At 44.3% G+C, this 141,916-nt stretch overlaps 2 protein-coding genes across 3 annotated transcripts; both read left to right on the forward strand.

The window, feature by feature from the left end:
• Window positions 1–18,395: 18,395 nt before the first annotated feature.
• Window positions 18,396–100,396, forward strand: TMCC1 (transmembrane and coiled-coil domain family 1; the record flags this gene model as incomplete). Of its 2 annotated transcripts, none has more annotated exons than XM_080718031.1 (4): window positions 18,396–18,962; window positions 86,542–87,476; window positions 97,368–97,503; window positions 100,082–100,396. In XM_080718031.1, the coding sequence occupies 4 exons, from the start codon at window positions 18,396–18,398 to the stop codon at window positions 100,394–100,396; spliced, it is 1,953 nt and encodes a 650-aa protein (XP_080574157.1). The 2 variants fall into 2 exon arrangements, with proteins under 2 accessions (XP_080574157.1, XP_080574158.1); XM_080718032.1 differs by lacking the exon at window positions 18,396–18,962 and adding an exon at window positions 43,461–43,499.
• An 18,944-nt stretch (window positions 100,397–119,340) lies between these two features.
• TRH (thyrotropin releasing hormone) lies at window positions 119,341–120,882 on the forward strand (the record flags this gene model as incomplete). The annotated part of the gene is made up of 2 exons (XM_080718170.1): window positions 119,341–119,542; window positions 120,380–120,882. The coding sequence occupies 2 exons, from the start codon at window positions 119,341–119,343 to the stop codon at window positions 120,880–120,882; spliced, it is 705 nt and encodes a 234-aa protein (XP_080574296.1).
• Between the last annotated feature and the right edge of the window lie 21,034 nt (window positions 120,883–141,916).

Below are 141,916 nucleotides of genomic sequence, written 5' to 3' on the forward strand. Positions count from 1 at the left end.
TGTCTCTTGTCTCAGCCTCTTAAGTACTGGGATTACAAGCGTGCACCGTCACACCCAGCTTGTATTGATTTTTAATATTCACTAATGTTAACTTGAAAAGTTTTGCATCCTGAAAACTGGTAATAGCTTGTGAGTCAGTCATTTGCATTCAGTAATATCTTTTTCCTCTTGCTCCTCTGGCCCAGCAGATGTTGCCCTCTGGAGAAGACACGCGCACAGCTAGGAGTTCCTTCAGATGCTGACACGTGGTGAATCGCTGCTCTTGGTCACAAGATTTGGAAGACTGTTCGTCCTCCCAGATTGCATCTCTTTTTGTATGGATCTCCTATTTCTATGTCTTTTTTGAAAAGAACTTTTTGGGAAACATTTTTGGTTACAACTGTTCGTCCTCATCTATGCAAAGGAAGGAAAGCTGTTGCTGGGATATGAGGAGGTCTGTCTTTTTCCTTCTCTATACTTATATCACTTAGCTGTGTGGTGGTCCACACTTGTCCTCCCAGTATGTGGGAGCTCAAGCAGGAGGATCCCAAGTGAAGGCCAGCCTTGACAACTTAGACCGTGTTTCAAAATAAAAAGTAAAAAGGGCTTGGGGATGTAGCTTAGTGGTAGAGTGCTCTTGGGTTCAATCCCCAGTACTGCCAAGGAAAAAAAAGTTGATAGCAGGGATTTGTATGTTAAAACTAGGATTAGTTCCCAACTCTGCCATTTACTGTTGCAGGGGAAAATGATGAGATTTAATTTTCTTTTGGGGACAGTATCTACCTCAGGGTTTTGTGTACTGCACATCATTTATACTAAGCTTAATACCAGTTCTTTTTGGTAGCACCTTATTCTGACAGCATTGTTTGAATTTGTATTTATACAGGTGCAGCAAGGTAAGGGGAGGTTATATCAGCAAATTTATTTGTGTTTTCAAGCTTTACAAATAATGGATTAGGAATTACTACTTGGATATTTCTTTGGACACTATAATCGGTTCTTGAGTTATCCGACAGCAACTGAATGTCCAGCAGTTAGTTCTGATGCCTTCTTCTTGAAGTTAGTGTCAAGTCCCACGAGTTAAAGTGCTCAGTTCCTGGCACGTGCTTGTAATGCCAGTACTTGGGAGGCTGAGGCAGGATGACGGCAGGCCAGCCTCGGCAATTTAGTGAGACCCTCCACAACTTGGTGAGACCCTGTTTCCAAATACAGATAATAAAATAGGGCTAGCAGTGTAGGTCAGAGGTACAGCGCCCCTGGGTTCCATCCCCAGCACCACAACACTGCTCAGATGCCAGTAACAGTTCTGGCCACTCATACTTCTGTCCATCTTGGCTCCAGATTCAGGGATTCCCGTGTCCTTTTCCTCAGGTTCACTAATTGGCTAGAAGGACTTACCAGAACTCTGGAAAACAAACAAACAAACAAACAAACTTCATTTCTATTTACTGATTTATTATAAAAGGTACAGCTGAGGAACAGCCAGCCTGAAGAGATAGAGAAGGCAAGGTGTGGGGTGGGTGCAGAGCTTCCACACACACGGCCCAGCGGCATCCCTGTATTCAACACCCCAGAACCTCCATGCCCCATCACGGGGTCTGGAGCCCCTCGCCCCTCCCCAGTGTTGGGGGTTGCAAAATAACCCTCTCATCTCATGACTGGTCCTGACAGTCTCTGGAGCTCCACTGAGAGTTACCTTATTAGCATGAACCCAGGTATGAACGAAAGAAACTTGTGTTTTTGTTTTTTTGTTTGTGGGTCTGGGGATGGAATCCAGGAGCATTTGACCTCCGAGCTGCACCCCTGTCCTATTTTTTATTCTTTATTTTGAAACCGGGTCTCACTGAGTTGCAGAGGCCTCACTAAGTAGCTGAGGCTGTCCGCATACTGCAAACCTCCAGGTCTCAGCCTCCTGAATGCTGGGATGACAAGCGTGCGCCACCCCGCCTGGCTGAAAGAAGGTTGTTATGAATGACAAAAGATGGTCTAGTCACTAATGAAATACCAAATTGTTGTTTTTTAGTACGGGGGATTGAACCAAGGAATATTCTACCACTGAGCTATACCTCCAGCCTTATTTATTTATTTATTTATTTATTTATTTATTTATTTATTGTGCTGGGGATGGAATCCCAGGGGCATTCTACCTCCAAGCTATACCTCTGGCCCTATTTTTCATTCTTTATTTTGAAACAGGGTCTCACTGAGTTGCAAAGGGCCTCACTAAGTAGTAGCTGAGGCTGTCCTCGTACTGCGATCCTCCTGTCTCAGCCTCCCAAATGCTGGGATTGTAAGTGTGCGCCACCATGCCGGGCTCTTCCCCTCGATTTTGTTTTTTGGTGCTGAGAAATGAACCCAAGGCCTCATATACATTAGGCAAGTGTTTTAGCCACATTTCTTGCCCCCCCAAATATATATATTTCTTAGACCACACTATTATTACATAAAACTAGACCTTGTTTTTGACCAGAGGGCTGTATTTTAGAACACCCATCCGTATTGGATTCCTTTGGGTAATTGATCCCTTTCTTTATTTGGCCCTGGTGTCACCCTTGGGTTCTCGGTATGTAAACAACATTTGCTTTGAGATCCTTAGATGAAAGATGCCATTGAGACAGTAAATGCATTTTCTGAGGAGTCTTTATCAAATCCCAGGGTCCAGTGTTGTTTCTTTTCTGGTTAGCCTTTTGTCCTCAGAGGGCTGTACTTTAATCCTGTTACACTGTTACAGAGCTAATTCTGCAGTGTGATGTGACAAAACAGATCACTTTTCTGAAAATGCAAGGCTCAGTGTTTTAACTGTTGGGTCAGGAAATTTGAGTTGAAATGCCTTTTGATGGTCTTTTTTTTTTTTTCTATACTGGGATATTTTTTGGTGGTACTGGGGGTGGAACCCAGAGGCTTTCTACCTTTTCTATCTCCAGGCTATACTTCCAGACCTATTTTATATTTTTATTTGGAAACAGGGTGTCACTAAGTTGCTGAGAGCCTCACTCAGTGGCTGAGGCTGGCTTCGAACCTGCGCGATCCTCCTGTCTCAGCCTCCCAAGCGCGGGGATTACAAGCGTGCGCCACCACGCCCGGCTCTTTTCACCAGTTTTTACACATACTTATTTATGTGCCTGTGCGTGTAGTCCTGTGTGACTTGATTTCTTTTAAAGATCTGTGTAACCACCATTACCACCTGTGCATGTGTGTATGTCTCTGCAGTCTGAGTTCATCCAAAGTTGTATAACCAGCATCACCACCAGGCTATAGAACAGTCCATCAGTCAGATGTTTGTTCCTTATAATCACCCCATCTCCTCTTTGTCTCCGCTCCTGGAAAACCAAAAGTTTTCTATCTCTGGGTTTTGTTATTTTAAAGATATTACATAAATGGAATTGTACTGGAGACATTTTGGGGGATTATTATTTTTTCTTCCTTGCAGTGTTGGGAATCCAACAAAGGACATTCATTGTACATGCCAGACAAGTACTCTGTCACTAAACTCTATCTCCAGTCCTGAGGTCAGCTTTTTTATTTTTTATTTTTGGTACTGGGTGTTGAACCCAGAGGTATTCTGCCTCCAAGTTATACCCCCTGGCCTGATTTTATTCCTTATTTGGAAACAGGGTCACACTAATTTGTGAAGGGTTTTGCTAAATTGCCAAGGCTGGCTTCAAACCTGAGATCTCTTGTCTCAGCTTCCCGAGCACTGGGATTACAGGCATGCCTGAGGTCAGCATTGTCTATAAATGGGTTAAGCACTGGGCATGGTGGCACATACTTGTAATTCCAGTACTTGGGAAGCTGAGACAGGAGGATTGCAGGTTCAAGAACAGCCTCAATAATGTGGTGAGATTCTCAGCAACCTAGTGAGGCCCTGTTTCAAACTAAAAAAAAAAAATAATAATAATAATAGAAATAGGGATATGACTCAGAGGTAGAACTCCCTTGAGTTCAATCCTCAGTACCAAAAAACAAAAAAAGCATTAAGCTGGATATGGTAGCACACATCTATAATCTCAGTACCTTGGGAGGCCAAGACAGGAGGATCACAGGCTTGAGGCCGGCCTCAGCAACTTACACTCTGTTTATCAACAGTTCCTCCCATTTTATGGCTCAGTGGTGTCCCATGATATGGATATCAGAGTTTGTTTAAACATTCAGCTATTAAGGGGCACTTGTGTTATTTTTAGTTTGGGGTACTACCAGAAAGGTTTCTGTGAGCATTCCTGCATACTTCTTATGTGAACATATATTTTCATTTCTCTGGAATGCAGTTGCTGGGATGGGTGGTAACTCTGTATTTAATTTTATAAGAAGCTGTCAGGCTTTCCAGAACCGCAGTATCATTTTACATTCCTACTAGCGATATGAGCACTAATACACTTTTATTGCTTATTCATTCTTTTTCTAAAATGTAAGTGGTAGTAGATGACAGAAACTTAAGAAGATTTATGTAATAAAGAGTCATAAAATGCAAGCTCTGTGCATTGACATTATTTTACTAGAACATACGGTTACTGCCAGAAGAATAAAATTAGTTGTTCTTGGTGTTTGCTTTGGCAGTCTTCCGTTGACCTTGTTTGAAGAGACTAACAACTTTGACAAATGAGGTAGGTGTGTTGCTAAACTTTCATCCTAAGGCATTTGGTAATTTTGGAATATGAAGAACCGGTTTCTTTCTTAATTTTTTCTTAATTTTTCCTTAATTTTCACTATTTCACTAGTAGTGTTTATTTTTTCTAAAGTATTAGTGATTTATGATACTAGAATTTTTATGTGTAATAGGATCTTAAATTTTTGTTCATTTTTTAATTTTTTCATGAACTTAGTAATGTTTTTATTACTTAGAATTGTTCAAACACCTTTGCAAACTGTTTGCTTACCATCAAAATAGGCAATTTTCTAAGCAACTATGTCCATACTCAGCTTTAGAACAGTCACTGAAATAGCGAGGACTTTTAGGCCAAGGAAGCTGTCCAAGAATTCTGTGAATGAGGCTGAGGATTGACCTTGCCAGAACTCATGGGGAGGATGTCTGTCTTGTTTTGTGCGGTGGAACAGGGTATTTCATCCAAACATTGCCCTGATTTCTTCTCTTTTTCCCATTGAATTGTTTTTTTTTTTTTTTTTTACATATGCAGAGATTTTAATTTCTTTAAATGTTTTTTTCTTTTGCGTGTGTGTGGTACTGGTGATGGAACGCAGGGGCATTCTGCCTCTGAGCTACACTCCCAGCCCTATTTTTTATTCTTTATTTTGAAACAGGGTCTCACTGAGTTGCAGAGGGCCTAAGTAGTAGCTGAGGCTGTCTGCGAACCTCGATCCTCCTGTCTCAGTCTCCCAAATGCTGAGATTACAACTGCACAACACCATGCCTGGCTAAATGTGTTTTTGGGTTTTTTTGGTGGTACTGGGGATGGAACCCAGGGGCCTTCTACCTCCAGGGTATACTCCCAGACCTATTTTCTATTTTATTTGGAAACATGGTGTCTCACTAAGTTGCTGAGAGCCTCACAAAGTAGCTTAGGCTTCGAACCTGTGCAGTCCTATCGTCTCAGCCTCCCAAGCATGGGGATTACAAGCGTGTACCATCATGCCCGGCTAAATGTTATTTTTTGATAAAAATACTTTATGTGCCGGGCGTGGTGGCGCACGCTTGTAATCCCTGCGCTTGGGAGGCTGAGACAGGAGGATCACACGGGTTCGAAGCCAGCCTCAGCTACTTAGTGAGGCTCTCAGCATCTTAGTGAGACCCTGTTTCCAAATAAAAAAAAAAAGGTCTGGGAGTATAGCCCGGAGGTAGAAAGCCTCTGGGTTCCATCCCCAGTACCACCAAAAAAAAAAAAAAAAAACCCAAAAAACTTTCTGTGATTTATCGTGGGATAAGTTGAGTAAGAGTTTCATATTTTAAGACAAACTAAGGATTTATCTTTGCTTTGGGACTTGACAATTAAGTATAAAAAATCCCATTTTGTTTTGAAGCCTGTAGTCACACAGATTGAGATGGCTGTATTTTATTCAGTGAAGTTAGAGTTTCTCATGTTTCTTCAGGTAGATAGGATACAATCAGAAGAAAGCCTTTTTAAGTACATTTCCGATGGCAGCTAAAGGGACCTTGCTAAAGGAAGTGTAGTTAAGGATGATGATGATGGGGCATACATAACCTGGTGGTGAATGGTTTGTGATTCCTGGCAACTGGATTTTGACAGGCAATCTGGACCATTTTTGATGATTCTTGAGCATAGTTCCATACACTTAGCTGTGCAGTACATTTTTATTGAGCCTCCTAGACAATGCGGATAGAATGTGGAGCAAAAAGTGACATGGTATTTCCCCTGTAGAGCTTAGGGTCTGGTAGACAGCATAGTATCTGCTTAGAAACTGCCTACATGTGTTCTTCTGTATACTTTAAGTAATTTTTAAATTACATACAATACTTAACATGATGTGAATGTTATATAAATAGTAGTATATTGTTAAGGGAACAGTCACGAGAAAAAAGTCTATATTCAGCTGGGATGCAGTTTTCTTATTCAGACTTTGATCATTGTGAAGCTGGTTGAATCTACAAACTCAGGGCCCATGGGTATGGAGAGCCAACTCTTTGGAGCTTTTTTTTTTTTTTTTTGTATTTTATAACTAAGTTGACTGCATGCCTGCTAAACATGTTTATTTAATGGGATTTATATAATGTTTTTTTAATTATTATTCTTGAGCCACTCTACTGACAGCTTTATTTTTCTTTTCTTAAAAGCTAGAATTAGCTGGGCATGGTGCACATGCCTGTAATCCCAGTACTGGGAGACTGAGACAGGAGGATTGCAGGTTTGAGGCCAACCTCAGCAACTTAGTGAGGCCCTCCCCAACTTACTGAGACCCTATTTCTTTTTTCGTTTTCTTTTTGTGGTAGCAGGGATTGAACCCAAGGGCATTCTACTTCCAGTTACATCCTCAGCCCTATATTTTTCTTTTTTCTTTTCAAACAGGGTCTCAGTAACTTGCAGAGGCCAGCTTCACTAAGTAGCTGGGGCCAGCTGTGAACCTGCAATCCTCCTGTCTCAGCCTCCCAAGTATTGAAATTACAAGAGTGTGCTACCACACCCGGCATGAGACACTATTTCCAAATAAAACATAAAATAGGGTTGAGGCTATAACTCAGGTAGAATGCTTCTGTATTCAGTCTCCAGTAATGTGTGCGCATGCACACGCCTAGAACCAGGCTTTCAGAAAAGCACGGAGCACATGCTGGAGCGAAAGGCCAGTGCTGCAGAAGCCTGTGGGGTATGCGTGTTCAGTAGCTTTGTGACTGCTTGTTCTCGATTTGTCAAAGTATTTTTGGCTGGCTCTGTTTTGTGAGTTGTGGTTTATTTGGATACTTTGAGTAGTGACCCTGGGAATGAGTGTGTAGTGAGTAGTGACCCTGGGAACGAGTGTGTTGTGAGTAGTGTTTGGAAAGCTGTTGCATAGGTTGCTCAGGAGGGAAAGACAGGAATACTTGTGCTGAACAGATCTGAAGTCTACTGGCTTAATCCTCTGATCAAGCCTTTGGAGCAAATGCCAATTTTATTTATTTATTTTTGCGGGACTGTAGATTGAACCCAGCAGGGGAATTCTACTTCCAAAATACACCCCAGCCCTATCTTTTATTATTTATTTTGAAACAGGATCTCACTGAGTTGCCAAGGGCCTCACTAAGTAGCTGAGGCTGTCCGCAAACTGTGATCCTCCTGTTTCAGCCTCCTGAATGCTGGGATGACAAGCGTGCGCCACCACGCCTGGCTCTGCAGATGCCAATATTTTGATGCAAGTTATTCCACATAAAGGACTTGGTGATTGAAAGGCAGAAAGTAAAATTTAATGTCTGTGTCTCAGGTCTGGCCAGAATACATAATACTTTTTGTTAGCCTAGGGCTTCCCCCATGCACGTACTACCACTGAGCTACACTGTACCCAGCCCTTAAATAAATAATATTGGTGAGGTGAGTGTAGAATACGCTCTCTTCAGTGTCAGTAAAGAGTAAGGAAAAAGTAAACTTCTTTTATAATCTCTTTTGACTCTGGTGGAATAGTCTAGTGTCATATCTTTAAGGCTGTTGAATAATAGGAAAGGACAGTCAAGAGAATAGAACATTCACACATGAACGGGATAAGTAGAACAGTGAGGTAGTATGATCCCTCCACATGTTTTTCTATTATCCAGTTCTTGGGAGACTGAGACAGGAAGATCCAGGTTCAAAGCCAGCCTCAGCTACTTAGTGAGGCCCTCTGTAATTTAGTGATACCTGTTTCAAAATAAAGAATAAAAAATAGAGCTGAGGATATAGCTTAGAGGTAGAATCCCCCTAGGTTCAATCCCCAGCACCACAAAATTAAAGAAAAAAGAAATTGTACTTTATTAAAATGTCTGCCTGCCTGCCTGCCTTTCTTTTTTTCTTTTTTTCTTTCTTTCTTCCTTCCTTTCTTTCTTTCTTTCCTTCTTTCTTTCTCCCTTTCTCTCTCTCTTCTTTCTTTCTTTGATGGTACTTCATTGATTTCAAGCATTCACCACCACACCCAACTTAATAAAATACAATTTTCAAATACCTAATATAAATGTTAATTGAAATAGAATTTATGATCTTGCATTACATGTAATCATTCCTAATGGATATGTACACACATGTATACATATATATTCAGATATAGGTATATACATAAATATATAAGAATGTTATATTTAGTATGCCCTATAAATAAATGTACTAGGTATATATTCCTTCTTAAGTCTTACTCCTCTTTTTCTTCTTCTTTTTTTTTTTGTGGTGCTGGGGATGGAACCCAGGCACATTCTACCTCCAAGTGACACCCCCAGCACTATTTTGTTTTTCATTTTTAAACAGGGTCTCACTAAGTTGCTGCCAACCTCACTAAATTGCTGAAGTTGGCTTCAAACCTACAGTTGTCTCAGCCTCCTAAGTACTGGGATTACTGGTGTGTACCACCATGCCCAGTTTAAATTTTACTTGTAAGGTTACTTTGTGGTCACGATTTGGTGTATATTTCGTAGTAGTAAACCAGTTTATAGCAAGCCTGGGATGGTGGTTCATGCTTCTAATCCTAGTACTTGGGAGGCAGAGACATGCGGATCACAGGTTTGAGACCAGTCTCAGCAACTTAGCAACACCCTGTTTCAAAATTAAAAAAGGGCTTGAGGGTATAGCTTAGGAGTAGAGTGCTCCTGGTTTCAGTCTCAAGTACCAAAAAACAAAATGCGGACAAGCAGCTAGAACTTAATAAGTATTTACTTTGTGCCTGGCTGTATATTAAGTTCTTTCCATGCATACATTGCCTAGTTTATTCTTTACAACAACACCGTAAGATGGGAAATATTTTTATATCCACTTTAAAAATGAAATTAAGTTATTTGCTCAAGGATCCGCAAATTGTAGGCAAGGGAGCTAGAGTACTAGAATGTTTCAGATAAAGGAAGCCGAGTCATTAGAGGAATGAGGATAGGAGATGGGGGGGGTGTTGGATTGGAAGAGAGCTTAGATGCATGAGTCAGCACAGTGGTGCGTGCCTGTAATCCCAGCTACTCAGGAGGCTTAGGCAGAAGGGTCACCGAGTTTGAGGTCAGCCTGAGCAATACAGCAAGACCCTGTCTCAAAAAAGGAAAAGGAAAGGAAAAGTGTAGAGATAATGCAGTGGGCTTAGAGAACAGAATCAAGCACCCTTTGAGGTTTGTGGACAGAGATTTAAAGTGTCATTGGTCAGCAAGGGTGTGTGGGGCTTTTTTCCTTGTCTCCTTCAGTTGCAAGGGTTCAGTTATGGAATAGTATTATCCACGAGAGCTGGCCGAGGTGTGCGGGTGTGTGCAAGGGAATGTTTGTGAAGACAGACCTGAGAATCTAGGCAGGGCTTATTTTAGGAGATAGGTTGAATTAGAATGGGAATGTAGCTATTTTTCTGTGAATAGCTAGTCTTTTCAACAAATGGTGCTGAAACAGATTCCACACACAGAATAATCTCAGCCCTTACCTCATAGTATACTGAGAATTAGTTAATTAATTATATGGCGCTGGGGATTGAACCCAGGGACGTTCTGCCTCCGAGCTACATGTTGTCCATTCTGTTTCATGACCTGCAAAGATGTGTATCACCAGTAGAGTCATTGACCTCTCGATTGGCCCAGACAGACTGTGGTTCTTGCTTTCTGGCTGGAAGTCTTGGCCCACATCTTTCTGCTTATTCATCTGTCTTCTCATCCTTCAGAGTTCAGTTAAAGCCTCTTCTTCATTAAGCTGTTCCAGATAAATCCAGTCCTAGCTGATCTTCCTAACTTGTGGTGGTAAATGCAGTCTTCCTCACACACTTCAGCACTTAACTGTGTTGTTTTGTACTGTTTTTCTTATTTTTGCCCCAGCATGTAAATCTTGTTTTTTTGTCTTACATTTCGAGTCTCTTGAGTGCAGAATATTTAGCCTGACTAGTGCTAGGTGCATAGCAGTTATCCCAAAATACTTGTCTAATTAAATTGTTTCTTTGGTAATGACTATTAAAAGCTAGTTTTCCAGAAATTTTTTAATTTTGGTGCATTTTGATTCTCAGCTGGACATAGTAGGGTTTTTAGAATTGTCTTTGAGTTCCCCGGGCGTGGTGGCGCACGCTCGTCATCCCCGCGCTTGGGAGGCAGAGACAGGAGGATCGCGCAGGTTCGAAGCCAGCCGCGCTGGTTTAACAGACCCTGTTTCCACATAAAAAAGTAAAAAATAGGTCTGGGAGTGTAGCCCATGGGAGTGTATCCCGGAGGTAGAAGAGCTTCCAGGAACCCCAGCACCACCAAAAAAAAAAAAAAAAAAAAAAAATTGAAGATACACTGGTGGGCACTGCTTGAAAAAAATGCTTATTTGTGAAGTTGTGGTGTTTTCATATATTTGCTTTATTTTCCATGTTACTTGAAGACTAGAGTTAGGGGAGTGTCCAGTACCCTTTTTTTTGCAGTACTGGGGATGGAACCCAGGGGCATTCTACCTCTGAGTTATACCCCTGGTCCTGTTTTTTATTCTTTACTTTGAAACGGTCTTACTGAGTTGCAAAGGGCTCACTAAGTAGCTAAGGTTGTCCGCGAACCTGGATCTTCCTGTCTCAGCCTCCCAAATGCTGGGATTACAAGCGTCCACTACCATGCCTGGCTGGAATGTCCATTACTTATACAGTATGATTGTGTTAAAATATGTGTTATACCAGATGACATTTGTTATTTTTTCTCTCTCTCTTTCTTTTTCTTTTTTCTTTTCCTGTGGTATTAGGGGTTGAACCCAGGGGTGTTCTACCTCCAAGTTATATCCCTATCCATGATATTATTATCTTTTTTGTGGTACTGAGGGTGGAAACCTTTTCTATCTCTGGGCTAAACTCCCACACCTATTTTATACTTTATTTGGAAACAGAGTCTCACTAAGTTGCTGAGAGCCTCACTCAGTAGCTGAGACTGGCTTCAAACCTGTGCGATCCTCCTATCTCAGCCTCCCAAGCGCTGGGATTACAAGGATGCACCACCACGCCAGACTATTATTTTTTATTTTGAAACAGAGTCTCCCTAAGTGGTGAGACTGGTCTTGAACTTGCAGTCCTCATGTCACAGCCTTCCAAGTACTGGAATTACAAATATGCACCACCATGCCTTGTTTACTTTCTTTTTTAAGTTCTCACAGGTTAGTATTTTTTCCAAAGTGTCTTTATCTTTTTTTTTTTTTTTTTTTTTTTTTGCAGTACTGTTGATTGAGCCCCAGGGGCATTCTACCTTCGAGTTGCACCCCCACCCTACTTTTTATTCTTTATTTTTTATTTATTTATTTATTTTTTCAGCACTGGGGATGGAATCTAGGGACATTCTACCTACGAGCTACACACCCAGCCCTATTTTTTATTCTTTATTTTGAAACAGGGTCTCACCGAGTTGCAAAGGGCCTCACTAAGTAGCTGAGGCTGTCCATGAACTGCTGTCTCAATCTCCCAAATGCTGGGATTACCAGCATGTGCCACCATACCTGGTTCTATTTTTTATTTATTTATTTTTATTTTTTTATTTTTGGTGGTACTGGGGGTGGAACCCAGACGCTTTCTACCTCCGGGCTATACTCCCAGACCCTTTTTTATATTTTATTTGGAAACAGGGTCTCACTAAGTTGCTGAAAGCCTCACTAAGTAGCTGAGGCTGGCTTTGAACACGGGCAATCCTCCTGTCTCAGCCTCCCAAGCGCGGGGATTACAAGCGTGTGCCACCACGCCCGGCTTCTATTTTTTATTTTGAAACAGGATCTCACTAAATCTCAGAGGGCCTCTCTAAGTAGCTGAGGTTGTCCGCAAACCTGCGGTTCTCCTATCTCAGCCTCCCAAAATATTGGGATTACAAGCGTGCGCCACTACACCTCAGCTTTTTAAAATTCTTTTTCTTTTTTCTTTTTCTTTTTCTTTTTTGTGCTACTGGGATGGAACCTCCAGGGCTGAGCTACACGTACCCCGACTCTTTTTCTTTTTTTTTTTTTGAGGTTCTGGGGATGGAACCCTGGGGCATTCGACCTCCGAACTACACTCCGTGTCCTATTTTTTATTCTTTATTTTGAAACAGGGTCTCACTAAGTTGCAGAAGACCGCACTAAGTAGCTGAGGCTGTCCGTGAACTGCCATCCTTCAGTCTCAGCCTCCTGTATGCTGGGATTACAAGCATGTACCACCATACCCGATCCCAGCCTTACTTTTTATTTTTATTTTTTTATTTTATTTTTTATTTTTTGGTGGTACTGGGGGTGGAACCCAGAGGCTTTCTACCTCCGGGCTATGCTCCCAGACCTATTTTATATTTTATTTGGAAACAGGGTCTCACTAAGTTGCTGAAAGCCTCACTCAGTAGCTGAGGCTGGCTTCGAACCTGTGCGATCCTCCTGTCTCAGCCTCCCAAGTGCAGGGATTACAAGCGTGTGCCACCACGCCCGGCTTTTATTTTTTATTTTGAAACAGGCTCTCACTGAGTTGCAAAGGGCCTCACTAAGTAGCTGAGGATGGCCATGAACTGGGATCCTCCTGTCTCAGACTCCCAAATGCTAGGATTACAAGCGTGCACCACCATGCCCAGTTCAGATTGTCTTTATTCCTGACTGACTGACTGTATGTATGTATGTATGTATGTATGTATGTATGTATTTTATGTGTGGTGAGGGGTACTGGGGATGGAACCCTTCTACCTCCGGGCTACAATCCCAGACCTATTTTATATTTTATTTGGAAACAGGGTCTCTTAAGCCAGCAAGGCTGACTTCAAACCTGTGCGATCCTCCTGTCTGCCTCCCAAGTGCAGGGATTATAAGCGTGCGCCACCACGCCTGGTTATTCCTGATTATCTTTTTATTATACTTTTTAAAAGTTAGAAAATACTAAAAAGTAGTAGAAAGATACTACCCTGGTCCCTCTCATCAGCGGGAGGTAAGGACTGTTAACATTGTATTGTATGTACTTGGGTTTCCCTTGTACCTTTAAAAAGTGTCCCCGTCTAAATGTCTCACTGTGTCATTTTAATGCTTGCTTTTCAGCTTTTCCTAGCAGGATTCCTGTACACCCCAGAACTACTTGAGGAGCAGTGATGAAGGCAAGTATTTAACTCTTTATAATAAAGTCAGTGAAATTAACAAATCAAAAACTTGGGTCAACACATCTATCAAAAAAACAAAACAAAAAAAATGTAAAGGAATAAAAAAACAAAGAAAGATTGTGTAATTTGGGTTGGTTTTATAGACTACCTTTCTAAACATTCCTCAGATTTTAAACTGTACTTTTTTTACTTACTCTTTTACTTTAGAGCGCTTGTTTCATGTTAACTAATGGCATGTCTTTAGCAAAACTGTGGTAGAAAATTGTTAAAACTTCTAAGAATTTAACAGAGTTACCTGAAGTGCCTGGTTTGTGGATGGCTGTCTTTTCTTCTCTCTCATTCCTTCCTTTTTTTCCTTTTCTCTCATGTCCTTCTTTTTCCTTTCCCCTTGATTTCTGGTTTACCTAAAATAACTTTGCTTTTTAAAAAAAAATTTTGCAGGTCTGGGGATGGAACCCAGAGGCATTTGACCTCCAAGCCACACCCCCTGCCCATTTTTTTTTTTTTTTTTTTTTTTTTTGGTGGTACTGGGGTTCCTGGAAACCCTTCTATCTCCGGGTTACATTCCCAGACCTATTTAATGTTTTATTTGGAAACAGGGTCTCTTAAACCAGCGAGGCTGGCTTTGAACCAGCGCGATCCTCCTTTCTCCGTTTCCCAAGTGCAGGGATTACAACAAGCGTGCACCACCACGCCCGGCCCAATTTTTTTTTTTTTATTCTTTATTTTGAAACAGGATCTCACTGAGTTGCAGAGGGCCTCACTAAGTAGCTGAGGCTGTCCGCGAACCACAGTCCTCGAGTCTCAGCCTCCTGAATGCCTGGATTACAAGTGTGCACCACCAAGCCCGGCTATAAATTTCTTTTTCTTTTTTTTTTTTGGTGGTACTGGGGATGGAACCCTTCTACCTCCAGGCTACACTCCCAGGCCTATTTTATATTTTATTTGGAAACAGGGTCTCTTAACCTGCGCAATCCTCCTGTCTCTGCCTCTCAATCGCAGGGATTACAAGTGTGTGCCACCACGCCTGGCTATAACTTTGCTTTTTAAAGAAATTGTGTGAATAAAAGAGAAGCCAATATTTTTTTCTCATGAAAGTATGAACTAGTTTGTATTGGCTTTAGAGTTGAACTTGTTTGTGTTAAGCCAGGGACATAAATTCAAATACTTGGATAATTTTATAGTGGTGGTTATTATAGCATTATCACATTTGGCAAACACTGAAAGGTGGCCTTGAAGATTTTCTGTATGGAACATTTTAGCAAGTTTAAAACTCTGGCCATATTTCTTGTTGGTGCTGCTATCACAGCAGTGATGTAGATAATAGCTATAAGTTTAAGTACCGGATTGCATTTTACAATCAGAACTAGTTTGTTTTTCTGAGGGTTTTTTTTTTTTTTTTTCTCTCTCTGGAACTGGGAATCAAACCCAGAGCACTGCACTTGCAAGACAGGCGCATTGTCACTGAGCTACATCTTAGCCCCACCAGATTATTTTTCTAATGTTTACCTTTTAACACTTGTTAAAGCTTAATTTAGATTTCTTTAGGGCACCATGCTATGTGAGCTTATGCCCGCTTGTAAAATGAAGATAAGTCTACCTTTAGAAATCTTGGGATTCATACTACTAATTCATTTCTACTACCTAATCTCTGTAGTCGTGAAAAGAGCTTGGGTTTAGAAACCTCAGCTTTCCAAATGTTGAAATGGAAACTGACACCATTTCAGGTATTTACAGGAAAATGCTAGCATTTCTTTGTCATTAGTTATGTTTCAATTAATTGAAAATAAAAGATTTATACATGCTAGTAAAACCTCAGAGAACGTTATTGACATTGAAAATGTGTCATACCTTTTTTTTTTTTTTTTTTTTTTTTTTTTGCGGGTCTGGTGATGGAACCCAGGGGCATTTGACCTCCAAGCTACACCCCCTGCCCTATTTTTTATTCTTTATTTTGAAACCAGGTCTCACTGACTTGCAAAGGGCCGCACTAAGTAGCTGAGGCTGTCTGCGAATTGCGATCCTCCTGTCTCAGCCTCCCGAATGTTGGGATTACAAGTGTGCACCACCACGCCCAGGGATTTAGTGTCTTAATCAGCTTTGGCACCACTCTTTTATTAATGGTATCTTTTAATCTTATGGGATAATTTACTTTGTACATTTTACTTAGAATAATAACAGTAAAAACCAATTCTCTTACTTACCTAATACAGTGCAAATAAGCAAAAATGTAAACTACCGCTTCATTATTAATCAGCCGGCTACTTTGATGTCCTCTCATCTCAGAGTCTCAATGGGTCAATGTGATGGGAGAAGAGATTAGTTGGTGTACACTGTTCCTGGTTTATCTTGGTGTGACATGGCCCTTTTTCTCTGCAGAGATTAGAAATAATTCAGTAACTATTAAGTCTGCTGGACAAACTTCTGAGGAATAGTGAGGATAATTAATACGTATACTACTGGCAACATTTCTGCTTGGAAGGAGCCTCAGAAAACTGTACTGGAGGCCAGGGCAGTCATTAGTAAGAGTTAAGGGTTTCTTTCTTGACCATCGCAAAGGCACAGAGACAAACAAAAGCAAGGACACAGTCAGGGCAAGGGTAGGAGCTCCAGAGGAACGGCAGGATTTCAGTGGGTCTTAGAGAGAGTGAAAGGCAGTGAGATGTTTCATTAGGGCTGCTCTGCATTTGCTTCGTTTAGGAAAAAAGCGATTTCTGGTATTTAGAGAGTCAGACAATACCCTTGAGAGAGGAACATCTTTAATGTTGTCACCTGGTTTCTGCCCCCGAGTTACAAAGACGTCACCAGATGAGGAAACGGGTAGCAGAGCCACAGTAACAGTGTCCAGGCGATGCGATAAGAGGGTCTTAGTGCAGTCACCCTCTGAACTTGGTTTTTTTTTTTTTTTTTTTGGTGGTACTGGGGTTCCTGGAAGCCCTTCTACCTCCACTGCTAGACCTATTTTTACATTTTTATTTGGAAACGGTCTCCTAAGCCAGCGCGTGGCTGGCTTCGAACCTGCGCGATCCTCCTGTCTCCGCCTCCCAAGCACGGGGATTACAAGCGTGCGCCACCACGCCCGGCCCACCCTCTGAACTTGTGTACCCTGATGTCAGCCAGGCAGCCACCTGTTGGCCAGGTGTCTGTGTTTCCCCAGCACACGGTCACGTAGGGCCCCATTGGTAGTGGCTTAGATTGTTCAAAGTACATTGTAGTGTAGGGAGTCTTTTTCTTATTTTTGGTCCTGGGGATTGAACTTAGGGCCTTGGGCATGCTAGCAAGCACTCTCCCACTGAGCTCCACCCCCCAGCCCAGTTTTAAAGTCTCCTAAACAAAAAGTTGAGGGAAATATGGAAATACAGAATCTCCTACATGTTTTGCCCTCACTAGCAGCTTCTGTGTATTTATAAGATTTTGTTTTATATGTTTGTACAAACTCAATAAAAAAAACCACTTTGTATTAAGGAGAAATCTCATCCCCTCCCATTCAGCCCTTCCCCCACCTTTTTGGCATGTGATCTCAGTAACCATGGCAATTGTGCTGACTTTACCTCTCTTAGTTTCAGCTTCCTTTTAAAACGTCCTGCATTTAATACTGGTGTATTGGTTGCTATTTGGCTTTTTATTTTCTCTCCTCTTCTGTCATACCCACTTACTATATTACTGCTTTGCTTTTGAGTTTGTATGGATATATGGGAAGCTTTGGTCAGGAATGATACTATTGAGAAGGATTTCTTTGAAACTCCGTTCTTTTGTGTGTGTGTGTGTGTGTGTGTGTGTGTGTGTGTGTGTGTGTGGTACTGGGGTGGAACCCAGGGGCTTTCTACCCCCGGGGTACACTCCCAGACCTATTTTCTATTTTATTTGGAAACAGCCTCACTGAGTAGCTGAGGCTGGCTTTGAACCTGTGCGATCCTCCTGTCTCAGTCTCCCAAGTACTGGGATTACAAGTGTGCACCACCATGCCTGGCTGAAACTTTGTCCTTGATGGCTGGTGCAAAGTCTCAGTCTCTCTGAAGACTGATTCTGTCTGGATTGTTCCTCATATGGTGTCAGAAAGGTCATTTGTGCTTCAGCAGAGAATTCAGTGTACTGGATTTTTATACCCCTTTGTCTTCTCAAAAGAGCGATCCTGACACCTCTAATTACCAGTGAGCTTGATGAATACGCATGGTAACAAGAAATTCCTGCATCCACTAAAATCCATATGAAATTAGTTGGGGATATCCACTTATTATTTGAAAGTACTGAGTTTCAGCATGTAGGTAATTGACTATGGTTACAAAAGACAGGAATTAAATTGCCTCAAATAAACTAAACATATCCGACAGTCTTTTGACTTATTTCCTAAGCAATGGCTGTTCTGTCAAATACTAATGTGTCAATTCCAAGATGACTTCCCTAATATCCAGTTTTTCATGTACTGAAACTCATAGGGATTTTTGAACAGTGTTGCTATTTTCATTTCCTGTATACTTGTTTTGGTCCTTTTTCTTCTAGAAAATAATTGTTACCCACTATCTAGAAAACTATCTTTAAATCTTCTGATTAAAGATTGCTTAATGATAGTGCCTATATGTGTTGTTACTAATGGCATGGTTTTCTTGTTTTAACACTGGAGTTTCTGCATGAATTTATGATACAAGGTTCTTTTCTTTCTTTTTTAACATTAGATAGGCATGAAGCCTCCGTCCACAGCTGCATGCATAGTCGCTGTTGAAGCAAATGCCTACCTAATTTGACAGTCTTGGTGTGTTTAAAATTTTTTGAGTTTGCAAATAAGCATATAAGTCTACTGATGGAGCCTTCAGGCAGCGAACAGTTATTTGAGGACCCTGATCCTGGAGGCAAATCCCAAGATGCAGAGGCCAGAAAGCAGACAGAATCAGAACAAAAGTTATCTAAAATGACCCACAATGCTCTGGAGAACATTAATGTGATTGGCCAAGGCTTGAAGCATCTCTTCCAGCACCAGCGCAGGAGGTCGTCAGTGTCTCCACACGACGTGCAGCAGGTTCAGACAGATGCAGAACCTGAGGTGGACCTAGAAAGCCAGAGTGCGTGTGCTGAGATTGATGGTGTCTCCACCCACCCTACAGCTCTGAACCGAGTTCTGCAGCAGATCCGAGTGCCACCCAAAATGAAGCGCGGGACGAGCTTGCATAGTAGGCGGGGCAAGCCCGAGGCCCCAAAGGGAAGTCCCCAGATCAACAGAAAATCTGGCCAGGACATGGCAGCTGTTATACAGTCAGGCCGGCCCAGGTCTTCATCCACGACTGATGCTCCCACCAGCTCCACCGTGATGGAAATAGCTTGCGCCGCGGCTGCTGCCTGTCTTCCAGGAGAGGAAGCCACTGCAGAACGGGTGAGTTTACAGATTTCCTGTTAACTCACTGTTCCTATAGACGTGTGTATCTCACGCCGCAAGAAAAGTGTTCAGTTGATTTTTTTGATGTATCCATTATGTTTGAAAACTACCTGCTTCTGCCTTAGCCATCTGCTACGAAGCCACTCCAGTTTTTAAAGTAGATTCTTTTTGGTTTCTTAGCTAGATTTTTTTTTTAAATTCAGATTTGGCAAGAATATTTGTGCCTGTTTGCAAAACAGCTTTAACTTGATGATGGAGTTTGGACTTGGCAATTATGACATGTTGAACACAGAAGTTCTGTTTTGCTTTACTTTCTTAGGTTTACTGATGTCAGTGTTTTCCCCCTACAGAAAAAACTAATTAATAAATACATCCAGTCTGCTACAGTGCTATATAAGTATTTTCATCTCCACATATATACTTAATACATTTATGCTGTAAAACTTGGTCCTCGATTAAAACATCATCTTTGAATTCACAAAGGCATATTGACATAGTTATGAGCAATATTTTCTCAGAAGTGCTCTATGATTTGAAATTTTAGAAGTTAAATGTTTTGCATTTGAAAGAAACATACACTAAGTATAGAAAACTTTGAAAATGCAGAAATGTAAAGGAAGAAAAAAACTATTGCCAGTATTTTGGTGTGTTTTTTTTACATATGTTAAGGAAATATTATACACCAATACTTTGAGGTATATTATTACTTATGAAACATACATTGAAGAAAATTTAAATGTATTAAAATTAATATTTTATATATAACCAGAATGTTATTAAATGTACAATTTTGTTTTTTAAATTAAAACTCATGAGCATTTTTTCATACTTATAAACATTTTACTGTAGATTTTTATTAATTGCATAGTCCAACATTTTGTTGTCTCAGCTTCCCAAATGCTGGGATTACAAGTGTGTACCACCATGACCAGCTAGGCGGCGTGTTTGAACACATGCCATTTTCTCTTTAATTTTAAAACATGCCTATGTTCTGCTTTGATAGACTGTATTTTCTCATTTTTGCTGATTGACAGCAGAGGTATAGGAAGTATGGCCATGGTTTCATAACTAGCCTGTTTCACAACTGGGATGTTTCAGAGCTTGAGTAATAAGTCTATGATCTTTGGTGTTTCAATTAGATACGTTTTAATTGCTGCTATATTCCAGGTACCTGTCTGACTTGAGAGAAAGATTTTCTTTGCAGTACCGTATTGTGTCTCCATTATTATGTATTGCACATTGGTCTAAGTACTTGGGAGACACAAAGGCACGAGGACTTCATGTTTCTCTTTTTGCACTTTAAAATGTTAACTTCATTCCTGTATATATAATGTGACAGAAACCAACAGCTAATGGCCTTTAATTTATGACAGTTAAGGGATAGTTTTTTGTTTTTGTTTTGTTTTGTTTTTGGTGGTACTGGGGATGGAACCCAGGGGCCTTCTACCTCCGGGCTACACTCCCAGACCTATTTTATATTTTATTTGGAAACAGGGTCTCTTAAGCCAGCTGAGGCTGGCTTCGAACCTGTGCGATCCTCCTGTCTCCGCCTCCCAAGCACAGGGATTACAAGCGTGCGTCACCACGCCCAGTTGGAATAGTATTTTATATAGAAGATTGTCTTGTGTGTGTGTGTGTGTGTGTGTGTGTGTGTGTGTGTGTGTGTGTGACTGGGTATTGAACCCAGGGGCATTCTACCTATGATCTACACCCCCAGCCCTATTTTTTTTTTGTTTCTGTGTGTGTCTGGGGATGGAACTCCAGGGGCATTCACCCTCGAGCTACACCCCCTGCCCTATTTTTTATTCTTTATTTGGAAACAGGGTCTCACTGAATTGCAAAGGGCCTAAGTATCTGAGGCTGTCTTCGAACTGCGTTCCTCCGGTCTCAGCCTCCCAAGTGCTGGAATTACAAGTGTGCACCACCATGCCTGGCTTATTCTTTATTTTGAAACAGGGTCTTACTGAGTTGCATAGGGCCTCATTAAGAAGTTGAGGCTGGTTGGGCATGGTGGCGCACACTTGTAATCCCCACACTTGGGAGGCAGAGACAGGAGGATCGCACAGGTTTGAAGCCAGCCTTGCTGGCTTAAGAGACCCTGTTTCCAAATAAAAATATAAAAATAGATCTGGGAGTGTAGCCCAGAGGTAGATGGATTTCCAGGAACCCCAGTATCACCAAAAAAACAAACAAACAAAAAAGAAGTTGAGGCTGTCCACAAACTGGGATCCTCCTGTCTCAGCATCCCAAATGCTGGGATTACAAGTGTGTGCTACCACACCCGGATAAATCTTTCTTTATTTGTTAATATTTTATTTATTTATTTATTTATTTAACTTATTTTGCGATACTGGGGATGGAACCTAGGAGCATTCTACCTCCAAGCTACAAAACCCAGCCCTATTTTTTATTCTTTACGTTGAAACAGGATCTCGCTGAGTTGCAAGGGCCTCACTAAGTAGCTGAGGCTGTCCGCAAACTGCGATCCTCTTGTCTCAGCCTCCCAAATGCTGGAATTTACAAGTGTGTACCACCACACCTGGCTTTACACCTTTTCTTTACATAGCAGTAGTAAACCTGGCATCTTGGTGCATGCCTGTAATACCAATATGTTGGAGGCTGAGACAGGAGGATCTCAGGTTGGAGCCCAGCTTTGGCAATTTAGTGAAACCCTTTAGCAACTTAGTGAGACCTTGTTTAAAAAATAAAAAGGACTGGGTTTATCCAGGTGTGGTGGCAGCCTCAGCTACTTAGTGAGGCCCTTTGCAATTTAGTGAGACCCTGTTTCAAAATAACAAAGAATAAAAAATAGGGCTGGGGTATAGCTTGGAGGTAGAGTGCCCCTGGGTTCAATCCCTAGTACCATAAAAAAAGAAAGAAGAAAAGAAAAGAAAAAAAGGACTGGGGGTATAGCTTGGAGGTAGAACATCTCTGGGGTTCAATCCCAGTACCAAAGAGAGGAATAGTAGTAAATATTTTCAGCTTTGCAGTCCTATGATATCTCTGACAACTACTCACCTTTGCATTTAGCAAGAAAGCTGCCCTCCACGATATGTAAATGAATGGACATGGCTGCATTTGGTTGTGGTGTTAGTGGTCAGTATCCGGGCGTGCTGGACCTTGCCTGCTCCTGTTTTGTGTACTAAGCATATGTGAATGAATAAAACATGAAAATCTTTGCCTTTGTGGAGTATACTATATAGAAAAGGGAGATGAAAAAAATGTAAGTAAGAGCTGGGTGTGGTGGCGTACGCTTGTCATCCCAGCATTCGGGAGGCTGAGACAGGAGGACCGCAGTTCGCGGGCAGCCTCAGCTACTTAGTGAGGCCCTCTGCAACTGAGTGAGACCCTGCTTCAAAATAAAGAATAAAAAATAGCGCTGGGGGTGCGGCTTGGAGTCAGAATGCTCCTGGGTCTTGTGATTATTTTTTTAACTCTTACTGATAAGAGTTCGACCTATAAGTATTACTTAAACTTCTCTTCGTGTTCTGGGTGTTAATACTTTTCACTTGGTATGCTCACCCACAGCCATAGTCACCGCTGAGGCATCTATTCTGAAGTGTACTTTTAGGTCATACTTTGCAGTGTGTTTGGTTCTCTTTCTCACATTCTGTGTTTGTACATGCATGATGACATGCAAATATTCATACTATCCAATTTTCTAAACATAGCATGTAAAGCTGAACTGTTTCATTAGATTTCTTTATAGCAAAGACTATTCCACAAGTGAACTAAGTCTTAAGTGTCCTAAATTGGAGGTTAGCACTCTGAAGTGTGAAAGATTAATAAGTCATATTACAGACTTCGTACCCAAAGACCTTATAGTTTTGTTGAAGAGGCAAAAATTACAAAAGTGGCATTTAAAAAGCACCGTGATATAATGTAACCAAGTTCAGAACGTCGGGAGCTTGTGGTTTTAAACTCCAGTTATTTCTGTTTCTAAATAACAGTGTGACCTTAAGGAAATTAAACTCTAGGTTTCATTTCCTTCAGTTTCAAGATGAGGTCATCTTAGTAGATAATATTTAATGTTACTTCTTATTTGAAAATACTATAAATTAAACTTGCTGTCCTTTCCATTTTTTATGGCGCGCATAGAAAATTAAAATATCTGTCCAGTACAGCAGGACAGGCTGCTGAGTCTTGAGAGATGAGGCAGTGGGTTGGTTACCGCGGCCTCCGCCTGGAGTGCTGAGTGACGGAGTACTGCAGCTGCTTGTATCCTTCCTCGGCAGTAGAAAAGCTTCGGTAGAGGACGATACGGAATCTGGTGTTGCTGAAATTAAGGGCAGTAGAAATCGAGAAGGGAGAACTCAGTGTAGGGCCAAGTGGCCGGGGCTTTGCAAGATGCCTTAGGAGCACGAGGTCCAGCCGGTGTCCATCTTTCCATTGTATGACAGCACAAAATAAGCACATAACCAGGTGACAAAGGAGTTCAGATGCGGGCAACAGAGCACCCCAATTGTGAGCCTCTGGAAAGCTAGGACCATGCATATTAGTGAGCTGTCTTCATATACAACATAGAACCCTAGGGTCTAACCAGCTAAGGATTAGTCGGACTTTTAGGGGGAAATTAGATAAATTGGGAAAGTGTATGAATGAAGAGGTGGTTTTAAAAATTATAATTTAGGAGAAAGGCCTTTGAATTAGTGATGTGAACGTGAAGCTAAATAATTTTGATGAAATGATTGGAAATAAGAAGCACTCAGATTTTTGAAAGGGTCATTGTATATTAAAAGTATATGAGGTTCTTTGAATAGCTGTGGTCAAGATGGAACCTTTAGCTGGGATTCCTAGTGAAGATACCAGAGCCCAGCCAAGAAGTAACTGTCGTGACTGGGCATGGAGGCACATGCTTGTAATCCCCGTACTTGGGACACTGAGACAGGACGATCACAGGCCTGAGGCCAGCCTCAGCAACTTATTGAAGCCATTAGCAACCTAGTGAGATCCCGATTAATAAAAAAAAAAAAAAATAGGACTGCAGGTGTAGCTTAGAGGTAAAACTCCCTTGGGTTGAATCCAAAAAACAAACCAAAGCGTAACTGTCAGCCAGGCGTGGTGGTGCACACCTATTCCAGTACTTGGGAGACTGAGATAGGAGGATCACACAGCCAGCCCTCGCTACTTAGTGAGGCCTTTCACAACTCAGTGAGAGCCTGTTTCAAAATAAAGAATAAAAATTAGGATTGGGGGTATAGCTCAGAGGTAGAATGCCCTTGGGTTCAATCCCCAGTACTGCCATGAAAAAACAAAAAACCAACCAGTAACTGTCATGTACTCTAGCATCTTCATTTATTTCTATGGGAAAAGTCACTGAATTTCAGTGTTTAGAAATGGTTTGTAGAGCCGGGAGTGGTGGCCCGCGCTTGTAACCCCAGTATTTGGGAGCCTGACATAGAAGGACCACAGGTTTAAAGATAGCCTCAGCAAGTAGTGCGACTCATCAATCTAGCAAGACACTGTTTCAAAATTAAAAAAAGATAAATAAAGAGGGCTGGGGTGTGGTTGGAGGTAGAATGCCTTTGAGTTCAGTTTCCAGTATGAAAAGAACAAAACAGATGGTTTGTAGCTTTTGAGTCTTGCCTAACAGGTGCATTCCTCTAAAATCTACTTAAAATATTATCAACAATGCCATTATTTTTGTAAATCAGTTCTATTTAAATGTTTCTTATTATCCCAGCTTCTTGGGAGGTGGAGGCAAGAGGATTACAAGTTCGAGGCCAGCCTCAGCAAATTAGAGAGGCAACTTAGTGAGACTCTGTCTCAAAATGAAATAAAAAGGGCCAGGGATGTAGCTCAGAGAGATAGAGTGCTCCTAGATTCAATCTCGAGTATAAAAACAGCAATAACAAAAACAAACCTTATTTAATAAATTAGTAACAATAAATGTGAGTTTTTCTGCCATAAACTCTGATAAAAGATAGGCTTAATTAGAAGAAAGTGGGAAGGTCGATACAAACTTTGGGTCTTCTGAAGGGAAATTTTTAGTTATTTACTTTTTTATTTTTTGTGGTACCAGCGATGGAACCCAGAGGCCTTCTACCTCCAGGTTATGCTATTTTATATTTTATCTGAAAACAGGCTCTCACTAAGTAGCTGAGGTTGGCTTCGAATCTGTGCGATCCTCTTGTCTCAGCCTCCCAAGTACTGAGATTACAAGTGTGCGCCACCACGCCTGGCTGAAGGGAAAATTTGATGTGACTGGTCATAGTTCTCTTTTAAGAGCTTACTATATCATTTTCCTGTTTGTAGGCAAATTTAGGAAAAACAGTGTATCTTTATTAGGCTGCAGTTTGGGATCTCTTTGGAATCACTTAAAATATGGACAGAGAGAAAAAGATTTTTCATAATGTCTGGCTAATAACTGAAATATAGAGAAAAGAAGAAGGGATTTGAGGGAGAAGCATATGTGCAAATTAAAGAAATTTCTGTTCTCCCAAGGGGGAAGAGTAAGATAAGCAGTAATGGTAGAAAGGATAATTCCTGTTTTGACCACCAGGTGGTGATCTAGACCAGGGAAATGGTACCTGGAAGTGAGGGGCAACTGTCTACTGACAGGACATTGACTGAACTCTGGGTGATATTTTGAGAAGTATACAGGAAGGAGGTCATAGGATATGGGCTGTATGGAACACATGTGACTGTGATACATGGTAAATGCTCTTCTAAATACCGAACTGATGAGCTGGATGTGGTGGTGCACCCAGTATCCCCAGTACTTGGGAGGCTGAGACAGAAGGATCCCAGGGTCCTGGCCAGCCTCAGCTACTTAGCAAGGCCCTGTTACAAAATAAAGAATAAAAATCTGGGTTGGAGGTGGAGCTCAGAGGTAGAATGTCCTAGGTACAATCCTCAGTACCACCACCAAAAAAAAAAAAAAAAAAAAAAGAAAGAAAGAAAGAAAAGAAAGAAAGAAAGAAAGAAAGAAAGAAAAAGAAAAAGAAAAAAAAACTGAATTCAGCTGGGTACAGAGCTCCACACTTGTAATCCTGGTATTTGGGAGGCTGAGATGGGAAAAATCACAGGTTTGAGGACAGCCTCCGTAAGTGGTGAAACTCATTAATCTAACAAGACCCTGTTTCAAAAAATAAAAATAGAGTTGGGGGTGTAACTAACAGGTAGATTGTCCTCTGGGACACACAGAAAAAAAGAAAGAAAGGAAGGAAGGAAGGAAGGAAGGAAGGAAGGAAGGAAGGAAGGAAGGAAAGACAGACCAAATTGAACCCTGTGGAAATGGGGTAGACAGTATAAGAATAGATAGGATTTAATGTTAAAAAAAATCAAAGGCATCTTTTTTTTTAAGTCACAAGATTTTTGGGGGAGAGCCATTGAGAAAATAGATTTTCTTTTCCAGTAAATACAATGGCAGTCTTTATTTTCTGTGTAATTTCAGTTGGATTGCCAGCATTGTCAAGGGAATGTCTTATAGGTAGTTAATAATGTGGGATGAGAACGAACAGTGGCCCTTAATTAGAAACGAAAATGTCTTCTGAGTTTTTAGCTCTCCCTGAAAAGCACTTACAGAACAAAACTTGACTGGCAGAGCGGGTAACTTTTAGGTTTATTTACTCCAGCTCTGAGAACCATATACATATGACTACATCCTTTGCCTAACACAGTCTCCTCTAATAGAGCATAAATACAGTAATGTAGAAAAGTAAAGATATAGATAGGATGCTCTTCCCTAATATGTGAGAGTTAGGGAGAAATGGGTCATAGGAGGAACTCTTGGAAGAGGATCAGTAACTTTTAACTCTGTTTACATTGTCTTTGGATATACAATATTTTTTTTTATTTTTTAGGAAGTTTATTTACTCTTTTGTTGCCTGTGCCATTGAAATCATATCCAAGAAATCACTTCCAATTTCAATGTTGTGAGGTTTTATGACCCAGATTTTCTTCTAAAAGCTTATAGTATTAAGATTTATATTTAGGTCTTTTATCTATTTTGAGTTAATATTTGTATATGTGTTAGGTAAGGGTCCAATTTTATTCTTTTTCATTTATTATTATTTTTCAACAATATTTAGTTAAAAGACTAGTATTTCCTCCACCAAAAGTTCATGGAAACCTTGTCAAAAATAACTTGACAATGTATGGAAGAATTTATCTCTAGGCTTTTATTTAGCTCCAATGGTTTATATATCTGCCTTTAGAACAGTACTACACTGTTTCAATTATTGTAGCTTTATATGGTTTGAAATCAGAAAATATACATCTTCTGGCTTTGTTCTCCTTTGAGACTGTTTTGGGTATCTAGAGTCCATACTCCATATCAGGATAGATTTTTTCTGAAAAATAAATAAATAAATGTATGATAGTTTCACCTAAAAAAAAAAAAAAGAAAGAAAAAAATATTCTCTGGTAAGAAAGAAAGCAAAAAGAAATATTGAAATGTTATCTTTAAGTCATCAAAAGTTTGGTACCAGACAAATGAAACTGTTATGTGAGATTATCAATGTTAATACTGTATAAATTGCTATAATACTAGATGTCAACCAGTAAGCCAAGCGTGGGAAGGAGGGATGGGGAGGGAATGGGGTGGGGATCGTGGTAGGGGCTAACTGGGCGAGATGTGCATGTATGTCTACAAAAGTATTTTCTTTATACCACTATGATGTATGAATACATTGCACCAATAAAAAATAAATTAAAAAAAAGGAAAAAATAAATAAATAGTTAAAAAAATAGATAGGATGCTCTTGAACTTGATAAATTTGTTATGCAAAGTTCAACGCTATGATTGTTTCTTAATGTGTTTGTAGCTGGACTTAGTGGTGCATACCTGCAGCCCTGGAACTTGGGACAGGAGAATCCCACATTCTTGGCTAGCCTCAGCAGCTTAGGCCCTCGGTAACTTACTGAGATCCTGTTTCAAAAAAAAAAAAAAAAAAATAGGTCTGGGGTTCCATCTCAGAGGCAGAATGCCCCTGGGTTCAGTCCCCTGTGCCCCCTCCCCTCAGTGTGTTCATCTTTTTTTTTAATCTGAAGGTATATTCTTTCTTTTCAAAAGCATCAGCTTTTATTTTGAGGACTCAACATCATGCAAAGTAGAGTTTACCATTTAAATTTAACTTGTTTCCTTTGTCCTACAGAATAGTAACAGGCTTTTGGGCAGTCAGACCCCTAAGGGATGTAGCATGTGGCCCGCTTCTGCTTGCCCACTAGTCTCTTGAGACTGGGTGCTTCATCAGCAGCCTTCAGGCTGAAGAGTGGGGCGGAGGACTTTGGCACCCAAAGTCCATGGTTCTTGTTTATCCAGAACACTGATACAAATCTTACTTCCAAAGACTTAGGACAAATCAAGAGCATATATTACATAAGATGATTCCTAGAGTAGACTGGCTTTTCTTCAGGGATCACAACGCACAACGTTTTATCTCAAGAAAGTTAGGCAATTTTTGAAAGTCAGTACAAAATTGAACTATTTGTTAAAGACAGATTTATTTTTTATTTATTTTTTGAGGTACTGGGGAAGGAACCCAGGGGCATTCTACCTCTGAGCTACACCCCCAGCCCTGCTTTTTATTCTTTATTTGGAAGCAGGGTCTCACTGAGTTGCAAAGGGCCTCACTAAGTAGCTGAGGCTGTCCGTGAACCACGATCCTCCTTTCTCAGCCTCTCAAATGCTGGGATGACAAGCGTGCGCCACCGCGGCTAAAAACTGATTTATTTTGATGTTACATCATTTTGATCTGTGATCCTCGTCAATACCAGCAGATTAGATTTCACCTTTGAAGTTTGATACTTCAGAGGCACAATTAATACCCACTACTCATTACTTCTTGTCTCTCATTTTGTGTGTAGACAAACTTTGAACACATCCTTTTCCTAAATAGAAACATTTTAAGAGCCGGGTGTGATGGTGCACACCCTCCCCAGTACTTGGGAGGCTGAGAAAGGAGAGAATCGCAGGTTCGAGGACAGCCTCGAGAAATCGTGAGACTCTCATCAACCTAGTGAGACCTCGTTTCCAAATAAATGAAGCTGGGTGTGGCGGTGCACACTTAAAACCCCAGCATTTGGGAGGCCGAGACAGGAGGGTCACAGGTTCTCAGCCAGCCTCAGCTACTTAGTCATTTTGGAACTTAGACCGTGTTTCAAAATAAAGAATAAAAAACAGGGCTGAGGGTGTAGCTCAGAGGCAGACCGTCCCTGGGTTCCATCTCCAGTACTGCAAAAGTAAATAAACAGCCGGGCGTGGTGGCGCACGCTTGTCATCCCCGCGCTCGGGAGGCGGAGACAGGAGGGTCGCACAGGTTCGAAGCCAGCCTCAGCTACTGAGTGAGGCTCTCGGCAACTCAGTGAGACCCTGTTTCCAAATAAAGTATAAAATAGGTCTGGGAGTATAACCCAGAGGTAGAAAGACCCTGGGTTCCACCCCCAGTGACCACTTAAATAAATAAATAAATAAATAAATAAATAAATAAAATAAAGGTACAAATAAGAAATAAAAATTGGGTTGGGAGTATAGCTCTAAGGTAGAATGTCTCTGGACTCAACTCCGAGTACCACACACATAAAACAAGAACCATTTTAAATATATAAATGTTTGGTTTTTTTGTGGGTTTTTTTTTTTTTTTTTTTGGTGGTACTGGGGGTGGAACCCAGAGGCTTTCCACCTCCGAGCTATACTCCCAGACCTATTTTTATATTTTATTTGGAAACAGGGTCTCACTAAGTTGCTGAGAGCCTCACTAAGTAGCTGAGGCTGGCTTGAACCTGTGCGATCCTCCTGTCTCAGCCTCCCAAGCGCGGGGATTACAAGCGTGCGCCACCACGCCTGGGTTAAATGTTTGATTTAAAAATTTATCTAGCTGGGCATTGTGGCACACGCTTGTAATCCCAGTACTTAGGAGGCTGAATCAGCAACTTAGTGAGACCCTGTTTCCAATAAATTATAAATAGGTCTAGGCGTGTAGCCCAGAGGTAGAAAGCCCCTGGGTTCCATCCCCAGTACCACCAAAAATAAATAAATAAATAAATAAATAAATAAATAAATAAATTTATCTGATGAGCCAGGTGAGGTGGCATATGCTTATAATCCCAGTATTTGAGAGTCTGAGACAAGAAGATCGCAGGTTCATGGCCAGCCTCAGATACTTAGTGAGGCCCTCTGCAACTTAGTGAGATTGTTTCAAAATAAAGAACAAAAAATTGGGTTGCGGGTGTAGCTTGGAGGTAGAATGTCCCTGGGTTCAAATCCCAGTACCACAAAAGATAAAAAAGAAGACATGTATTAAAGCAAGACCAGTAATTTAGTCTGCCTTGTTTGGGCAAAAGAAAGAAATGTAGTAATAATTACATATGATCTTGAGTATAACTTGGGAGGTAGTGAGGTTTATTAAAGTCTTGTTAAGAGCTGGGCATGGTGGTACACACTTGTAATCCCAGCGCTTGGGAGGCTGAGACAGGAGGATCACACAGGTTCAAAGCCAGCCTCAGCTACTTAGGGAGAGTCTGAGCAACTTAGTGAGGTCCTGTTTCCAAATAAAGTATAAAATAGGTCTGAGAGTATAGCCCGGAGGTAGACGAGCACCTGGGTTCCACCCCTAGTACCACAAAAAAAAAAGTCTTGTTAAGAACATAGATACAAACTGAGAGTAGTGGTCCAATCCCTAGTACCAAAAACAAACAAACAAACAAACAAACAAAAAAACCTGATGCTAAATCATTTGTAAAAAGAATTGGCAAGGATTTATTTGTTCATTTGTACTATAAAAATATTTGTATCTCTGGCTAAATATCAAGTCAAGTATTTAATAAGAAGTGACCAAATATATTTTATTTCATCATAATATCTTACTGGGATAAGAAGCCATGGCTCAGATTTCAAAATTGTAATAATGAGGAAACTAAGAATTTAAAAACCGAGGATTACAACATCTGTGCCTTGCAACACAAATGACTTTTGGTCGGCAAAACACTGGCCCTTTTCCAAACGCCTAACAACAACTCAGAGTACTAAGTCTTAGGGATAATCCTAATCAAGCCTTCATTGTACAGGCCCAGAGAAGCTAAGACCTGCCCACAGTCATACCGCTAAGTAAGCATGATGACCAGACCCTGGGTTTCTCCCAGTCCGTTGAGCATTCTTGCCCCTTGACCCTGTTGATCATGTAAGAGAATTGAGGCGTACTGGCTCTGTCAAGAAAGGGACAAGAATGGGGTCTCTCTTCGGTGTTGCTGCTGGTATTCTTTGCAAGCATGCTTTCAAGTCTGATAGCCTCTTTTTCCCTCCCCTGAGTGGGGGTAGTTAAAACATAGGGAAAATTTTAAACTTGTCTTAAAACCAGAGAGCCAGTACATGGCTGAGTGTAAGCCCTTTGCTGGTTCTGTCATGGCACAGATACCTTAATATTGATAGGTTTTATCATGTACTTAATGTGGAAGATCCTAGAAGGAACTAGGTTGCCAAAGAGTTCGTAACCTGAAACGCAAGAAAAAAGTTAAACAGCTGGCCGGGCGTGGTGGCGCACGCTTGTAATCCCTGCGCTTGGGAGGCTGAGACTGGAGGATCACACAGGTTCAAAGCCAGCCTCAGCTACTTAGTGAGGCTCTGTTTCCAAATAAAATATAAAATAGGTCTGGGAGTATAGCCTGGAGGTAGAAAGCCCCTGGGTTCCACCCCCAGTACCACAAAGGAAATAAATAAATAAATAAAATAAAAAGTTAAACAGTTTGTCCTTATGAATTATGAGTTAAAGCAAGATTTGAGGCCCAGTAGTTAACTCTTTTTTGTGTGTGGTACTAGGGATTAAATTGAAGGGCATTCTGCCTCTAACCTACACCCTCCAGTCATTTTAGTTTTTTTTATTTATTTATTTGTTTTAAAACAGTCTCACTAGGTTGGTGAGAGTCTCACTACTCTCCTGAGGCTATCCTCTAACCTATGATGCTCCTAGCTCAGGCTTCCAAGTATTGAGATTATAGACATGTGCCACCCAGCTCAATTAATTATTTATTTATTCATTTATTTGGTGGTACCCAGAGATGGAACCCAGAGGCATCTACATCTGAGCTACACACCTAACCCTATTTTATATTTTATTTTGAAACAGAGTCTCACTGAGTTGCTGAGGCTGTCCTTGAACCTGTGATCCTCCTGTCTCAGCCTCCCAAGTACTGGGATCACAGGTTCAGAGTACCTACTACTGTATCACACGTCCAGCTCCAATAGTTAACTCCTGCGGTAGAAACTTGAATATAAGAAAAGAATCCATTTCCCATTGCTCTGTCTACTACCAAAGTGCCACAATGGAACTGTTCAAAGTAAACAGAGAGGAAGAGGAAGCTGCCTGATTTCTCTTTGCTCATACTTACTGTTACTAGCACTCAATCTGGCTGTTAGTAGCAGTGGTTAATTTTTGTTGTCCCCCTGTATGCTGTTACCTACCTGGAGCAATGGAGCACTGTTAAAAGAAAGGTGCACTTTTTGCTTTGAGCCTTTCATTAACACAGAGTCTTAGGTTCAGAGAGACTTCCTCACCTTCCTCAGCTCTGTGACAGTCCTCTCCCAAGGCAGCCTGTTCTGTTTGTGTGTCTGTTAGATCTAACAAGCATATGAAGCTCAGCCGAGTTCCTTAGTCTCCACATAAGTATGCTATGCCTGCCAGGCAAGGTGGTACTGGAATTGCTGCCAGTACTGGGAAGGCTGAGACAGGAGGGTCGCAGGCTCAGAGCTCCGCAGCAAGGAGCAAGACTCGGCAACCGAGTGAGACCTGTTTCAGAACAAAAGACAAAATAGGACTGGGGGTGTTGACAGAGGTAGAATGCCCTTGGGTTCAGTTTCCAGTAAATACACTCACACACACACAATATGTAATGCCTCTTCAGGTGCATGTTGTCTTCTCAGAGTCTCTGGTAAATAGTCCCTTTTCAAGGCTAGGTATACATAGTCCGTTTTTTTTTTTTTTTAAGCTCCACTAATATTTATTGATCCAGACACTTTTAAGTTCTAGGGATGTAGGAATGAATCCTAATTGCAAAAAACAAACAAAAAAAATGTTAAGTATTGCTGTTTATTTAGAATTGAAACGAGATTGAAATGATTTGACACGTTCTCACAGTTGGTAAGAAATTTATACTGGATGTTAGAACCCAGTCTTTCTAGCTTCAGACGTCATGCTTCTGACTACTACTCTGCTGCTATGGGCCTTACCAAGAATAATCTAGTAGCCACCGTCAAGACCTGGGATAGACCGGCTCAAGGAGAAGACTTGCTGAAATATCTCTTAGGAGATGCTGACATTCTTTGCGACTCTAAGTGTATTTGAAGCTTTCCTGGGTTCCACCAGAAAACTCCACAGTTAGGTTTAAATTCATGGCTTCAGCTGGGCGTGGTGGCGCACGCTTGTAATCCCCGTGCTTGGGAGGCGGAGACAGGAGGATCGCGCAAGTTCGAAGCCAGCCTTGCTGGCTTAAGAGACCCTGTTTCCAAATAAAAAATATAAAATAGGTTTGGGAGTGTAGCCTGGAGGTAGGAAGGCCCCTGGGTTCCATCCCCAGTACCACAAAAAAAAAAAAAAAAAAAAAAAAAAATTATGGCTTCAACAGTTCACCAAATCCAGGTATCTATGAAAAATATGTAATGCTTCACAGATTCTCCTTGTCCTTGTAGGGCCACGCTCATACTGTCTGCACTCCCACTTCAGTACCTGTGCTGCTGGAGCGAGCCCTGGGCTATTCTGTCACACAGTCATTTGATTGGTTTGTCAACTCTCTCCTAGTGTTTCAATATTCTTAATTTGTGGTCTCCTGAACAGAATGCATTTCCCAGATCTGGTCACAGTGCTAACAAAAGCTGAGCTATTACTCTCCTAAATTTTAAAGTAATATATGCTTTGTTCATTTTTTCATTTTATTTTTAATTTCTTGATACTGGGGATTGAACCCAGGGGCATTCTATCTATAAAATATTTTTATATCTATTTTTATAAAACCATTTTTAATGTCTATCTGATGGTCTATGAAATTCAAAGGAGGGAGGGAAGGAGAGAGAGACAGACAGACACTAGGGATTGAACTTGGGATGTACTACATCTGAGCTACATCCCCAGCCCTATTTTATTTTTCAAACCATCTAAGTTGCACGGGGCATTACTAAGTTGCTGAGACTGACCTTGAATCTGTGATCCTCCTTTCTCAGCCTCCCAAGGACTGGGATTGCAAGCCTGTGCCACCACCACAGCCAGCTTCCAACGTTATTTTTAAGGCAGTGACTTCATGATCTTCTTAAAGTTCAAACATTTTTAAATAACATTATTCTGAAGAATTGGCACTTTCTTTGAAGTTCTTAGAAAAATTCGATCCTGCAGCACAAAGTTGTAATCTAGAAGTTATTTGACATTTGAATATTGGTTTTCTGTCTTGAATCTGAGGTTTTTTTGGAGGGTGTACAGGGAATCGAACCCAGGGGCATTCTACCTCTGAGTTACACCCCAGCCCTTTTTATCTTTTATTTTGAAACAGGGTTTTGTTAAATGCTGAGGGCCTTGGGAAGTTGCTAGGTGCTGAGGTTGGCCTTGAACCTGCAGTTCTTCTTCCTGAGCCTTCTAAGCACTGAGATTGCAGGCATGTGCCTCCATGCCTAGCTTAATTTTTTTTAAACATGAAAATTCCCGTATTTGATTTTTGAGCTGGAGCCTTAGTCATATGTTAACAGCTTGGTTGAACTAAACCTTTTTAAAAATAAATTATCAGACCTAGGGAATTAATGAATTCCCTGGAACTAGGGAAAGATTTTTTAATTTTTTATTTTTGGTGGTACTAGGAATTGAACTTGGGTATTCTATCTCCCTTTTGTTTTGAAACAGGGTCTCCCTAGGTTGCTGAGAGTCCTCAAACTTGTGATCCTCCTATTTTAGCCTCCCAAGTACTGGAATTACAGGCCTGCTGCATCACACCAGGTTGGGAAAGATGTTTTTAGGAAACTTCATTTAGTAAGTAGGAGCTAGGTGTGGGCGTGCATATCTGGACTCCTAGCACTTGGGAGGCTGAGACAGGAGGATCACAAGTTCACAGGCAGCCTCAGCAACCTAGCAAGACCCTGTTTCCAAATAAATAAAATCGGACTGGAGGTACAGCTCGGAGGTAAAATACCCCTGGATTCAATTAATCCCCCGTACGATACACACAACAAAATAAATAAAGCCGGGCGTGGTGGCTCACGCTTGTAATCCCCGCGCTTGGGAGGCGGAGACAGGAGGATCGCACAGGTTCGAAGCCAGCCTCAGCTACTGAGTGAGGCTCTCAGCAACTTAGTGAGACCCTGTTTCCAAATAAAGTATAAAATAAGTCCGGGAGTATATCCCAGAGGCAGAAAAGCCCCTGGGTTCCACAATCCCCACCACCACAATCAATCAGTCGATCAGTAAACAAACAAATGAATAAACAGCATTATCTACTTAGATTAGTGGTTGCTCACCCACCTCTTTCAGCATGTCTTTCATATCTTTAATTATAAGTAATACATGTCTAATTGTTTTTACATATTATGAATGTCATGTAACAAATATAGAAATAAAAAGGATGGAGCTGGGTGTGTTGGCACTCCTGTAATCCCAGTACTTGGGAGGCTAAGACAGGAGAATTGCAGGTTCGAGGACAGCATCCGCAATTATGCCCTCCGCAACTTAGCGAGACCCTGTTTCCAGATAAAAAAAAATAAAATAGAGCTGGCAGTGTAGCTCAGAGGTAGAATGCCCTGGATTCTACCGTAGTACCACAAATAAATAAATCTTATCTCAACTACTTGGGAGGCTGAGGCAGGAGGGTCACAAGTTAAAGGCCAGCCTTGGCAACTTGGATCTTGTCTCAAAATAAAATGAAAAGGGCAAGGAATGTAGCTCAGAAATCTTGTCTTGTTTTTAGACACTTGATGGTTTCAGATTTTCAAGCTTTGTTCATGTAGAAATTTTTTTATTTTTGGCTATGGAGGATTGAACCGCGGGGCAGTCTGCCTCCAAGCTACACCCTCAGCCCCCCACCTTTTAGTTTTTTGCTTTGAAACAAGTTCTCACTGTGTTGCTGACACTTCAATCCATCGTCCTTCGGTCTCAGCTTCCCACGTACTGAGATTACAAGCATGCGCCACCACTTATATAGGAAAAGATTTTAATGCTTTTTGCAAGACTATAGCCTTGTGTGTTGAAAAATATATAAGTGAATTCCATCATTGTACTTTTATCACTTGCCTGCTTCATTATACAAACAAAAATGAGATAATATAGGAAGAGAGAATTTAGGAGCAAGTTTAGAATGAATAATTAAATTATTTACTATCAGAGGTGATTTACCAAGTAATTTTCAGTTTCGTTAAATTCTTCAGTACTATTTCATTAGAAATAAGCTAGTCTAAATTTTTCTTTTTAAGTTCAAATTAATATCATCTTTAATCCCCAGTACCCCCCAAATTAATATTACCTTAAAACCCAAAAATCTTAGCATGCCCCTTTTCTTTTTGGGGGTGGGTGGGTGGGGATAAAGTAGTTGTTTTATGAAACTGAACAGGCCAAGATAAATTGGCAACAAATTTATAGTTGTTTTTTTTTTCCAGGATAACTATTTTGATATGGTCTTCTTTAATGAAAAATCTAAGCCCTGGCAAAGACTGGTTTGAACATTGAGGTGGTGCCCGCAGTCCCAGCTTAAGTTTCTGTGTTATGGTGGTTTTCTTCTTTTCTGGTTTATGTAATACCTTGTTCTATCTCACTGTTAGTATAGAAGAAAAAGCCCTTCTGCATCAATGCACCTGAGAGTATCAAATGCTGTGAATCATCAAAACTTGAGATGGTTTTTCTAAAAACAATAGGCAGTCCGTTGTTGAGAAGACGTGTTAAGAACACTTTATACTACTTCTTATCTCCTTTTGCAGTACTGGAGGTTGAACCTGCCAAGTTACACCCCAGCCTACTTTTATTCTTTATTTTGAAACAAGGTCTCACTAAGTTGCAGAGGGCCTAAGTAGCTGAGGCTGTCCTCAAATCACCATCCTCTTGTCTCAGCCTCCCAGTACTGGGATTGCAAGTGTGTGCCACCATGCCCACCCAATACTTTTCTTTCAAAAAATATATATAATATGTAACGTGAAAGGCCATAGTTTAAAAAATTCTAATTCTGATTTTTTTTTTATATTGAGGATTGAACCCAGAGGCATTCTACCTCCAAGCCACACCCCCAGCCATATTTTATCTTTGTTTATAACATTTTAATTTAATTTAGCCGGGAGTGGTGATGCATGCTTGTAATCTCAGTACTTGGGAGGCTGAGACAGGAGGATTTCAGGTTCGAGGCCAGCTTCAGCTACTTACTGAGGTTATTTGCAACTTAGTGAGACCCTGCTTTTAAATAAAGAATAAAAAATAGGGCTGGAGAAGTAGCTCAGAGGTAGAATGTCCATGGGATAAAACCCTGGCACCACCAAAATAAACTTTTTTAAATTTTAATTTAAAATTTTTCTTGTTCTTGTTACTGGGGATTGAACCCATGACGCATTGTACCTCTGAGTTACACCCCCAGTTTTTATATATATATATATATATATATATATTTTTTTTTTTTTTCTGGGGGATTGGGGCATTCTACCTCTGAGCTATACCCCTAGCCCTTTTTTTTTTTTTTTTTTTTTTTTTTGTGGTACTGGGGTACTGTGGGTGGAATCCAGGGCTTTCTACTTCTGGGCTATACTCCAGACCTTTTGTTTTTTTATTTTATTTTATTTTTTGGAAACAAGATGTCACTAAGTTGCTGAGAGCCTCACTAAGTAGCTGAGGCTGGCTTCGAACCTGTGCGATCCTCCTGTCTCTGCCTCCCAAGCGCGGGGATTACAAGCGTACGCCACCACACCTGGCTTTTTTTCTTTATTTTGAAGCCGGGTCTCACTGAGTTGCAGCGGGCCTTACTAAGTAGTTGAGGTTGTCCGCAAACCGCGATCCTCAGGTCTCATCCTCCCGAATGCTGGGATTACAAGCGTGTGCCACCACGCCCAGCTAGTCCTATTTTTAATTCCTTATTTTGAAACAGGGTCTCACCAACTTGCAGAGGGCCTAAGTTGCTGAGGCTGGCTGTGAACTGCAGTCCTCTTATCGCAGCCTTTAAGTACTGGGATTTACAAGCATATGCCACCACACCTGGCTTTATTTTTATTTTGAAATAGGGTCTCACTAGATTAATGAAAGTCTCAATACTTGCCAGGGCTGACCTCAAACCTGGTATCCTTCTGTTTCAACTTCTCATGTAACGGGAGTACAAGTGCCCAGCTTTGATCCATTTCTGAAAATTTCTTTCCTTCTTTGGTACTAGAGATTGAACCCAGGGGCACTCTTTTTCTGAACTATAACCCCACTCTAGTCCTTTTTGTTTTTTTATTTTTATGTTTTTGTGTTGGTCCTGGGGATTAAACTCTAGGGCATCCTATCTCAGGGCTCCATACCTATCCCTTTTTATTATTATTTTGTTGTTGTTTTGAAACAGGGTCTTACTAGGTTGCTGAGTCTCACTTAAGTTGTTGAGGCTGGCCTTGAACCTGCAATCCTCCTGTTTTAGTTTTCCAAGTACTGGGATTACAGGCATACACCACCATATCTGTTTTTTTTTTTTTTTTTTTTTTTAATGTTGAAACAGGGTCTCACTAAGAGATCTTACTTAGGCTGGCTTTGAATATGCATTCCTCCTCCCAAGTAATGGAATTACAGATGTGTGCCATCATGACTGACTAGAATACCTTAAACATTGATTCTGTCTTCAGTCTCCAGAGACTTTCCAGCAGCCTGTTTCAGTAGTCAACTCCTCATTCTGGTGGCCAAAGACCAGTATTCAGGTTTTCTACTCCTTGGAGCTATTGATTTCTGTAATGATGCAAATGAAAACAAAAGACAACTATCCAGTTTTGTCATTTTTTTTTAAAATTTATTTATTTTTTTAGTGGTACTGGGGTTCCTGGAAGCCCTTCTACCTCCGGGCTACACTCCCAGACCTATTTTCTATTTTTGAAACAGGGTCTCTTACGCCAGCGCGGCTGGCTTCGAACCTGCACGATCCTCCTGTCTCTGCCTCCCAAGCGTGGGGATTACAAGCGTGCGCCACCACGCCCGGCCCAGTTTTGTCATTTTAAATAGGATTATTTATGAGAAATTTTTTTTGGTACTGGGAATGGAACCCAGGAGGCATTCTACCACCAGGCTACACCCCCAGCCCTATTGTTTTTGTTCTTTATTTTGAAACAGGGTCTCATTAAGTTGCAGAAGGCCTCACTAAGTAGCTGAGGCTGCTCTAGAACTGCGATCCTCCTGTCTCAGCCTCCCGAGTGTTGGGATTCCAAGCGTGTGTCACCACGCCCGGCATGAGAAATTTCTTTACTAAGCTTTCTTCCATTTTCCTTTTTCCTTGAGTGTCATACATTGTCCTTACATAATTGTGGTGAGTTAGACCAGACATAGAAGCAGTTTAAGTAGAGAAATACTTGTGACATTAATATTTTCTTTTAAAAATATTTTCCCAGAGGGTCGTAAGATATAGGGTGAACTTGCTTAAGTTTCTCTGAATAAAGAGGGAATGCAGGCCATTTTCTGCTGTCAAAGATTTAGCTTTGTGGGAATGGAAATCAAGGTTTTATGATCTGATCATTTTTTATTTTTTGGTGGTACTGGGGTTCCTGGAAGCCCTTCTACCTCCGGGCTACACTCCCAGACCTATTTTTACATTTTTATTTGGAAACAGGGTCTCCTAAGCCAGCACGCGCGGCTGGCTTCAAACCTGCGCGATCCTCCTGTCTCTGCCTCCCAAGCGCGGGGATTACAAGTGTGCGCCACCACGCCCGGCCCGATCATTTGAGCCATGGTACAGATTGCCTGCTTTGGGTTCGCATACTAGTTGGATGTGCGTCCCACCACGCCTGGCTTTATTGTTTTATTTTAAAATAAAACAGGGTCTCACTAAGTAGCTGAGGCTGGCCCCGAACCTGTGGTCCTCCTGTCTCAAGCCTTCCTGAGTACTAGGATTACAAGTGTGTGCCACCACGTGTGGCTTGTGCTAATGGTTCTATGTCAGCATCTTTTGCATTAGGGTACAGAGATTTGTGTGTTGGTACCCAAATTCAAGATATCTTTGAGTTTTATATTCTGTTTTCATCATTATGGAGAATTGTAGCTCTAGTGTTTTACTAAATAAAATTAACAAATACAATGAATTTTCTCATTTAGATATATAATCCTTTTCACATCTAAGCCTGTCTTTACTGGGTAGAGTTAATTTTTACTCTTTTAGTGGGATTTACCTAAAAAAGAATTGGGGGAAAAAAAAGGAATTATCTATCATTGAATTTGGCCACCAAACAGTCTTTGTAAAAGGTGGTGTAAAAGGCTTGGAATATATCAAAAGTCATTCTTTAGCTGTGTGAAGTAGAGCATGCCTGTTATCTCAGTACCTAGAAGGCTGAGACAGGAGAATTGCAGGTTCAGGGTACCTTTCAGTAACGTAGAGACTCTCAGAAACCTAAGGAGACCTTGTTTCAAACGAAAAATAAAAAGGGCTGGGGGTGAGCTCAGAAGTAGGATGCTCCTGGGTTCAGGCCCCAGCACTCCTCCCCCACACATCATTCTTTCTGTATAATTCTGTGTAATTTTGAATGTGCTTAGCATGTATTATTTTTCTATAAATATGGTCTTTATTTCTCCCTCCTTAAAGATTTTTATCCTTCTTGTCAGATTGTATTGTGTAGCATTCACTGTCTCTAGCTTCACAATTCTGCATTGTCCTGGTACCATTTAAAAACCACAGCTGGAAGCTCTGAAAGAGCATTCTCACAAAGGAAGACTGAACTGTGACCTTAGACCAGTGATGAGGCTTAGACCACAGGAGCAAATAAGAGAAAGAAATTAACACTATTCCAGATATATGTCCAGGTCCTTAATCTTTTAGAAAACTACTGAAATAAAAAATTTAAGCCACCTCTCTAGCCAGGTGTGGTGGCACACGCTTGTAATCCCAGTACTTGGGAGACTGAGACAGGAGAATTCACGGTTGCAGCCTAGGCTGGACTTGAACCTGCAACCCTGTTTCCAATCTCCCAACAGAAAGTTGAGTATTAATGTTACCTTTAATATGGGGTTGTATATGCTGGTGCAAAGGAAATATTATTTTCCTATGATGATAATGAAGAAAAAGCTAAAAGATTTTTTTCAGACATATTCAAAATATACACAAAGACCATTTGCTACTTTGGAAGTAAAATTTGACTAGAGAATATATTACTATCTGGGCCCAAATGTCAAAGACAAGCGCTTTCCTGTTTCTCAATTTTACTAAGAACTGTTACCTATGGTGAAAAGTAGAACACAAAATTGCTAAGTGATGTACATCTCTGTAATCCTGCCTGGAACAGAGTTCATTAGATGGGGTCTGTGGAAGTGTATCTAAATTGTAATTTAGAATTGTATCTAAAATACTGTTCATTTATACATTTCATGTTTGTCATTCCAGGAACTGTGTGTGTGTGTGTGTGTGTGTGCACGAGCTACACCCTCAGTAACTTTATTTAAGGATTTGAAGAGTCAAAGTTTGACAAACTTCAGAGTAACTTTTTTTTAGCCATGACATCTATTTTGTTTGAATTTGGTGTGTTTTCTCTGCTCTTCATAAGATAGTATGAAATATATTGTGTCATTTTTCAGATGAATTTTAAAAATTGGCCTGCCGTGCTGGCACACACCTGCAATCCTAGTACTTAGGAGGCTGAGACAGGAGGAGTACAGATTTGAGAACAGCCTCGAAACATAGCAGGACTCTCAGCAACCTAGCCAAGATCCTGTTTCAAAACAAAAAATAAAAGCCGGGTGTGGTGGTGCATGCTTGTAATCTCAGCATTTGAGAGGGGGAGACAGGAGGATCACAGTTCGCAGACAGCCTCAGCTACTTAATGAGGCCCTTTGTAGCTCATTGAAGACCCTGTTTCCAAATAAAGAATAAAAAAAATAGAGCTGGGGTGTTGCTTGGAGGGAGAATGCCCCTAGGTTCCACCCCCAGTACCCCCCCCCCCACCACACACACACAAGTCAAGGGATGTAGCCAAAAAGTAGAACATCCCTAGGTTCAGTCCTCAGTAACACACACACACACACACACACACACACACACACACACACACACACACACACACTGCTCATCCTATTCTATTTGTTAATCACTGGAAACCGACTGTATGGGGTGGGGCATAATGGAGAATAGCCATTGCACAGAGACCTATCTTTCTCACTCATTTTCACTTTTCTTGCTTGAAGGAAAAAAAATAGTAATGCCATCTGTTTTCTTCATGCTAATGCTGAGGTTTAGAGAGAGGATGATCTGCTTTGTTAATTTGAAGAGTTAGGATACTGAGAGAGAATTCACAGGGTCGTTTTTGCAAGTGACTGCACACATAGTAGGTTCATTCCAACAAGGCTGTAAGTATGCAGCAAAGGGCAGTCATACTCACCAGCAATTGAGATGCCCTGTACAGGGGAAAATAGTCTATGCCAACAAGTTCTGCCCTGATCAGTTTCTAAATTCATTCAGAAGGAAGGATCAACCCGGAGATGAAGCCATGTAGTGGAACATCTCTTTATTAAACGCAGCTTTATCCGGAGCGTGGCCAGTGATGGCGGAGTAGGGGGCCTGTCTTCGGGTTGTCATTCCGCACACCCTGCCACCTGCGCTCGGCACTCCCACCTGCTCCGTTTGTTTTGTGTGTGCATTTTGAAAAAAGTATGTTCCAAAGAGAGGGCAGTTCCCTCAGGAGGCCGCGTGCCTCCCCAAGTTGCCTCTGCACCTGACATTCCTCCAGGCGGACCCTCCCTGTGAATAAGAGGAAAGGCTTGGCCCATTGTGCTAGACAAAGCCGCACAGCTGCGCCGGCTGGGAGGAGTTTCCGTCGGGAGGGAGCCGGCCGGTGCCGTCCGGGGCTGGCTTTTCTTTCCCACCCCCTTTCTTCCCAGCGCTTCACCCCGAGGATTACCTGGGGTGAAGGCAGAGGCGGCGTGGGGCTCCACGCCCCGCGCCCGCCCGCCGCAGCCGGAGTGCTGGAGGAAGCGTCTCCTGCCTTCTTCTGCCTTCTGGGGCAGATGCTCCCGGGGCACGCCACGCCCCTCCCACTCCACCTGGCCAGGCGGACGCAGGTGCCCCCGCCGCGCCCGGCGCCCTCGCCCAGTGGTCGGGCGGGAAGGGAAGGGGTGGTCCTTGCGTCTGGACCCCTCCAGCTGACTCACAGGAAGTGCTGGCACAGCCTGGCATTGGGCGCCGCGGCTGCAGGATTCCGCCCCGCCCGCGCCTCTTCCCACAGAGGTTTTGCCCTATCTCCTGGCAGAACAATGAAGTGCCTCCAAGTTTGCTAAGACTCCCAGGGAAATTCTCTGCACTTCTGTGACAGCCTTCAAAATGTCCTGCCAGCGACTCTCCCAAGAAGCTGTTCTGTAAAAAGCCCTTGGCGGATTGCTTTGTCTGAAGATCCTCAGGGCGACCATGGTTCAGCGCTTTAGCCTCAGGAGGCAGCTCTCCAAGGTGGGTCAGTGGTTGGCGTGTCGGTGGGGGACTCGCGCGGCCAGGGCTCCCTCTCTCGGGCTGTGCTGTCAAGCTGCCTTCCTCTGCCGAGGAGGGGCTGGCAGGAAGCGCTGCCTTTTGTTCTTTTATCCGACAGACAGACAGACGCACCGGTCACCCCAGATTGTGCTCCTGCAACAGCAGCTGTCACTTGCGAATTTGGATCAACTTGTAGTTTGCTCCCCAGATAGAATTTCCAGAACAGTGTGGGTGAAAGAGAGATAATTGTAGGGCAGAAGTACTTATTTAATTAGCAATTAATCTAGCAGCTTGGAGACCAAGAGGAGAAAGACTTCTTGTTCCATAGAATCAGGGCTTTCTTACAAATTTCACTAATAAACTGGGGAAAGCACTTACAAAATAGTTCAGTGAGGAAGATCTATAGGAAAATATTAAAACGAGGAGTTGTGTTGAGAGTTGCATACTTAATGAAGAAGTGCGTTAACCAGGAGGCTCACGAAGCAGTTCTTACAACATTCTGGTTGAAATGTAGCTTTCATTGTCCAGCTTTTGGGGGAAAGCACTTTTAACTTAGAAAAATCGATTTTCAAAAAAAGTACAAAGATGAAGCATTTGTTTAAAGCGGGGGTAATGGTTGTTTGAATGGGCTCTGGCGTTCACCATTCTCTGTGATCCAGCATCGAGCTCTTGCTGTAGCTAGCCCAAGGGCTTGATGTGGAAAGAAGTGTGGGAAGAACACAGTGTTCTTAAAAGCTTGCATTTATTTATTTATTTATTTATTTATTTATTTATTTATTTTCTGGTACTGGGGGTTGAACCCAGTAGCATTCTACCTCTGAGCTATACTCCCGGCCCTCTTAATTTTTTCTTAATTTTGAAATGATGTCAGCTGGGTGCATTTCAGTACTTAGGAGGAGGCTGAGATAGGAGGATCCCAAGTTCATGGCCAGCATCAGTTACTTAGGCCTTCTGCAACTTATGAGACCTTACTTCAAAAATAAGAATAAAAAATGGGCTGGGGATATATCTCGGAGGTAGAACGTCCCTGGGTTCCATCCTCAGTACCATCGGGGGCAGGGTAGGGGGAGAGCAGGGTCTCATTGAGTTGCTGAGGGCAGCCTTGAACCTTTGATCCTCTGAAGTACCGAGATTACAGATCTGTGCGCCATGCCCTGCCCAAAAGCTCTGTCTCAAAGATGTAACACTTGTTGGCTAACTTCTGTCATAATTCATTCCCTATAGACAGAAACTTAAACCAGTAGTAATTCTTTACCTCCCTGGCTCTTAGAATTAAGTCCTAAAATGTGTTGGGATCTTAAGGAAAACTCTTTAGCCCCCTAAAGGTGACGCCAGCATAAATTGTGTGCACTGAAGCAAAGAAGAATACAACACTTGTCACCGTTTTCATGTTAAGTTGATCATTTTCTGGACTTCTAAGCCTAACAGAGACTCTTAGGAGTACTGAAATAGATTCCTCCTCAGTCCCAGGTCTGGAGGTGTGGGCAGCAGCCGGGAAGCCCCAAAATTCCTCTAAACAACTCAGCGGACTATTTTTGTTGCTTCTTCAATGGTGTCTAGTACATGTATTTTCAGATGTGTAGTACTTTCAAAAGCATAAGCTATGCGAGAGTCTCAGGGCGATGACATTCCTGACGAAGGATATCTGATAGTCAAAAGCCAAGTGACAATTTTAATAAAAAAAAAATTGTATTCTAGGTATTTGTTGCCAATGCAGTGTGTCTCTCCCAATTATCTGTTCAACTGTACCTTTTTTTTTTTTTTTTTTTGGTATTGGGGATTGAGCCCAGGGTCATACTACCTCTGAGCTGCACCGTCTCCAGCCCTATTTTGGTTTTTATTTTGATACAAGTTCTCACTAGTTGCTAAGGCTAACCTTGAACCTGTGATCCTTCTCTCTTAGCCTCCAAAGTACTGGGATTACAAGTACTTTTTACATAAATACTTTTTAGTTAAGACCACATGTGTAAACCGGGTGTGGTGGGCGCACTTGTAATCCCAGCATTCGGGAGGCTGAGACGGGAAGATTACGGTTCGCGGACAGCCTCAGCTACTTAGTGAGGCCCTCTGCAACTCAGTGAGACCCGGTTTCAAAATAAAGAGTAAAAAATGGGGCAGGGGGTGTAGCTCAGAGGTCGAGTGCCCCTGGGCTCCATCCCCAGACCCGCAAAAAAAACAAACAACAACAAAAAAAATATGTGTAACTGTGACTTAAAAAAAGGATACTTTAGGGAAGAATACATCCTCTCTAATACAAAGAAATGAAAGGTACATTATATAAAGATACTCAAGAAAATACTTCATTTAATTCCCTTTTCTAAGACCCCTCTTCTCTGTTTTAATGTGGTTTGTGGGTTCTGTAAAAGATGGATGGGATCAGATGTAAGAAAAAAACTTTTTATGTCAAGTGCTCTTGTACATCCTCTCTAATACAAAGAAATGAAAGGTACATTATATAAAGATACTCAAGAAAATACTTCATTTAATTCCCTTTTCTAAGACCCCTCTTCTCTGTTTTAATGTGGTTTGTGGGTTCTGTAAAAGATGGATGGGATCAGATGTAAGAAAAAAACTTTTTATGTCAAGTGCTCTTGACGTTGTATATGTTTAGTAATGAACTAAAAAATACTTTGAATCATTTTAGCCCGTCAGACACTTAAATATGAAGGAGAAACTGACTGGTTATGTTAATGAGTTGTTAGTGTATTTGCAGAGATTTAAAACAAATTCTACCTTTTCTACTAAATTTACAGGCTCCCTAAGAGCAGAGGACCTGCCAGACCTCTCGTCATACACCCTAGTATGTGATGTTTCTGGCACACATTGAACGCTCAAATGAAATTTTTTTTTATATATCGAAAATAGTTGTGTAGTGGCAATTTCTGGTGGTTCCAACTTCAGTAACAAATATTTTTGCTAATATGAAATAGTCTTCCACAAGAATAGAGTTTTCTAAATTCTTAGAAATGATCTCAGAATTTGTTTTGCCCTTGTGGGTCTGGGATGGCACCCAAGGCCTCACACATGCTAATGAGCAAGCACTCTAGTGCCAAGCCATACCCCCAGCCTGGTCTCAGAGTTTTAATAGCAATTTCCTATTTTAATAAAAAAGAAATATTGGTGTGATCATCTTTAAATTCTGTTAGGAATTTTTAAAAGAAAATATTTGTAAATGGTTATGAATTTAAACATAGTATCTAATTTAGATGCTTTTTATCTTAAGTTTGATAGTTATGTTTACTTATATTGGACATTTTCCCCTAGAGTATTCAAGTGATTGCTCTAGGCTTAAGACTCAGGTGAATTGAAAAAGTTCAGTGTTGAGGAAAGATGTTCGCCTGTTCTCTTTGACCAAATCTCAGTTACCTGCCAGAAAAGGTCTAAAACTTCCTTGCCAGTTTAGATTATTTTCTTCTTTGGTCCTTCTATTGATTCAAAAATATTAACTAAGGAAAGCTTTTTCTTCCTTCTCTATATTTGCTGCGTGAGCCCTCCCCAAAATTCTGGAACCTGTGACTGTGAATATTTTCTTTAATTCTCCAGATGACCTTTGAGTTATGCAGTATCAGTTTCATTTTTATTATTAAAGAAACTGTGATTCAGAGAAGTTAAATCATTTACTCAAGATCGATAGGAGTAGCTAGGTGTGCTGGCTACTCTGCCACAGTAGCCAGGTGTGGTGACTTGTAATCCCAGTACTTGGGAGGCCAAGACAGGAGGGTCACAGGTTCAAGGCCAGCCTCAGCAAAGTAACCAGACTCTCAGCAACCTATTGACATTCTGTTTTAAAATAAAAGATAAAATAGGGCTGGCAGTGTAGCTTGGAAGTAGAATGCCTCTGGGTTCAACCTCAGTATCCCACCCCCCAGTTTTTTGTTTTGTTTTGGTGCTGGGGATTTAGCAGAAATACATTCTACCTCTGAGATACACCTCCAGTCCTTTTTATTTTTTTGTTATGAAACAGGGTCTCACTAGGTTGCTGAATCTCACTAGTTGCTGAGGCTGTGATCCTCCCTTCTCAGCCTCCCAAGTACTGGGATTATAAACATGTACCATGCTTGGCTTAAAAAATTTTTTTTTGAAAGGGTTGGGAGTATAGCCAGAGGTAGAATGCCCCAGAATTCAGTCCCTAGTAAGAAGGTAGGGGAGCATTTCCTTGAAAAAATAATATTCTTCTAGCACATTATGCTGTACTATAGGAATTATGAAATCCAACTTGAACTGAAGGCAGAAAAGAGAAATGTAGCATTAGCCTTCTTTCATCAATGAGGAAACAATGGTACAGGCAGAGTTAATTAAAATTCCTATCTCTTCATTTTATGTTCTTTTAGCCTTACTATTAAAGGTAAAATTTACTCTGGGCTTAATTTTATTTATTTATTTATTTATTTATTTATTTATTTATTGTGGTACTGAGAATTGAACTCAGGGACATTCTACCTCCAAGCTATACCCCAGTCCTTTTTATTTTTTATTTTGAAACAGTCCATAAGTTGCAGAGGGCCTCACGAGGTTGCTGAGGCTGGCCATGAGCCTGTGATCCTCCTGTCTCCGCCTCCCAAGAACTGGGATTACAAGCGTGTGTCACCACGCCCAGCTAAATTGGTTATTTTTAATGTAAACCCTAGTCTATTAATGTCATAAACAGACGGTTGTCTGAGAATTTTCAGAATCCATTTCAGTTTAGAAGAATGTGTCTTGTTTACTTTTTGCTTGCTAAGCATGTATGGTTGGCAGAAGGCCTCTAGCCAAACTGCCCACGTGGTCTGGACAAAAGAAGTAGCAGTTTATGAGAAAAGAACAAAAGGGAAGTGAGGGAAATGCCTTTCCTTCGGCCAGAAGACCTCACTGGAGCCTTGATGGCCAGGGTTCAGACAGCCAAAGCAGAGGGCTCAATGGAGAGCTGTGTCCTGGTGGGAAGGAGGCTCGTGGTTGGGAGTGGATTGCAGGGCATGCGAGATAAGGCTGCCCTTCATTGGCGCGCTGTTCTCTCGTATTTCCAGCTAGAATTGAAACAAGAAATATTCTGGCATTTTTTCTTTTCTCAGCTCAATTTGCTTTTGTTCTTTATTTAAAAAAAAAGGTAAGCCCCTTTATAACCCAAGAATATAATCTCACCCCAAACTATCAGAAAATGGGAGCTAATTGGAACGTGATAGTGTACTTCTGCCTAGTTTTAGAAAAATCTAGAGGTCATGTTCTGGAATAAGAATAGCTCAAGGGTTTTATGTTTATTTACCTATTTGGGAGGTAGGTACTGGGGATTGAACTCAGGGGCATTCTTTCCCCAAGCTACACTCCCAGCCTTTTTAATTTTTTTTATTTTTTGTTTATTTTTTATTTTATTTTATTTTATTTTATTTTATTTTATTTTATTTTATTTTTGGTGGCACTGGGGATGGAACCCTTCTACCTCCAGGCTACACTCCCAGACCTATTTTATATTTTTTATTTGGAAATAGGGTCTCTTAAGCCAACACAGCTGGCTTCGAACCGGCTGGCTTCGAACCTGCGCGATCCTCCTGTCTCAGCCTCCCAAGCGCGGGGATTACCACCACGCCCGGCTTTATTTTTTATTTTGAAACAGAGTCTCACTGAGTTGCTGACTCTGTCCTTGAACCTGCAGTTCTGCTGTCTCCTCCTTCTAAGTCCTGGGTTTACAGGCGTGTGCAAACACGCCTGGCTGGGTGTTCTGTTTTGAGGGAGAAGGTAGCTTACGGTGTCTTAGAGTCATACTCAGGAGTTGGGAGCTAAGTTGCCGAGCACTGAAGTAGTCTGGCAACCTACTTTTTTTTTTCTTTTTAATGAGGCCTTTCCCTATTGTCCCTGGATCTCTTGATCCTCCTGCCTCAGCCTCCCCAGCAGTGGGGTTACAGGCATGTGTCACTGTGCTGGCTTTGGTAACCTACTTTTTTTTTTTTTTTTCCAGTACTGGGAATTGAACCCAGAGGCATTCTACCTCTGAGCTATACCCCTAGCCCTATTTTTTATTCTTTATTTTGAAACGAGGTCTCACCAAGTTGCAGAGGGCCTCATTAAGTAGGTGAAGCTGGCTGCAAACCTGTGATCCTCCTTTCTCAGCCTCCCAAGTACTGGGATTACAAGTCACTTAAATGCTTCCCTGCATTTGTTAAAGTGGAATCTCGGAGGAGACCTTGAGATGGTACCTTTCCATAGTTCCCCCATAAAGAATCCATCCCTTTGTTCAGTTTAGTATTCTTGAATGGATAGAGAACTTTACATCTGATTATTATGCTGGTGTCTTTAGTGTTGCTTTTCTTTTTCTTTTTATCAGTAAAGGGAAGATTGCTTTATGTAGTAACTGTGATTTATTGGGTGTCTATATTGCAGACGTAGTACTCAGCACTTTATAAAAAGGATCTCATTTAATTCTAGAAATGGTAATAATTAAGATTCAAATTGAGTCTGCTTCCAAGTCACACTCAGAAGATTGTACCATTTTTTGGATAGTTACTAGTTTTCTCCTTTTTTTGTCTACTATTATATCCTAACTCCTAGCATAGTTCCTGACACGTGTCAGGCACTTAAATACCAAGCTGCCTTTCTACTAAAGAACGCTCTTGTGTAGCACCCAGCCCCTGGAGCTTCCCCGGTTCCCTCTGTTTTCTCTTTGAGTGCTCTCTCTGCACATCTTTACATGTCTCCACCCTCAGCCTCTGTTCTAGACCCTTTCTCACTCTCTTGATTCTTCCCATGGCTGTATCTAAATGGCATCATTTGTCATCCACATGTGGAAGAGGCAAGATATATTCATCTCTTAAAGAACTTTAAGGTTTCTCCCATGTTTAAGAGACTGTGGTTTTCTCTTTCATTCTTCTGAAAACAGGCATAAAGAGCCTGAGGCTAAACAGAAACTTATCAGTATGGCTAAGATTAGACTCCTGCATCCGTATAACCACTGGGGTACACGACAGCTTCAGCTCTGAGGCATCAGGCTCTCACAGACTCATAGGGGTGGGGGCAGTGAGGGCAAGGGCCCTGCAGAGCCCCAGGGACATAGAGCCTGAAGAAGGGAAGGAGAGAAGAGTTGGGGGCTCTGCTTCTCATCTTCCAAGCTCTTCTTATCTCTGTCAACGTTGTTCATCTAAAGTAATCCAGACTAGATCTCATCCCCTTATGTCCTTACACTGACATCTAGAAAGGATGTAAAACTCGTGTGTTCTATATTTTTACTCTCAGCTAGGGATAAAAATTAACCAAGAATAATTAAACCCCACTTTTCTTATGGAAATAAAGATAGAAGTATCTTTAATACATTGACTTAAAGAGGGAGAAAAGAGGTGAGTGTGGTGGCACACTTATAATCCCCGTGCTTGGGAGGTTGAGACAGGAGGATCGCACAGGTTCGAAGCCAGCCTCGGGTACTTAGTGAGGCTCTCAGCAACTTAGTGAGACCTTAGCCCGGAGGTAGAAAAGCCCCTGGGCTCCACCCCCAGTACCCCCCCCACACACACACACAGGAGAAAAGATTGAGAGAAAAAAATGTGTTTGGTACTGAGGATGTAACCCCGGGCATTCTATCTCTGTGCCGTACCTCCAGTTCTTTTATTTTGTAGTTTGAATCAGGGTCTTGTTAAGTTGCTGACGATCTCGCTAGGTTGCTAAGGGCTTTGTAAAGTTGCTGAGGCTGGCCTCAGACCTTAAGTCTTCCTGTCTTAGCTTTCTAAGTACTGGGATTACAGGTGTACACCACCATGCACAGCTTAACTTTTTTTTTTTTAAATTGTGGTACTGGGGATTGAACCCAGGAGCATTGTACCCCTAAGCTACACCTCCAGCCCTATTTTTAATTTTTATTTTGAAACAGGTTCTCGCTAGGTTGATGAGAGTCTCACTACTTGCTGAGTCTGTCCTTGAACCTGCCATCTTCCTGTCTCAGTCTCCTCAGTACTGGAATTACAGGTGTGCCCCACCATGCCCAGCTACTGACATACTGTTAAGTTTTTCGTTTTGTCTATGTGTCATAAAATCTGCACTGCATTTTTGTTGCAAAACAACTTTTATTTCCCTTATATTATTAAAGGGGAACACACTGTTCTTGGCAAGCAAACAGTTTTGTTTGAGGTTGGTAAACTGTTTGGGGCTCCAAGAGATTCTGTAATTATCTCAGGCCTAATTAAACCAAAGAGCAAAAATATCACACTGTACGTGTATTTATTGAGGCCTATTAACAGATTTAATATAATACATGAAAGATTATTTAAAATTTTATGTGTGTGGTGCTAGGGATTGAACTCAGGGGCATTTTACCTATGAGCTATACCCCCAGGCATTGTTATTTATTTTTATTTTGAAACTGGGTATTGCTAAGTTGCTGAAAGCTTCACTAACATACTGAGGCTGGCTTTGAACCTGCGACCCTTCTGTCTCAACCACCCAAGTACGGTGATTACAGGGGTGCACCACCATGCCTAGCCCTAAAAGGTATGGATATTTTTTTTTTTTTTTATGGTACTGGGGTTCCTGGAAGCCCTTCTACCTCCGGGCTACACTCCCAGACCTATTTAAAATTTTTTTTTATTTGGAAACAGGGTCTCTTAAGCCAGCGAGACTGGCTCCAAACCAGCGTGATCCTCCTGTCTCCGCCTCCCAAGTGCAGGGATTACAAGTGTGCCACCACGCCTGGCAAAAAGGTATGGATTTTAATTCTAGAACTCTATCCACTCAACGAATCTGGAAAGTATGAAAACTTAGCCTTCCACAAATCTGTTTTGCCTGTAAAGCACATCAATCTATCTAAAGTCTGTCTCTTGCTATAGAAGAAGAGCCTTCGACAGCTCCTTCTGTAGTCAGAATGAAATTCATGTTTTTCAGCTTATTGTTCAAGACCTTTTATAACTTAGCATCAATGAGCCCAGCTTTACAACCTTGTTCCTCATCTGTGAGTTTAATATTCAGCCTGACTAAGTTGTCTGTTTTTTATTGATGCGTCTTTGCTCACTCCTATTTTTTATTCTTTATTTTGAAACAAGGCGTCACCAAGTTACGGAGGGCCAAGTAGCTGAAGCGGCTGTGCACTTGGTCCACCTGTCTCCGCCTCCCAAGCCCTGGGATTACAAGCGTGCGCCAGGTTTTTCTTTCAGCCTGTATCACCTTTTGCCTTTCTAATTTCTGGATCCAAATTTAATCATTCTTCTTTTTTTTTTTTCCCTCTGTTAATACTGGGGATTGAACCAGGATATTCTACCCCTGAGTTATATCTCCAAGCCCAGTTTTATTTTTTATTTTGAAACAGGGTCTCACGGGCCTGAAACTGACAATCGTCATGTCTCAGCCTCCTGAGTAATAAGATTACATGTGTTCTTACGATGACTGGCTAAATTTATCTGTTGTGTGAGTACTGTAAAAAATACTACTATACTGTAATCCCTCTCCTCTTCTTGCTGTGATTGTACTAGGGTCATGTTGATTTCTGGAGTACCTTAAAAGAAGAAAGTCCCCAGGCGTGAAGGCCAGCCTCAGCAATTTAGTTTTAGAGAAAAAAAATAAAAGTTGACTGTGGTAGTGCTCACTTGTAACCCCTGTACCTGGGAGGCTGAGATGGGAGGATCACAGGTTTGAGGACAACCTCAGCAAGTAGTGAGACTCTCATCAACCTAGTAAGATCCTGTTTTTAAATAAGACATAAAATTAGGCTGGGGGAACCAGGTGTGGTGGTGCACGCTTCCAATCCTAGCATTTGGGAGGCTGAGACAGGAGGATTGCAGTTTGCGAACAGCCTCAGCTACTTAGTGTAGCCCTTTGCAACTCAGTGAGACCCTGTTTCAAAATGAAGAATAAAAAATAGGACTGGGGGTTTCGGGGGTTTCGCTCAGAGGTAGAATGCCCCTGGGTTTCAACCCCAGTACCCCCCACACACACACGCACACAAAAGGGCTGGAGGTATAGCTCAAAAGTAGAATGCCTCTGGATTCACTCCCCAGTACCAATGAACGAATGAATGAATTAATGAATATAAAAAGGAGTGGGTATAGACTGCCCCTGGGTTCAGCCCCTAACATGTATGAATATATGTACACACATACACACCTACAAAACTACCTCCCTTTCAAGGATTACAAAAATAGTGGCGTACGCCCAGTGGTTAGATGGCTAAAACAGGAGGATTGCAGGTTTGAGGACACCCTGAGCAATGTTGAGAATCTCAGCAATCTGGCAAGACCCTGTTTTACAATGAAAAAATAAAAGAACTGGGGATGTAGCTTAGAGGTAGAATGATCCTAGCTTCAACCCCCAGTAGGTAGGTAGGTAGTTTGATTGAAAGGTCCATCTATGTCTAAAGATTTCTGCCTATTCTTTTGGTAGCAAGATAGGCCGCTGAAACAGAGAGAGAGGCTAAAACCCTTAGGATCAAGAATGTTTGGCAACATTTCCCTCGAGGCTGCACACACGACTGTAGTCGCACAGCCTTTCCCATCAGGGCATTTGCTCTGAAGGGGGGAGGATTCTTGTGAAAACAAGTAGGCTCCGAGACGTGCACAGCTGCTCTTGGCAGAGATGGAGGCTCAGAGGCAGCGCTGGGCCTCACTGCCGTGACTGAGAAGCTCTTGGTATTGTTCTGACTTTACACTCACAAGAGAAGATGTGAAGTGGTTGAAGGACATGACCACGAAATGTTTTATATCTCGTCATACAAGCCAAAGAGAAGAGTGAGTTTCAGAAAATATGAATGCATGTGTAAAATTTTAAGAAACTTTCTCCTTTCCCTCTTTCCTCTATCCCTTTCGCTCTTTTTCTTTCCTCATTTTCATACACCTGAATAATAGAATCTTCCTTCTAGAATGCAGTGTCTCAGCAACTGTGGCTGATACTTTGAAGGCTAGTTTAATTTTGCTTCATATGTGACAGTGCATTCCATGTTTTCTGAAAAATGTTACTCTCTTCATTATTTTGTAGTAAGTCTTTTGGAACTTTTTGAAATATGAATTTCCCTTGTAGAGCAATAAAGATTTCTGATGATTAAAAGCATAGGCTTTATAAGCTGAAAAACTTAGATTCAAAATTTTTTTATTGCCCATCAGCTCCGTTACTTTGAAGAAGTTTCTTGTCTTCGTAACTTCATCTTTGAGTTGAGAGTAGTAGTCATAATAATTGTAAATTATTATGAACGTAGTTATCTTTTAGAACAACTGCATGTTGGCAAATCTATCAAAATGCAAAGAAAAACTTTGATTTGAATTTTATGAAATAGTGAAAGTCTTTTCGAAAACTCAAATTAAAAAATGTTAATAAATGCCGGGCGTGGTGGCGCACACTTGTAATCCCCACGCTTGGGAGGCAGAGACAGGAGGATCGCGCAGGTTCGAAGCCAGCCTCGCTGGTTTAAGAGACCCTGTTTCCAAATAAAAGATAAAATAGGTCTGGGAGTGTAGCCCGGAGAAGGGTTTCCAAAAACCCCAGTACCACCCCAAAAAAAAAAAAAAAAAAGTCATTTAAATAATGAGCAGGTTGTGAGTTTTAAGGTTTTCTTAGAGTTTATAAACTGGACTCTTGAATGCTTCTCACTGTCGTTTAACTTTACTTTTGAAGCTATGAGTCAAGTTTTCCTCTCTTTCTCTCCCTCCTTCCCTCTTTCTTATCCTGAGGATCAAACCCAGTACCTCACAGATGCCAGGCCATGTTATCATTGAGCTACACCCTCAGCCCAGGATTTTCTTCTTTAGCAGAAAAGAACATTTTTCAGACAGGTTAGCTTGTTTGCCAGTTTTTATTCACTGTTACGAATATACAATAAATTTCTTTGGCCCACAACATAAAGTGAAGGAATAATTCATTATGAGAAACTCAATGTCCTTTAGAGTATCTGGCTCAAAGAAGGTATCTTCATGAATCCTTATTTGAAATCCTCATTTACTGTGGAAGTTGGTAAGAGGAAGGAAATTTCCACTCAGGAAAATCATAGAAGGCTCCATTCGGGCAAGGGCAGTGGGGCCTTCAAGGTCAGAGTGGCCTTGGCGTGTGGGGTACAGGTGCTCTAGTTAAGAGAAATGTGGGAGCCGCACCTCAGAGATGGTGCCGTGTGAGTGTTAAACAGTGGTTTAGAAGCTGTTCCGTTTTGTTAAGATGTCACAGTGTGCTTCTAAAGACTCCTTCTTGTAGGGTATATAGGTTAAAATCAGGCATCTCCCTTGGGATCATTATTATTTTTGTGGTGCTGGAGATTGAACCCAAGGGCATTCTACCTCCAAGCTGTACCCCAGCCCTATTTATTTGCAAACAGGGTCTCACTAAGTTGCAGAGGGCTTCTTTAAGTGGCTGAGGCTGGCTTTGAACCTGTGACCCTCCTGTCTCAGCCTCCCAATTACTGGGATTGCAGGTGTGTGCTGCCACACCCAGCTAGTATAATTGTTTCATAAATATTTCTAATTCTGGTTTCATTGCTCTACATTGCCATTTGTGTAATGTGACTCTATGTCTTTTCCCTTCATGTTTTAATTTTTTGCTGTAGATGCTGTCTATAAGCATAGAACAGAACAAATGTTTATCCCAGATTTACCATAACAGATGTCATGGAGTACAGTGACACTTTTCCATAGAAATCTTTGATAAGAATGTTTAATTGCTTTCTTATTCTAGTCCCCCTGAGATTCTCAGCTGTTCATTAAATTCAGATTTGTACATATTTTAAGAAGGTATTTCTCAGATTTGATGCAGCCAAGCTTTTTTTTTTCTTCATAAGAAACTTTATTTTAGCCATCCCTGGTAGCGCTTGATTGTAATCCCAGTACTTGGGAGGCTGAGAACAGGATCCAGGTTCATGGCCAGCCTCAGCTACTTACTGAGGCCCTCCACAACTTAGTGAGACCCTGTTTCAAAATAATGAATGAAGCCGGGCATGGTGGCGCACGCTTGTAATCCCCGCGCTTGGGGGGCAGAGACAGGAGGACCGCGCAGGTTCAAAGCCAGCCGTGCGCGCTGGCTTAGGAGAGCCTGTTTCCAAATAAAAATGTAAAAATAGGTCTGGGAGTGTAGCCCGGAGGTAGAAGGGCTTCCAGGAACCCCAGTACCACCAAAATTGCCCGGAGGTAGAAGGGCTTCCAGGAACCCCAGTACCACCAAAATTAATAATAATAATAATAATAATAATAATAATAATAATAAATTAAAAATAATAATAAATTAAAAATAGGGCTGGGCGTGTAGCTCGGAGGTAGAATGTCCCTGGGTTCTATCCCTACCACCACACACACAAAAAAAGAAAGAAACTTTATTTTTTAAATTTTTTTGGTACTGGGGATTTTGCTCAGGGGCATTCTAACCTTTGTCCTTTTTCTTTTCTTTTTTTTATTTTTTGTGTTTGTATGTAGTACTGGAGATTGAACCTAGGGACATTCTACCTCTGAGCTATACCTCCAGCCCTATTTTTTATTTGGAAATAGGGTCTCTCTAGGCTGGCCCTAAACCTTCAGTTCTCCTGTCTCAGCCTTCCTAGTACTAGAATTATAGGTGTGTGCCACCACACCCAGTTTTTGAGCATTGTTTTTAAAGGAGAGATGTAAATGGTACAAATGAGAACATTCTAGTCAGGCTTCACAGTAAATTCGTGAAGAGTCTGAGTTCAAGATGAGATTTTTAGCTGGACATGGTGGCACATGCCTGTAATCCCAGGACTTGGGGGAAGCTAAAACAGGCGGATTGCAGGTTCAAGACCAGCCTTGGCAATCTAGCAAGACCTTGTTTCAAAACAAAAACAAGGGCTGGCTGGGGGTGTAGTTTGGAGGTAGAATGTCTCTGGGTTCAATCCTCAGCACAAAATAAAATAAAATAAAATAAAATAGGGCTGGGGATGTCACTTGGAGGTAGAATGCCCCTGGATTGAATCCCCAGTACCCCACCCCCCCACACACACACAAAAAAGTTTGATCAAAGAAGCATTTGCCTTTGGTTAATGATGGAAACCAGAAGTAATAGGTGAGACATCTGCCACTTAGGAGTTAAAATATGGAATTTGAGAGCAAAGCTGTAGTGGGAGAAGTTTGTCAAGAAATGGCTGATAAACCAGGCGTGGTGGTGCATGCCTGTAATCCCAGTACTTGAGAGACTGAGACAGGAGGATCATAGGTTTGAGGCTAGCCACAGCGACTTAGTAGAGAGACCCTTCACAATTTAGGAGACTGTTACAAAGTAAATAAAAAGGATACTGAGGGGTAGCTATTAGGTATACTACTAGTAGTAGAAGCTAATAAGCATGTGTCTCTAGTCAAAACAATTCTATAAGAGATGCTGCATCCCACTTTCTTTCTTTCTTTCTTTTTTTTTTTTTTTTTTTTTTTTGCGGTACTGGGGATTGACCCCAGGGGCATTCTAACTCTGCGATACACCCCATCCCATTTTTTAATTCTTTATTTTGAAAAGGGTCTCACTAAGTTGTGGAGGGCCTCACTAAATAGCTGAGGCTGGCCACAAACCCGTGATCCTCCCAAGCACTGGGATTACAAGCATGTGCCATTACACCTGGCTATATCCCTGTTTTGATAAGAAAGAAACTAATGTTCAGTGGTTACAAACGTTGTACCACCGTTAATCAGTAGAGGAGTGATTCTAATCTAGTTCTGCCATGATTTCTTTATACCACTGTGATTTTGGCTTTGGAAAGATAGTAGATCCTGGTGCGTAGAAGACTAGAAGGGAATGGCATTTTAATACTAAGATTGAAATTATTAAATACAAAGTTTAAGGTGGGATTGCGGGTGTCACTCAGTGGTAGAGTACCTGCCTGGTATGCACAAGGCTCTGAGTTCTATCCCCAACAGTGCCACTCACATACATGCGTGTTAAGATATAATTCCAGAAGAGTGATGAGTCCTGAGAGTGGTGATCTCAGAGAGGTGGAGCGGCGCCATGTGTTATAGGTCAAAGGTATATCACATTGATTAACATGTAAGTCCTAAAAGAACTGGGTGTTACGAAATGCAGTCACAGTTCGTCTGTATGTGTGTTAGAATCTTTGAGGTTTTTGTCTCAAAGTCTTCAAGTCAGAAGAAAGACAAAGACGACCAGTAAAGTAATGAAGTCACAGTGGGGAGCAGAGGTAAGCACAGGAGGCTAAGAGCACAGCTGTGGAGAGGGGTAGGCTTTGAGCTATGAGGAAAGGGGTGTGTGTGTGTGTGATGTGTGGTGCTAGGGGTTGAACTCAGCCTCTGAGCTGTACCCCCCAGCCCTTTTTGTTTTGTTTTGAAACAGGAACTTGATGCGAGTCTTGCTAAACTTCTTTCTTTTCTCTTCTTTTTTTCTTTTTTTCTTTTTTTTTTTTTTTTTTTTTGCTGTACAAGGAACCCAGGGGCATTCTACTTCTGAGCTACACTCCTGGTCCTATTTTTTTTTTTTTTAGTATATATATATTTTTTTGGGGGGGGTGGTACTGGGGTTCCTGGAAAACCCCCTACCTCCAGGCTACACTCCCAGACCTATTTTATATATATATATATATTTTTTAATTTGGAAACAGGGTCTCTTAAGCCAGCGAGGCTGGCTTCGAACCTGCGTGATCTTCCTGTCTCCACCTCCCAAGTGCAGGGATTACAAGAGTGCACCACCATGCCCGGCTAGTCTTTATATTTTTTGAAACAGGGTCTCACTGAGTTTCGAAGGGCCTCGCTAAGTAGCTGAGGCTTTCAGTGAATGCAATCCTCCAGTGTCCACCTCCCGAATGCTGGGATTACAAACCACCTCGCTCAGCTTTTTTTTTTTTTTTTTTTTTTCTTTTTCCTTTTTGCAGTACTGGGGATTGAACCGAGGAGCATCTACCTCTGAGCTATATCCCTAGCCATATATTTTATTTTTTATTTCAAAACAGGATTTTCCAAAGTTGCAGAGGGCCTCACTAAATTAATGAGGCTGGCCACAAACCTGTGATCCTCTTGTCTCAGCCTCCCAAGTAATGGATTATGAGTATGCACCACCACGCCCAGCATCTCATCAGGTTTATGAGGCTGGGTTTAAACTTGTGGTCCTCCTGTTTCAGACTCCCAAGTACTGGACTTAGAGGTGTGTGCTATCACACCTGGCGAGGAAGATATTTCTTACAATTAATTCTCCTTTATACTCTTTGAAGACCCTCTCACCCCACCCTCCCTTGTAATGGGCCTCTGGTAAGCAACTCTGGAGTTTTTCATAATGACACTCTGGTCTTTAAGCTCCTCGCATACTACTTCTACTTCCACTACTACTGCTTCCTTAAGCCAGTTCAGCCTGGGAGTCATTTTTCTCAGCATTCTTTATTTTGCGTTTAGTTATTCACGATTATAGACATTTATGTGGTACTTAAGGCAAGTCGGTGTATGTACACAGTGTAGGCTGGTCCTTGCATAATTCTCTTTCTTCTGGCTGAGCTGAGGAGTCTTGAGTTGGGAAACATTGTTTGGGAATTAAGCCTAATAGACCAGGAAAAGAGTATGTGTAAGAAAAGAGCAGCACAGTGTTTATTCCTTGTTCTGTCCTGTGTCGCTGCCTTTTTGACATGTACAAAACTCGAGCTTTGTTCCTTACTCTGGTGTTTCTGCTGCTGTTGCTGCTGCTACTACTAAGTTATCAGGCAGGAGACGTGCTCCTCTGTGCATCGAGGTGCTGGAGATGTCGTCAGTTGGCACAGGAGACACAGAGAACTTTGAACTCTAGCTCTGATCAGCAAACTTTCGCTATCTGCATAGAAATCCTTGGTGATTGGTGTCTAGGAAAATAATCAGAGACAAAAGTATGGAATAGGGAAAGCTACTAACATTTTGAGTTGATACTCAATTGTGAGGCCATAGAAGCATTTGAAGATGAAGAAGTCCCACAGATGACAAAGACCTGACCTCTTTGCATTTGTACTGCTTTGCTTCTCACAAATTTCAGGACTGAGATAAGGAAGCAAGGACAGTTAAGAACATTAATTTGAAGGAAAACAAATAGGTTTTTTTTTTTTTGCTAATTTTACATGTGCACATATGTGTATATATCATGAGAAGTAGTAGTGTGATTCTTTTTTTTTTTTTTTTTTTTTTGGTGGTACTGGGGTCCCTGGAAGCCCTTCTACCTCCGGGCTACACTCCCAGACCTATTTTTACATTTTTATTTGGAAACAGGGTCTCCTAAGCCAGCGCGCGCAGCTGGCTTCGAACCTGCGTGATCCTCCTATCTCTGCCTCCAAAGCGCGGGGATTACAAGCGTGCGCCACCACGCCCGGCTCCTAGCCCTACTTTTTTTTTTTTTTTTTTTTTTTTTTTTTTTTGGTGGGTCTGGGGATGGAACCCAGGGGCATTCGACCTCTGAGCTATACCCCCTGCCCTATATTTTATTCTTTATTTTTAAACAGTGTCTAAGTTGCAGAGGGCCTCACTAAGTAGCTGAGGTTGTCCTCGAACCGCAATCCTCTGGTCTCAGTCTCCTGAATGCTGGGATTATGAATACTCTTGAGCATGTCTTCTTAGGCAAATACGTGAGTTACTATAGATAGTGTGTATACCTAGGAATGGAATTATTGGGTTGCGTGGTATATTCATTTTCAGTTTAACTAGATACTGCCAATTGTTATCCACAGTGATTGGACCAATTTAAACCCTCCTTACTAGTGTCTGAAATCCCTGCCGAGCCATCTTTACAGACGGCTTCAGTCTCTCCTCTCAGCAGGTGCAGAGGATACCTGCGAGGTAGCTTCTTCATACTGATTTGCTTCTGTCGGGCAAAACTTGTGAAAGCCAGGGGAACTGATTGACATCTTAGATTTTTCCTTAAGGAAAAATCAGTGTTTAATTATGCAAAAAGATTGGTATGCTATTCTGAATAAAATGCTGCTTGCCAGTGAAATACTACTTTCAAGGGCATAATAAGCCTTTTAGGAATAATAACTCTGAGGAAAAATTTCCCCAGAGGGCATTTTTGCCTTCCAAATTTATTCTTGTCATTCCCGTTGTCTACCATGATTCTCTCTGCTCTTCTGACTAATCAGGACATGAAAGAATGAGATGTGAGAACCTTCACTGACAAGTTATGCCCGACAGCAGAAGGAACCTATATCCACCAAGTAGGAGGCATCCACAGCTCTTGCTGCCCTCACTTTGAATACTCCAGTAAGGAGACAGTGTTTCTTAGGAGCCAGATAGAAAGCAGAGATAGTTTATAATTATCTGCTGACTTTCCTATAGCAAAGGTGTTTATTTTTTTTTTCACAAAGATATTTAAAATGTGTTAATTTCATACCCACTGCCCTTCAGGGATTGCTTTTTGAGTTAGATTGTATTCCAGTTATCTTTTGCTATGTAACAGACCGCCTTAAATGTAGCGGCTTAAGACCCCTGGTAGGGGTAATGGTGGAGCAAGCACACCTCACCCTCTCTCTTCCACTGAATTCAGCCATAACACTTGGCATAGAGCAGCTATTTGAGGACACTGACAGTTATATCATAAAAAGTAGATTGAGAAAGAAGAGCAGATCTTGAAGTACTACGGAATTGGAGTTGATCATTCTCTCTCTCTGTCTCTCTCTGTCTCTCCTCTCTCTGTCTCCCCCCCCCCCCTTGAATTTAACAAAGCCTGTATCCCAGAAGTGGACATTAATGTGGTTAGAGGAAAATCTTGGAGGAGCCTAAGTTCTGACTGGAAGAATGGAAAAGGGATATTATAATACTCATAGAAAGTACAAGACTCCCCTCCCCCCATTCTCTTGCCCTTGTGAAACTCAGCGATCCTGTAGTACACGTAGGTTGAATCTAGCAGGAGCCTAAACTTCTGAGGGCTGGGAACGTTTTCTCCGACCAGTGGAGCTTTGGTCCCAATGGGGTGATATGAGCCCCAGTTGCATTCTTTTCTTCTCCTCTCCATCAGCTGCTTGCCTCCAGACACGAGTGTTTTCATGGACATTCTTGGTAGACAGAGCCCCAGCTTTCTGACTAGATGATGGGGAAGGGCAACCCCATTGACCTAAAAAGTACTGGGGAGCTTGCAAAAGGGATAAACATGGGAAAGAAATTCCTTAAATTTTATTATGAACTCTGGGCATACCCATGCACTGTGTGTGCAAAAATCTGCCCCCAAACAGTTTGTTTGTTTGCTTGTTCATTTGTTTAGGTATTGGCCATTCAATCCAAGGGCATTCTGTCTTCCAGATAAACCTCTAGTTCATTTTATTTTGAAATAGGGTCTCATTAAGATATTATGCATTGGCCTTGAACCTATGATTCTCCTGTCTCAGACTACCAGGTACTGGGATTACAGGGATATACCATCACACTCTTGGCTATCATACCTAGACATTAAAAAATGAAGTATGAGCCGGGCGTGGTGATGCACGCTTGTAATCCCCGTGCTTGGGAGGCTGAGACAGGAGGATCGCACAGGTTCGAAGCCAGCCTCAGCTACTTAGTGAGGCTCTCAGCAACTTAGTGAGACCCTGTTTCCAAAAAATATATAAAACAGGTCTGAGAGTATAGGTCGGAGGTAGAAAGCCTCTGGGTTCCACCTCCAGTACCACAGATAGATAGATAGATAGGTAGGTAGGTAGGTAGATAGATAGATAGATAGATAGATAGATAGATAGATAGATAGATAGATAGATAGATAGAAGTATGGCCGGGCGTGGTGGCTCACTCTTGTAATCCCTGCACTTGGGAGGCTGAGACAGGAGGATCGCACGGATTTGAAGCCAGCCTCAGCTACTTAGTGAGGCTTTCAGCAATTTAGACTCTGTTTCCAAATAAAATATAAAAAAGTTCTGGGAGTATAGCCCGGAGGTAGAAAGCCTCTGGGTTCCACCCCCAGTACCACCAAAAAAAAAATGAAGTATGGTTAGGTGTCAAGGTGTACGTATATGCTTATAATTCTAGTACTTGGGAGGCTGAGACAGGAGGATCAGATTCAAAGCCAACCTCAACAATTTTAGGCCCTGTTTCCAAATAAAAATATAAAATAGATTTGGAGGTATAGCCTAGAGGTAGAAGGCCTCTAGCTTCCAACCCCAGGAAAACACACACGCGCGCACACACACACACACACACACACACACACACACACGGTTTAGATAACTGCCCTTTTTTTTTTAAAGCATCTTGAAGCTAAGTTGGGCATGGTAAATGTATGCCTATAATCCCACTATAATCCCACTACTTGGGAGGATGAGACGAGAGGATAGCAGGTTCAAGATAGCCTCAGCAATTTAGTGAGACCATGTTTCAAAATAAAAAGGGATAGTGATGAACCAGGCCTGGTGGTCCAAGCTTTAATCCCAGTATTGGGAGGCTAAGACAGGAGGATCTCAGGTTTGAGACCAGCCTTAGCAAGATTCTCAGCAACCTAAACAAATCCTGTTTCAAAACAACAACAAAGGGCTAGGAGGTGTAGTTTGGAGGTAAAACACCTCTGGGTTCAACCCTTGGTACCACACACATAAAAAGGATAGGATTGTTACTTGGAGATAGACAAGGAGTCCACCCCCCTCCCAGAAAAAACACTTGTACTTAGATGTGTGTGTGCACATGTGTGTGTGTATTCTGTGGTACTTCTACGTCTGAGCCCCTTTTTTAAGTTTTTGTTTTGAAACAGGGTCTCCCTGGGTTTTTGAGCGTCTCACTAGATTACTAAGCCTAGCCTGCAACCTGTGATCCTCCTGTCTCAGCTTTTTAAGTCCAGGCAATAAACTTATATTTATAAAAAGTAAAAGCTGAGCCAGGCGTGGTGGCGCACGCTTGTAATCCCCGCGCTTGGGAGGTGGAGACAGGAGGATCGCACAGGTTCGAAGCCAGCCTCAGCTACTGAGTGAGGCTCTCATCAACTTAGTGAGACCCTATTTTCCAATAAATTATAAAACAGGTCTGGGAGTATAGCCCAGAGGTAGAAAAGCCCCTGGGTTCCACCCCCAGTACCACCACCAAAAAAAAAAAAAAAAAGCCGGCATGGTGGTGCATGCTTGTAATCCCAGTACAACTGTCTTGCATGGACTACTGTAATAGCCTTCTTACCCTTTTCATTCACCTTTTCTTCCCGTAATTGAGCATCTGTCCTTAATTCAGAGCAATTCTGTGAAAACCTAAGTCAGATTCTATCCCTGCTCTGCTCAAACTTTCCTCTGACTTTCTCAGCAGCCCACAGTGCCCTGCATAGTCTAACCCTGCTTTCCTCTGCAGAACCTCTCCCTCTTATTTTCTGTCATTTCCTCCCTGCTGCTCCCTGTGCATACTCACCATTCTTGTCTTACCCTTGTACTTAGTGTCGCTCTCTAGACTACCCTTCTTCCAGATATCCGCATGCTTTATATTGTGTGTGTTTGTGCGGGGGGAGAACGGGGATTGAACCCAGGGGCATTTCTACCTCTGAGCCACAACCCTAGTCCTATTTTATTTTTTATTTGGAAACCATTCTCACTGAGTTGCAGAGAGTCTCTAAATTGCTGAGGCGGGCTTCAAACCTTCAGTTCCCCTGTCTCAGGCTCCCAGGTGCTGGGCTGACAAGCCTGCGCCGCCCTGCCCGGCTGCTTTTCTTCTTCGTATCATTCGTCTCCCCGGTCAGATGTTGGTTTATCAGTAGGCCTCAGCAGGCTCTGTTCTCTTTATTCTGCTTGATTTTTTTCATATCATTTATGACCAGTGGTTATATTATAATATTATATTCCCAGCTGGAATTGTTTGTTCTCTGCCATATCTCCAGAGCCAAGAAGTGTCTCAAATACTTGAATGAGTAATTCAGCTCAATTTCTACCTCTTTCTTTGAAGCTTTTCTCCAATCTACAGTAATATATTCCACCTCTTTTTTTTTTTTTTTTTTTTTAAGACAAGGCCTTGCCACAGTGCACAGGCCAGCTTTGGATTCCTGGGCTATAGGGATGCCTTACCCTCCGATTAGCTAGAACAGCCATGCACCACCATGCACAGTACTTTTCTGTCTTTTTCTGACCTGCGTTTTAGGTATTGTGTTTTGTCTCCACTGATTCCTTAAAGTTAATACATAAACAATAGCTAAGTAATAGGCAAGAGTATGGAGTCAGGTTACTGTGTGTGTTTAAATCTCAGCCCCACCATTTAGCCAGGTAATTCTGGTCATGTTACTAACCTCTCCATTACTCCATTTCTCTGTCTATAAGTGAGAGAGAAATAAGTAGTTCAGTGTCAGGAATGCAGCGTTGATATAGGACAGATGAAATGGGGAAAGTAGAGGCCTGGTCATCAGGATCCTTGTGTACCATATCTAGGTTTTTGGATTTTTTATATAAATAGCAAGAAAACTTTCAGTCTTTTTTTTTTTTTTTTTTTTTTCCGGTACTGGGGATGGAGCCCAGGGCATTCTACCTCCGAGCTACACTCTCAGCCCTATTTTTTATTCTTTATTTGGAAACAGGGTCTCACTGAGTTGCAGAGGGCTTCAAGTAGCTGAGGCTGGCCAAGAACCACGATCCTCCTGTCTCAGCCTCCCAAATGCTGGGATTACAAGTGTGCACCACCACGCCTGGCTCAGTCATTTTTTTAATTTTTTTTTTATTTGTTAAAATATTTTTATTTGGAAACAGGGTCTCTTAGGCCAGCGCAGCTGGCTTCGAACCTGCGCAATCCTCCTATCTCTGCCTCCCAAGCGCGGGGATTACAAGCGTGCGCCACCACACCCAGCATCAGTCATTTTTTTTAAAAGCAATATTATGACAGGATAAATCTTCAATATACTTTAAGTACTATCTTCATTCAATCTGTGCTAGTACTGAACTGTTGAACTTCCTAGATTTACCTTCCTGTTTGTGCTCTCATGCAGTTTTTGTTTTATCTCAGTTGTCCTGTATTTACTCCTGTTTCTGGCTAAATACTTAGTGAAGCTTTCTGCAACTTAGTGAGACCCTGTTGCAAATAATGAATAAAAAATAAGGTAGGGGGTGTAGCTCAGAGGTAGAAAGCCCTTGGTTCCACCCCCAGTACCGCAAAAAAAAAAAAAAAAAAAATTAAAGAAATAAAAATAAACTATTGAGTTGTCGGGTGTGGTGGTGCATGCATGCTTAAAATCCCAATTTGGGAGGCTGAGACAGTTGGATCGAGGTTCGAGGACAGCCTCCACTACTTAGTGAGGCCCTTTGCAACTCAGTGAGACCCTGTTTCAAAGTAAAGAATAAAAATAGGGCTGGGGGTATAGCTTGGAGGTAGAATGCCCCTGGGTTCCATCCCCAATACCACAAAACATTATATTGGGTCACTTTTGGCCTGGAATAGAACTTTCAAAATATAATGGAGACCATAAAATATAAAGGAATATTTGTATTGTCCTCGTGTGTGTGTGTGTGTGTGTGTGTGTGTGTGTGTGTGTGTGTGTGGTATTGCGGATGGAACCCAGGGACATTCTACCCCCAGGCTACAACCTCAGCCCTATTTTTTATTCTTTATTATTATGAAACAGGATCTCACTAAGTTGCAGAGGGCCTCACAAGTAGCTGAGGCTGGCTGTGAACCTGTGATCCTCCTGTCTCAGCCTCCCAAGTGCTAGGATAAGAAGTATGTGCCACCACGCCCGGCTTGTCCTCTTTTCTCTTAGTAGAAATTTCATGTGTGGTTCCTTTTCCTATTTCAGAATTTTTTAAATTTTTATTTATTTATTTGTTTATTTATTAGTGTTTCTCTAGAAACTTGGCGAGTATTCTAAGGGTATTTACACTCATTCTTTGTGAACTAGAAAATGATAGACATGTGGTTTGCCTTTGTATACATGTGAAAAAATGAAAATTCTTACCACACCTTCAGTTCTGGAATTATATCCATGACCAGAATATATGTTCAAGATAGGCTCCCTGCTATATAGCAAAGTCACAGAGAAGTTCTGGGCCTCAGCTCGGTTGCAGTATCCAAGAGCAGGCGACTGTATTTGCCTCCTCTCACATCCAAATCAGTGTATTATTTACAAATCAAGTTAACCAGTGGTTCTTCAAGTTTCCCACTTCCTGTTCATTTCACCTAGGTTGAAAATAGGTTCAGGAGAAAAGTTCTTTCCTATCTTCATATTCTGAGCTGCCTAGGTTTGGGATTCGAAGTATTTGGGGTCCTTATTGCTTAACTGGACTTAGGACTATCCCATGTGACAGCGTAGATCTCTTGTTTTGGAATTGCCATTACTTTCTAGAACAGCCATTCTGTACAGCTGCCAGCATGCCCTGGGTCCTCTTGCTTCATATTACAGTGATACTGCTTTGTCAGGGCAGAATTCAGCCTCACAGAGCTGGAGTCAGTCTCTGCTGACCTCATGCCACAGCACAGCATGTTCAAATCTGGGAGAAACCTGAGGGTTATTCGGCATAATCCTCTTCCTTCTCCCTCACAAGCATGGAACCCTCACTCTCCTCGGAAACCGTATGTTGTACATGTGTGTGTATCTGTCTTGTTTTTTCTTAACTCTCTTCCTCATTCGTATAGTTCTACAGCTTTAAGTGGGGGCTGGTTGAATAGACAGAAACAGGAAATGGCCTGAGCTGCTGAAACTTAGCATTTTCAGCAGTAGATCTCAGCCAGGTGCGTGTGCTATTTTAAGACTGTGAGATCGAAATAACGGAGACTCGTGTCAATTGCGTCCTCGTTGCTCATTTCACCCGTCACCAGGTAGGCAGAATGCAGAGGGTGCTCTGTGGCTGTGTGGCATGCTCCTCATCCTGGAGTGTCCCGACTCTCCCGTCTTCAGCTCCCGCTGGGCTGCTTCAGTGCAGAATAAATGCCGCCCTCACTTTCTCAGTCTAAAGAATTCCCAGAAAATAAATGTTTCTTTCAGTGAACAAAAGAGTTTAGTTTGCCTTTGGCAGATTAGGAAAAGCTTGGGTTAAATTCGAAGATGCCAGGCATGCATAACAAATAGGAATTTGGGTTAAAGCCAATTTAAAATATTTTTCACATCAAAAAGAAGTTGCTTATCACTCAGCTGCTTGTTTGCAGAGTATTTTTCCCAGGGACTTGATGATTTTATGAATCATACAGCAGCGTCCACATCTAGTGCTAAGTTTGTGTCTTAAGATCAGCAGAATGAGCCCTGATGTCCAAGTGGATAGGAAGGTGATCCGGCTTTATGCAACACAACCAACCCCCTTTCTCACATTTCACCCACAGCCTTGAATAGAAAACTTACCCTGTAGCCTGATTTTTACTGTGGTTTTTGAGTTGGTTTTTATAAATGATACATAGCTACTTTCTAAGAGATAAATGCTAAAGCAAAGCAGATTCTTTATAGTTTTTTCTGATTCTAAAGTTAATGTACATGAATATTATTTGCTATCGAGCAGTTGGATTTGAGAACCAGGCAGATTTTTAACTCTGAAGTTTAATATTGAATTACTCTCTTAGGCCTTCTGGTCGATCATTCAAATGCCAACGTTGTTAACAGATTTGTGCCTGTGGTCTGTACCCACTCTTTCTGTTTGTTCTGAATCTTGTATTAAAAAAAAAAAAAAAACTTGGCACATCTGTTTGTTCCGAAGTTATAAAAGGTCAGCTTACTTAACTCTGTTTTATTAAGAATGCTAGTTGAGGTTGAATGTGATGGTCAGAAGGAAAGAATTACTAGTAGACCTAGAGGTGTAGGACATGGACACGAACAGAAATTAATGCTTTTTTTCCTCCATTAGTGACAACGGGGAGAGGGGAATATGAAACATTCATTTTTTTTTCTTTTTTAAGCTAAATCTCTAGTTCTTTTTATTTTGAGGAAGAGTCTTAGTGTCTGAGCCTGCCCTGGAATTTGGGATCTTCCTGTCTCAGCCTCCCAAGTACTGGGAGTACAGGTGTAATCCTGTAATCCACAGCCATCTTGATTTAGATTTTACTTACTTTCTTTTTGTGGTACTAGATATTGAACCCACGGGCATTCTACTTCTGACTATATCCTCCCGTCATATTTAATTTTTCATTTGGAAACAGGGTCTTGCTAGATCGACGAGAGTCTCACTAAATTGTGGAGACTGATCTTGAACCTGCTTTCCTCTTATCTCAGCCTCCCAAGTACTGATTACAGGCATCAGTCATCACGCCTGGCTTTCTAACCATTTCTAGAGAACTAGTTTTCCCTTGTTCTAATTTAGAATGTCTAAATTTGAAATTATAATTTTCTTTCCCAAAACTATAACCTTGTTTTTCATTTTCCCTATTTGAATCGCATCGTTATTCTCTCAGGCTGGAAACGTGGGCTTCATCTTCTCATTCATTCCTCTGCGTCTCCAATATGGAGTCAGCAACTCCCACTGCTCCTTTTTTAGAAGAATCCTGAGGCCCTTTAAAATTTTTTTTTTCGGCTACTATTCTACTCCATTCCTTACTGAGTTTTAGTAATTTCCCATGGAGTGTCACCTCTCTTTTTCATACCTTGAAATTAAAACTACCAAAGTAGAAGGAAGAATGCTTTAAACATAAGGTCTGAGGAAGAAACAGGAGGGAAGTTAATATTTGAGATCATCTAATACGCAATGTAAAATTTTTTATTTTTTCTCTTAAACTTCGACAAATTCTAATGATTGACTTACTTATTTTTTCATTCAATAGTATTTTTAAATCAATGCTCTGTTCCTGTGTTAATATTAGACTTTTCACAGTCCTGTGACAATCCATCTCTTCAATGTCCTATTTATACTTCACCCAGTTTTTCATCTCAAATCTCAACCTTACAAGTTCCACTCCTGGTTTTTCATGGACTAAATCTTGATTTATTTTATTTTATTATTTGGTGACACTGGGGATTGAACCTAGGGGCATTCTGCCTCCAAGCTATACCCCCAAGCCCTATTTTATTTTTACTTTGAAACAGGGTGTCACTAGGTTGATAAGAATCTCACTATTTGCTGAGACTGTCCTCAAATCTGCATTCCTCCTGTCTTAGTCTCCTTAGTACCGGAATTACAAGTGTACACCACTATGCCCAGCTAACCTTGATTTGCTTTAAGTCACAGCCTCCCGAGTACTGGGATTATAAGCAGCTATTTTTGGTTTTGACATGTAATAGTTATACATATTCATGGAGTATAGCTTGGTAGTTTGATACATGTATACTAATCAAAGTAGGGCCATCTACATTTTCCTCTCCTTAAACATTTATCATTTCTTTGTGCAGGGAAACTTCAAATTCTTCTCCTAGTTCTTTTTAAAATACATAATAAATTGTGAGCCAGGCATGGTGGCCCACGCTTGTTAATCCCAGCGCTTGGGTGGCTGAGACAGGAGGATCGCACAGGTTCGAAGCCAGCCTCAGCTACTGAGTGAGGCTCTCAGCAACTTAGTGAGACCCTGTTTCCAAATAAAGTATATAAAAGGTCTGGGAGTATAGCCCGGAGGTAGACAAGCCCCTGGGTTCCACCCCCAATACTAACTATATATCTATATCAATCTATCTATCTATATACATACATACCTGTAGTCACTATACTATACTATAGAACCTAGGATTTGATCTTTTTTTTTTTTTTTTTTTTGTACTGGGAGTTGAATCCAGGGGCATCCTACCACTGAGCTACACCCCAAGTCCTTTTTATTTTTATTTTTTATTTTGAAACAGAGTCTTGCTGAGTCGTTGAGGGTCTCACTGAGATGCTGAGGCAGGCATCCTCATCAAACTTGTACTCCCTCTGTCTTACTTAGCCTCCCAAATACTGGGATTACAGGCATGTGCTACCATCGCCAGCTCATTTAGTTTTTTAATCATCCATAACATAATAAATAGAACGTAAATATAGAAAATTATTCTATCTAGGGAAATTATGAAGAAGATAAAAGAATAATATTTTAAGCTGGGTGTAGTGGTGCACATTTATAATCCCAGTACTTGGGAAGCTGAGACAGGAGGATCACAAGTTTGTGGCCAGCCTCAGCAACTTGTGAGGCCCTCTGCAACTTAGTGAGACCCTGTTAAAAAAAAAAAAAATCAGGTTGGGGGTGGAGCTCAGAGGTAGAATGTCCCTGGGTGCAGTCCCCAGTGCCCCCCCACACATACTCTTTATGTTGTAGATAAATATATTCATTAATCAGTAAACCAAGGAAGCAAACCCATCAAAAGTGGTTGAATTTTTAGGGGCTGAGAAGGTAGCTCTATGGTAGAGCTCTTGCCCAGCATGCACAGGACCCCTGGTTTGATCTAGCACCACCAAAAACAAAAACCCAAAACAAAAAAATGTATTTGAACCTTTTTAAAATGTTAACATATTTCATGGCTTCTTTTCAGATCCCAGTAGTATCTTTCCCAAAGCAAATAAAATTCTCTTTGTATATTTTTTCTTCTTTCATATTGCTTAGTATAATTCCATATCAATTATAACTTTGCAAAGAGAACTGAGTGGAGGTGGTGAGTAATAAGAACTATCTTTCACACACAAGCATTTTAGCAGACTTGTAAAGCTCATGAATACACATCACACTTTCAGCCACATATATTTCTTTTACACCTCCGGTTTTTTGTTTTTTTGTTTTGTTTTGTTTTTTTTTTTTTTTTTTTGTGTGTGTGTGTGTGTGTTACTGGTAGTGGGAATTGAACCCGGGGGCAGTCTACCGTCGAGCTATATCCCCAGCCCTATTTCATTTTTATTTTTGAAATAGTGTCCCTCTATATTGATGAGAGTCTCACTACTTGCTGAGGCTGTCCTCAAACCTAAGATGCTTCTGTCTCAGCCTCACAGGCAATAGGATTACAGGCATGTGCAGCCATGCCTGGTATACATTTTCTTTCTTCTTCTTCTTTTTTTTTTTTTTTTTTTTGTTGGACTGGGGATGGGACCCAGGGGCATTCTACCTCTGAACTATACCCCCAGCCCTATTTTTTATTCTTAATTTTGAAACAGGGTCTCACTGAGTTGGAAAGGGCCTAAGTAGCTGAGGCTGTCCACGAAATGCGATCCTCCTGTCTTCAGCCTCCCGACTGCTGCTGGGATTATAAGTGTGTGCCACCACCCCTGGCTTGGTGTATGTTTTCTTTCTTTTAAAAGTTCCTTTGTATATTCTAGATATTAGCCCTCAATCAGAGAAATAACTGGGAAAGATATCTCATTCTGTAGGCTTTCTCTTTAGACTTTTGATATCCTTTGATAAGCAGAAACTTTTTAGTTTAATGCCATTCCATTGGCATATAGAAAAGCTACTAATTTTTTTGTGTGTGTGTGTGGTACTGGGGGTGGAACCCAGAGGCTTTTCTACCTCCAGACTATACTCCCAGACCTATTTTTATACTTTATTTGGAAACAGGGTCTCACTAAGTTGCTGAGAGCCTCACTAAGTAGCTGTGGCTGGCTTCAAACCTGTGTGATGCTCCTGTCTCAGCCTCCCAAGCTCTGGGATTACAAGTGTGCGCCACCACGCCTGGCTGAAAAGCTACTCATTTTTTAAAATTAATTTTGTATCTGCTATATTTCTGAAAAATCATCTTTAGTAGTCTTCTGTTGAGTTTTTTGAGTCTTCTAAATTTAGGATCATGTCATTTGCAAAGAGAGATAACTTTAATTCTTGTATTTGTATTCCTGTAACCTTTTTCTCTTGTCTTATTGCTCCGGCAAGAGTCTTGAGGACTATATTGAAAAGGACTGGTGATAGTAGGCATCCTTGTCCTGTTTCGATTGTAAAGGGGAATCCTGCAGGTTTTTTCCATTTAATATGATGTTGGCTTTGGGTTTATTGTATATGCATTAATGATTTTGAGGTACATTCTTTTTGCTCCAGTTTTCTGCACTGTTTTTTTTAACATGAATGGATATTGGATTTTGTCAAATGCTTTTTCAGCATCTATTGAAACGATCATGTGATTTTTTTGTTATTGGTTCTATTTATGTAGTGAATAACATGTATTGATTTGCCTATGCTGAACCAACCTTGCATTCCTGGGATGAAACCAACTTGGTCGTAATGTACAATTTTCTTGATGTGGCTTTGAATGTGCATAGTTAGTCTATTGCTTAGAAGTTTTACATCTCTCTTCATCAGTGGGATTGATCAGTAATTTTTTTCTTGAGGAAGAGTCTGTGACCTTAAATTACTCTGATCTCTTGGAGATATTTGGGCTGACATGTAATTACCATTAATATAAAAAGTTTGTTAGCATTGCCATTCAGTTTAGATGAGCACAAACTTATTTTTTAATATAATAACACTATGCAATAAGAATAATACAGGCTTTTTAGTCAGGAGTGGTAGTGCATGTCTATAATCTCAGTACTAGAGAGGCTGAGACAGAAAGAGTGCAGGTTGGAGGCCAGATTCAGCAATTTAGCAAGGCCTTCAGCCATTTATTAATACCCTGTTTCAAAATAAAAAGTAAGCTAAGGTCAGGGGTATAGCTCAGAAAAGAATGCCCCTGGGTTCAGTCTCAAGTAACACACACACACACACACACACACACACACACACACACACAGGATTTGGCTTTTTTTTTTTTTTTTTTTGCAGTACTGGGGATAGAACCCAAGGGCAGTCTACCTTCAAGCCACACCCCCAGCCCTATTTTTTATTCTTTATTTTGAAACAGAGTCTTACTGAGTTGCAAAGGGCCTCACTAAGTGGTCGCTGGGAATAGTGAATAGTGATCCTTTCCTCTCAGCCTCCCGAATGCTGGGATACAAGCATGCACCACCATGCCCAGCTTGGCTTTTGTTTTAATCATCAAATCCATATGAGTTTGAAAATTTCAGATTAATTTTTCTCAACATTAGAAAACAAACCCAAGTAAAATAAAATATATGCAGCATTATATTTAACACTGATATACAACTCGTCTCAATTTGCCAAATAGTTAGCTACACACTCAGCCCTAATTTTTATTCTGTATTTCAAAACAGGGTCTCAGCTGAGCATGGTGACACAAGCTTTGTAATCCCTGCGTTTGGGAGGCAGAGACAGGAGGGTCGCGCAGGTTTGAAGCCAGCCTCGCTGGTTTAAGAGACCCTGTTTCCAAATAAAAATATAAAAAATAGGTCTGGGAGTGTAGCCCGGAGGTAGAAGGGTTTCCAGGAACCCCAGTACCATCAAAAAAAGAAACAGGGTCTCACTGGGTTGCAAAAGGCCTCACTCTTAAGTAGTTGAGGCTGTCTGCGAACCTTGATCCTCCTGTGTCAGCCTCCCAAATGCTGGGATTACAAGCATGAGCCACCACGCCTAGCTTTTGTGTGTTCTTTTAATTTTTTTTTATTTTATTTTTGGTGGTACTGGCTATTGAACCCAGGTACATTCTATCTCTGAGCTATACCCCCAGCCCTCTTTTATTTTTATTTGAAACAGGTCTCACCAAGTTGCTGATGCTTATCTTGAACCTGTGATCCTCCTGTCTCATCTCAGCCTCCAAGTATTGAGATTACAGGTGTATACCACCACGCTGGCTGTTTTTTTATTTCCTATGTTTTTGGTGCTGGTGATTGAATATGGGGTTTTTACATGTTAAGCGTGCATTTTGCCCTCGAGGGACACCCAGACCTGTGGATATTAGATTCTTAATATGTTTTTGGACTGTAAATGGATTGGAGCAGTAGAGGCTGAGCAGGTTTAAAGTGTTAGATGGTCAAATCTTTATTTTCTTGGGATTTTAGGAATATTTGCTAATTTAATCAGTAAAGATAAGAAAACATACTTACACAGTGAGAGATTAAGATCTTTCTGAACTCTGGACGCACATATAGAAAACTATGGCTTTGGTTCTACAACTTTTCAGTCATGAGTCAAAAGGAAACACACCAGCCGGGCGTGGTGGTGCACGCTTGTAATCCCCGCGCTTGGGAGGCAGAGACAGGAGGATCGCGCAGGTTCAAAGCCAGCCGCGCACGCTGGCTTAGGAGACCCTGTTTCCAAATAAAAATGTAAAAATAGGTCTGGGAGTGTAGCCCGGAGGTAGAAGGGCTTCCAGGAACCCCAGTACCACCAAAAAAAAAAAAAAGGAAACACACCAGTCCAAATCTCCAGGCCAGCCTCAGCCACTTAGGGAGACCTTGTTTCAAAATTAAAAGCAAAGGCTAAGCTGGGCCTGGAGGCGCACGCTTGTAATCCCAGCATTGGGGGGGGGTGGGCTGAGATCGGAGGATCACGGTTCACAGACAGCCTCAGCTACTTAGAGGCTGTCCGCAACTTAAGGGCTGGGGGTGTAGCTTGGATAGCTTGGAGATAGAATGCCCTTGGGCACCAAAAAAAAAAAAGTTAGTATTCTTTTTTTTTTTTTTTTTTTTTTGGTGGTGGTACTGGGGTTCCTGGAAGCCCTTCTACCTCCGGGCTACACTCCCAGACCTACTTTTACATTTTTATTTGGAAACGGTCTCCTAAACCAGCGCGCGCGGCTGGCTTCGAACCTGTGCGATCCTCCTATCTCTGCCTCCCAAGCGCGGGGATTACAAGCGTGCGCCACCACGCCCGGCAAAAAAAGCTACTATTCTAAATTGTCTTTGTTTGATTCCTTTCTGCATGATAACCTTATAGAAATAGTACTAGATATAATGCTCTCTATATACTAAAATAAATGTTATAACAACGAACATTCCTTCTGAGCACTTTCCCACAATTGCTTGTTTTTTTTTTTTTTTTTTTTTTTTGAGGTATTGAGGATGGAACCCAGGGGCATTCAACCTCCAAGCTACACCCCCAGTCCTACTTTGTATTCTTTATTTTGAAACAAGTTCTCAGTAAGTTGCAGAGGGTCTCACTAAATAGCTGAGGCTGGCCGCAAACCGGTGATCCTCCTGTCTCAGCCTCCCAAGTACTAGGATTACAAGCATGTGTGACCACACTTGGCCCACAATTGTTTTTAACAAAGGAGAAAAGAAAGTTCAGGTCTAATCGCTTGCCTAAATCCCACAGTGACTTTTTCAGTCACTTAAAGATGGTCTCTTTAAGATGCTTCTTTCGTGCCGTGTCTTAGTTAAATAGGCTATGATGGTACAGGGTCTGAACCTGGCTTATGGTTTTCATCTGTTGCTTTGATTTCAGAGCATTACAGTGATTTTTATGCAGAAACATTTTTTCCTTGGTAGTGGGTTATATTTTAAAGTCTCATATCCAGTTTTCTATTTCTTGCTCAATTTTCTTACTCTTAATCAGTTTTCATTTAAATAATTTTGTGCACCTAAAATGAAAAGAGAAGGACTGCTAAAAAAAAATAAAATAAAATGAAAAGAGAAGAAACATTAGGGAATCTGTTCAGGAGATCTTCTGATCCTTTACAGAACATGGGTAGATCCCTTTTTATTTGTATTTATTGAACCAGCATATCTAAACAGCATTTTATTTAGTGTTTGTTTTTTTAAGCCATTCTGGTAATGCAAGACAAATGTGAATGTGGAATAAATGCTCTGTAGCTTTAAATCCAACCAGTTGGAAGCTTTTGTCTTTTATAAAAGATGCTCACAGCTGGAGAAGAGAGGCCGATGCTGTCTGTGATCTCTGTTCTCAGACTATTCATCTGCATTAGCAGCTCCAGCAAAGTGCGCACACATAGGCACGCACACGCAGACGCTTGTTCGGCAGAAGCGGTCTGTTTATTCAGCACAGCCCTCCCAGACGCAGAGCTCTAAGAGTTGATGCAGGAGGCACCCGGGGCTGTCCCAGGGCTGCGTGAGCACCGCAGAGCTCTGGCCATGCGCGCTGTTGCTGTGGTGTGGCTGTACCTGCCTGTTCTGTGAAAGGCAATTCTCTGAGACTGTGAAGGTGAGAAGCCCAGGAATCCACTAGAAGCTTCGCTGCTGCCGCTCTTTGGTGAGGGAATGCGTTCCCAGTAGTAGCTGCCCTCGTTTTGTGCGTTATTCTTGGAAACCAAGTATGTGCAGCAGTGACAGACCATGCCACAGCTCCTCTGCAGCTTGGAAGCTGGAACAAACGGGAAGCCTGTAGGCAGGCGAGGTTATGAGCTGTTTCCGCCATCCAGGCTTGCCGTGGCGGTGCACAACGAAGGATGAGCTGTGTGGCAAGCAGAGTCAGCAGACTGCCTGGCAGGGGTTTGGGTAAGATCAGTGTGTTACCATGTTTTGTCGTCTTATTTCTTTATTTTTCTCTATCAGCTGTATAGATTTGTGTCTTAGCAATAGTCACTATGATATACAGAATCGTATGTGATGCACCAGGATGGCAAGGGAGCCAGGAAGAAACACATTCTTTCTGTTCACGCAGATTGTGACCTTCAGAGATAGTCATCAAGTTTTCTCAGATGTCCACGAACAGGCAGAAGCCGGGAATTTCCAGAACAAAGAATGCTGACTAATGACTAGGTCTCTTTTTCCTCCTTTGAATAGTCATAATTATCCCTTTTTTGCAGCTTTCCCTGTGGCCCCAAGTGGAGAGGACAAATAAAAGCTCCCTGCTCGTGCTCAGCGGTTGCCCCTGCACAGTATGGGCCGAGGACGGAGTGGAGGTGGAGGGAGGCGGGTGGAGTCTCCTGTTTTCATGGCTGTGCGTTGGCGGTGCTTGTCTTGGGTTCATTACCACTGCTGTTTGAAAATCAAGTGGTGGTTACTGTTCTCTCTCTCTCTCTATCCCTTTTATGTTCTCTTGTGCATTTTTCCTTGCTAGACCCAGTTATGCCATCATGAAGCCCTTTTCTGTTACTATTAATACATAATGGCCTTTATCAGGGAAGAGATTATTGTAGGAAATAGTCCTGAAATATTTATAGACCCCAAGAACGATAAGGACATTTTTTTTCTTTAAAATCTAGGTTTTGCTTTTAGCTGAATTGGGAATCTTAATTTTGAAATCTTTAGTGTGACTGTTTTGTTATAAGTTAAAGAAGTGGGTTGTGTTAGGTTAGTGAAATCCTATGAGGAGAATCACCTGGCTCTATCCTTTAGCTGAATCCCGTTTCTTTTATTTTTCTAAGCATGAAGGTTCACTTTTCGTCATCCTAACTCAGGCGAGTGTGGCTGGAAGGTATGTGACTGTTTACTAGATCTCGTTCTAACCCTCTTCTCACCAGAAGGGAGAGCCAAGTGTCCTGGCGCTTAGAGTGGGCACAGACAGGCCCACCGCGCCTGGCTTTCTGCTGACTCATTGGTTATGTAAGCCGGTCTGCAGGGTACTCCATCAGGCTCCACCAGGCTCCAGGCAGGTGCCCATCCACCCCCCCCCCACCCCCCAGCATCCTCTGTTCCTTCCTTAAGCCTTTTTTGTAACATGGTCTTAACCTCTCACCAAGTAAATTCTATTCACAGTAGTGAATAAATAAACCCTTTCTTTTTTTTTCCTTTTGACTGACTATACTCAACTCTCTCTTCATCTTGACTATGATAGAATTCCAGATTCTTTTCTTTTGGCTCTCGAAACCTATAGCAAAAACGCTTTTCCTCACTCTGGCCTGATTAAAGCGACAACTTCCTCTTCTGTCATTGAGAGCTCAGTTCACATCCCTGTTTAAGGAAGCCCGCTCTGACTTCCCAGTCTAAAGTAGGTCTCCCCACCACCCATATATTATTTCTTTTCTCGTGGCACTCTGTCATATTTCTGTTGGTTTGTTTTATGATATTGGGGATAGAACCCAGAGGCATTCTGCTCTGAGCCACTCTTTCTACCTCTGAGCCACCCCCTCCTCCGCTTTTGTGATTCTGGGGAAGGAACCCAGGGGCTTTCTACCTCTGAGCTATGCCCTCAGCCTTATTTTATTCTTTTATTTTGAAACAGGGTTTCACTATGTTGCTGAGAATGGTCTCCAACCTGTGATCCTCCTGGGATCGCAGACATGTCCAGCACACCTGGCTCCATTCTGATTTTTCATGGTACTTTTCACAGTTGATATTGCATGATTCGTTGTTTGGCTTTTCTGCCTGCACTAGGTGCCACTCAGCTGTGAGCTCCTGAGGCGGGCTTCGCTCTATTCATTAGTGTTAGCCAGCACCTAGTGAGATGGCTGGCGGAGGCTGGAAGGGAGGCAGGCCAGGTTGGCAGTAACACGGCACCGTGGTGAGAGGGACTGGCGGAGCCCAGGCGAGCCGTGCCAGTGCGGCTCGGGTGGGGACGTAGGAGGCCATAACAGGGAGCTCGAGGCTGGGCTGGAGGCTCCGCCAGAGCACTTGCCTGCCATGTAGAGGCCCTAGGTTCATCTCGCACCGAAACAAACCAGCCACGAAGCTCCAGGGAGGTGGTGAGACCCAGAGCCTACCCTGCACTCTAGGACTTAATACACCGTATTCATATTTCTGTTCCTTATTTTGAAAGTTGTAAGAAGCTACTAAAGGAATTTAATCATTGTATGATTTAGGGCTTTTTAAAAATTCCTCCAGCTTGGAAGAGAACCTAAGTGAATAAAGGTGGGGCCATCAGGATTGAGTGGTCCGGAAGAGAGAGAATGAGATTTTGTCCTGAGGAGGTCGCAGTGGGGGCTGATGAGGAACACTGTGCATAGTTCCGGTGAAAGAGCAACAGGGCTTGGTGTAGCTAGAATGCACAGGCTGCCAAGAATGGCTTCTGAGCCGGGCATGGTGGCGCACACCCGTGTGCCCAGTACAGGAGGATCGTAGGTTCAAGGCCAGCCTCAGCAATTTAGCAGGGCTGTTTCAAAAACAAAAAAATAGAGCCGGGCATGGTAGTACACACCTGTAACCCTAGTACTTGCGAGGCCGAGACAGGAAGATTCCAAGTTTGAAGCCAGCCTCAGTAACTTAGTAAGACCTTGTTTCAAAATAAAAAATGAAATAGGACTGCGGGAGGGAGTAGCTCAGAGGAAGAATACCTCTAGGTTCAATTCCCAGTACTGCAAAATAAATAATAATTTTTTTTTTAAGTAAGTGCGAGAGGTATAGCCCAGAAGTAAGGTGTCCCTGGGTTCAACTCCCAGTACAAAAAAAAAAAAAAGGCTCTTGAACTTTAGTTTGGTTTGGCCTTATATAATTTGTTGGATAGTGATTGATTTTCTGAGATAAGAAACACTCAAAAAGACTAGCCGGGCGTGGTGGGCACGCTTGTCATCCCCCCCCCCCCCCCCCCCGCTTGGGAGGCGGAGACAGGAGGATCGCGCAGGTTCGAAGCCAGCCGCTCTGGCTTAAGAGACCCTGTTTCCAAATAAAATATAAAATAGGTCTGGGAGTGTAGCCCGGAGGTAGAAGGGCTTCCAGGAACCTCAGTACCACCCCAGTACCACCAAAAAAAAAAAGAAGACTAGATTTTGCTTTGTGTTGTGGGGTGTTTTTTTTTTTTTTTTGATACTAGAGTTTTAACCCAGAGGCAATCTACCTCCAAGCTACACCCCCAGCCCTATTTTTTTATTCTTTATTTTGAAACAGGGTCTCATTAAGTTGCTAAGGGCCTCATGAAGTAGCTGAGGCTGTTTGCAAATCTGCAATCCTCCTGTCTCAGCCTCCCAAGTACTGGGATTATAAACCTGCACCAGCACACCTATCAGAAGACTAGGTTTAGAAAAGAATTGGATTGATTGGTTTTGGTTTTTTTGTTTTTTTTTTTTTTTTTTTTTTTTTTTGTATGTGTGGTACTGGGGTTCCTGGAAGCCTTTCTACCTCCGGGCTACACTCCCAGACCTATTTTATATTTTTTTATTTGGAAACAGGGTCTCTTAAGCCAGTGCATCTGGCTTCGAACCTGCGGGATCCTCCTGTCTCCACCTCCCAAGCGCGGGGATGACAAGCGTGCCCACCACGCCCGGCCGAATAGTTTTGGACACGTGGAGATTTTGAATAATCAAGTAATCTTTTGTATCTATAAATCTAGATTCCAATAGGTTTTTTAACTCATCACTGAGAACCCTTCACTGATGTCTTTTTTATTTTTTACTTTTTTTATTTTTTTTGGAAACAGTCTCTCCTAGCGGAGCGTGGTGGTGCAGGCCTGTAATCCCTGTATTTGGGAGGCTGAGACAGGAGAATCACAGGACAGTCTCAGCAAATAGTGAGACCCTGTTTCCAAATAAAAATAAAATAGAGCTGGGGTTGTAGCTCAAAGGTAGAATGCCCCTGGGCTAAATCCTCAAAGAACCAACACGCACGCGCACACATGCCAATGCCAGCAGCTTGCTCTGTGCCATGTACTGCTGTCAGAAATTTATAGTGACTGAGCCATTCCACCCTCACAGCAGTCTTCTGAAGTGAGCATTATCTCCATTTGACAATTGATGAAATGGGTGCAGAGGCTGAGTAAATGCCCAAGGTTGTGTGGCTAGTAACAACGTCATATTCGAACCTAAGAAGTGTAAGTCAAAAATCCATGTCTCACTCCTACTCTGAAGAAAGCCAGCTGTAGTCATCCAGCTTTTCACATCTGTGCCTTCTTAGTTACCTATTTTTTTAAAATCCTGGGTTGGGGATATAGCTCAGTGGTAGAGTACTTGCCTCTCATGTGTACAGGCCCCAGCATCACCAAAGGAAAAAGAAACCCTTCTTTTTCAATATTAACTTTGAAATGTTATCAGATTTTGCTTTTCACATTTGCCACTTAAGAGTCTGGTCAGAGTAAGTTAGGAATCTAATTGTGTTGCATGCGGCTAGCCCAGTACAAATGCAGAGGCTGTTAAAAAAGAGAGAGAGAGAACCAAGCCGGGAGTGGTGGCGCACGCTTGTCATCCCAGCACTCGGGAGGCTGAGACCGGAGGATGGGGTTCGCGGACAGCCTCAGCTACTTAGTGAGGCCCTCGCAACTCAGTGAGACCCTGTTTCAAAATAAAGAATAAAAAATTGGGCAGGGGGTGTAGCTCGGAGGTTGAATGCCCCTGGGTTCCATCCCCAGACCTGCCCCCCCCAAAAAAAGAGAGAGAGAGAGACACTTTTCAGTTGACCCACTCATAACTGACAGCTAAGCCAGCCTTCTAGTACTAAGTATTTATGTCTACAGTATGGACGTCATCTTTGAGGATCCTGGTCCTAGCTCAGAAAGAGAGGCATTCCCTTTCCTGTCCTGTGATTCTGTCCTTCTAATAGCTTCTCTTTCTTTCCTCTTCCTACATTCTCCTTCCCCATTCCTCCTCCTCCTTCAACTGAGCTCTACTCCTAGCCCTATTTTATTTTATTTTTTTATTTTTTGCAGTACTTGTGATGGAACCCAGGGGCATTCTACCTCAGAGCCACACTCCAAGTCCTATTTTTTCTTTATTTTGAAACAGGATCTCACTGAGTTGCAAAAGGCCTTACTAAGTAGCTGAGTCTGGCCGAGAACCGCAGTCCTCCTGCCTCAGCCTTCCGAATGCCAGGATTACAAGTGTGCGCCACCACGCCTGTTTTATTCTGAAAGTGGGTCTCACTAAATGTCTTAAGGGCTTCACCAAGTTGCTAAGGCTGGTCTTCAACCTGCAATTGTCCTGTCTCAACCTCCCAAGTCCTGGGATTACATTTGAGGGCCACCACGCTTGGTTTCCCGCCTTCCTCTTCATCTTCTTCTCACCCCTCTCTTCCTTCCCACTTTTGCCCCATTTCTCAATTTCTCCTTCCAAATTGGGAGAGGTTATGGAGTCATCTAGTGGTTGCTGGTTTAAGTAAATTGCCTTCCGTGTCTCGGCTGTGGGTTTGTTTTCTCTGGAGGGTGTGGACCCTTGGGTCCTGTCCCTAGCATGTCGGTGATGATAGAACGTGGGAATGGTAGGAGGACACACTGTGGCTCCAGACAGCCCGTGTAGGACAGAAGTCAGATCAAAACAGTCTGGGTTTTTTGTTTGTTGGTTTGTTTTTTGTTACTTTGGAGGGAAATACAATCACATCCAGATTAATTGCTATCTTGAAAATTGGCTGTGATTTTCAGTTTCATAGTTGTAACAAAACCTTGATTCCTATTTCCAAACCATCTTTTGTAGTATGATCAATTTTGATCCTTCCAGATTAATAGTTAAATCTATTCTTTAGTCAGGAACTTCTTTACAAGATTACATGTAAATTACTTTCATTTCTAGAGAAAACTAGAGCATGCATAAGGTTGCAGTAGTCTTAGATCTAATAGTGTTTATCTTGCTTTTCTTCTGTGGTAGACTTTAAGCTTAGTTATCAAGCAAATAATCAGGTCATATTATATACTGCAGTTATGGGATTTGAATTTTCATTCTGAAAGGAAATCAAACGATGGGAACCTTGTGCAACCTAAAGATTTGCAGCACTGAAGAAAGGGAGTTTTCAGAAGCTCTTGCTGCAACTCTTGTTAACTTGGTTATCTGGAACTCTGCTTCACTGGCCTGAAGGTGAATCAGACACGGGGAAGAAGTGACATAAAACTGATTGTGTCTTCTGTCCATACTATAGATTCCTTTTTTTTTTTTTTTTTTTTTTTGGATATTAGGGATTGAACCCAGAGACATTCTACCAAGCTAGACCCCAACCTTTATTTATTTATTTATTTATTTATTTATTTAATTTATTTTTGCGATACTGGGGATGGAACCCAGGGGCATTCTACCTCTGGCTACACCCCCAGCCCTATTTTTCATTCTTTATTTCGAAACAGGGTCTCCCTAAGTTGCGGAGGGCCTAAGTAGCTGAGGCTGTCTGCAAGCCACCATCCTTCTGTCTCTGCCTCCTTATAATCTCTACTGAGATTATAAGTGTGTGTCACCATTCCTGGCTATGTATGTATGTATATATTATTTTTATTGTGTAGTACTGGGGAATTAACGCAGGGAAATTCTACCTCTGAACTAAACCCCCAGGCATTTTAAAAAATCTTTTATTTTGAAACAGGATCTCACAACTTAGTAATCCTTCTGTCTTGGCCTCCCAAGTACTGGGATTACAGTAGCATATGTCACCACACTCGGCTTATTATTTTTTATTTTGAAACAGGATCTCACTAAGTTGCTGAGTGTCTGGCTAAATTTCTGAGGCTGATGTTGAATCTGTGATCCTCCTCTCTCAGCTCCCAAGTACTAGGATTACAGGCATGCACCACAGTGCCTGGCTTAGATTCTTTTATTTTGACAGAATTTCACTAAGTTGCCCCAGTACTCTCCAACTTATGATCTGCCTGCTTTAGCCTACTGAATAGATGGGGTTACAGTCCTGCGCCACCATGCCCACTTGTTTTAGTTTTAGTCTTGGGGATATAACTCAGGTGTTCTAGCACAGAGCTATACCCCCAATCTTGTTGTTTTTTCTTTTAATTTTATTTAAACTCATATCTCACTTATTCATTTAATAAGGAAAATAATACTGTTTTTGTTCACTGCAGTGGTATTATACTAAATCCAGTAATAAGCTAAATGTGTTTGATAGCTCAGAGATCTGAGGCTATGTATCTAAAATAAAAAAGAGAGGGTGCATCTTTAGGCTAGTAATTATTAGCATTTCAGGAGTATTTTAGATTTTGTGTATTATTACCATGAAAGTACAGATAACCTCTGTACAGTTTGATGCTGCTAGAGCAGCTTGTAGATGTAAACCAAGAAAAAGCAGTATAATCTCAATCTCCAGGATGGTAAATTTATGATGTGACACTTGTGCTGGGAATTTTAATACCCTAAGGTAATTATTTTATCACTTTTGTTACTGTGCAACAGAGAGCTGTTTCCAAAGCTCTTTTCATGGGCACTTTCTTTAACTGACCACCATGGCCCATACCCTGGGCACCCTCTCAAAGGATTTTATTCTGCTGAGTTTGGGATTCTTGACCTCTTTCCAACTTTAGCTAACTGCTTTGAAGATTCAAAGTTTACATGTTCAAATCTGAGCAATTTGTCTTTTTCTCCAGTTCCTTTGAATAATTCTCACCCAAGTGGAAGGGTAGTTAGTATTGAGTTTGGAGGCTCCTGCCTAATAAAAAACTTTTACGAAATACAGCTTATACAATTTGCGCTCTAAAAGGCTGACCTTAGCCCTTGATTTCTTTAATTACTTACTTCTTACTGTCCCTGTGTGTTCATGTTATCTTAGGCAGGTTTATCACAATTATTTGTGATTTGATAACACTCACCTTTGCTACCTTTATTATTAATTTTTTTGTGTGGTACTGGAGATTGAACCCAGGGGCATTCTACTTCTGAGCTACATCCTCAGCCCTATTTCTTATTCTTTATTTTGAAACGGTCTCACTAAATTGTGGAGGCCTCACAGAGTAGCTGAGGCTGGCCACAAACCTGCGGTCCTCCTGTCTCGGCCTCCCACCTGCTGGGATTATAAGCCTGCACCTCCATGCCTGGCTCCTTTGCCACCTTAGCAGTAACTTCCCATTATTAACTTCTGCTCGTCTCCAGCTACCCATTAAGTGTCCTATTAGAACAGAGAATGATTTCATTACCTCTGGCCGGATTTTTTGATGAAAAGATGCTGACATTGGGCATGGTGTCCTTGCCTGTAATCCTTTCGACACTGAGGCATGAGGATCAAAAGTCTGAGGCCAGCCCAAGCAACTTAGTGAGACTCTGGCTCAAAGTAAAATAAAAAGAATTGGGGAAATGGCTCAATAGTAGGGTGTTTATCCAGCATATCTGAGTCTGAGGCCCTGGGTTCAAATCCCCAGTGCTGGGGGATGGGGGAGAGACACTACAATGCTTATTTAATGTGTATATCTAATACATGAACATATTCTTCAGGTGTGTGTGTGTGTATGTGTGTGTGTGTGCGCGCACACGCGTGTGCACACATGCACACACATATACATGGCTCACGGAGGTTGAAACCCAAGGCCTTGCAAACTCTGGGAAGTGGTACTCTACCACTGAGCTATATCCCCAGCCCTAATATACCTACTTCACATTCTCAGATTACCATAGTCTGTGAGTATGTGTCAGAATTATAGTGATGTCCAAACACTGAAATGGTTTTCATGGAATTAAATAAAAAAGCTGATGTGCTTCTGAACAAAAGTATGTATGCAGAATGTGAATTAATTCTTAGTATAAACACCATCTATGGAGCTTTGTTATTTAAACAAATAAATACTGTGATAAATCCTCTAGCAAAAGAATACCTCCCAGTTTATATCATGTGCAAATCTTTTTTTCACATATGGTATTCATTTTGCTTAAAGCAAAGTATACTTGTATATTTTGTATATCTATATAAGGCAGCATTGTATAAGAATGGTATCCAAGAGGCAGCCAGGACAGGAAGAAGTATAGGTCAGCTATCTGTGCTGGACGTTGAGAAAAAGTAGGATTTCAGTATATTTTAGACCATTAATTCTGGAGAAGTAGTCTTCTTGGGCTCCTAACATCTACCTCTTGCTTTTATGCCCAGATTGAGCGTTTGGAAGTAGGCAGCCTCGCCCAGACCTCCAGTGCAGTGGCCTCCAGCACCGATGGCAGCATTCACACGGAGTCTGTGGATGGAATACCAGACCCTCAGCGCACGAAGGCTGCCATTGCTCACCTGCAGCAGAAGATCCTGAAGCTTACCGAGCAGATTAAGATTGCGCAGACAGCCCGGGACGATAATGTTGCTGAGTACCTAAAGCTTGCCAACAGTGCGGACAAGCAGCAGGCTGCCCGCATCAAGCAAGTCTTTGAGAAGAAGAACCAGAAGTCTGCCCAAACCATCCTCCAGCTACAAAAGAAGCTTGAGCACTATCACCGAAAGCTCCGAGAGGTGGAACAGAATGGGATCCCCCGGCAGCCGAAGGATGTCTTCAGGGACATGCACCAGGGTCTGAAGGACGTGGGAGCCAAGGTGACTGGGTTCAGTGAAGGCGTGGTGGATAGTGTCAAAGGTGGATTCTCCAGCTTCTCCCAGGCCACCCACTCGGCAGCAGGGGCCGTGGTCTCAAAACCCAGAGAGATTGCATCACTGATTCGGAACAAATTTGGCAGCGCAGACAATATTCCTAACCTAAAGGACTCGTTAGAGGAAGGGCAAGTAGATGATGGGGGGAAGGCTTTGGGGGTGATTTCGAACTTTCAGTCAAGCCCAAAATACGGTAGTGAGGAAGATTGTTCTAGTGCCACTTCAGGCTCAGTGGGAGCCAACAGCACCACTGGGGGCATAGGTGTAGGAGCATCCAGCTCCAAAACCAACACCCTGGACATGCAGAGCTCAGGGTTTGATGCACTACTCCATGAGATCCAAGAGATCCGGGACACCCAGGCCCGCCTGGAGGAATCCTTTGAGACCCTCAAGGAACATTATCAGAGGGACTATTCCTTAATCATGCAGACCTTACAGGAGGAGCGATATAGGTGAGTTACGTGGAATGGCTCTGAGCACACACTGATGAAGCATTTTAGTTAAGCACTCTCCAGTCTTTCATTCTGGTTTAAGACTTCAAAATGAGAGTCAAGCTTTCCAAGATGATCTGTTTACTTATAATCTTAGAACCATACCAGTCATGGAAGTCTGTAAGTACTACATTGAAGTCACAAGATCTTGTTTTGTTTTTGTGGTACTGGGGATTGAACTCAGAGGTATTTTACCTCCGAGCTATACTCCAGCCCTATTTTATTTTTATTTTAAAACAGGGTCCCACTAAGTTGCTCAGGGCCTCACTAAACTGCTGAGGCTGGCTGTGAACCTGCAATCTTCTTGTCGCAGCCTCCCCAGGACTGGAATTACAGGTGTGTGCCACCACTCCTGGCTGAACTGAGAAGAGCTTAACTCTCAGAACTCTATAAGAATCAAAATCACAGTCCAGACAAAATGTAATGAAGCCATAAACACTTATCTGGGCAATTGGTGTATAAAGTTAGGCTGGAAATAAAGCCATTTAAGTATCTTTTGCCCTTACTCTGAATTGGCAAATGTTTGGGAGAAAAATTAAACGTGAAATGGTTTAACAGTAACTTAAGAATTCTCCAAGGGCTGTTTTGAGTCATAATCTGTGTAAAAGGTAGAAGTTGGTCTCTCCCTCACCCCAGTCTGGGGTTCTGTGTAATGTGTTTCCTATTACACTACATATCCCAAGGACTACTCTTAGCTGCTCTCCAAACTATGTCCTTCCCCCTTGTTTTCTTCACATGCACCGAGAAAGGACATCCCTCAGTCAGATCCAAACATTGCTGACCAGAGGCAGGCTACCTCATGATGGAAATGAAGAATGGCTTTATAGGAGCCATGGGTCTACAGAGTGGGCCCGAAGGACCCGGCTTTTGGTCTCATCCCAATTACTAACTAGAGGGAAGCAGCAGGACTTCTCCTGTAATATCAGGGATTGAACACTCTCTTTTTTTTGGGGGGGGCACTAGGGGTGAAACCAAGAGGCTTTCTACCTCCGGGCTATACTCCCAGACCTATTTTATATTTTGTATTTTATTTGGAAACAGGGTCTCACTAAGTTGCTGAGAGCCTCACTCAGTAGCTGAGGCTGGCTTCGAACCTGTGCGATCCTCCTGTCTCAGCCTCCCAAGCGCAGGGATTACAAGCGTGAGCCACCACGCCCGGCTGAACACTCTCTTAAGGCCCCTTTCACCTCCTAAAAATAAAAGAGAGAAAGCCAAGCATAGTGGCGCATGCCCATAATCCCATCTGAGACCAGATGGTTGAGGTTCATAGCCAGTGTCAGGAGCTTCATGAGACTGTCAGAAACCTAGTGAGACCCTATTTTAAGATAAAAGAGAGTTGGGGATGTAGCTCAGAGGTGGAAGGTGCTCTGGGTTCAATCCTTAGTACCACAAAAATAAGTAAGTAAAAGTGAGAGCCAGGCATGTTGGTTCACACTTGTAATCCCAGTACTTGGGAGGCTGAGACAGGAGGATGGCAGGTTTGAGATCAATGTCAGCAACTTAGTGAGATCTTGCTTCAGAGTAAAATAAAATAGGGCTACAGGTGTAGCTGAGAGGCAGAATGCCCCTGGGTTCCATTCCCAGTACCACTAAAAAGAAAAGTTGTGTGTGTGCGTGTGCGTGTGTGTTGTGGTACTGGGGATTGAATCTAGGAACATTCTACCCCTCAGCTACACCCACAGCCCAATTTTTTATTATTTATTTATGTATGTATGTATGTATGTATGTATTTTTGGTGGTACTGGGGATGGAACCCTTCTGTCTCCGGGCTATACTCTCAGACCTATTTTATATTTTATTTGGAAACAGGGTCTCTTAAGCCAGCAAGGCTGGCCTCACACCTGCGCGATCCTCCTCTGTCTCCCTCCCAAGAGTGGGGATTACAAGCATGCGCCACCACTCCCGGCTTATTCTTTATTTTGAAACAGGGTCTCACTAAGTAACTGAGGCTGTCCGCAAATCTGGATCCTCCTGTCTCCACCTCCCAAGTACTGGGATTACAAGTGTGCGCCACCACACCCAGCACCTATTTTATTTTTTATTTTCAGAGTCTCACTAAACTGCTGAGAGCCTTGCTAAATTGCCAAGGCAGGCCTCAAGCCTGCAGTCCTCCTGTCTCGACCTCCCAAGTACTGGGATGACAAGCATCCACCACTGTACATAGCTGTATTGTCTACTCTTGAAAGTTTTTAAATTGATAGTGTGCTTTTTTTCCTTTCAACTGAAGTCTAGTTCAGTGTTTTTCAGCCTCTGTCTAGGTTTTAACACAAACACGGTAACAAAAAATAAAGAGAAAATAAGTCCACTTTCTCCAACTCAACCGGGAATCTGTTCAAGTTCCCACATGTCATCTCCACCGTGTCAGCTGCGTCTCTTCAGGCTGCTCAAACACTGGCATACCTCAGGTCTCCAGCACGCATTTGGGAAGTAATGCAGTAGTCTGCTCCCATGGCTGCCTGTGGGTGGCATCCCTGGGACCTAGTTCTTCCTGTTTCTCTCAGTACCTGCTCTACACGTTCCTCCAGCCATGCTGCCCTAGTGACCTGTTGCCCAACTAGGGAAGCACCACAGGCTCTCAGAAAGAGCTCCAAATTTTTTAGCATGTCCAAAAAGTCATGCATTAGGTCAAAGCATTCCCAGCCTGTGCACTCACGCAGACTCTCATACATCAGGAATTTAACCCAGAAGTGCCTCTGGCTTATTTTTAATCAAGGAGGATGACTACTGAGTGACCAATGCAGTTACTGGGGATTGAACCCAGGGCCGTTCTGCCTTTGATCTACACCCCCAGCTGTTCTGTTTGTGTTTTTAAAACAAAGTCTCACTAGTTTGCTGGGAGTCTCACCGCACTGCAGAGGCTGTCCCTGAAACTGCGGTCCTCCTGTCTCAGCCTCCCAAGGGCTGGGATTAGAGGTGTACCCACACCCACCTAGCCAGTACATTTCTGCAAGATTGTTAACAAAATCTAGACATATTTAATACTTTGTAGATAGAGCAGGTTTTACTTTGAGTGGAAGATGAATTTCACCTACCAAAATATGATAAAGCCCGCTTTAAAAAAATTACAGTATTGAGGTTTTCTCTTTACTGATGGTTAAGCTCAAGCCCTACTTATTTAATCCTTTTGGGTTGAAATGATTTAGGAAAGATCCTTGAGTTTTAAAAAAAAAATCCTCAAAACAAGGTTATTAGTCTCATGATGTGTGTGTGTGTGTGTGTGTGTGTGTGTGTGTGTGTGTGTGTGTGTGTGGTGCTGGGCCTTGAACCCTGTCATCCTCCCTCTGAGCTACACTCCCCAGGCCTGTTTTATTTTTTATTTTGAAACAGGGCCTTGCCAAGTTGCTGATGGCGTCACTAAGTTGTTGAGGCTGGCCTCAAACCTGCAATCTTCCTATCTATCTCAGGTTCCCAAGTGCTGAGATTATAGGTATGCATCGCCGTGCCTGGCTCATGCTAAGTTTGTGTTCCTGATGGAAAGCATATGCCAACCACAATCATATACAGCACTTGTACAACAAAGAACCCACCTCTACCCGTGCCTGTCATGTTCAGAGAACTGTAGTTAATTCTTGTGAAAGAGTTACAATTTTTTAGAGAAGAGTTCCTTAAAAACTCATATGTGAACCAGGTGTGGCGGCATACACTTGTAATCCCAGTATTTGGGAGGCTAAAACAGGAGGATCATAAGTTCAAAGCTAGCCTCAGCTTCTTAGCCCTCTGCAATTTAGTGAAACCCTCTTTCAAAATAAAGAATAAAAAATAGGGCTAGGGGTATAGCTTGGAGGTAGAATGCTTATAGGTTCAATCCCCAGTACCATTATGGCCGGGCGTGGTGGTGCATGCTTGTCATCCCCACGCTTGGGAGGCAGAGACAGGAGGATTGCGCAGGTTCGAAGCCAGCCGCTTGCGCTGGTTTAGGAGACCCTGTTTCCAAATAAAAATGTAAAAATAGGTCTGGGAGTGTAGCCCGGAGGTAGAAGGGCTTCCAGGAACCCCAGTACCACCAAAAAAAAAAAAAAAAAAAAAATCCCCAGTACCATAAATAAATGAATGGATGGGTGGCAGCCGGGTGTTATGGTGCACACTTGCAATCCAGCACTTGGGAGAGGATTGCAGGTTTTCGGCCAGTCTTAGCAACTTAGTGAGGCCCTCTGCAACTTAGTGAGACTCTGTTACAAAATAAAATATAAAATAGGGCTTAGGATGTAGCTTAATAGTAAAATGCCCTGGGTTCAATTTCCAGTACCACAAAAAATTAAAAAATTAAATATATATATAAATATATATGGGCTGAGAGTGTAGCTCAATGATAGAATGCCCCTGGTTTCAATCCCCAGTACCCAAAAAAATGTTTGTTTGTTTGTTTGTTTGTCTGTTTGTTTTTTAATGAGAAGGTAGAAATGTTCTTTCGATGAATTTCCTAGGGTTCCTGGCTTTTCTCTTTTTTTTTTTTTTTTTTTATGGCAGGTCTGGGGATGAAACCCAGGGGCATTCAACCTCCGAGCTATACCCCCTGCCCTATTTTTTATTCTTTATTTTGAAACCGGGTCTCACTAAGTTGCAATGGGCCTCACTAAGTCACTGAGGCGGTCTGCGAACCATGATCCTCCACTCTCAGCCTCCTGAATGCTGGGATTACAATTGTGAGCCACCACGCCCAGCTCCTGGCTTTTCTCTTTTAAAAATTAGAAAGCCAACACTGGCAAAGTTAGCAAGAGAAATTATAATATTAGTAATAGGGGAAGTGAAAAGTTGGTGGGAATTAGAATGTAGTGGGATTTTTTTTTTTTGCCTTGTTCAGATTTGGCATTTGATTAATAGTACAGAAAATAATTAAAGATAACAATAAAGCCTAAAAATAAGAGGTGTCTGCCAAGTGGTTTAGGGTCATTACTATGCCTCACTAACAAGTTGTGGCATCTTTCTGGGCCTCCTGTTTGTTGCTTATAAAACTGAAGCTACCTCCCAGGGAGGAAAGAGATGAGGATTCTTGTAGAAATATCTTCATGAATCTGAATTCCTCGGAGGCAGACGCTGCACATAAAGAGGCGTGGAGGGAGGGGGTTATCATTGTCCTTGTTATTATTGCTGCTAGAGTTTTGATGTTTTAACGCGTATGATGATTACGGAGATTAGACTGAACCCTAAATTCCTCCCACACGTGTACTCCTCCACCCAAAAAACAGTATATCCTTTTACTGGGCTTGGTGTTACCCTATTTTTGACCCAAATTTCACATGTAGGTTACATAAACCACACTGAGGCTGGTGGCACTAAAAGTATATGAGTGCCAAGTAGGATCAGGTTTGTGCTTTTAAATTGTGGGTTGCACGGTTGTAACAGAAGCTGAGCTACAGACTTCCAAGGCCTGGGAGAACAAACAGGGGGAAGTGTTTTGTACGACAGGCGACAGGCCGGTGCGGTTCTTTCACAGTATTAAGGCCACTCCGAAGATCTTCATTCCAGGACACCAAGGGCGTTTTGCCAAACTCGTTGTTCATCAGAGTTTACTAAAGCCTCGCGTTTTATGGCTTTCTCAGTTTCCTTCTTGATGGTTCCTAGCATTTGGGTGTGTGGACCGTGTGAGTATACTAGGATTTCAGCTGCACAATAACAGCTACAACTCTTCTGTCCTTTCAGAAAGTCCTCATTTTCCAGGTAATTCTTCTGACTTGAAGAAAGAAACACATGCCGGCCGTTATTAGTTGATAACTGGTGGGGCTTTGTCGGCTGGACCCAGAGTGGGCCTCGCTGCATCCTTGAGTTCTGCAGCTTCGTGTATTACTTCTGCCAGGCTCCTAACCTGTTTGCCTGTTTCATGTGCTGGGAAATAGAGCTCATTCTACTTACCCAGTACTACTTACTTTGCTCTGTAACTACTTGCTAATAATAGATACAGGCTCCTCATTTGGAAAGACTGAGTTTAAAGAGATCCTGCTGTTAATTTACCACGTCATCGTGAGCACAATTCTCAGCTCTCGAGGACTATTTTTACAAGGGAATGGAGAGGATTCAGTTTCTACTCAACCCTTTCTGGACAGTTTTAAAGATAAAATTGCCTTGAGACCCCTTTTGTCTCACACACACACACACACACACACACACACACACACACACACACACACCACCACACCACACCACACCACACCACACCACACCACACCACACCACACCACACCACACCATGAAATAAAGGTAGGTAAGATAGTTCATCCCTATTAAGGAAGACTTGGACCGGGCCAGTGAATGGGACTAGTTGAAGTACATGGCAGACTTGACCCAGTGAAATGGCAGGAACCAGGGTGTGCGTGTATGTTGCCTTCCTGGTGGGATAAGAAGAGATGTTGCACCTCAGGTTGAAAAGGACAGAGAACGTCCAGTAAACCTGTTTTTGTGATGGCATGGGGAAAAGATGCCAAGAACAGTGAAAACGCCAAAGTGCGTAAAACTGAGAACAGAGAGGGATAGAGATGAAGCAGTGGAGGCTAGGAGAAAAGTCAGAAATGGAAGTTGGAGAATAGTGCCACAATGCCTGGCTGGCTGGAAATGAGTACTGGGGTTAGGAAAGCTTTCACGATGTGCACGCCTGGAGCCCCAGGCCTCAGGAGGCTGGCAGGGCCGTCCTGGGCAGCTTAGACCCTGTCTCAAAATTAAAATAGGGATAGGGATGTGTAGCTCAGTAGCAAAGTGCTTATCTAGCATGTTCAGAGCTCTAGGTTCAATCCCTAGTGAGTGACAGACAGACAGACAGACAGACACACACACACACACACACACACACACACACACACACACACCCCTACCTCAGAGATCTAGTTAAATCTCTTACAGTAAACATTATTTCTACACTATCCCTGACAAGCAGTCTCTTCATGCATACTTCTTGCAGCAGGCTCTCATTTTCCTTTAGACAGATTTTTATACTCTTAGCTAGACCCAGCCATTCACAGGTTATTTCTTAACCTGAACTAAAGCCTAGCTATTTGTAACTTAACCTCTTAGTTCTCAGCAGCCTCTACCTCATGCCTACAAGACCGTAGATCCCTGAACTCAGCAACCAGAAGTAGTTCCCTGTCTCTTCCCGTAGAATGACTCCTGGTAAGTCGTAGGGCATTCACCGCTGTCGGGATCATCTTGAACTCAGGTGGCTGAGAGGTGTGAAGTCTCTCCTCATGCTGTTTGCCTTCCGTGTCTTCACCCTGGGTATGGACACAGGGACCCAGTAGATAACAGCCAAGTCAGCTCACCAGCTGCCACCAGAGAATACCCCAGGTCTCCATCCTGGGAGCGGGCCTTGCTAGGCCGACAGACTTGTGCGTGTTTTCCTGGAGCTTGAACTCAGAGGCATTGTGTGTGTGTGTGTGTGTGTGTGTGTGTGTGTGTGTGTGTGTGTGTGTGTTTGTTCGTTCCTGGAGCTTGAACTCAGAGGCATTCTACCTGTGAGCTACACCCCCAACCCAATTTTATTTCTTATTTGGAAACAGGGTCTCACTAGGTTGATATGAGTCTTACTACTTGCTGAACCTGTCCTCAAACCTGCAATCTTCCTGTCTCAAACTCACAAGTACAGGGATTATAGGAGTGTGCTACCACACCCATCTGGTGACAAACTTTTTGTGGTACATTCTACAGGATCTGAGGTCTGGTGAGAAAAGAAAAGAATTTTTTTAAATTTATTTATTTATATTTCGGATTGAGCCCAGAGGCATTCTACCTCAGAACTACATCCTCAGCCCGATTTTATTTTTTATTTTGAAACAGGGTCTTATCTCACTAGATTGGTGAGAGTCTCGCTACTTGCTGAGGATGTCCTTGAACTGGTGGTCCTCCTTGTCTCAGCCCCCCCCCCTCATTCAGGCATGCACCTGACTGGCTGCTTCTGCCTTTTGACTATTATGAATTATGCTACTATGAATATTTATGCATACGTTTTTGTTTTTGTTCTCATGGTACTGGGAATGGAACCCAGGGGCCTTCCACCTCCAGGCTATACTCCCAGACCTATTTTATATTTTATTTGGAAACAGAGTCTCTCACTAAGTTGCTGAGAGCCTCACTAAGTAGCTGAGGCTGGCTTCGAACCTGTGCGATCTTCCTGTGGGGATTACAAGAGTGCGCCACCACGCCCAGTTTAGAACACCACTTTTTTTTTTTTTTTTTTTTTTTTTTGGTGGTACTGGGGTTCCTGGAAGCCCATCTACCTCCGGGCTATACTCCCAGACCTATTTTTACACTTTTATTTGGAAACAGGGTCTCCTAAGCCAGCACGCGCGGCTGGCTTCGAACCTGCGCGATCCTCCTGTCTCTGCCTCCCAAGCGTGGGGATGACAAGCGTGCGCCACCACGCCCGGCTTGAACACCACTTTTTAAATACCCTGTCCCAGTACTTGAGAGGCTGTGAGCAACTTAGTGAGGGCCTGTTTCAAAATAAAAATAGTACAAAACATTGGGCTAAAATAGGACAATCACAAAAAGACAATATGCTAACATAATCTTGTATCATTAAAACTTCGCGAAACATGAATTCCTAAGATGGCGTCTGTTTCTGAGCACGTGCCCTAGGCAGCAGAGAAAATGAAAAGGCAGAGTGTAGGAGAATATCAGCCCTAGATACCAGAGAAGTGATGGGAGGCGGTCTGTCTGGTCACGGCAGTCAGAGAGTTCCAGTAGGAAGGAAAGCGAGCAGAGATTGCTGTGGGGTCAAGAACAACCGAATAGGATTCGGTAGCAAGGTAAATAGGGTCAGGCTACAACTGCTGGTATCAGGGATTTGTGTGTATGTGTGTGCATGTGCATGTGTGTGTGGTACCAGGAATGGAGCCCGGGGACCTTCTACTTCCAGGCTATCCCGCAGGCCTGTTTTGTTTTTTATTTGGAAATAAGATCTTGCTACGTTGCTGAGAGCCTAAGTAGGTAAGGCTGGTTTCAAACCTGCAATCTTCCTATCCCAGCCTCCCATGTACTGGAATGACAAGCATGCACCATTGTGCCCGGCTTTAGTCTACAACCTTTTAAAATATTTAATCCTGCTGGGCGTGGTGGCGCACGCTTGTAATCCCCGAGTTTGGGAGGCGGAGACAGGAGGATCGCACAGCCTCCCAAGTGCAGGGATTACAAGCGTGCACCACCATGCCTGGCTTTATTCTTTATTTTTGAAACAGGGTCTCACTAAGTTACAGAGGGCCTTAGCTGAGGCTGGCTATGAACCTGTGATCCTACTGATCATCTGTTTTACTTCCCCAAAATCATGTCAATTTCTCTGCCCCCCACCCCCAAAGGATGCAGACTCCCGAGGGCAGGTACTCTGTCTTGTTTTCCACAATGTTCTCTGTACTTTGAGCATGCTAGGCTCTCAGTAAATATTTGTTGACTGGAATGTCGCAGACACTGTGCTTTCCATGAGAATGACAGGCTCCTCTGGCTCCACGTTCTAGGGCTCTGAGTCACGAGCGTCAGGTGAGTGAGCTTTCCAGTGTTGGAATAGTCTGCTAGTGACTGCTGGAAGGCCAGGCTCTGCTTACGTGCTGTTTATCTTTACACGGGGTTTACCTCGCTGGACTCTAGTTTTTGCTTCTCCCATGTGCCACGCAGAGCAGATAAGAAACCGCCTCAGTATCATGGCTGTGCTCAAACCTAACCATGGCGGCTGCCAGCGCTGCGTGTGCTGTGGGTTGGGAAGACCTGCGGAGCAGCCGTGCTGCTGACGGACGATTGGCCATGCGGCCCCGGCCACTCAGCTTCTTTGGCTTGTATTTTTCAGTTCTTGCAGAATGGATTTTGTGGTTTGGATATAAATTACACCTAGATTTGCTCACAGAATGCGTAAAATTCTAACCTTTCTCCCCTTTTTAGATGTGAACGATTAGAAGAACAACTAAATGACCTAACAGAACTCCACCAGAATGAAATCTTGAATTTGAAACAGGAATTGGCCAGCATGGAAGAGAAAATTGCATATCAGTCCTACGAACGGGCCCGGGACATCCAGGTTAGCATGAGGGATAAATATAAGAGGAAAGTAACCAGAGGGCTAGACAAATGGAGTGTTTTAATTTATTCTTATTTATATGTACAGGGTTTTGTTTTGCTTTTGCTTTTTGTTTTTGGTACTGGGAGTTAAAGCCAATAGCATCCCAAGTACTGGGATTACAGACATGCTGCTACCACACGGGCTGCAGAGAAGTATTTCTTTTCGCTTTGGTGTGTATGTATATGTGGTACTGGGGAATGAACCCAGAGGTTTTCTACCTTCGAGCCACACCCTTAGCCCAGTTTTATTTCTTATTTGGAGACAGGGCTTTGCTAGGTTGATTAGCATCTCAGTACTTGCTGAGGCTGGCCTTGATCCTGTGATCCTCCCTTCTTGGCCTCCCAGTGACTGAGGTTACAGGCGTGCGCCCCGTGCCTGGCCGTGGAGCGGTATTTCCAAAGGAACAGGTTTCAGTAGTTTCATATGAAAGCATCTTGAAAGAAGCTGTTCTGCGAGGGGATGTGTCCCAGGAAACTGCAGCCCCCAAGAAATCCAGGGAATGTCTAGACCATTTGCCCAGCTGCCATCTTCTCCGCAACCTGGATTCTGGTTGCGTTTTCAATTTTTGTTGGTTTTTTTTTTTTTTTTTTTTTTCTACCAAGATGGTTCTAGCCTGGACAGTATCCATTATCTGTCCATTCTTTAGCTTCAGTCTAAAGTTGCCCAAACTTTACCTCCCATCTCAGGAAAACAGGACCCATTGAAACCAAGACCAAAAAAACCCAGGGTTCCAGCCACTGTCAAACTTTGGAGTATGTCTGTCCAGAGCTAGAGAAATAGGTTCTACTCCCTGGTGTTCAGTTGAAATTCATAAAAACACAGAGTGTGAGTCTTGGCCTTGAGTGAGTAGGTCACTTTATTGTTTGGCCTACTGTGTGATTATAGTGTCCTCTTTACAGAGATGAAACTAAAAGGGAGGTGTACTCTTGGCAGGGCAGGCTTCCAGTTCCCTTCTGGTTCAGGGCATGACTTAGAAGATACCAGGCTGGGCGTGGCGTGGTGGCGCACGCTTGTAATCCCAGAGTTTTGGGAGGCTGAGACCAGAGGGTCGCGGTTGGCGGACAGCCTCAGCTACTTAGTGAGGCCCTCTGCAACTCAGTGAGACCCCGTTTCAAAATAAAGAATAAAAAATTGGGCAGGGGGTGTAGCTTGGAAGTTGAATGCCCCTGGGTTCCATCCCCAGACCCGCAAAAAAAAAAAAAAAAAAAAAAAAAAAAGAAGATACCAGGCTGGGCGTGGCGTCACACCCCTGTAAACCAGTGGCTGAGAGGCTGAGACAGGAGGATCAGTGGTTCAAGGACAGCCTCAGCTATGTAGTGAGGCCCTCAGCAACTTACACCCTATTTCAAAATAAATAATATAGAACTAGGAATGTCACCCATAAGTAGAATGCCCCTGGGTTCAATCTTTAATACTATAAAAAAAGAGAGAGAGAAAGGAAAAAAGAAAACACGTAGTCTGTGCAAGGAGGCATGTTCAGGGGATGGTCACTGCCTCATTGTTAGAGTGAAAAAGTTGAAAATGACCTAAAAATCCCAAGAAGGAACCGACTGAATGAACTAGGACGTACTCAGGCTGCGACATGTAAGAATGAGGTGATCGCCGTGTTCACGTGGAGAGACCACCCAGACCCCTCTTCTGTGAAAAAAGTCAATTGTGTACCAGCTCCTATAGAACATACACTAGGACAGGAAATAAAAATAATCCCAAACATTTCCGCATATACTTCTGTTTTGAGTATAGACATCCCAAACAGGTATATACTCACACACAAGTAGAAGGGAGCACAGAGCAGAGTGACAGTGCTACCTTAGGCTCAGAGGCTGGAACTGAAGAGGATATTGAGAGACTGTGTCCTGTTTGGAAACTGGTTTTCAAATAAAAGTTTGTTTTTATGTTAAAGAAAAAAGTATGTGTGTCCTGTACAAGTTAGATCCCCCCCCCCGGGGGGGGGTACTACAGATTGAATGCAGGGGCGCTCTGGCATTGAATTTGCCTCCTGCTTCAGCCTCCTGAAATAATAGTACCAATGCACCCAGATACACTGATAATGTTTTAAAGAAATCATGTGTTTCAGTTGTCATTAAAATGTTATAGACTGCTTGACATGGTGGCACACACCTGTAATCTCAATACTTGGGAGGCTGAGACGGGCGGATCGCAGGTTTGAGGACAGCCTCAACAACTTAGGCCCTCCACAACTTAGACCCTATTTCAAAATAAAAAATAAAATAGAGCTGGAGGTATAGCATAGAAGTAGAAGGGCCCTGCATTCAATCCCCAGTACCACACACACAAAAAAAAGGTTTTAGACCAAATTTATGAAAGTCTGGCTGTTGCTCCTGTGAGCCATCCCCTAGTAACGCAATGGAAGAAATAATGTCACTTGGATAGTGAGCTGGGTATCTGGCCTTTGATATTCAAGGCCCTAGATATTTAAAACCGAGGGCATGGCTTAAGATGTGTCTGGCTTGCCCGAGGGTATGGGCGCTGGGGACTTGTGAGCAGGAGCCTAACCGCCCCGTTTGGCCTGCAGGAGGCCCTGGAGGCGTGCCAGACCCGCATCTCCAAGATGGAGCTGCAGCAGCAGCAGCAGCAGGTGGTGCAGCTGGAGGGGCTGGAGAATGCCACTGCCCGGAACCTTCTGGGCAAACTCATCAACATTCTCCTGGCCGTCATGGCGGTCCTTTTGGTCTTTGTGTCCACGGTGGCCAACTGCGTGGTCCCCCTCATGAAGACTCGCAGCAGGACGTTCAGCACTTTGTTCCTCGTGGTTTTCATGGCCTTCCTCTGGAAGCACTGGGACGCCCTCCTCGGCTACGTGGACCGGCTCTTTTCATCCCCCAGGTGATGCTGGCGCAAGGAAGCAGTGCTCCCCGGCGAGTGCATGCAGCGGAGCTAGACAGCAGCTTACTACTCTGAAGTCTCCCACAACAACAAGAGTTGAGTGAATCTGTTTACATTTAGAATAATGTTTTTTTCTTCAAGAGACGCAATTGCAATAGTATTTTTTAGATTTTATCCAAGAAGTTTTTTGGGCGAAAATCTTGGATCATTTTTATGTAGCATGATTTTCCTTGGGATGCAAATCTTAAACAGTCCTTTAACACGAACCAACAATCTGGAGCACACAGAAGGGCATTCTAAATTGTGGCCTGAAGGACTGCACCTAAACCCACTAAAAGGAAGTGGAAAGCGGATTGAGGCAGACCAGAATACCGAGCACCCTGCCTTGTCTGGGCTCACCACCTCTCCCCTCCCAGACTAACTCTACTGTGAAGTCCCACCACATTCCATGTCTGAATTTTTGGATTCAGGGTGGATTTTCCTTATCCGTGGAAGAACACCTGGATCTCCCTGGCGTCCTCACCCACGTCGGCCATTCACGCTAACCCTGGAAGTATGGTCGCTTTTGAACCTGGCCCCTTCACTTTGCTAGGACACGGAAGTGAGAGCGTCAAGCCCCACAGGATCACCTCACAGTCCTGCTACAGTGTTTTGAAGTAGCCCTCCAAATCCGTATTTTAAGCAAAATCCCTTGGCCGCACTTTTAAGGTTTTTTTTAATATATATATATATGTGTATAGTTCCCAACTTAAAAAATCCGAACAGCATACTTGAAGAATGTAATACTCAAACTCTCAGTGCTTCCTTATGGTTTCTAATAGGATTTTTTATTACTGTTATTATTATTATTGGGTTTTTTTGGAAAGGGCTGGGAGGGTCTTTTATTTTTCCTTTGAAATAAAGAAGTGATGTTTTAAATGAAGACGTGTGGCTATTTAAGTGTGCTGCCCCCTCTTGTCTTGACGCAGTCTGAGTGAGAGACCTGCTGTAAATGCTGCCCTCTGCCGCCCTGGCTTTGAGGCGCAGCTCACACTCCCTCTGGCCGCTGCTCTGCTGTCCTGGCACCCCATGCCACCGCGTCCTGGCTTGGCTCGGTTGGAGGGGCCAGGGCTGTCCAGGGAGAGGGAGGCCAGCATGGTAGGACTAGGATATTTTTTTGCCCCAAGTAAATGTTCAACCCAGTGACCTTGAGCTGGGTTGTGTTAGGGAAAATCTGAGACTGTATTAGGAGAGTCATAAATAATTCTTTGTGTTTCCTTAATTTATTGTTTAATGCCCCCTAATTACCAAAACCAAAGTGATGTGGAGTCTTGTGTCTGCATTTTGGCCCCAGCATCCTTAATTCCAAAGCTTTATTCTGTCTGCCTAAGAGGATCTACTGAAGGTGATTCTAAAGAGCAGAAAGGAAATGTCAGGTTAGAAGGCCTCAAGTTTTGGGCATAAAATGTTGCCAGCTTCCTGTTAACCTAGACCGACTTATTAACCTAACTGTGCTCAGTGGACTTTCATAGACAATTTAGGAAAATGAACTGAGCCTTCTTTCCCATCCTGTAACCAGTCCCAACACCCTGACGGAACTTGAGCCTTTAGAGCTTACCTAGAGAGCTTGGTTAAGCTTTTTGTCTTATCCGGAGCACTGGGTCCCCTCATGGCCTCATTCCGTGCAACCGAGCGACACACAGGGGGCACATATACTGAGCCCTGAGAAGAGAAGCAGATGCCTCCCCCTTATCAGGAACTTCTTTCGGGAACTAGATTAGCCTTGCCCTGTCTGTCTGAAAAAGATGGTATAAGTAACAGCTCCAGCGTCCCTCTCCTTCGGTGAGCTGGCCACCTTTCTCAGAGTCAGCATGTCGTCTCCATAACCACTTTGATATTTTAACTCAGGTACCCCAGTCTTCACCCCAACCCCAGATGATTGTAGTTCACCTCACAGCTAGCACCCAGAGCAGGGACCGCAGGGATGTTTTCTTTTTAAAAAAAAAATATCATTAGAATTGATTCATGTTCATGCTAAAAACCAATTGTCCCCAATCCTATATACTGAAGATGTTAACTCTGCCTAAAAAGAGTGCAGTGACTGTAAGCAGGCGTGCCAAAGGACACTGAGCATGTCAAGCCAGCAGCTTCTGCTTTAGCTTAATCGCTCCGAGAGCCCACACAGTTGTAAAACAAGGCTCTGGCAGCAATCTGCCTGCTTTTCTAAGACAGAACCTTTGAGTCTCCAACTGGTCGAGGCCACTACGTTCAGCAGGCACCGGAAGTCACTGACAGAAGGGTTGGAATTGTTCCCATTTGCCCTGGGAGAGTTTTTCTAGCAAAAGAAGGTTTTCACCTCCGGGAAGCCCCCAGAGCTCCAGCCCAGCAGGCCCACGCTGATTCTCCACCTTCCTTTCTCAAACTGTCCTGGGAAGGACCTTCAGTTGAGGCTAGGCACAGGAATGGCTTTCTTGCTCTCTTGTCCCCAGGCCTGACAGGTGTCTGCATTTAATGTTCTTTGTAACCACGCATACATTTTCAGGCCCGCCCCTCCTTTCTACTGCCTTTGAGTTTCTTTGCTTTGTGGCTGTTCTCGGAATCTCTTGTCTGTTCAAAGCCCTATAACCTCGCTCACTCTCACAGTTGTTGTAGGTGGAAACCTGCCCTCGCTTTAATTCTTCTCTTAAAAAAACAAACAAACAAAAACTATGTGCATTCCCCTTGAAATGAAACATTCCTGAATTATTTGTCCATGCTGGTGCCTAGCAGGGATGAGTGAGGCTGGCCGTGTTGGCCTGCGTGATTGTTCAGACTGTAGAATGACCATGATTTGACGCTGTTTATGGTAATTTAAGGGCTGTCTGCTCCAATTTCAATTCCTTGGTATACTTAATACATCTAGCAAGGAAGGCTTTCTACCCCACTGGCTCCTCCAAAAGGAGCTAAAGTTTTATACATCGCGGAGGTCTTCGTTGCTAGCCTGAGAGTGAGGATATTTTCATATGGTCTTCGCTGCATTTGGTTTTGCTTCTGGCTCCATGTTCCTCTGAGATATAGTCAGAGGAAATGTCAGATTCCAAGTGAGGCACTGCCTTTCGGCTTTGGGAAATACGCATCCAAAACAAAACCAAACGTAATCCACAAACCGACGCAGGCAAAACTCTGGTTCCACACCACCACCACCCCCCAAATGAAACCTGGGAATTTGAATGTGGCTCTGAGAGTTAACATTTCTGTCTGTGTGTTGTGTATGCTAGGTGATACCCTCAGTAGGGATTGACTACTAGACTGTGTGTTTTATCAAAGTGTGTAAGAATAAAAACTCACTTGCACGAATCGAAAAGTAAAGAAATGACACTTGTGAACGCGTGAACCTTAACACTGTAGTTGATAGATCTTAAGCTGCTAATTGTTGAGAGAGAATTAAATTTATGTTCTGTCTGGTTGCTGCTGATTCTCAGCAGCACTTTTACTGTATATACAAATTGAAATAAAGACCTCAGCTATTAACCTGGTGGTTGGACTTGGGTTTGTTTTGCTATTTGTTTTTATTTTTTTCCTAGTTTGAATGGTGAGTGTGTCAGTCTGAGAACTTTCGACATTTGTACATTACAGAGTAATTTGTACGTTTGTATATTACAGAGTGAGTGTATGTTTGTTTAGACTTGCCCTTTCTTTCTTTCTTTCTTTCTTTCTTTCTTTCTTTCTTTCTTTCTTTCTTTATGTGTGTGTCTGGTGTGTTACTGGGGAGAAAACCCAGGGGCATTCTTTCTCTGAGTTACACCCCCAGTCTTTTTTATGGGTGTGGGAGGGGGTAATGGGGATTGAATCCAGGGGCCTTCCACCTCCAAACTACACCCCCAGCCCTATTTTTTATTTTAATTTGGAACAGAGTCTCACTAGGTTAATACCAAGTCTCACTACTTGCAGAGCCTTTCCTCAGACCTGCGATTCTCCTGTCTCATTCTCCCAAATAGTGGATTACAGGCATGCGCCGCCCTTCTTATTTTTTGTTTTGAAACAGGATCTTGCTAGGTTGCTGAGAATATCACTAACTTGTTTAGGCTGTCCTTGAACCTGCAAACCTCCTGCCTCAGCCTCCCAGGTACCGGGATTTGTTTGTTTGTTTGTTTTGCGGCTCTGGGGGTAGAACCCAGGGGCATTCAACCTCCGAGCTACACCCCCTACCCTATTTTTTATTCTTTATTTTGAAACAGGGTCTCACTAAGTTGCAGAGGGCCTCACTAAGTAGCTGAGGCTGCCTGTGAACCATGATCCTCCTGTCTCAGCCTCCTGAATGCTGGGATTACAAGCGTGCGCCACCACGCCCAGCTTACTTTTTTATTTATTTATTTTTTTCCCGTGTTTGGGGATGGAACCCAGGGGCATTTGACCTCCGAGCTACACCTCCTGCCCTATTTTTTATTCTTTATTTTGAAACAGGGTCTCACTGAGTTGCAAAGGGCCTCACTAAGTAGCTGAGGCTGTCTGCGAACTGTTGATCCTCCAGTCTCAGCCTCCCAAATGCTGGGATTACAAGCGTGCGCCACCATGCCCAGCTTTTTTATTTTTTAAACAAGGTCTCGCTAAGTTGCAGACGGCTTCACTAAGGAACTGAGTCTGCCCACGAACCACAATTGTCCTGTCTCAGCTTCCCAAGTACTCAGCCTCCTGAATGCTGGAATGACAAGGTGCACCACCACGCCCAGCTGGTTTCATTTTTTATTTTTGAAACAGGGTCTTAGTAAATTGCTGAGGCTGGCCTTGAACCTGTGATCCTTCTATCTCAGTCTCCCAAGAGCTAGAATCACAGGCATGCACCACAACACCCAGCTGTGGTTCCCATTTCTTAGATGAAGCCCGTGAGGCTTAAAGAGGTTAGGTAAGAATCTCTTTTGAGATCACACAACTCCTACCTCTCCAGCAAAGGGGCTCTCTACCTCCTCCTGGGGTCAGTCTCTCTCGCGCGCTCATGTTTTGCTCCTGCATTTGTGAGGCAGTATCTGTGTAGTTAGACATACCTGGGGTCCTCTGGATGTCTCTGTCTGTGTATAAATGTGTGTCTTTCTGCCAGGTATGGTGCCGCACACTTGTTATCCTAAGCGTGGACTTGGGAGGCTGAGACAGGAGGATCACGCAGGTTCAAAGTCAGCCTCAGCTACTTAGTGAGGCTCTCAGCAATTTAGTGAGACCCTGTTTCCAAATAAAATATAAAAATAGGTCTGGGAGTATAGCCTGGAGGTAGAAAAGCCCCTGGGTTCAATCCCTGGTACCACATAAAAAAAAAAAAGTCTCTATTGTATGTTCATGTCAGCCCATATGTGTGTTATTTTATGTTCCTGTAGTTCCCTGTGTGTGTCTGAGTTGCACATGTGTCTCTGGATGTGTTTATCTCAGTGTCCGTGACTCTGTATCCACGCACGTCCCCGTGCCTGTCTTGTATCTCCGTGGCCATGTGTGAGTCTGAATGCCTGTTCTGGTTTCTGCGTGTAACATCAGGATGAGGTCTTCTCCGCTCCCCACCCCACCTTCCTACCCATTCCATCCTATCTTAGGAGATGGTGACCCTAACTTCTGTCTCCAGCATAGTCCAGCCTGGTGGCCGTGACCTGGCCCAGGCAGATCACTTCTTAGCCCTTCACCCCAAGCCCAGAAGTGAAAGTGTTAAAATTTGTAAAGGAGGCTTAAGATAGGAACATCACAAGTTTGAGGCCAGAAAATGGTTAACTTAGGGAGACCTTGTTTCAAAATGAATAAAATGGGCTGAGGGTGTAGATCAGAGGTAGAGAGTTCAATCCCCACACACACACACACACACACACACACACACACACACACACACACACACACACAGCACTTGAAGTCCAAGCTCCCATCCTCCCAACAGCTGTAGTGAATCTATTTGTGACTCTCTGAGTACCAACTAAAAAATGACTCTCATTAATAGGATGGGGGGGCTGGCCTGCCTGCATGACTCCAGCCAGAGTTTATTAAACTTTCTCTTTTTAATTTCTTTTAATTTCCCTACCTCTTGGGCTCCCGTGGCTCATCCATCACTGGGGCGTCTGCCATGCGAGCTGAGTCCTTGGGCTGCCCAGGACATCCGGCCACTCCCGTCCCCTGGAGCTGCAGCACTCCCGTGTCCTGTCCCCACCCTGATAGGCTTATCCTCCATCTGTACCCTGTCTTGATCGCACCTGTCTGCGTTGGGAAACACTGGCTGTAATTGCCATGTGAGCCCGCTCCACAGCTGAGGGGCGGAGAGCTTGTTGATGGAGAGACGTCTTCACCTTTACAGTCAACGGGGCATTCAGAATCCTCTTGTGCCCGATCGCTCCGTTTGATCCCCCAGATCCACTCCAGTCTTCGCCAACCCGCTCTGCGCCCAGGAAGCCAGTGAGCAGCTGGGTCCCCAAAGTCGCTAAATTGCTGAGGGCGTTGAACCCGCGATCCTCCTGTCTTAGCCAACCAAGTACTGTGATGACATGCCTGGCTATCGGTGGCCATCTTCATTCCCTACCTGTGTTGGTTTGGGCCAATGGGACCCTCAAAGGAGACCAGAGGGTGGAAGAAGTAGTATTAATCCTCTGGCTCCCTCTCAGTGGGGTCCCTCAAGTGACCTAAGACCCTCTTCACAGGGCTCCGTCCACATCTGGGTTTAGCCGTTACCTCCCCCCCACCGCGCTTCCAGGCTTATAGCGTTTATCTTCTCTACCAAGGTCCTCTGGTGCTGGGGTTGGAACCCAGGGCCTCTGCACGTTAGGCAAATGTCCTACCACTGAGTTATACCCCCAGCCACATACTTTTAGAAATAGTCCATTCATTCATGTATTCATTCATTCATTTTGTGGTACAGAGGATGGAACCCAAGGGCATTCTATCTCCAAGCTACACCCCCAGCCCTATTTTTTATTTTTAATTTATTTATTATTTTTTGCAGGTCTGAGGATGGAACCCAGGGGCATTCGACCTCCGAGCTATACCCCATGCCCTATTTTTTAGTCCTTTGAAATAGGGTCTCATTAAGTTGTAGAGGGCCTAAGTAACTGAAGCAGTCTGCAAACCACAATTCTCCAGTCTCAGCCTCCCGAATGCTGGGATTACAAGCGTGTGCCAGCACGCCCAGCTCTATATTATTTAATGCTTTATTGTGAAACAGGGTCTCACTAAACTGCAAAGGGCCTCACTCAGTAGCTGAGGCTGGCCACGAACTTACGATCCTCCTGTCTCAGCCTCCCAAGGACTGGGATTACAAGTGTGCATCGCCACGCCCGGCTCAGTCCTTTTATTATCCTCCAACTATCCAATTTGAGGGTTCTATCTACTTTCTGGCAGGATTCTGACCAACAATACACTTTTTCTCCCCAGGTCATGAGTAGACACATTGATTTTCGTTTTGTGGTGTTGGGGATTGAACCTGTGGAATTCTACCTTCTAACTACACCTCTAGCCCTATTTTATTTATTTATTTATTTATTTATTTATTTATTTATTTATTTACTTACTTATTGAAAAAGGCTCTTATAAGTTGCTGAGGCTGGTCTGGACCCTGCAGTCCTCCCGTCTCAGCCTCCCAAGTACTAGGATTACCAGCTCTTTTTATGTTTAGGTTTTTTTAATGTTTGTATTGGTATAATGTACTGATTCATAATGAGATTCAGAGTGATACAAACAAGCTGGGCATATTAGCACACGCTTGTAGCCTGTAATCCCTGTACTTGGGAGGCTGACACAGGAGGATCGCAGGTTCGAGGACAGCCTCAGCAGGTAGTAAGATTCACATCAACCTAGAGAGACCCTGTTTTCAAATTAAAATACAATCAGGGTGGGGGTGTAGCTCAGAGGTAGAATGCCTCTGGGTTCAATCCCCAGTCACACACACACACACACAAAAAAAAAATACACACACACACAGACAAAAAAAAAAACTGTACACAAGCCAGGCATGGTGGTGCACACCTGTAATCCCCGCACTTGGGAGGCTGAGACAGGAGGATCGCGCAGGTTTGAAGCCAGCCTCAGCTACTGAGTGAGGCTCTCAGCAACTTAGTGAGGCCCTGTTTCCAAATAAAGTATAAAATAGGTCTGGGAGTGTAGCCCGGAAGTAGAAAAGCTCTTGGGTTCCACCCCCAGGAACACACACAAAGTATGCACAGATCACTTGGTATGTTTCCCTCCATCTCATTGCTTTTGATTCTACTTGTTTCTGATGACAGAAATGTCCGGGGGGATGAATAAAAGCAGTAAAGAACTCCCATCCGCTGGGTACCTGCTCTCCCGCAGGCCATCTCCGCGCCAGGTGAGCGCGCGTTTCCGGTGAGGCACACGCCTTGCACTCTTGTGCGTGCTGAGGAGGAACCCAAGGCTTGGAGCCCACGCTGCTTGCCAGCCTGTGCTTTAGAGCAAGATAGTGGAGGTGGGCAGAGGGCTGGAAACGGGGCCCGTGAGTCCAGTCCTTTCTGCAGCCCTGCCTGCCCCCTCCCCAGAAACCAGTGCTGTTGGCGCATCATTCGCTGCTGTCCTGAATTTCTCTCTGGCTTCAAAACCAATAAAGGAAAGTCCATTTGCTGTAACCAGCGGTGCCCCCAAAGTGGCCCTGGAGATGTGCCCAGCCTCCGCCTTAGACACGGCCAGACTCAATATGTTCGGGATGCGTGGCTCTGGCCACACCTCTCTTCCCCATGAAGGGCAGCCATTCGTAATGATTTCTCCCCCCTGGTATCCCTGCCCTAGATCTATGTCCACAGGTAACTCTTGGCCAAGAGCTGATGCACACATCGGAAATACAGTGGGCTAGATGAGTCCACAGAGGGGGAATGGACCCTCTGCCCTTGGCCATCGTCCCCCCTCGACCTGCACCCGCACCTCCCCCACACGCCCTACGCCGGCCCTGTTTGCCCAACACTCACCATCCTACAGGGCTCCGATCAGCCTGGCCTCACGCTTCAAGCTTGCTGGGGCCTCATGTCCTGGCACAACTTGTTCCCTCGTTTCTGCTGCTTCCTCGGGGAGGCAGGGAACCAGTTCTCTTCTGTCTCGTTCACTTGTTAGCTCCTTGACCCACACCCAGTCACCCAAAGTATCATCCTTCAATGTGTGCGTGTGTGCGTGTGTGTGTGTGTGTGTGTGTGTGTGTGTGTGTGGTACTGGGGATGGAACCCAGGAACCCAGGGGCATTATACCTCCAAGTTGCACCCTCAGCCCTGTTTTTTTTCTTTCTTTTTTTTTAAACAGGGTCTCACTGAGTTGCAAACGGCCTCACTAAGTAGCTGAGGCTGTCCACAAACCTCCTGTCTAGGCCTCCCAAATGCTGGGATTACAAGCATGTACCACCATGCCCAGCTTTTCTTCTTTCTTTTGAAACAGGGTCTCAGTAAGTTGCAGAGGGCCTCACTAAGTAGCTGAGGCTGTCCTCGCACCTATGATCCTCCTGTCAGCTTCCCAAGTACTGGCATTACAAGCATGCGCCACCATGCCTGGTTTTCTAACATCACTTTGAACACATAGGACATTACTATTTTTTGTTTTGGTACTGGGGAGTGAAACCAGGGACATTCTACCTCTAAGCTATACCCTTAGCCCTATTTTATTTTTATTTTTATTTTTATTTTTATTTATTTTTTATTTATTTACTTATTTATTTTGGTGCTACTGGGGATGGAACCCAGGGGCTTTTACCTCCAGGCTACACTCCCAGACCTATTTTTTAAAATATATTTTTATTTAGAAACAGGGTCTCTTAAGCCAGCAAGGCTGGCTTTGAACCTGTGCGATACCTTCTGTCTCCGCCTCCCAAGCCTGGGGGATTACAAGGGTGCGCCACCACGCCCGGCTTTATTTTTTGTTTTGAAATAGTTTTGCTAGGTCGCTGCGAGTCTCACAACATTGCCGAGGGTCTCCTTGAACCTGTGATCATCCTGTCTCAGCTTCCCCGGGACTGGAATTACAGGCAAGTGCCACCATGTCCAGCTACCCTGGTCCTTTTTCTTTATTTTGAAACAGGATCTTGCTAAGCCGCGGAGGCTGGCCTCGAACCTGCCATCCGCCTTTCTTAGCCTCGCATGGAGGGCCCTGCAGGAGTCCACAGAGACAGCAAGGACTTCTCAAGCAGTGATCCTGGACCTGCACAAATGCCACCCCAACCTCGCTGGCATCTTTCACTCCAGGACGTACCTTTAAGCCACATGCCAACCCTTGTGCCCTGGGAGAGGAGCAGAGTGACGTGCCCAGGCGACCCTCGGTGGGGACAGACCAATTGCCCAGAAGGAAAGGGAGGCCCTTCTGCTTAAGCAGGGAGCAGACGGATACACGGACGAAGCACCCCAGTACCCACTCCTGATGCCCACGTGGGTTCCCGCGGGGCAAGGAAAAGAAACACTTGGACTCCAGGGGAGGAGAGTGGGCGTGTTGCTGGGCCCCTCCTCTTCCATCTCTTGTCACCCTGGCGCGTGGCCCAGCGTTACTGGCATCTTCATACCTGCTCCCTCGCTTCCAGTATTCAGGATGCAGACCCCGCGTATCCTGAGGACAAGCTCTGATTAGGCCGGAACATCGGAAGAGGGCCCACTTGTGGCTGACAACAAGATGAATATGCCTAAATGAACAAAGTGATTAGAAGTTGGTTTTCATTTTTCTCCCGTAAAGCAAGGGCAGGGGTGGGGGCTTGTTATCTCTGGCAGACCTGATGGATGAGGAGATGTCTCATCTACCAGCCATTGTGGGCTTCCTGGCGGCAAAATGCGTACCTCCTGCCCTGCCCAACCCAGACTCCTACCATCATCAGAATTCGCATAGCTGGGCACGGTGGTGCATGCCTGAGGTCTCAGGATCTGGGAAGCTAAAACAGAAGAATCCAGGTTTGAGTCCAGACTTTGTAACTTAACAAGACCCTATTAAAAAAAAAAAAATAGAAGCCAGGCATGGTGGTGCATGCCTGTAATCCCAGTACTTGGGAGGCCAATGCAGGAGGATGGCAGGTTTGAGGACAGCCTCAGCAATGTAGCAAGACATATGTGAGGCCAAGAAATGTAGCGAGGCCCAGCCTCAAAATAAAAAATAAAAGAGGACGAGGGATGTAGCTCAGAGGTTGAATGCCCCTGCAAGCTAGGGTATGGCTTGGAGGGAGAATGCCCCTAGGTTCAATCCCCAGTATCTGCCTCCCCTCAGAAAAGAGCATAGACGACCCAGTGACCTACTTACTCCTCCATCAGGGACCTTGAGAGTGGTTTTAGTTGCCCATTAGGGAGATCATCTCAGCAAGCAGTGAGACTTCTCCTAAACCTAGTGAGAGTCTACTTACAAATAAAAGTAAAATCAGAGCTGGATGTGGTGGCACACTCTTATAATCCCAGTACTTGGGAGGCTGACACAAGAGGATTGCAGGTTCAAAGCCAGCCTCAACGAGCTAGGCGTGGTGACACACACTTGTAATCCCAGCATTCTGGAGGCTGAAACCAGAGGATTGTGAGGATCGTGGTTCGCAGACAGCCTCAGCTACTTGGTGAGGCCCTCCACAACTTAGTGAGACCTTGTTTCAAAATAAAGAATAAAAAATATGGCAGGGGGTGTAGCTCAGAGGTCGAATGCCCCCGTGTTCCATTCCCAGACCTAAAAAAAAATAATAATAATAATAATAATAACCTGGGAGGTGTGACCCAGAAGTAAAAAGGTTCCATCCCCAGTACCACACTAATTAAATCAAATTAAATTAAAAATAAAATCTGAGGGTGTAGCTTGGAGGTAGAATGCCTCTGGATTCAATCCCCAGTATAAAAAAAATATGTCTGGGGGTATAGCTCAGAGATGGAGCACACTGGGTTTAATCCTCAGTACTCTGTCTACACACACACACACACACACACACACACACACACACACACAGAGTTCCTTCAATTTAGTGAGATGTAACTACAACACCAAAGAGAATTTTGTAAAAGGAAAATAAACTATAACCCCGCCCACCACCGTCCACGCTCATCAGCTACCTTCTCCCTCCCTTCCAGTGCACACATCTGAGTTCAAATCTGAGCTCCTCTAGTCTCTGGCTCCATGACTTTGAACAATCCCTTCCTCTCTCTGGCCTCGTTTTTCCTGAGTAGGCCGAGTGATCCCAGGGTGGTCAGGGCACCAGTCGGTCCCATCCTGCGAGTCCTTATCTGTTGTCCATCTCCTGTATTCACCAGCTCTCTGCACCCACTGGATACTGAGGACTGTGGGATGAACAGCCTGTCTTCAAGAGTCCCTCTTAGCCGGGCGTGGTAGCACTCGCTTCTAAGTCCCAGTACCTGGGACAGGAGGATCGCAGGTTCACAAACAGCCTCAGCTACTTGCTAAGGCCCTCCGTAATTTAGTGAGACCCTGTTTCAAAAAAAAAAAAAAAATTCAGGCTCGGGGTGTAGCTCGTAACACCTGGATACAATCCCCGGTACCGCAAAAAAAAAAAAAAAAAAAAAAAAAGAGTCACTCTTATACAAACATGTGAATTCTCCAGATTGGCCAGCAGAGAACAGAGATTGAAAAAGCAAACAGGTGAGTCCCCACCCCGTGTACTGGGGATTGAACCCAGTGGTGCTCAATCGCTGAGCTCTACCTGCAGCCCTTTTTTTTATTTTGACAGTCTTACTAAGGTGCCCAGGCATGTACACACACACACACACACACACACAGATATACAAAACACACATGCAAGCCGGGGTTTGTGGCGCACGCTTATAATCTCACTATTTGGGAGGCTGAGACAAGAGGATCGTGGTTCGAGGACAGCCTTAGCTACTACTTAGTGAGGCCCTTTGGAACTCAGTGAGACCTTGTTTCAAAATAAAGAATAAAAAATAGAGCTGGGGGTGTAGCTCAGAGGTAGAATGCCCCTGGGTTCCATCCCTGGTACTGCAAAACAAAAAAAAATAATAAAATAAAATAAAAAATAAAAGGAAGGAAGGAAGGAAGAGAAAGAGAGAGAGAAGAGAAAGAGTTGAAGGTATAGCTCAAAGGTAGAATGCCCCTAGGTTCAATCCTCAATTCAGAAAAAAAGAAAGGAAGGAAGAGAGGGAGAGGGAGGGAGGGAGGGAGGCGTGATGGCCCACGCTTGTAAACCCAGTACTTGGGAGGCTGAGACAGAAGGATGACAGGTAGCTGAGGCCAGCCTCAGTGAGGGCCTTAGTGAGACCCTCCACAACTTAGACCCTGTTTCCAGATAAGAAATAAAATCGGGTTAGGGGTAGCCAGGCATGGTGGCGCACGCTTGTAATCCCCGCGCTTGGGAGGCGGAGACAGGAAGATCGCTCAGGTTCGAAGCCAGCCGTGCTGGCTTAAGAGACCCTGTTTCCAAATAAAAAGTATAAAATAGGTCTGGGAGTATAGCCCAGAGGTAGAAGGGTTTCCAGGAACCCCAGTACCACCAAAAAAAAATCAGATTAGGGGTATAACTTGGAGGTAGAATGCCTCTGAGTTTACTCCCCAGTACAAAAAAAAAAGAAAGAAAGAAAAGAAAAGCGAAAGAAAAGTAAGGAAAGAAAGAAGAAAAAGAAAGCAGAAATCTCATCTGTGTGTCTAATTCCATGGACAGTGTCCCTGCAGTCCCCAGTGTCCATCCTGAGCATGAGCTCTACTTGGCAAGCTCCAGCCGGGCAGAAAATTGCTCCTTGGAAGTAATCGGGCCCACACAGACCTGCAATTGGCCGCGCAGCAGGACCGTGAGCCCTCGTGCGGGGCCGGGGCAGGGTTGTGGGGCATCCCTTGTCAGTGTCTGAGCATGGCAGTCTGACTCTGGCCCTTCATCCAGACAGGGACAGACTCTGCCTGTGACCCACAGTCCCTGGATGTGATCCATCTCTGGACCACATTGCTCTGGGGAGGCCAGGCAGGATACAGAGTCTCTGTGTGGGAAGGGGAGAGGAAGCAGGTCCCTGAACATCTGGGCCCCATCCTCTTGCCCTGCCTCTCCCTAAGCCAGCTGTGATACAGTGCTAGAGTCTTACAAGCACCCTCATTAGGCGGAGTGAGGAGCATGGTAACTACACTCACTTTGTGTTATTTCTTAGGATAGCATGAAAGTCTATAGTGATCTTGAAATATATAATACAGAGCCGGGCGTGGTGGCCGACGCTTGTAATCCCTGCATTTAGGAGGCTGAGACAGGAGGATTGCGGTTTGCAGACAGCCTCAGCTATTTAGTGAGGCCCTTTGCCTGTTTCAAAATAAATAATAAAAAATAGTGCTGAGAGTGTAGCTCGGAAGTAGAATGCCCCTGGTTTTCATCCCTAGTACTGGGGGGAATAAAATGGCTGGGGGTGTAGCTTGGAGGTTGAATGCCCCTGAGTTCAACCCCCAGTACCAAATAAAAAAGAATTTAAAAATAGGGCTGGAAGCATAACTTGGAGGTAGAATGCCCTTGGGTTCCATCTCCAGTATTGCAAAATATATATATATATGCATATATATTTACATATTATAAAATTTAATATAATAAATATTATAATAAATCTTAAATGTTGATATTATAATATGTATATAATACATATTTTTTGGTGCTGGGGATTGAGCCAAGGGACATTATATCTCTGAGCTATAACCCTTTTCCCTTTTTATTTATTTTTGTGTGTGTGGGTGTGGAGATGGAACCCAGGGTCATTCGATCTCTGAGCTGCACCTCCTGCCCTATTTTTTATTCTTTATTTTGAAACAGGATCTCACTGAGTTGCAGAGGGCCTCACTAAGTAGCTGAGGCTGTCCGCGAACCGCGATCCTCCTGTCTCAGCCTCCCGAATGCTGGGATTACAAGCGTGCGCCGCCACGCCCGGCTCCTTTTTACTTATTATTTTGAAACAGGGTCTTGCTAAGTTGCTGGTATTGGCCTCAAACCTATGATCTTCCCGTCTCAGCCTCCCAAGTACTGGAATTACAGGCATAGGATTTGCTACCGCACCTGGAAAAATGTTTAATTTTTAAAAATTTACCATGAGTTGGGTGTGGTTGTGCATGCTTGTAAACCTAGTATTTGGGAAACTGAGAAAGGAGGAAGGCAGGTTCAACCCCAGCCTCGGCAGTTTAGTGAGGCCCTCGGCAACATATTGAGATGCCGTTTTAAAATAAAATAGGGCTGGGGGTATAGCTCAGAAGTAAAACATTCCTGAGTTCAATCTTTAGTACCATAAAAATAAGTAAATAAGAGTCGGGTGTAGTGGCACATACTTGTAATCCCAATACTTGGGAGGCTGAGACAGGAGGATCGCAGGTTTGAAGCCAGCCTCAGCAGCTTGGTGAGGCTCTCAGCAATTTAGTGAGACCCTGTTTCCAAATAAAATATAAAATAGGTCTGGAGGTATAGCATGGAGGTAGAAGGCCCTTGGGTTCCATTCTCAGTACCATAAAAAAGAAGGAAGGAAGGAAGGAAGGAAGGAAGGAAGGAAGGAAGGAAGGAAGGAAGGAAGGAAGGAAGGAAAAAGAAAGAGAAATAAGTAAACAAACAAATCACCATGAAAGCCAGGTGTGCTGGTACACCCTGTACTCCCAGTCAATACTTCGGAGGCTGAGACAGGAAGATTGCAGGTTTGCAGCCAGCCTCAGCAACTTAGTGAGACCCTTAGCAATTTAGCAAGACCCTGTTTCAAAATTTAAAAAGAAAATAAGCCAGGCATGGTGGTGCACACTTACAATTCCAGTACTTGGGAGGCTGAGACAGGAAGATCGCAGGTTTACAGCCAGACTCAGCTACTTGTGAGAACCTCTGCAACTTAGTGAGACCCTGTTTCAAAATAAGGAATAAAATAGGGCTGGGAGTGTAGCTCCAGGGTAGAATGCCCCTGCGTTCAATCTCCAGTGCTGGAAAAAAAAAAAAAAGAATAAATAAGTAAGTAAATAAATAAGGCTGGAGATGTACCTTAGATGTAGAATGCCTCTGGTTTAATCCCCAGCACCAAAATAAATAAACTACCATGAGTAAAATGAGAAGATAAACTGGCTGGGCTTCTTTAGGCCTTTCTACTGCTCACAGTTGATATCCTAAAATATTTGCAGAGGCTGGGCGTGGTGGCGCAGGCTTGTAATCCCAGCATTCCGGAGGCTCAGACAGGAGGATGGTGGTCTGCGGACAGCCTAAGCTTCTTAGTGAGGCCCTCTGCAACTCAGTGAGACCCGGTTTCAAAATAAAGAATAAAAAAAAATAGGGGGGGGGTGTGGCTCAGAGGTAGAATGCCCCTCGGTTTCATCCCCAGACCCGCAACAACAACAACAAAATTTTTGCAGGACATCTATGAATTGGGAACAGAGAGACTTGGAGAAAGAGGAACTCAGAGAAGGCAAAATCTGGGAAATCAGATCCCCACCTCTACCCCTTCAGCTCAACACATCTCTGCAAGAACCGTGTGTGTGTGTGTGTGTGTGTGTGTGTGTGTGTGTGTACACTAGGAGTTAAAAGTAGCATACATATTCTTCATTAAGTCATTCCATTATTCACCTTCAGCAGCCTGGCTGTATTAATCCGATAAGAAACCAGTCTTCAGAATCAAGCGTGTTTATATTATGGAGAACAACAACAAAAAAGGCAGACGAGAATCAATTACGACTTGATTCTCGTCTTGGGGGGGGGGCTCCGCAGCAGAGTGCCCCCTGAGCATGCGTGAGGCACTGGGTTCTATCCTCAGCAAAACACACACACACATACACACACACAATGAATGAATGAATGAATTAATTAATTAATTAACAAATAGGGCTTGGACTGCCCCAAGCCCCAAGCTGTCTGGTACCGGGCCCAGGGATGGTTCAGGCTGGTGTTTGTGGTCTGGACTGCAAAGAGGTACTGGTGAGGGGCAGCGCTGGCTCAGTCCTGGTCCCGCACGCTGACTCTGGCAGGCTCCTGGACATCACCAAGGCCCTGGGTCAAGGCTAAGCCTGCTGCAGAGGCCGCACACCGTGTTGCGCTGGTTCCTTGGGCTGCAGGGAGGGCCCCTCCCTCCAAACAGCCAGCTTAAATCCCTGACTTCAGAAATGGGCTCACCAAGGGGCCACGTTCCAGTCCTCCAGCTGCCTCCAGACAGCATCTCCATCCACGTCACTCCCTCGGAGACCTAGATGGGATTTTTGTTGGTGGTGGTGGTGGTGGTTTGGTTTCGGTGCTGTTTGTCTCTGGATAAGTAATGCTGCACAGAGAAAAAGATCCCGGCACCACCAAGGGCTGACTGCAGAAAGCAAACCCTGACCCCCAGTTCCAGTCGCTGGGTTCCCCAGGCCCCTTCCCTGCAGGAGAGCAAGGTAGACCATTCCTGCTCCATCCCACAAATGGATGCACGCATTGGTCTTCAGTACTGGGGGTGAACCCAGGGGCATTCTACGTCTGAGCTACACTCCCAGCCCTATTTTTGATTATTTTATTTTATTATTTTATTTTGTGGTACTGAGCATTGAACCCAGAGGCATTCCACCTCTGAGCTACACCATCCCCGGCCCTATTTTTTATCCTTTACTTTGAAGCAGGGTCTCAGCTGCGGAGGGCCTAAGTAGCTGAGGCTGGCCTCGAACCTGTGATCCTCCTGTCCCAGTTTTCCAAGTACTGGGATTATAGGATTATAAATGTACACCACCACACCCACTTTGATCCTAGTTGATTAAAGCAACACTGATGGACAGGTATCTAGGCTATTTGAAATCCTATTTGTGTGTGTGTGTGTGTGTGTGTGTGTGTGTGTGTGTGTGTGTGTGTTAATGAGAGTGGAACCCCTTTCCCCTCACCTTCTCTCTCTTGCCATCATCCGACTCCGTCGGTCTGTCTGTCTGTCTCTCCTCTCCCCCTGTGCCCCCTACTCCGGAGCTGGGTGCAGCACCACATCCCGCGCCCCCACCGCCCCCGCCCCAGATTTCCGGGGAGCGGCCGGCTGCCGTCAGCACCCCCCCCCCCGCCCCGCGGCGACCCCTCCCCGCTGACCTCACGGCGCCGCCGCCCGCGCCTTGATAAGGAGCGGACCCGCCGAGGAGCGCGCAGTCGGCGCCCGGCCCGGCAGCGCGGACTCCAGCCCGGACCCCCAGACCCCCGGACCCCCGGCCAGGTGAGCACCCCGCCCCGGACCCCCGGCCAGGTGAGCACCCCGCCCCGGACCCCCGGCCAGGTGAGCACCCCACCCCTCGGACCTTGCGGGGCGCCTCGGGGAGCCGGCCTCCATCCTCAGCACCGTGCGCCGGGCACCGCGGTGGGGGCGGACGGGGGACTCGGGACACTGGCCTTTGGAATGGACCTTGGAATTAGGATTTAAGCGGCCAGTCCGGGTTTAGACGTTCGTACCCTAAGCTTCGCGGTACTAAAAGCTGAACTTCGGAACCAGAGTCTTGGCGCTAGAAATAGGATGCGGAGGGGAGAGGAGCGAGAATCGTAGGGTTGGGAGATGTAGCTCAGTGGTCGAGCGCTTGCCGGGTAGCACCCCCAGCCCCCAGCCCTGCAAAAAATAAAATAACCCAGCCACTTAGTGAGGCCCTCTGCAACTCAGGGAGACCCCGTTACAAAAAAGAAAAAAAAAAAAAAAAAAGAATAGGGCTAGGGGGTGTAGCTTGGAGGTAGAATGCCCCTGGGTTCCATCCCCAGTACTGCAAAAATAAATAAATAAATAAATAAATAAATAAATAAATAAATAAATAAATAAAATGGAATCCTAGCCTTGGGATAAGAAGACTGGTGGTAAAGTGTTGAAATTTGAATGCGGCGCTGGAACTTTGGGCAGATCCTGGGCAGCGCGGGGCCGTCGGGCCCCCTGCAGCCACCACCCCCCCCTCGCCCACCTCCCCATCCTCGCCTGGCGGGAGGGGCGGCAGAGACACCGGGCTCCAGGCTCGCTCTCACCACTCGAGTGGGCACCCCGAGGATTCCGAGCCCTGGCCGCCCCTGGCCCCCCTGTGCCTGGCGGATTCCCGGGCATCTTGCCAGGCCGAGGCGTGGGGCGCCCTGCGCTCACGGGTCTCTGTCCGCCGACCTTAGACGCCGCGATGCTGGGTCCTTGGCTGCTGCCCGTCTTAGCTCTGACCCTGACCCTGACCGGCGCCCCTGGAGGCCGCGCCCAGCCCCCGGCGGAGGCGGCGATGGGCGCTGAGCCTCTGGACCTGGGCGACCTCCTGCGCCGGGCGGAACGCTTCCTCCTCCTCCAGGAAGATGTCCAGCGGCTGAGCGGGGACCTGAGCCCGCGCTCGGGTGAGTGGGTGGGCTGCTCCGGGGGGAGGGGGGCGGGGGAGCCCTGGGGAGCGATGGGCGGAGGGAGAGGGGGCGGGCCGCTTGATCTGCCCAGAAAAGCTGTTGCCACGCCTTGGCAGGGTCTGGAGTTGGCCGACCCTTGGGATCAGACCCTCTTCTATCACAGGGGAGAGCCGAGCTTCAGTGAGAAAAGATGGTAACCCTAACCCTAATCCACTCCGCAAATGAGTGCGACAGTTTTTATTACTGCTTCCCTCAGAGGCGCCCGATGCCAGACACACTCTTCTAAGCACTCCAGACACCGTGGTGCACCGATTCCCCTAGCAACATTTTATTTTATTTTATTTTATTTTATTTTATTTTATTTTATTTGCGGTGCTGGGAGTGGAACCCAGGGGCATTCTACCTCTGAGCTACACCTCCACCCCTATTTTTTTCTTTATTTTGAAACAGGGTCTCACTGAGTCGCAAAGGGCCTCACTAAGTAGCTGAGGCTGGCTGTGAACTGCGATCCTCCGTCTCAGCCTCCCAAGTCCTGAGATGACAAGCGTTTGCCCCCACAACCCGCTCCCTAGCAACCTTTTAGACACTGTTGAAGGAAATGAAGGCTCAGAGAGATTGAGCTGTTTATGCTCCACAGGGAGTAGCAAGCTGCAACTGGATCCCAGAGGCAATAGCTTTGACCCTCTGTGTCAATGGGGCCCAAGAAGCAAAACCGAGACTGTCCTGGTGCTGGAAGTCAGCCTTGACCCCGGGGAGGCTGGGGTGGACACTCGGGCCTGTCCCAAGAATTGGGCTGGGGGGTGGGGTCCCTCACCGGCCTCTTTCCTCCCCCAGAGCCCCAGATCCTCCAACCAGACTGGCTTTCCAAGCGTCAGCATCCGGGCAAAAGGGAGGAGGAGGCCAAAGAGGGTCTAGAAGAGGAAGAGGAGGAAGAAGGGGGCATGGTAGGCCCCTCCAAACGGCAGCACCCCGGCCGCCGGGAGGATGAAGCGTCGTGGCTAGTAGATACAACCCAGCGCAAGCGACAGCACCCTGGCCGGCGCTCCCCCTGGCTGCAGAGCGTCGTCACCAAGAGGCAGCACCCAGGGAGGAGGCTGGTGGACGCCAAAGCCCAAGGAAGCTGGGAAGAGGAGCCAGAGGAGGAGGAGGGCGAGGGAGCACTGATGGCTGAGAAGCGCCAGCATCCTGGCAAGAGAAGCCCGCGAGGCTGTGGGCCCCAGGAAGCCTGTGGTGGAGCAGACCTCCTGCTGGGCCTCCTGGACGACCTAAGCAGAGGCCAGAAGAGGCAGCACCCTGGGCGGCGAGCATCCTGGGCCAGGGAGCCCCTGGACCAGTGAGCCCAGTTTCCTATGACGTCAAGTGTGGGGTCTAAGGTCTTGAGCCCTGTGCGCCCTGCCCGGCCACGGCCCCTCTTTCCCTCCTCCTTAGATCCCCGACCGTAAACTGGAGTCCCGTGTATAGCACACACACAAGCCCTGGGCCTTGCCTGTTGCATTCAGGGACACGAGAAAGCCAGACCAGAAGTTAAGAGCCCCACTTTTCCCTGCCACCCCCGCACACCTGCTCCCCCTTCCCGCGTCCCTGGCTATGATGGCCCCCCCCACATCTCCCAAGGCATCCCAAGAGGGGTGGGGGACCGAGACGTGTGGGGGCATTGCCATTCTGACGTCCAAATCCAGTGTGGTGGAATTCAGCACGTGTAGACGTCACCCCGGGATCCAGGATCTCCTCCCTCTCTTGGGCATCTTTGTGGGAGGGCAGAGCCCGGCCCCATAGCTGTGCTCATGGGTTCTCACCCACTGTGGGCCTGTGCTTTGTGGAAATATTCAGACCCGGCCCTGGAAGTCGTGGCTTGTGTATGACCGTCCCCCTTGTCCACAGTAGTCATCCTAATGATAATAAAACATGCACCTAGACAATCTCAGGGTGTTGTGGTTGTATTTCTGTCCCAGCAGGCAATGGGGGATCTCTTTAACATCCAGAAGGGTCTTTGAAAGGGGATGAGATTAGAGGTTCGCAGCTGTACTGCAGAGGAAGTCAGGGACCCTGGAAGATGGAAAGTTCTTGCTACCAAGAGACATTTAAGGCCCTGTTGCAAAATGAAAATCAAAAGATCTGGGGGAGCTGGGCGTGGTGGCACATGCTCGTCATGCCAGCATTCGGGAGGCTGAGACAGGAAGACTGGTTCACGGACAGCCTCAGCTATTTAGTGAGGCCCTCTGCAACTTAGTGGGACCCTGTTTCAGAATAAAACATAAAATAGGGCTGAGGGTGTAGCTCAAAGGTAGAATGCCTCTAGGCTCAATTTCCAGTACCACGCTAAGTAGACAAACAATAAATGAATAAACAAATAAAAATTTAAAATAGTATAGGGCTGAAGTTGTAGCTAAGAGGTAGAATGTAGCTCAGAGGTTCAATTCCCAGTACCACCATACATAAGTAAATAAATAAAAATAAAAAAGGGCTGAGGGTGTAGCTCAGAGGTAGAATGCCTCTGGGTTCACTTCCCCAAAACCACAATAAATAAATAAATTAAAAAATAAAATAGGGCTGGGCGTGTAGCTCAGAGGTAGAATGTTCATGGGTTCAATCCCTAGTAACACACACACACACACACACATGCACGCACACACACACACACACACACACACACACACACACACACACACACGGCAAAAGATCAGGCTGCAGCAGTTGGGAAACTCAAACCAGGGGTCTTCTGGGGCTAATCATGGTGTAGGACAGGAAGGTGTAGGGCAAGAGGGAGCGGTGTAGACTGGAGCAAGCTGAAGAGGGTTTGTTTGTTTGGATACTGGGAATGGAACCCAGGGGCATTTTACCTCTGAGCTACACTCCCACTCCTTTATTTATTTATTTATTTATTTATTTATTTATTTATTTATTTTCTTTTTTGCGGGTCTAGGGATGAAATCTAGTGGCATTTGTCCTCCGAGCTATACCCCCAGCCCTATTTTTTTTAAATTCTTTATTTTGAAACAGAGTCTCACTGAGTTGCCAAGGCCTCACTAAGTAGCTGAGGCTGACCTTGAACCAAGATCCTCAGGTCTCAGCCTCCCAAATGCTGGAGTTACAAGTATGCGCCACCAAGCCCAGCTATTTTATCTTATTTTACTTTATTTTATTTTGGTGGTACTAGGGACTGAACCCAGGGGCATTCTACCTCTGAGCTATACCCAACCCTGTTTTATTTTTTATTTTAAAGCAGGGTGTCCCTAAGTTGCTGAGGCTGGCTTGGAACCTGCAATCCTCCTGTCAGTCTCCTGAGTACTGGGATTACAGGTGGGTGTTACCAGGCCTGCCTTGCAATTCGGTGCATTTTTAGTACACTTACCAATTGGTACATTTGTCACCATAAATCAGGTATAAGACATTAATATTTGCAACCGCATCCTCTGGATTCCTCACTTTCTTAATTAGGGTCAGAAACCAGCTCCCTTGCTAGATGGCTTCTGTTTGTTAGCTCCTAGGCCTATTCCCAGGCCTGCAGTTAAACATCACAAGTACTTAATTCCAAAAGCAATATCCCAAACATTTGAAACAAGGATTCACTAAGCTGCTGAGGCTGGCCTCCAACCTGCGGGCGTCCTGTCTCAGCCTCCCAAATACTGGGATTACAGGCGTGTGTCATCACACGTGTCTTGACCAATCAAGAATGAATGGAGCCAGGCTTGGTGGCTCACACTTGTCATCCCAGCATTTGAGAGGCCGAGACAGGAGGATCATGGTTCGCAGACAGCCTCAGCTACTTAGTGAGGCCTCTGAAATTCAAAGAGACCCTATTTCCAAAAGGAAAATAAAAAATAGGGCTGGGGTGTAGCTCGAAAGTAGAATGCCCCTGGGTTCCATCCCCAGTACCCCCCAAAAAATTATAATAATAATGGATAGATGGACGGATGGTGGCCCAGGAAGCCGGTACGAGCTCTGCTGTGGCATTCCCCAGGTTACTCCTTCCTCCTCCTTTCTGCTTAACATTCCCCAGATGGTCTCTGTTTATGTGTTGAATCCTAAGGACTGGCCTAAACGACTTCTACCCTTCCCTGTCCATCACTTTAGACAACACCTGTCTTGGTGTGGTATTGCATCCCGCTCCTTCCTCATGGCCTCTGTTTGGACTTGAGACCTGTGTGGTCCTACCCCCCCACAGCCCCCTCTTTCCCTCCTCTTTTGATCTCCAGCCATAAACCTGAGCTATGTGTATAACACACGCACACACACACACACACACACACACACACACACACACACACAGGGTTTCCCCAGCATCAGACCCCTGGGACAAGGTTTTATTTATTTATTCATTTATTTATTTATTTTTGCGGCACTGGGGATGGAACCCAGGGGCATTCTACCTCCAAGCTACACCCCCATCCCTATATTTTCTTCTTTATTTTGAAACAGGGTCTCACTGAGTTGCAAAGGGCCTCACTAAGTAGCTGAGGCTGTCCGCAGACCACCATCCTCCTGTCTCAGCCTCCGGAATGCTGGGATGACAAGCGTGCGCCACCATGCCCGGCCACCTTTGCATTGTTTTAAGGATAGAAAGTTCCTAACAGCCTTTGTTTCTCTACAGATGCAAGCTAAGCAGGAGCTGCAGAAGACAAACAGGCAGTCAGGCGGGACTAGCAAGGTGACTGGTGAGGAATATTAGTTTCACCCTGAAAAACATTAGTGCCCAGGGTAACATCATGGTGTTACTGAGGCTAAGGCCTAGGGCTCACTATATCACAGTAGAAAGTTGACTGATCCCTTTACTTTGTGTGTGTGTGTGTGTGTGTGTGTGTGTGTGTGTGTGTGTGTGGTAGAACCTAGGGGCTTTCTACCTCCGGGCTATACTCCCAGACCTATTTTATACTTTATTTGGAAACAGGGTCTCACTAAGTTGCTGAGCCTCACTCAGTAGCTGAGGCTGGCTTCAAACATGTGCGATCCTCCTGTCTCAGCCTCTCAAGCACTGGGATGACAAGCGTGCGCCGCCATGTCCGGCGACCCTTTACTTTGTAAGTGAAAAATGCCTGGCTCAGAGAGGCCGATGTGCCTCGTTCCAGGCACACCTGGTCTGCAAGGCTCTGGATGCAGTGCTTTTTTCTCTGCACCTGCTTTCCCGAGCTGGGGAAGCTTTGATAAGCTGGAGAATCCTTCCTCAGAGAAGGTGCCTCTCACACCCCACGCCGCCGCCCATCCTACTGAGTTGAAAAGCATCCCAAAGTCACGACTTCCTCTGACACATCCTTTAATTCTTTCTGCAAAACTTACCTTGATTAATTAAGTAAAATCAGAATGACTGGTTTGCTGAGAGAACTCAGTTCCTGCTTGGGGCCTCTGGGGTGGACTAAGAACACGTGGGACTTTCTACCTGGAGGATGTCAGCAATTAAAGCCCGTTGCAATTGCTGGGGACGAGCTGACTGCCTCGGAGAACATCAATTAGCTCAGTGGCTAAATCGTGCTGAAAGTTACGGGTTACCAAGGGGACCCGTGGTCAATGCCAGGATTTAAGTGGCTTTTATCTGCGGGGATCATATTTCCTGAATTGTGGCCACGTTCTGGGCCTGCTAATTATCGGCAGACTGATTAGGTCTAGTCCGTTATGGAGAGAGATCGTAATCACCAGCTGCTGGGGAGGCGCACGGCCAGCAGAACGCAGGTACACTCCGTCCGACGTGCCAGAGGCTGGCACAAGAACGGACACGGTCGCTTTGGGCCCGAGGCCAGGGAGATGGCACAGGAGACATGCTGGGGCTCAGGGTTTTGGGGCAGCCCTAGGGGGTATTAAAGCCCAGGCCATTCTTGGAGGCTTGAAGATGATATCTAAGGGGATGCCTGGCCTGGGAAGAAAAAGAAATTCCTATTTAGCAATGTGCACTAAGTAGCTGAGGCTGTCTGCGAACCGTGATCCTCCAGTCTCAGCCTCTTAAATACTGGGATTACAGGCATGTGTCACCGCGCCCGGCTCTGATTTAGCAGTAGGCACTGTGCAATGATGTTTTGGTCAACCGGGGGCCGCATGGACGCCTGTGTCACCGCGTGACACATGGGCCATCTTAGTTTGGGCGAGGATATTTTTTACGAGGTTCGCAGAATGACGAAATCACCTAACGGGGCAATTCTCCTAATGTATTCACGCTGCTGAGTGACGCGAGATTCTGATGATAACCATCAGCGTTCACTGAGCACTCAGGATGCGCCAAGAACAGCACTCGCTGCTCCACGGGAAACATGCCATTCGACCCTCTGGAGGAGGAAACTGAGGCACGAAGAGGCTAAGTGACCCCACACAGCGAGCGAGAGTCAAATCTAGGCAGTCTGGCCTAGATTTGACAAACATGCGTCACCAGGCCCTCATCAGTATAAGGCGGAGCATTCTTAACACAGTTCAGCCAGCCAGGCATGGTGGCACATGCTTGTCATCCCAGCACTCCAGGCTGAGACCTGGAGGATCGCAGTTCGCGGCCAGCCTCAGCTACTTAGTGAGGCCCTCTGCAACTCAGTGAGACCTGGTTTCAAAATAAAGATTAAAAAAGAGGGCAGGGGCTGTAGATCGGAGGTCGAATGCTCCTGGGTTCCATCCCCAGACCCACACATGCAAAAAAAGGTTAAAACACTTCAACCAAACAACAGGTGACATGCAGAGGCCTCTCACAGCCAGGCACCATCTATAAGTCAGATAAGGTGATTGGTGCATGCCTGTAATCCCCGTATTGGGAAAATGAGACAGGAGGATGCCTTAGAACTGTAGCAAGGCTCTCGACAACCTAGCAAGACCCTGTTTCAAAAACAAAAAACTAAGCCGGGCATGTTGGTGCAAGCTTGTCATCCCCGCCCTTGGGAGGCGGAGACAGGAGGATCACGCAGGTTTGAAGCCAGTCACGCCGGCTTGAGACCCTGTTTCCAAATAAAAATATAAAAATAGGTCTGGGAGTGTAGCCCAAACTTAGAAGGGCTTCCAGGAACCCCAGTACCACCAAAAAAAAAAAAAAAAAAAAATGGGATAAGGCCTGGAAGCCACTTAACTTGGTGCCTGGCATGTGATAAATTATTCGCAAACACCAGCCCTTGGGATTATGACTTTGTCTGCATTTCAATTTTGTTGGGGGAAGGGATCTGAGCTTTTGTTCACCTCTCAAACGGTTCTATGATCCAGAAGGTGGGGAATCACTGGTTGGGGGAATGAGGAGCTGCAGGTGTCTCCTGCATCCTCCCACTTCCCATCAGAGACCTCTTCTGAGCCACCACCCAGAGCCATACAGAGCCTTGTAGCAGCCGGGCCTAGTGGCACACACCTGTGATCCCAGGCTTGGGAGGCTGAGACAGGAGGAGGGAAGGTTCGCGGCCAACCTCAGCTTTATAAAGAATAAAAGCCGGGCGTGGTGCCGCACGCTTGTAATCCCTGCATTCGGGAGGCTGAGACAGGAGGATGGCGGTTCACGGCCAGCCTCAGCTACTTAGTGAGCCCTCTGCAACTCAGTGAAACCCTATTTCAAAAATAAAGACTAAAAAAGAGGGCTGGGGGTGTAGCTTGGAGGCAGAATGCCCCTTGAGTTCCATCCCCAGTACTGCAAAATAAAGAAAGAAAGAATAAAAAAGAAGATTGGGGATATAGCTCAGAGGTAGAATGCCCCTGGATTCCCTCCCCAGTACCACAGAAATAAGTAAGTAAATAAATAATAAATAATAAAAACAAAATAAAAATAAAATGGGGCTGGGAGTGTAGCTCAGAGACAGAATGCCCCTGGGTTCAATCCCTCATACCACACACACACACACACACACACAAAGAGTCTTACAGCTTCATCAAGAGCAGCACATCTTCAAGTATGGTCCAGAATCACTCAGAGACTTTTGAGAGCCGGCGAGGTGGCACACGCTTATAATCCCAGTACTTGGGAGGCTGAGACAGGAGGATTGCAGGTTCACAGCCAGCCTCAGCTACTTAGTGAGGCCCTTTGCAACTCAGTGAGACCCTATTTCAAAATAAAGAATAAAAAAATAGGGCTGGGGGTGTATCTTGGTACTGGGTTCCACCCTCAGTACCGAAAAGAAAAAAAAAACTTTTGAGAAATGTAATTTTCTGGGTCTTTCTTTCAGACCTACTGAATCAGACACTCTGGGAGTGGGGGCCCAGGCACAGCAATATGAATGGTTATAAGAACTCCAGGAAATTCGGCTGTCTAAATATGAGACCCTCTGGTCTCATCTTGCATCTTGGAAGCATGCTAAAGATGCTGAGTTTGAGGTGCCCCATGCCGCGTGATCTCAGCTCCTGCACCTGTCCAAGCTGGGAGCGCTCAGAGCTCCGTGCCTGGTACCCTGGGGCTCTCCCCAGCTGCCCCTCTCAGGGACCTCCAACTAATGGAGTTGTCATGGAAGAAAATTGTCTTTATCCCCTCTCCTTCCCCCACTTCCTGCAGATACACAGCCAATTTTCGATAGTAACTTGCTTTTATTGGCAAAGAAGAGAATTCGGCACCTATCTCATTTATTTCTTATCGGCTTCTCTTGGTCTCAATCCTGCCAGGCTGGTGCCTGCTGGGCTTAAAAATCAAACTACCAGCCATCCGCCTCTTTAGAAAAAGGTTGTAAATTTCGTGAGGCTCTTCTTAGACACACCAAATGTTGTTTGCAAAAATACATCTTTTCTTCTCTTGCCTGTCACCCATCGGTGTGGCTCAGGATGTAGTGAAGGGCTCTGTGATTCAAATGTTTTCTGAACTAATTTCTCTTTCTATTAGAAAGAGTCCAGTTTCCTTTAATACCCCACCCCAGCCAGGCATGGTGGCGCACGCTTGTAATCCCAGCATTTGGGAAGCTGAGATAGGAGGATCCAGGTTCACGGACAGCCTCCGCTACTACTTAGTGAGGCCCTTTGCAACTCAGTGAGACCCTATTTCAAAATAGAGCCAGGCGTGGTGGTGCAGGCTTGTAATCCCTGAGCTTGGAAGGCGGAGACAGGAGGATCACGCTGGTTTGAAGCCAGCCTTGTTGACTTAAGAGACCCTGTTTCCAAATAAAAATATAAAATAGGTCTGGGAGTGTAGCCTGGAAGTAGAAGGGTTTTCAGGAACCCCAGTACCACAAAAAAAAAAAAAAAAAAAAAAAAAAAAAAAAAAAAAAAAAAAAAGCCAGGCATGGTGGTGCATGCTTGTAATCCCAGCATTTGAGAGGCTGAGACAAGAGGATCAGGGTTCGCGGACAGCCTCAGCTACTTAGACCCTTTACTACTCAGTGAGACCCTGTTTCAAAATAAAGAATAAAAATTAGGGCGGGGGTGTCGCTCGGAGGTAGAACGCCCTTGGGTTCCATCCCCAGTACTGAAAAAAAAAAAAAAAATAGAGAGAGAGAGAAAGATGCAAGGGCTGGATCATATGGGAAGGAGCCAGAAATTCCCAGAAGGGGCCATGTCCCCTGCCTGCGGGGATGGGGGGCTCTCTGGTCATAGATCCTCCTCCCCATTTCTCTCTCATACCAGCTTCCAGGCTGATTCTGGAACGATCAGGCAACAACCGGGCCAGAGCCGTAACCTGCCCATCCAGATCTTTTGTTTACATAGGTTCAAATGCACTTGTATACTTTATTTCCTATTGTTTTGCACGCACACATTGTCTCTGTTTTGAATTTATTATGACCCAGGCTGTGAGTGTGAGTGTGTGTGTGTGTGTGTGTGTGTTTTGTACTGGGGATTGAACCCAGGGGCATTCCACCTCCGAGCTACACCTTCAGCCCTATTTTTTAATTATTTTGAAACAGGATCTCACTAAGTTGTGGAGGGCCTCACTAAGCAGCTGAGACTGAGAACTGTGATCCTCCTGGCTCAGCCTCAATAAATACTAGGATTACAGGCATGCACCACCACACCTGGCTAGTCCCAGCCTTTCTTAGTTTTTATTTTGAGACAGAATTTTACTAAGTGGCTCAGGCTGGCCTTGAACATGCAATCTTCCTGCCTCAGCCTCCTGAGCTGGATCATATGGGTGTGCCACCTCCCCCAAGGTGTGTGTGTGTGTGTGTGTTAGTGGGGATGGAACTCGGGGACAGTCTACCTCTGAGCTATACCCTCATCTCTATTTTATTCTTTTTCTTCTTTAATTTTTGCAGTACTGGGATTTGAACCCAGGGGAATTCTACCTTCGAGTTACACTCCCAGCCCTATATTTCCTTTTTATTTTTTATTTTGAAGCAGGATCTCAGTAAGTTGTGGAAGGCCTCCCTAAGTAGCTGAGGCTGTCCGTGAACCTGCAATTCTCCTGTCTCAGCCTCCAGAGTACTGGGATTACAAGTGTGCACCACCATGCTGGGCTCCTATTTTCCATTTTTTTAAATTTCTTATTTGGAAACAGGTCTCACTAGGTTTCTGAGAACCTCACTACATTGCCAAGGCTGGCTTTGAACCTGCGATCCTCCTGTCTCAGCCTCCCAAGTACTGGGATTGCAAGCGTGGCTCACCACGCCTGGATTATTCTTTTATTTTGAAACAGAGTCTCACTAAGTTACAGAGAATCTCACCACTAAGTAGCTGAGGCTGGTCTTTGAACCTATGATCCTCCTCGTCAGCCTCCCAAGTACTGGGATTACAAGGACGAGACTTTCAAATTTAACTATGCATTCGGTATTTCCTTCACCAAACCTGGAGAGCTGTCTCTTTCTCCTTCCTTATTTTTCTTCACGGGTCTTTTCAACGATAAATCACTTTCACATCTAATCTTATATTGGTGTCTGCTCTTCTCAGAGGCCCCCAACTAACAGTTGGATAAGAGAACACACGGCAAGGTCACGGAAGCTGCCGGGTCCACGGGAGGTAAATGTTTGCTCTTAGCACACAGACACAGCCAGATATTACCACCTGGCACAAGAACCCAGCTTGGCTGACTCCCCGACCTGGGCTCCATCACCCCTCAGCCCCTAGACTTAGTGGGTGCTCAAAACACATTCCACACGGTTATTTGCATACTTAAAACATCTTTCCGGGAGAATGCAGAGGATTGATTGAGAGCACTGTGAGGTCTGGCTGGTGGAGACTGAGAACAAAGAAACCCCAAGAAAAAGCCCCAAAGCAGGTTCAAACACCCCTAAACTATCCCCCTGCTCCCTGCCCATAAATTTACCAACTCTAGCCCGGGCTCAGGTCTACCATTTGGAGGAATATATGACTGACTCTCCTCTCCTCTCCACGCCCTCATAAAAAGCCCCCAGCCTGTGAGGAAGCAGGCTTCTGATTCTCGTGGGCTTCCTCCCGGGTTTATCCCTCATAAAGCCTCTTCATTGCTGTGGATTGTGTCTTTTTTGTGTCTGTCTGTCTGTCTGTCTGTCTGTCTCTGCTACTGGGGATGGAACCCACGGGCATTCTACCTCCAAGCTACACCCCCTGCCCTACTTTTTATTCTTTATTTTGAAACAGGGTCTCACTAAGTTGCAGAAGGGCCTCACTAAGGAGCTGGGCTGTCAGAGAACAAGTGATCCTCCAGTCTCAGCCTCCCAAATGATGGGATTACAAGCGTGCACCACCACACCAGGCCCGATTTTATTTTTATTTTGAAACAGGGTCTCGCTAGGTTGATGAGAGTCTCACTACTTGCTGAGACTGCCCTTGATTCTGTGATCCTCCTGTCTTAGCCTCCCAAGTACTGGAATTATAAGCGTGTGCCACCACAATCCAGCTGTCTCTACAATAATTTCTGTGTGTGTGTGTGTGTGTGTGTGTGTGTGTGTGTGTGTGTTAGTAGAGATGGAACCCAGGGGCTTTCTACCCCTGGTCTATACTCCCAGACCTACTTTATATTTTTATTTTGAAACAAACAGAGTCTCACTAAGTCGCTGAGAACCTCACTAAGTAGCTAAGGCTGGCTTGGAACCTGCGCAATCCTCCTGTCTCAGCTTCCCAAGTGCTGGGATTAAAGCATGTGTCACCATTCCCGGCCCCTTTTTATTTTTTGAAATAAGGTCTTGCTAGGTTGTTGAGAGTCTCACTAAGTTGCTGAAGCTGGCCTTGAACCTACAATCTTCCTGTCTCAGCTTCCCAAATACTGGGATTATAGTCATGCATCACCACACCTAGCTCCGATATATATATATATGTATCTTTTTTTTCTTTTTCTTTTTTTTGGTGAGGAAAATATCCAGCAGATCCAGAGGTAGCTACTTTGATACTTTCTCCTGCAGACACTAAGCATCTATGCCTCGTACCTGCTGCCCTTCACCAGGGAGATGCCCTTATCTCTTAACCCGGGACCCTGGACTGCAGCCTTCATTTTCTGGTCCTAAATGTTGGCCCTCTGTTGGTCCCTTTCTTGTCTCAGCTTTGAATGATCTTGAGTACAGGTTAAAAATTCCACAATTCAGCATTTATTTAAACTTGTGTTAAAGGAAACATTTTCTTCTATTTTACTTATTAACTTTTGCAGTACTGGGGATGGAACCCAGGGGCATTCTACCTCTGAGCGCCACCTCCAGCCCTATTTTTTTATTATTATTTTATAACCCCAGCCTGAATTTTTATTCTATTTATTTATTTATTTATTTATTTTGTGGTACTGGAGGTGGAACTCAGGGGCTTTCTACCTCCGGGCTCCCTCCCAGATCCATTTATATTTTATTTACAAACAGGGTGTCACTAAGTTGCTGAGAGCCTCACTCAGTAGCTGAGGCTGGCTTTGAACCTGTGCGATCCTCCTGTCTCAGCCTCCCAAGCGCGGGGATTACAAGCGTGCGCCACCACGCCTGGCTTTATTCTTTATTTTGAAACAGGGTCTCACTGAGATGCAAAGGGCCTCACTAAGTAGCTGAGGCTGTCCATGAACTGCGATCCTACTATCTCAGCCTCCCAAATGCTGGGTTGACAAGCGTGCGCCACCATGCCCGGCTGACTTTTAAATTTTAACTCTATTCTAGGTGAGAAATTATAGGGTGGATGGGAGTGGCCTAATTAGGAGGCTGAGGCAGGAAGATGAAATTTTGAGGCCAACTAAAGGGTAATTTAGCAAGATCCTGTTTAAAAAAAAATTTATAAGGGGGCTTGGGTGTAATTAAGTGATAGACTACCCTTGGCTTCAATCCCCAGTACCACAAAAAAATTTTCTTCTTCTTCTTCCCTTCCTTTTCTCCTCTTCTTCTTCTTCTTCTTCTTCTTCTTCTTCTTCTTCTTCTTCTTCTTCTTCTCCTTCTCCTTCTCCTTCTCCTCCTCCTCCTTCTTTTGTGAGCTGGTGTGGTGGCGCACACTTGTCATCCCAGCATTTGGGAGGCTGAGACAGGAGGATCTCGGTTTGCGGCCAGCCTCAGCTACTTAGTGAGGCCGTTTGCAACTCAGCAAGACCCTGTTTCAAAATAAAGAATAAAAAATAGGGCTGAGGGTGTAGCTTGGAGGTAGAGTGGCCCTGGGTTCCATCCCCAGTACCGAAAATAAATAAATAAATAAATAAATAAATAAATAAATAAATTACAGTCAGACATGTTGGCACATGCCTGTAATCTCAGTACTTGGGAGGCTGAGACAGGATCACAGGTTGAAGGCCAGCCCTAGTAATTTACTAAAGTCCTCCACAACTCAGTGAGATCCCGATTCCAAACAAAAAATAAAATAGGGCTAGGGGTATAGCTCAGAGGCAGGATGTCCCTGGGATGGAGCCCCTGTACCACACACACAAAACAGTCCTGACATCCAGGCTGCATTGCAGAATGGGAGAGGGCGGGACCGGCCTGGAATCTGTTTCCAGCAGCAGCGGGGTGGGGCGAGGGGTCCTGGAGCCCTCTGGGCCTCTCAGGGGAAGGCGGGTATTGGGTGCCCCTGCTGGCCGGAGGCTTACTGCACTCTGGTGGGATTCCACCCCCAGACTCGGGTCTCAGCTAAGCGCAGGGGAAGTGTGGGAAGTGTGGACGGCTTGTTATACAAGCGCTGCCCCGGGATTCATATTAACAGTTGACAAGAAGATGCTATTTAAAGCCGGCGCGTGGGAGGCCCCTAGGTCTGGCACATGGGCGCAGGACACAGGCAGAAGAGGATGCCCCACATTCTGGTCCTCCGAGCGCCACCCAGACCCAAACAAAAATAGAGCGAAGGCAGCGGCCGACAGCACAGGGCATGGGAGAAGCGTTCATTAAAATGCTTAATGGTGATATTCTTATTTTTCTCCTAGCTGAAGTCTCACCCATCCCCATCCTTATGCCTATGAAGGGGAAGGCCAGTCATAACTCATTAATTAATTAATTAATTAATTTAGCAAATAACTCCTGGACCAGGCCCTAAGAAGGGGACTAAAAGGCAAAAGAATACGCAGGAGAATAATAACAAAAATAAGAGCACTCGAGCAAGGCGGGGTGGCGCACACTTGTCATCCCAGTACTTGGGAGGCGGAGACAAGAGGATCGCAGGTTTGCAGCTGGCCTCGGCTGCTCTTGAGGCCTTCTGCAACTTAGTGAGATCCTGTCTCAAAATAAAAAAATAGCCGGGCGTGGTGGCGTACGCTTGTCATCCCCGCGCTTGGGAGGCTGAGACGGGAGGATCGCACAGGTTCGAAGCCAGCCTCAGCTACTTAGTGAGGCTCTCAGCAACTTAGTGACACCCTGTTTCCAAATAAAATATAAAAAAAATGGGTCTGGGAGTAGAGCCCGGAGGTAGAAAGCCTGTGGGTTCAACGCCCAGAACCACCCAAAATAATAATAATAATAATAATAATAATAATAATAATAAAATAAAAATAAAAAATAACCGGGTGTGGTGGCGCACGCTTGTCATCCCAGCACTCAGGAGGCTGAGACCAGAGGATCACAGTTCTCAGCCTCAACTACGTAGTGAGGCCCTTTGCAACTCTGTGAGACCCGGTTTCAAAATAAAGAATAAAAAATAGGGCTGGAGGGCTGGGGGTGTAGCTCAGAGGTAGAATGCCCCTGGATTCAATCCTTAGTTACACACACACACACACACACACACACACACACACACACACACTAGAGCCCACATTTCTTTTCATGGCTTGATAAGACCTCCTGTCTGCTGTGGAGTAAGGTGGCCAGGGGAGCCGACAGGAGGTTGTGGCATCCTCCCAGGGAGGGACGGCTGGGGGCAGTGATACTGGACATATTTTAGACCTCTTCCAAAGAAAAAGCGGCCTGCTGATGGCCTCGCAGTGAGGTGTGAGAAAGGAGGAGCAAAGAGAGCCACTACGGCTGTCGGCCAGCGCGCCTACTTGGACAGAGGTGCCCTTCACACTGACGGTTTGGAGGTGAGGTCCTATAGGGAGGGAGGCCAGGCTCTTTCGAAGACCCAAGGCTAGTCCACAGTGGGCACATGGGCAGTACCACGGGATGGGGCTCCATGATATCAACAGCTCAGTCCAGTCCTTAAAAGAGGGGGGGCTTTTTTTTTTTTCGGTACTAGGGATGGAACCCAGGGGCATTCTACCTCTGAGCTATACCCCAGCCCTATTTTTTATTCTTTATTTTGAAACAGTATCTCACCAAATTGCAAAGGGCCTAAGTAGCTGAGGCTGTCCTGAAACCATGATCCTCCTGTCTCAGCCTCCCAAATGCTGCGATTACAAGCGTGCGCCACCACACCTGGCTGAGAGGGGGCTTTCTAAAGGTCAGCAGTGGGGGGACTGACACCCTCACCTCAGGCCGTGGGCTGCCCAGCCTCCTCTGCTGGACATAGGAGGAGCCTCAGGTGGCAGGTTTAAGAGAGGAACCTGTAATACCTGGGTGGCTTTGAAATCTGGGCCATCTACACCGGGTTCAGGTGGTTAGATGGCGCCCCCTGGTGTCTGCCTCAGTGCCTCACACCCTCTGCTTGCCCTGAGCCAGCCCACAGGCAGAATGGGAGTCAGGGGACCCCCCAACTCTAATCAAGCAGGAATTTGCCTCAGGACTGGAGCAAACAACTCCCCAGGCATGAAGCCCGACAAGTGCCTTCATACACCCTGGCTCGCTCACTGAGTTCCAGGGATTATGACCCTTTATCTCAGAAAAGCAAACAGGTACTAGAAGGGTAAGACACTCAGGAAAGCTAGACGACACCCCCCCCCCCCCAGTTTTGCTTTCTGCTTATTTTACAACTCCCTCTCACTTTTTCATTAATTTTTTTCTTTAGGTATTTTTTGGAAAAATACATATGTAGGAAAAAATAAATTCAAATCATAGGAAGAGGCAGGCTTGCCGATGCATGCCTATAATCCCAATACTTAGGAGGCTGGAACAGGAGGATCACAGGTTCGAAAACAGCCTCAGCAAGCAGTGGGGCTCTTGGCAACCTAGCGAGATCCCACTTCAAAACAAAAAAATAAAAAGGGCCGCGGGGCTAGGTGTGGTGGCGCATGCTTGTAATCCTGGTACTTGGGAGGCTGAGACAGGAGGATCGCAGGTTCTTGGCCAGCCTCAGCTGCTTAGTGAGGCTCTCAGCAACTTAGTGAGACCCTGTTTCAAGTTCAAGAATTACAAAAAGCAGGGGGCTGGGAGTATAGCTTGTAGGTAGAAAGTCCCTTGGTTCAATTCACGCTACTGCAAAAAAAAAAAAAAAAAAAAAAAAGGAAAAAAAAGGGCTGGGGGTATAGTTCAGAGGTAGAATGCCTCTGGGTTCAATCCCCAGAATCAAACAATTGATCATTCAATCAATAAACCTCTAAGCCCCCCCCTTTTTTTTAGGTAGTGAGGATGGAATCCAGTGGCATTCTACCTCTGAGCTACACCCCCAGCCCTATTTTTTATTCTTTATTTTGAAACAGGGTCTCACTGAGTTGCAAAGGGCCTCACTAAGTAGCTGAGGCTGTTCGCGAACCTCAATCCTCCTGTCTCAGCTTCCCGAATGCTGAGATTACAAGCGTGCGCCACCACACCCGGCTCTCTGCTTTTGTTTTTGTTTTTAATTTTCTGCTTTCTTCCCTCTGAGCAGCTGCATTCCACTTCCAATGACCCTGCTCAGGCCTGCAAACCATCTGCCAACTCTTCAGACATGACCCTGGCCTCCTGGGTCCTTGTTGAGGGACATTCTATCATCGCCCTGTGTCTCAGTGCCAGCAGGCAGGGCGTGCCAACGTCACCCCTTCACTGCTTCTGCAAGAGACAGCAGCTGGCAGAGACCAGACAACTGGGGCAGGCAGGCCCAGAGGGGGGCAGCTGACCCTTTGCGAAGTCACGTGGTGTTGCACACTTTCCTCTTCTGTAAGCCTACTCAAATTGTGATTCCCCTTTCTGCGCAAGGAACTAAATGTAGCACCAAGATGTTGTGTGTTAAGCTGGGTGTGGCAGCGCACGCTCATAATCCCAGCGCTTGGGAGGCTGAGACAGGAGGATGGCGCAGGTTCAAAGCCAGCCTCAGCTACTGAGTGAGGCTCTCAGCAACTTAGTGAGACCCTTTTTTTTTTTTGGTTCCTGGAAACCCTTCTACTTCCTGGCTACACTCCCAGACCTATTTTATATTTTTATTTGGAAACAGGGTCTCTTAAGCCAGCGAGGCTGGCTTGGAACCAGTGATCCTCCTGTCTCCGCCTCCCACGCATGGGGATTATAAGCGTGCACCACAACACCCAGCTGAGACCCTGTTTTCAAATTAAGAATAAAATAGGCCTGGGAGTATTGCTTGGGATAAACTTAGACAAAGGACCAAGAAAAGGGGAGAGAAAGAGAAATAGAGAAAGGTGCTCAGAGAAGACAGAGAACCCTAATGCAGGTGGTGGCAAGGACAGAGATCTAGCTGTTTGAGATTCTACCGTTAGAAACGACTCCTCACAGGTATGGGAAAAGTTAGAGTGCCTTTATAATGTTATCTCTCTTCAAGTAAATGAACTTTTTATTTATTAATATTTTGTGGTATTGGGGATTAACCCAAAGGCATTCTGCTTTTGAGCTACATCCCGAGCCCGATTTTATTTCTCATTTGGGAACAAGAGTCTCGCTAGGTTGATGAGAGTCTCACTAGTTGCTGAGGCTGTCCTGGAACAGGCGACTCTCCTGTCTCAGCCTCCCAAATACTGGAGTTATTGGCATGTACCATCATGCACCGCTGAACTTTTTCTTTTTTGTGGTACTAGGAATTGAACCGAGGGACTCTGTATCATTGAACTAAACTTTTAGCCCTTTCCATTTTTGTTTTATTTATTTAGTTTTGGTACTGCGGATTGAACCAAAGGTATTGTACCTACAAACTACACCCCCTGGGCCTATTTTATTTTATTTTGCGGTACTGGAGATAGAACCCAGGGGCATTCTACCTCTGAGCTACACCCCCCAGCCCTATTTTTTATTCTTTATTTTGAAACAGGGTCTCACTGAGTTGCAAGGGGCCTCACTAAGTAGCTGAGGCTGTCCGCGAACCGCGAGCCTCCTGTCCCAGCCTCCCAAATGCTGGGATTACAAACGTGCGCCACCAGGTCTGGCCCTATTTTAGTCAACGCATCACCTGCGCGCACCTCGGACTGTAGCAAATTTGCCCAAACCCACTCAACACCAGCTCGGGCCTGACGGCGCCTGCGCAGAAGCCCGGCCCGCGCCCAACCAATCCGCTCTGGCCCCGCCCCCTTCGTGCCCTCGAGGACTCGGCGCTCGACCGGCGTCTGTCAGCCTAGTTTCCGGTTTGCGCGCCGCCGCAGCCGCGCTTGCGGAGCGCCGAGCAGCCGATAGAGATGGCGGCTGCAGCTCTGTGACGGACGGTGAAGGCCGGCCCGAGGCCAAGACTGGCCCGGTAGGGACGGCTGCAGCGGGATCGGCTCCCCCAGGGGACGGAGGCGGAGACGGGCGGGTTGGGGGGGTGTGCCGTCGCGGTGGAGATGGGGTTGGGGGCCGTGCGGTGCGCCCGCGGGTGCCTGTTAACGGTTGGGCTCCGAGGGTTTTGTGGGTCCGCGGAGGGTTGGGAGGCCGAGGGGCGGGCGGTGGGTTCTCTGGCGGCGTGAGGTTGAGGCGTGTACGTCCTAGGATTGTGTGGAGGTGTGTGTCGTGAGCGTGCCGTGTTGTGGCGTCTTGCGGGGTGTGAGGAGGTCGGCTGCGTGGGGCCCTGCGGCCCGGGGCGTGGGCTGTGGGACGTGGGGCCTGCGGCGGGCTAGCCTATCACGCTGGACGTAGTGTCCTGGGACATGTATATATATATATATATATATATATATATATATATATATATATATATATTTTAATCTGGAAGGCTTTATTTTTATTTATTTTTTAATTTTTGGTGGTACTAGGAGTGGAACCCAGGGGCTTTCTACCTCCGAGTTATCCTCCCAGACCTATTTAAAAAAAAAATATTTTCTTTGGAAACAGGGTCTCACTAAGTCTCTGCCTCCCAAGCGCGGGGATTACAAGCGTGCGCCACCACGCCCGGCCCTATTTTATATTTTATTTGGAAACAGGGTCTCACTAAGTTGCTGAGAGCCTCACTAAGTAGGTGAGGCTGGCTTCAAACCTGTGCGATCGTCCTGTCTCAGCCTCCCAAGTGCAGGGATTACAACCAGGCCCAGCTATTCTTTATTTTAATTTTGTTTTTTATTTACTTTTTTTTTTTTTCAATACTAGGGATGGAACCCAGGGGCATTCTACTTCCAAGCTACACCCCCAGCCCTATTTTGTATTCTTTTTTTTTTTTTTTGAAACAGGGTCTCACCAAATTGCGGAGGGCCTCACTAAGTAGCTGAGGCTGGCAGAAATCCTGAAATCCTCCTTTCTCAGCCTCCCAAGTATTGGGATTACAAGTGTGTGCAACCAAACCTGGCTTTCCCTGCATTTATGTATGTATGTATGTATGTATGTATTTATTTATTTATTTATTTATTGGTGCTGGGAATTGAAACTAGGGACATTTTACCCCCAACCCTATTTTATTTTATTGAACAAGGTCTCACTGAGTTGTTGACACTCTCACTAAGTTGCTGAGGCTAGTATTGAACCTGCAATCCTTCTGTTTTAGCCTTCCAAGTACTGGGATTATAGGCATGCCTCTCCACTGCTGGCTTTTTTTTTGAGACAAAGCCTCACTCAGTTGCCCAAACTGGCCTCCAACTGCCATCCTCCTACCTCAGCCTTCCGAGTCTCTGAGATCACAGGCCTGTGTCTCCATACCTAGTATTTTACATTTTACATGGCTTAGGATATGAGGGGCTTGAATATGTGTTCTATTATTGATTGTGGGGTCTGGTTTGGTGGTTTGTGGAAATTTCTTTTTAGTGTATATTGAGTTAAATGATTTTAGAGTTCCTTCATGTATTCATTCATTCATGGGGCTTTATCATGCTGCTGCTGTGTGTGCGAGCGTGTGTCTTCTATTGTTTAGTCACTTTACCTAGGATCCCGTGATTATGCACTGAGATAAGGACCGCATCCCCTTAGGCACCTGCCTGGAGTTGGAGGCATTTCTCTGAGGAGGAGAGGTTCGAGCTGAGATGTGAAGGGTGGGTATGTGCAGGTGTGGAGGGGGACCGGTGCATGGAAAGGAAGTGGGCCGCTTGGAGCTAGAGCATCAGGTGAACCCCTGCCCGGGCAGGGAACAGGGCAGCAGACTGGGACTGCTATTTCAGTGGCCACCTGGTAAGATGATCTGCAAGTGTGTGGTTGCTAGGTTTCTTAATTGGAGGGAAAAAGCAAAAACCTGGTGTCTGTTTTTTTGTTTTCTGAGCTGCTGTCCCCCTTCAGCTCGGAGAACCGGCTATTCCCTCCTCAGTGACCCTTGAGTATCCACCTAAAGCTGAGGGTCACATATACTCCCTCACTCTATACTGTAGTTTATGCTTCCAGGTTTTCAGGGAGAAATTTCTCTGTGCTTGTGAAATGGTTTTGTCTGAATTCTCTTTGTGGCTAGGAGTCTTTCTGAAGTAATAATGAAAGTGATTTTGCCATGTACCAGTAAGACAGAAATATAATGTATTAAATCCTGAGATGTTTAAGTACCATATCCTTCTATTTTGAAGCATTGAGGACATTAGGCTTGCTGCTCAGCTGTTACTTACCTGTCTGTTGATTATTATTATTGTCATCATTATTATCCGTACTGGGGTTGGAACCCAGGGACATTCTACCTGTTTTTATTTGTTTTTCTTTGAAACAATGTCTCACTAGGTTGCTGAGAGGCTCATGTTGCTGAGGCTATCCTCAAACCTGCAATCCTCCTATCTGAGCCTTCCAAGTACTGGGATGACAGGTGTGCACCATCACTCCTGGCTTACTTACTGGTTTATAAAATGTAAGCTTATTGGAGAGGAAGTATTCTCAAAATACAAAACACAAAATGGATTTTTCTTTTCCTTCTTCCTTTTTCTTTTAAGAGAAATGTTCTTGGCTATGTTGCTCAGGCTGGCCCTGAAGTGGGCTTGAGCAATTCTCCTGCCTCAGCCTCTGGAGTACCTGGGACTAAGGTGTGTAGCATCCGCTGTGCCTAGGTGTTTTTTTCTTTTTGACCGTTAGGTTTTCTAATGTTCCTACTTAAATTGAGGTTGAGTTTTTTTTTTTTTTTTTATGGCAGGCAGACACTTTCTTCTTCCCTTTTTTCTTTCTCTTCCTTCTTTCTTTCCTTTTTTTTTTTTTTTTGGTACTGGGAATGGAACCCAGGGGCATTCTACCTCCGAGCTACACCCCTAGCCCTATTTTTTATTCTTTCTTTGGAAACAGTCTCACTGAGTTGCAAAGGGCCTCACTAAGTAGCTGAGGCTGTCCTCCAACTGCGATCCTCCTGTCTCAGCCTCCCAAATGCTGGGATTACAAGTGTGCACTACCACGCCTGGATTCTTTGCAGTGTGTGTGTGTGTGTGTGTGTGTGTGTTTTACTGGGGGTGAAACCCAGGGGCTTTTCTGCCTCCGGGCCATACTTCCAGACCTATTTTCTATTTTATTTGGAAACAGGGTCTCACTAAGTTGCTGAGAGCCTCACTAAGTAGCTGAGGGTGGATTCGAACCTGTGTGATCCTCCTGTCTCAGCCTCCCAAGTGCGGAGATTACAAGCATGCTCCACCATGCCTGCCAATTCTTTGCTTTTTTTTTTTTTCCCCCGGGTCTGGGGATGGAACCCAGAGCGAGCTACACCCCTTACCCAATTTTTTTTTAATTCTTTATTTTGAAACAGGGTCTCATTGAGTTGCGGAGGGCCTCACTGTAACTGAGGCTGTCTGCGAACCGTGATCCTGCGGTCTCAGCCTCCCAAATGCTGGGATTACAAGCGTGCGCCACCACTCCTGGCTTAATTCTTTGCATTTTTAACACATGTACTTTACAATTTTGTGTGTGTGTGTGTGGGGGTACTGGGGTTGCTGGAAGCCCTTCTTCCGGGCTATACTCCCAGACCTATTTTTATACTTTTTTTTTTTTTTAAACAGGGTATCTGAAGCCAGCACAGCTGGCTTCGAACCTGCGAGATCCTCCTGTCTCCGCCTCCCAAGCGTAGGGATTACAAGCGTGC

The sequence above is a fragment of the Muscardinus avellanarius genome (genome assembly GCF_963383645.1).
Source record: "Muscardinus avellanarius genome assembly, chromosome: 22".
Lineage (NCBI taxonomy): Eukaryota > Metazoa > Chordata > Mammalia > Rodentia > Gliridae > Muscardinus > Muscardinus avellanarius.